The following is a 144,179-nucleotide window of genomic DNA, read 5'->3' on the forward strand; positions in this document are numbered from 1 at the left end:
GGGTGAGAAAGGGCAGAGTCACTGGAAGATGCACAGAGAGCAAAATGGGCCTGCAGCACTGAGAAAAGGTACCAGGCCACATGGCAAAGCTTACATAAGAAATATGGGTAACTTAAGTGTAAGAGTTAGCTAGTAACAAGCCTGAGCTATCAACCAAGCATTTACAATTATTATTAGCCTCTGTGTGGTAATTTGGAAGCAGCTTCTGGAATGGGAAAACTCGGCCTATAGGATATGAGTACATAAGGAGAGCTGGCGTGATAAGAAACTGAAGGAGGAGTTGTTGCAGAGGTGCAGACATGATAACAGAAGTGGCAGAGGAGGACAGTCAGCTTCACAGGCAAGTTCTTAGATCAGTGAGTTGTTCAGATGCAGAAAGGTGGCTCTGCCATGCTGCCAGCTCTTAAAGAAAAGGACATTAAAATGACTAGGAATGACAAAGGCAGGGGGATCTTTCTAGAATATCATGGCTCTGCTCTGATGTAGACTAGACTGCCTACCCTCTCAGGAAACAGAATAGCAAGACAAAATGAACTTCGTAGAGAAGGCATAGATGCCCTGAGCAGAGTAAGCATTGGAAGGAACACGCTCATTTTTTAGGAAAAGTAGCTTGAGCAGGCATGATGCTGCGTGCCTGTGGGTAGAAGCAGGGGAACTGTAGATGGACTTTCTGTTCTGCCATCCACTCCCCAAATAACCACACAGAGACTTCAAGACTATCCTCAGATACATAGCAAAAGTTTGAGGTTAGCCTGGGCTAAGACCTCAAATCCACAGAGAAGGGGCATGGTCTGAATATGTTTGAGTCCCATCTTTGTTGTTTTGGTTTTTGAGCACTGGGGATTGGACCTGTGGTCTTCGACATGCTGAGCATGTAACTCTGAGGTACAGACCAAGAGGCCATTCGTGAGCCTGCACTTCCCTCACAGAACACAGCCCCCTGATGTAGCTGGAGACAATGTCCATGGTGTGGACAGTCCCATGTCTCCGTCAACTCCATCTTTCCTCTCTTTCAGTGATTCTCAGCGTGAGACCTGGTCATGGAAATTGATCAGATGAGACAGCCAAGTTTAATTTGGGAGTTCAGGCACAAAAGGAAGGTCTGTCTTCTGGGACACTCAAACTCAGTTCAGAGGCAGGAGACTAATTACAAGGGAACACCTCAGCTGACTTAGAGAAGACGGAACATATTGGGTAATTAGCATTTCCACCCTTGGGGAAGCATGGAGAAGTCTCATCTGACATTTGTGAACTAAGTTAGCCAAATCTTACATCCACTTTAATCCTGAAAAGATGAATTTAAAGGATGCTCAGAATACATGAAAGACTAAGTGGGTGTCCTATTTGGCTTCTCAGAACTGTGTACTTGTTCTTTCTTCTTCTCAGAATCCCTTTATGTGAAAATCACTATATAAAGCTGGTTGGTCTTGAATTTGCAAAGACCCTTCTGCCTCTGCCTCCCTAATGTTAGAATTATAGACTTGCATTGCCAAGCCCAGTGTTTTTAGTATGCATGCCCTGACCCTATTCCCAGAATAGGGTCTTTTTTCTTTCTTCTTTATTTTTCTTTCTTTCTTTTACATTTTAATTAATTAATTAATTAATTTAGTGTGTGTGTGTGTGTGTGTGTGTGTGTGTGTGTGTGTGTGTGTTCCCAGAATATCTTGATGAGATGGTTTTGGTAGCTCTCAGTTGCCCTCATATTAGAATGGAAACTCTGAAACAGGAAAATACTACAAGACATATTCATAGTCTATGTCTTTCTGAAAAGGATTCCAGTAGCATAGAAAATAATACCAAGACCTGACAAATGGAATTGCAGGAAACTATGGACAGAGTGAAGAGAGCCCACAACATTAATTAATATGAGATGACTCAGCCCATTGTAAGTGATGCCTTTTGTCTTGGTCAGTGTTCTATTGCTGTGAAGAGACACCATGACTATGGCAACTCTTATAAAGGAAAACATCCAATTGAGGCTGGTGTACAGTTTCAGAGGCTTAGTTCATTATCAGCATGGGAGCATGTAGGCAGACATGGTGCTGGAGAAGGAGCTGAGAGTTGTACATCCTGATAAGCAGTCAGCAGGAAGAGAGAAAGAGAGAGAGAGAGAGAGAGAGAGAGAGAGAGAGAGAGAGAGAGAGACTGGTTTGGGCTTCTGAATTCCCAAGACATATTTCCTTCAACAAGGCCATACCTACTCTGCCAAGGCCACACCTCCTAATCCTTCTCAAATAACTCCACTCCCTGCTGACCAATCATTCAAATCTATGAGCCTATGGGGCCACACCTATTCAGACCACTATAGTGTGCTATCCCACCTGTTTCACCTTGCCTTTTAAAGTAATTTTGCTTATAATGTTGCAATCTGTTGATAAATGTACACCAATATACTTGCACAATGTAGCAAATCTTTATGAGACCAACACCTATGTAACAGATACTCAGCCAAAGAATGACGCAGTGAGAACTGAACTGCCTGGTGCAGTTTTAGCTTCCTTTAGCTTTGTCAAAAGGAAAAACTGGGCTCCGTAGGCAAAAGCACTTGCTGAGTAAGCCTGATGATGTGAGACCCATCCTTGGATCCCACTGTGGAAGGAACCTACTCCAGAAAGTTGTTCTTTCACACTCACATACAACATACCCTGACACATACACATCTTACACACATACTACAATTTTCAATTTGTGTGTCTGTATGTCTGTATGTTTGTGTGCGTGTGCGTGTGCGTGTGCGTGTGCGTGTGTGTGTGTGTGTGTGTGTGTGTGTGTGTGTGTGTGTGTGTGTATGCACACATTTGTGGACCCATGCATCATGCCATCCAGCACATATGTTGGCCTCCTTCCTCCATATGGGTCTCAGGGACAACTTAGGTTATTGAGCTTGGTGGCAAGCACCTTTACCTGTTGAGCCATCTTGTTAGCCCAGTTTTATTTATTTCATTTTTTCCACCATAATATTTTTATTGATTCCTTGGGGATTCCACATCATACATCCCTAACACATTCTTTCCCTGTCCACCCCCACCCTTGTAACTCCCCCCAGCAAACAAACAAACAAAAAACAAAAAAACAACAAAAACAAAACAAAACAACAAATACAAATGTCCAATTTGTGTTATCTATGTATCACTAGAGCGTGGTCAAACTCTCAGTAGTCTGCCCATAAGTAGACCTGAGTCCTTCCTTCCCACCCCCTGCTGGAAGCCATCTATTGTGGAGAGTTACACATCAGCATCCTGTCACAGTTCTAAGCATTCTCTTCCATGACTTTCTGGCTAGGCTGTTACTATTTGGGGGGTGGGGGTGGAGGTAGGGATTGTCACAGAAGTCTTCCATGTCCTTCTTTTTCAACTGTGCATCTGTAGTCATAATATCACTGCCAGAGTAGCTTATTTGCTCTTTTATGGTCTGATCATGGATGGTTTCTAGTGTGAGCACAACCATGAACAGGGCTCCTGGTGGTAACAGAACCCAGACAAATCCCTCTGATGCAGCTATGATAGTGGCCATCAACATGGCTTTAGGCCACAGCAAAGACCACAGATATCTGCTTGGCCTTTGGTGGTTACATAGGCCACAGACATCAACACAGACCCAGCTGCAGGAAGACCACAGAAGCAGACATGGCCCTCAGTGGCATCACCGGTTCAGACATCACCATGGCCCCAGGTGGCAGCACAGGCCACCCATAGCAATGTGGCCCCCTGGGGCATCATGGCATACAAACATCAACATGACTTCAGGCTGCAGCACAGACCACAGATATCTGAATGGCCTTTGGTAGTAGCATGGGCCACAGACATCAACACAGACCTGGCTGCAGTAAGATCACAGGCCCATAAACAGCCTTCAGTGGCAGCATAGGGACATCACCATTGGCCTCAGGTGGCAGCACAGGCTACTCAGATCAGTATCCACCCCCCATCCCCCTGCATCAGCACAGCCCATGAACATCAACATGGCATGAGGATGCAGCACAGATAATGGACATCTGTGTGGCCTTTATTGGCAACACAGGCCATAGATATCAACATAGATTCAGGCCATGAACATCTGCATGTCATCAGGTGATAACATGGTCCTCAGACATCAACCCAACCCCAGCCACACCAGGGCCACTGACCCACAACATGGCCCTCAGTGGCATCACTGGACACAGTGGTCCTTTGAGGATATCAGATCTGGAAAGTGGGACATTCCTCATCTCAGGCCTCCATTATTGCCTAGAGCTACAGTGATCTGTGGCCAAGCAGCTTATTCAAATGCTGAGTCTGCATCTGCCTAAAATCCTTCAGCTCTGGGCTGCTGCACATCATCCCGTTGACCCTACGGAGCAATGATTTGATCCACCGTCAACTTCAGCCCTTTCTCATGCCCTTCTCCAGCTCTGCCTCTCTCCACAGTTTCTGCTCCTCCATCACTCCCATCTCTCCATCACCTGTTCCCTCCGCGAAGTGGTGCCTGCTGGGGCCTACCTCTCTGGTCTAAGTGTGGGCAGGGTGGGATGTATTTATCCCACTTTTCTTTTTAATAAAAAATTTAAATATGATTGTTAAACATATGCAGATTAAGTGAAAAAAAATGGGAAAAAACTTGGCTGGCTTAGAACTTATTATGTAGAACAGACTGGCCTTGAACTCACAGGGATCCACCTGCCTCTGCCTGAGTACTGGAACTAAATCTGTTCACCACCACACCTTCAAAGCACTTACACATTTATAAATTCATAATATCAGACAACTTTTTAGGAACTTGAAATCTAAAGGTCATTTATATTAAAACAGGCAATAAAATATTCATTAGGTATCTGGGTGATTTGTAAACAAGTTAAAGATTAAAACATTGAAGATAACTTAATTAGTAGCCTAGAATGGCTTTGAACTCATGAACTTACTACTCAGCTTCTTTTTGGGATTATAGACCTGTACCCAAAGATAGCCCTGAGTAGACTGGAGCCTAAGGCAGTGAGGTCCTTGCAGAGCCATGACCTAGATCCAAGATCAGGACTGTGATAGCTCCAATGGGGAGAGTGGAAAATGCATTCAAGACCCTAACAGGACCTTTCTGTCCTCCTTGTTTTTCCTGCTGTTGTGATAAAATACCCTGACAAAAGCTGATTAAGATTAAAGGAGAAGGGACTTATTTTGGCACACAATTCTGGAAGGATATAGTCTCTCATGATGGGGGAAACACAGCAGCAGCTGGGAAAGCATGGCGTCTGGCCACATTGCATCTGCACTCAGGAAACAGAGACTGGACAGGAAGTGGGGATGGACTATAAAACCTCAAGGCCAGCCCCTCATGACTCATTTCCTCTATAGAGCTCCACCTCCCAAAGGCTCCACAACCCTCTCAAATAGCTCCACTATTCAGTATCAAATGTTCAAACACATGGGCCTGAGGAGGATAGTCCACTTTCAAATCATAGCACTTCCCAAGTCTGGGCTCACTGAGGACAGACACAATGTGATAGTCTAAGCAGCCTGGCTGCCATGCATTTCTGGGAAAACTTTGAAACATACTGGCATATCTATAATATAAAAATAGCTGGAAAATCAACTTCTTAATTTTGTTTTTTAGACAGGGCCTCATGTAGCCTAGGGTAACCTTGAATTCATTATGTAGTTATGTAGTTCCATATCCCTCTGCCTCCACCTCCCCAAGTACCAAGATTATAGGCATGTACCACCATGCCCAGCTCAACTTCTTTGTTTGTTTGTTTGCTTGTTTGTTTTGATGTAGCCAGACAGGCCTTGAACTTTCTCTGTTGCTAAGTCTTGCCTTAAACTCAGTATCTTCCTGGGATTTCAAGCATGTACTACCTACCATATCTGGTTTATGGGCTGTTGGGGATGGAGTTCAGGGCTTCATGAATGTTACACCAGCACTCTACCAGCTGAGGCTGCATCCCCAGCACCAACATTCTACTTCTTCTTTTTTTTTTAAGATTTTATTTATTATGTATACAACATTCTGCTTCCATGTTTATCTGCACACCAGAAGAGGGCACCAGATCTTATAACAAATGGTTGTGAGCCACCATGTGGTTTCTGGGAATTGAACTCAGGACCTCTGGAAGAGCAGTCAGTACTCTTAACCTCTGAGCCATCTCTCCAGTCCAACATTCTACTTCTTGTATATTTTTATTTTGTGTGTGTGTGTGTGTGTGTGTGTGTGTGTGTGTGTTGTGTGTTTGTATGTGTACCACATGTGTGTAGTGCTGACAGCATCAGATATCCTAGAACTGGAGTTATGGGTGGTTATGAGCCACCATGTGGGCCCTGGAGACTGAACCAAGTCCTCTGCAAGAACAAGTGCTCTTAGCCACTAAGCCATCTCTCTGGTCCCCCAACATTCTATTTCTTAAAAATCTTCTCAAAATGTCAGAACAGGTTGTAAACATGAAAGATTCTCAAAAATACCCAGAGAACAAGCATTGTTTTGTAATAGTTTTCTGAGTTCTAATTTCATATGCTGCAAGTCAGCCCAGAGTCTGCAGTAGCTTTTTGTCTATTAGAAATATTTCCTAAACAGAAGTAGATGGAGAAGAGATAGCCTTTTGTATTCAGCTTTATGTTTTCCTGCTGTTCTTAGTTACTGTTGTACTGCTGTGATCAAACACCATGACCAAGGCAATTTATAAAAGAAAGTATTCATTTAATTGGGGCTTTGCTTACAGTTTCAGTGGGATAGGCCATGGCCACCACCACTGTCATGGCAGGGAGTACAGAGGCAGGCAGGCAGGCATGGGACTGGAGCTTTAAATCCATCTCTGTAGGAGGCAGCAGGCAAAGAGAAAAAGGGAGATTGGGCCTGGAGTGGGCTTTTGAAACCTCAAAGGCCACCCTCAGTAGCTCACTTCTTTCAAGGGTGGGAGCCTGTGTAAGAAAGCTGTAAATTTATTTGAACTATGGATGGGGCAGAATACAGCATGTTCTTCCCACAAGGCTGCCTTCTAGAAAGAATTGCATAAACTATGATAAGTGAATGCACTTAAAAACAAAAACCAAAGGAAATGCCCAGCTGTCCACATTATCTCTGTGGGAAAGGCAAAGGCCTGGGAGGAATAGTCTTGGCTCTTTTCATATGACCAAAGATGATAAGACATAACACCAGCTGTACTCCCTCACTGTCTTTACATTTACCTAAGTTTACAGTAGATTTCACTTCATGTTTTGCTCGATTTAATAATAAAAATAAGAAGTGCTTTGTTTTGTACTATTCTTGAGTTCAAAACCTCAAAAAAAAAATGTTTCCTGTTTTGTCCTCACCTAGATCTTTAGAATGTCTCCTTTGAACCTTGATATTATTTAGCCTTGCTGGCCAAGGAGTAGATGGACATCCAACAAAGCCACACCTACTCCCAAATGGCCACACCTCCTAATCCTTCCTAAACAGTCAGACACATGAGCCTATTGGGACCATTGTCATTCAAACCACCACACCTGCAAAAAGCATTATGCTGCAAGCAATAAACAGACCTGACTGACTGTGAACCAACCCTGTGAAGAGTGGAGAGAATTCAGTGTGATTGAACTAAAGACATCTTTGGAAAGGGCACAGGATTGTTCTCTGGTATCTGCGGCATGAACACGTGGCAGGAAGTGAGCAGAAGGAGGGCACTGTGGGTATTTATGCAGGGAAAACTTTATCTAAACCTTGGCAGGTGAATAGCTGCTGATATTTTCCAAGGCATCTCATGGGGTGCCTCTTCTCCCTATTTTTTCATTCAGTTCAGAGCCCCTGTTCAGTGGGGGAGGAGGGACCACAACTTGTTCTGCATTCTGAAGAATGGTCATCATATTTACATTTCAAGGCTTGGTCAACCATGGTGGTCACCATTCAAGGGTAATACACAATTCTATTTGCCCATAAAAAGGAGACTGAGATATGAGAAGACACAAATCTGGGGGGGGGGGCTACCTAGGCCTCCACAGTGCTGCTACTGGAGGGCATCAATGCCTGGGATGCCCCACAAGCCAGTGGAAAATCTTAGTGTCTAAATGTGGGAGTGAGTAGGCTGCTGTTGTTAATGTGTATCCTACCTTGGATTTTTCTTTTAAGGGAAAAGTCTGTTTAGCTTGCAATTCAAGAGGAATATAGTCCCTCATGGTGGAGAGGACAAGGCAGTGGGCAAGGAGGGTGCACCGCAGGAGGCTGCTGGTCACAGTGCATCCGGACCTAGGAAGCAGGGAGGAGGTGTGAATACATCTATGTTGGATTTTAATCTAGTTAAAATTCATTTTATGTTGGATTTTGCTTAAATGATGACAGTCTCAACCATTAAGCTAGTACTACACATCCATTTTTTCTACTTTAAAATCAGACTTTATAGCCAGGCGTTGGAGGCACACACCTTTAATCCCAGCACTCTGGGAGGCAGAGGCAGGTGGATATCTGTGAGTTCAAGACCAGCCTGGTCTAAAAGAGCCTCCAAAGCCACAGAGAAACCCTGTCTCGAAAAAACGAAATAAATAAATAAATAAATAAAATCAGACTTTATGCCATCTAGAAAAAGGAGATATTTGAAGAAAAGTGCTAAGGACTTGCAAAGAAAGACCTGTAATCTCAGGACTTGAAAGGTGGAGGCAGAAGACAAAGAGACCAAGGCTATTCTTGCAGTTAGTTTGAGATAAACCTGGGCTACATGAAACCCTGACTCAAAAAACAAAAAACAAACAAACAAAACAAAACAGAAAACCAGAAAACTAAGATAATGGCTACTAGAAAACTTTAAAAATGTATATACAATCCACATTATCTTTTACTGAATTGTAGAGAACTGTTGTCTAAATTCCTTGCAAAATCTCTGGGTAGGGTCATGTCTGAGTGGTGAGATCATAAACTTTTGTTGCTAAAATTTCTTCCTGGGGGAGACATAAACAATGTCTGTCTACCTCCTCTTATAAAGTCCCAATGACAAACTGAGGCACGATTCTGCCCAAGTTCACTCTAGGGAACCAATGGCTTAATTGGGTTTCCTTACAGAGCACAGATGAGGGATCATCTACATGGGTGTGGGTACTCCTTTCCTAACAGGTAGCACCTGAAAAACCTTACGCAGCAAGGCAGGTGGCTTCCCCATAGCCATGTAGATAGAGTCCCCCCCCCCTCAGTCTTCCCTCACCAATATACTTAGCCCCTCCCTGAGGCCATGTACAATTAAAGCAGACTTGCATACAGTGTGTGCTAGGGAGAAGCTAGATACTCAGGTGAGGGCCCACTCACCCTCCCCATGCCACCTCGAGAGGGTGTAGATAGACACAAGTCAAGCTGGGATGATCTTTTGCAAGAGGGCACAGGTAAATGCTCCAAGATGGCAGCTGTTTGGCTCAGAGAATGGTCACTCAGGACAGCTTCTGTTGTTGCCCCAAGTCTGGAACCCCCCAAATGACCAAGAGACCAGATCCAATGCAAAAGCAAAGTGTCTTTTTTAATTTACAAGTTAACTCAGATCCTCAGTCCATCTGACACAGGGGTCAAAGTAGGAGGGACTCTGAGTAGCAGTGGGGCAGGGCATATATTGGGGGTAAAGCAAGGTGGTGTCTGGAGGTCTGCTAGTTGCACAGTAACAGTCTCAGGACTGGTGCATCTCCAGGCTGGGGAAACCTGTCCTGAGTTGATTGGTCAGCTGCAGCTGCAGCTGCAGCTGCAGAAAGGTTGCTTTGCCTGGAGGCCATCTGAGGGCTGTTGCTACCTATTGCATTCCTCTTTCATCAGTAAAGCATTTCTGCAGGTCAGCAGAAGACAAGGGCTGGCGATTTCACACTCGCCAGGAGTAGCTGTGGTTGGGTAAAGATGTGGAGGTTGAGCACAAACTGGTTAACGAACTGAGAAGGAGCAAGGCAGACTGGAACTGCAAGAACAAAAGACAAGACAGGGAGGCTGTTCAAGACAACAAGTATGGGAGGGGCTGAGAGGCGATTCAGAGTGTAAGAGGATCTAGGTTCATTTCCCAGCACCCATATGGTGGCTCGTAACCATCTGACACTCTCTCCTGGGTACATGTAGGCAAAACAGTCATATACATTAAATAAACAAATGAATTAATTAGAAATGGTGTGAGGTGTTGCCTTAGGGTTTTATCACTGTATGTGGCACTGTAAATGAGAATGGTCCTCATAGGTTCAGCTATTTGAATACTTGAATACAGTTGGTGGAACTGTTTGGGAAGGATTAGAATGTGTGGCCTTGTTGGAGCAGATGTGTCCCTGGGGGCAAACTTGGAGGTTTGAAAGACTCAGGCAGCTCCCTGTGCTTTTCTCTGCCTTGTGGTTATGGATCAAGATGTGAGGGCTCAACTGTTCCTTCCCTCTGCTATCTCGGACTCTAACTCTCTGGAACCATAAGCCCAATTAAACATTTATGTAAGTTCCCTTGGTCATGGTGCTCTGTCACAGCAACAGAAAAGTGACAAACATGAACAGAAAGTCTCAGCTGTAAAAATAGAATCTGGATGAGGTTATAGCTGGCCCTGCTCAAGCGTGTATCCCTGGGTCAACCTGTTTCCTATCCTGTCTGGATAGAGCAGGCAAAACCAGGACAAGGGAAAACTGCAAGATTTATACATAGTCCCTCACAGCTGTCCAGTCCCCAATGGTCACACTCCCTATATAAATTCCAAAGGTTCCTCCCCTCCTCACCTGCACTTCCTCTGCTGAGGTCAGTCTGGTCTCTTTCTGCCTCCTGTCTCTTTAAGCTGCCTCGGAAATTTAACAAATATACTGTGATGAAACACCATGACCAAAACCAACTGGGGGAGGAAAGGGTTCATTTGGCTTATACTTCCACATCATAGTCCATCACTGAGGGAAGTGAGGGCAGGAACTCAAACAGGACTGGAACCTGGACACAGGAGCAGAGGAATCGAGGAGGGCTGCTTACAGGTTCACCTCCATGGCTTTGTTGGCTTGCTTTGTTAGAGCACCCAGTGCCACCCACCTGGGGTAGCAGCACCTACAATGGGCTGGACACTCCCATATTAATCACTAATTAAGAAAATGCACTATGAATATACTCACAGGCCAGTCTTTTAGAGGCATTTTCTTGTTCCTCCTTCAAAATGACTGGACCTCACAGAGGGCTGCTATGGTTTAGATACAAAACACCCTTGGCAAAGGTCCATGGGTTGGGGGGATTGGTCTTCAGGTGTTGGCACCACTTTGGAAAGTTCTGGAACTTTAGGAGGTGGAGGAAGCAGGACACAGGACATATTTTGGGAGGGTCTTTTATTCCTGGCTGCTTTCTGTTTTTGTTTTTGTTTTTTTGTTTTATCTGCATCCCGCCACCACAAAGTGATGAGTTCATCTCTGTCACTGCTGAGTAACCACAGGCTGAGCCTATGAAACCCCTGAGCCAAACTAAATTCTTCTTCAGTTAAGTTGTTCTTTTAGGCACAATAATACTGTTTTATTTTATGTGTATGAATACTTTGTCTGGCTGTATGTTGGTGTACCATATGAATGCCTGGTGCCCACAGAGGCCAGAAGAAGGTACTGGGTGCCCTAAGACTGGAGTGATAGATGGTGGTGAGTCACCAGATGGGTGCTAGAAATTGAACCTGGGTCTTCTGAAGCAGCAGCCAGGGCTGTTAACCACAGAGCCAGTCTAGTCCATCGCCGAGTCTTAGAAATTCTGGGAAATCATGTAATGATATAAAAGCTAATACTTCTTGTTTTTGAGGCAGAGTTCTCATATAGTAGAGAACATTTTCAAACTCTGATCCTCTTGCCTCTACCTTCTGACTGGAAATAGAGGTGTGTGCTATTGTGTCTGCTGTAAAGCTAATTTTAAGATTAAATTAATTAATATTATGATTGTTCGGGGTGTGTGTGCATGGTCTGTTTGTGTAGGTGTATGGAGTTGGCTTTCTCCTTCCACCTTTACCTGTCATCTGGGCACAGAACTCAGGTCATCCAGTCTTGGCCAGATGACCCTTTCCCCACTGAGTCATCTTGCAGGTTTATAAAGCTAATTTTTAAACCAGAACAATTAACCAGAAAAGACTGCTGTGTGAAGCCTGTACCTTAACATAATTTTTGAAAAGAAGGAATGTATCTGGGGCAGAATATTTCCTTTTCTTATTAGGCATGTCTGTCTCCAATTACTGAGTCCCTGGGGACTCAGAACTTTCCATAGTCCTTTGGTCTCTATGACAATGCGCCTGGTGGCTTCAGAGGAAACACAGGTGCCAGGTAGAGCAGGTGCCAGGCAATGCTGGGGGAGAATTGTTGACTGCCGAGTCATGCTGTCACTTCACGAGCATCTGTGCCTGAGTGTTCTCCTTTGCCCAGCTAGACTGCCGGAGTCACACCTCTCTAGGAAGTTCTAGAGGTCTTGCAGCTCTGGAGGAACCAGAGCTCCTGGTGGTGGTGGCTAGGCAGGGAGTTGGGAATTCCCTCTGGGACCCCATTTCCGATGATGCTTAAGCTTCCTGAGTTCTAGAAGGGCACGACTCAGGCAAGAAGCATCCATTCTGGCCAGCCTCAGGCCACATGCAGCCCTTCAGCATTCCCGTCCAAATCACACTGCAGGGTGGCCGGAGGCGGCAGGGCAGGTAAGTCCCCACCTGAATCTCCCATCCGTGTGCATCCTGCCAAACAAGCTGTGTGCACTGCTAGAAGGCATCCTGAGGTTGGAGGTTGGGTTTGGTAGGTGCTTTGAGGAGGCCAGCTTGCAATGCCTCCCAGGTCCCTGCAATCTACACTGTCTTATTCCCCAACCCCTCCCACCACATATCTCCACCCCAACTCCACCTGTGGTTGTTGTTTTGAGACAGGGTCTCAGGTAGACAGAGCTGGCCTCAAGTTCTCTGTACAGTTAGGAATGATCTTCCTGCCTCTACTCTCCAATGCTGGCATTCTAGGTGTGGACCAACATACCTGGATGCACAGGTGACACAGGCCATGTGGGCTCTGGACCCCAGCACCCAGGCAGTGCTCAACACATACCTTTTCTGTGAAGAAATGACACTGGCCTGTGGTCCATTGGTGAAGTCTTGATGGTTCAGACCAAGACTCAGTTGTTAGCTCTCACCTAGGCAGCTGTAAGATTCTGAGTCTCTGCCACTCATCTTATCTTGAAATAGCAATACTTACAGCTATGTGTGCCCTAGCACAGGGAGAGGTATGCTCTCCCTGAAATCTCTAAACTAGATTAGTCTGTATTTTCTGTGTACATTAGCTTTTTATTATTTTGGGTTTTGTTAGTTTGGGGGGTTGTTTGTTTGTTTGGTTTTTGTTTTGAGATGGGGTCTCATAGACCCGGATTGACTACAAATTTACTACATAGCTGAGGCTGACCTTGAACTCCTGGTCTTCGTTTCTCTGCCTCCCAACTGCAGAGATTGCCCGGGTGGCCCACCCAGTCATGCTGCATAAAGAAGGAAGTGAAAAAGATTATTTTAGGACCCCAGCTCCCCAAGGGTATGCAAAACAGTAGAGTTTTGAGCTTCAGGGAAGTGGGGCTCCCACACCTGTCCCAGGGTTGGGGCTACAGGGCAGTCAGAAATGGGCAGAGGAGAGGACAGCAGTGCCCAGGGATTTTGAGTAGTGAGATATTAAAGATGTGCTGGCATGTTCCTGGGAGGGGTACACCCTGAAGCCAAGCTCTCCCACCACAGGAAGCTTGGAAAACCGGCTCACCTCCAGTTTTAACTGCCCTCCTGGCATAGGGCATGAAGGAGAAGCAGAGGGAGCGGATGGACTGGGGATGGGAATTGGTCAGAACACAGGGCAGACCACTCTCCTAGTTGTTGTGAGCAACTACAGGGAGTCTCTGCATAGCAGAGGATTGAGCAGTGATCAGGTGAAAGTTAAGACATTGATCATGACATGGAAGACAGTCTGGTCTGTCCCCCAACACACCCACATCTCACTTTCATTCCTGATATGCAGAGTTGGTTAGAGCTCTGTGCTCCTACCCCGAACTTGCTGGTGGCTTTTATTCAACCTCATTTGCTGTTTTTTTGTTTGTTTGTTTGTTTTTGTTTTTTTAAAGTTGTTGAACAGTTTTGCAATTAAAAACAAACACCCGGAAGGGTGAGAGCAACGACTGAAGCCTCTCTTTCAACAGAAACAAATTTCAAGGTGTTAGTTGAATATGCCCCATGCCACTTTGAGAGCCCATCCCACGTGAAGGGATACACTCTGGCCCTGGACACATGGGGAAGGGCCCAGGACCAGCACAGGAAGATTTGGTGGACTTTGCAGAGCCCCCATTGAGGGCCCTACCCTGCCTGGGGAGTGGTGGGTGGATGGGTGGGGGTGGGCTGGGGGTGGGGGAGGAGGATGGGGGGAGGAGGGAGAGGGAGAAGGGACTTACATGTGAAACAAGCTTGTTCCCTAACTAGAACTAATAAAATTAAAAAAAAAAAAGAATATGCCCCATGCCCAGAGTCACAAATGTATGGGAATCAATCCTCACCAGGTGAATTGTGACATGTGACAGTTCTCACACAGTTCAGATGTCAAAGGACAGGCTGCTAGCTTCTGTCACGGTCACACCTAGAGCAAGGTGGACAGGGCAGGGAGAACAGGGTAGGGAGGACTGAGCAGGGAGGACTTGGCAAGGAGATAGGGCAGGAAGGAGGACAGGGTAGGGGGACTGAGCAGTAGGACAGGGTAGGGAGGACAGGACAGGGAGGACAGGGCAGGAGGACAGGGTAGGGAGGACAGGGAGGGAGGATGGGGTAGGGAGGATATGTTAGGGAGGACAGAGCAATGTGGACAGGGAAGGGAGGACAGACAGGGAGGGGGAACAGGATGGGGCCCGGAGGACTGGACAGGGAGGACTAGGTGGGGAGGACCGGGCAGGAAGTACAGAGTATGGAGGATTGGGTAGGGTGGACAGGGCAGGGAGGACTGCGCAGGGAGGATAGGACAAGGAGGGTAGTGCAACAGAGGATGCTTGTTGCTGTCTCCAGGACATTAATAATCCTGGCAAAAGATAATTAAAATGCTATTGACTCATCTCACTGACTAGATAGCAAATGAGATCATTCTTAATCTTGTTGAGATCCTGGGATGACAAGTGCTTGTAAATACCACTGAGTTCATTACAGACAGGGCTGCTACAGTCTCAGCAACTGAAGACAAGATAATAAATTCAGCTCTGAGGAGGCAGGTAAGAACTCTACGCCTACCTGATTGATGGACTCTCATCAGTAGAGAGCTTACAAAGAATTGCTAATGACATGGAAATTAAGTGAGAAATACAATATTTAAAAAGATCCCAAACTATCTAATGTGATCAAAGACAGGAATAATCTAGGAAGGGTGTAGTAGCCATCTGTAGTCTCATGTTGCAGCACCAATCTGTAATAATCTGTCTTTGTGGGCTTCAGTCATATCCAGCCTGAGAGGAGGAGTGTGGATTGAGGAACAGGTAAAGATACTAAGGAAAAGACAGAGACACAGAAGAGAATCAGGAGGGCAATCTAGTGAATACTGGATACCCCAAATTTATTCTTCAACATTCTTAAATACTCCAACCAAAAAGGGAAGAATGGCAAAAGACTGCTTTATCGTAATGCAAAGAAGAAACAGACCTTCTTCCTTAGTTCTCCAAACATTTAGTAACCACGCCTTAGACTAAATTTCTCGTTATCTGGCCTTGAGGGTTAAGAGTAATCACACATTAGACTAAGTCTCTTGTTATTTAAGTAAGACATCCACAACCATGACCAAACATCCTACAGTAGCCAAGCCTTAAACCTTTAGATCTTATGACTTTAACTTTGGAAGAGTCAGGATAATTTTGAACTCTGTGACCTAAAGTCAAGATGAATTGAGGCCATTTTTATGAACTCCAACATTAGGGAACTGTACTTAAAATGGCAAACTCAAGGAGCTGGAGAGAAGCTGCAGTAGTTAAGAGCATTGGCTGCTCTTTCAAAGGATCAGGTTTGGTTCCCAGCACCCACACAGTGGTTTGCAACCCTCTGTAACTCCAGTTCCAGGGGATCCAGTGTCCTCTTCTGGCTTCCAGGTGCAACAGGCATGATTGTGGTGCATAAAACACATGTAGGCAAAACATTTATACATATAAAAGTAATTTTTAATGACAGTCCTGGGACTGGAGAGATGCTGGTTCAGTGGATAATACTGCCCAATGTTGTTGCAAAGGGCCAAGGTTCAGTTCCTAGCACACATTAGGCAGCTCATAACCACCTGTAACTCCATTTCCAATGGGATCCAATGTGTGGACCTCTTCGGGCACTTCATTCAAGTATAACCGTGTGTGTGTGTGTGTGTGTGTGTGTGTGTGTGTGTGTGTGTGTGTGTGTGTGTGTGTGTGTGTGTGATATGTGTGTGCCCTTGGAGCCCAGGAGAGAGCATCAGATCTCTCAGAGCTGGAATTACAGGCAGTTTGTAAACTTTCTAACACAGGTGCTGGGAACTAACCTCAGGTCCTCTGCAAGATAGCCGTACCCACTCTTAACTACTGAGCAGCCTCTCCAGTCCCTTAACTTGCTTTTTGTGACATTTTGATTGGTAGCTTTCTGTATGTCAGTGTTTTAGATTTATCAGAAATTTATAACAATGTTATCTTCTTACCCCCACATCTTTTATACCAGGTCTCATATAAATGAGGCAAGCCTCCAACTCACTATGTAGCCAATGATGAAACTTGAACTTCTAATAGTCCGGCCTCCAGCACCCAACTGCTGGGATTACAGGTGTGAGCCATGTGCTTGCCTTCTTCTATTTCCTTTAAAATCTTTAACTTCTACTTTAAAAATCCATCTGCATTGCACTTTGGATATTTCATAGACCCCAGATCCTTGGTTACTAATTACCTTTTCAGGTGTATCAGGTTGATTTTAAGTCTGATCACTAAGTTTGTTCTCCTTGCCTCATCTTTCTTTCACTTTTTTGAGGCAGTGTCTTGCTATGGTAGCACTGGCTGAACTATCTTAGACTAGGCTGGTATCAGAATCACAGAAACTGGGCTGGGGATATGGGTCAGTATGTATGAGCTATTTGTGTACAAGCATGAAGACCCCAGTTCTTTTCTTTTTAATTTTTTATACTTTATTTTTTAATTTGAATTAGAAACAAGATTGTTTTACATGTCAATCCCAGTTCCTACTCCCTCCCATCCTCCCCTACCAGCTTCCCCAACCCCCACTAATGCCCTACCTATCACGCATCCTTCTGCTCCTCTGGGAGGGTGAGGCCTTCCATAGGGGGTTATCAGAGAAGACCCCAGTTCTGATCCCAAGCATCCATGTGAAAAGCTGGGTGTGGTCATGTGTCTGTAACCCAGTGTTGTGAGAGCTGGAGGGCTGCTGGGCACACTGATCACCAGCCTGGTTCCAGGCATGTGACAGACCCTGTCTCAAATAAATGAGGCCGAGAGCGACAAGAGGTGGACACCAGATGCCCTCCTTGGGCCTCACAAAACCTTTTTATAGAATCAGGGCAATGCTCCTGCCCCTTGAGAGTTGGCTTACAGACATGAGGCACCACACCTGGCAGCTTTCATGTTACATAACTTTCTCATTTCTAGAAAGTCTTCCTGTATTTTCTAAAGTTTATTTTATGTTATTTCTCTCTCTGTCTATCTGTCTGTCTCTGTCTCTGTCTCTGTCTCTGTCTCTGTCTCTGTCTCTGTCTCTCTCTCTCTCTCTGTGTGTGTGTGTGTGTGTGTGTGTGTGTGTGTGTGTGTGTGTGTGTGTGTGCAAATACTTACCAGAGGCCAGAAAAGGACATCAATCCCCTGGTATAGCAGGCTTTCTTGGACTGCCAGCCCCCAAATCATGACACTGAGACTTATTAATTATGAATGCTCGGCCTTAGCTCAGACTTGCTTCTAGCTAGGTCTTGTTTTCCAACTTAAATCAACCCATTTCTGTTCATCTATGTGCTGCTCTGAGGCTTGGCCCTGAGGCTTGCTTACCTCATCTAAGTACTGTCCATATTGATTTCCTGTTTCCTCCATGTCTGTCTGTCTGGCTCCCCTTTGCTCTCTGACTGCAAGCCCGCTTATCCCTCCTCTGTCTAGCTTTTGGCTGTTCAGCTTGTCATTAGGCCAATCATGTGCCTTAGACAGGCAAGGTGAAACAGCAATACGTCATTACATAGTTATAGAAATGCAGCATAAACAAAAGCAACACATCTTACATAGTTAGATAATTATTCTGCAACACAAGCAAATGCAACACATCTTTACATAGTTAAATATTCTATTCCACAATGCTGTAGCTGGAGGTACAGGCTTTTGTGAGTGGCCGGTGTGGTGCTGGGAGCCAAACTCAGGTTCTCCAGAAAAGCAGTACATGCTACTAGTCTCTAAGCCATCTCTCCACTCACTATTAACTTAGGTGGTCTTATTTTTTATATTTCTTCTTTTTTTGTTTCACATGTAAGTCCCTTCTCCCTCTCCCTCCCCTCACCTCCATCCCTCCTCTCCCACCCCCAACCTACCTCCCACTCCCCAGGCAGGGTAGGGCCCTCAACAGGGGCTCTGCAGTGTCCACCAAATCTTCCTGTGCTGGGCCTGGGCCCTTCCCCATCTGTCTAGGGCCAGAGTATATCCCTTCACGTGGGATGGGCTCTCAAAGTCCCTTCTTACACCAGGGAAAAAATACTAATCCACTATCAGAGGCTCCCTGGAGTGCAGAGGCTCCTTATTGACATCCATGTTCAGGAGTCTGGATCAGTCTTGTACTGGCCTCCCAGACAGCATCTGGGGTCGATGTGTTCTCCCTTGTTCAGGCCAACTGTTCCTGTGGGTTTCTCCAACCTGGTACAGACCCCTTCACTCTTCATTCCTCCCTCTCTTCAACTAAATTCCAGATTTCAGCTCAGTGTATATCTGTGGATGTCTGTCTCTGCTTTCATCAGCACTGGATGAGGGCTCTCGTTGTGGATCGGTCAGCAGGCTTTTTTATATTTCTTAAATATCATGTATGTGTATTTTATATTTTCAGAATACCTGAATTTTTTTTTTTTTGGTGAGGACCTAATTCTCTTTTTCTGGTTGTTTGTTCTGCAACCAAAGGCCCTTGTTTCTTTGTCCTGTGTTCTGTGTTCTGTGTTCTGTGGTGTGTGTGTATGTATGTATGTATGTATGTATGTATGTATGTATGTATGCATGCATGTAGTCCTTAGAACCCTGTGGTATTTTCCAGAACAAGGCTGGAACAGTCTCCTCTTTGGGATCCTTGTTAGCTTTTCTGGGAGTCAGAGGGGACAGTGTTAAACTGACTTCTTAGTCTGAGGTCCTTGGATTTGGAGTAGTGTAGACTCCAAGTACAAACTCCATTCATGTGCTGGCTCAAGTTCATAATCCTGGCACTTGGGAGGTTGAGGTAGAAGGATCATAAATTCAAGGCCAGTCTAGTTACAGAGGAAGACACTGTCTCAAGCAATTGATCAACTACCACACAAGTGAACACAGAGCCAGAATATTAAACAAGTCCCTGAGGATTGCTACAAGGTTATGACATTCCAGGGCAGCTGGATGGCCTTCCTCTTCTTGGCATCCTGGTTTAGAAAGTATTCCTCTTGTGAGTTCTCAAGGAAGGGTGTGTGCATCATGTCTACACCCCTGACACTGAATCTCAGGTCCTTCAGAGTCCAGGCTCCAACTGAATGGTGAATAATATATGAAATTTTGCACCTAGCTTGAACTAGGTGTGGTCTCTGTCCCTGTCACCCCACAAACCTGCGTCCCAGAAGGTGAAACTTTACTGTCTTTTGTTTTCAGTTTTTCTTCCTCCCTCCTCCACCTCCTCCTCCTCCTCCTCCTCCTCCTCCTCCTCCTCCTCCTCCTCCTCCTCCTCCTCCTCCTCCTCTTCTTCAATAAAACACAATCTTTCCAGAGTAGCCTCAAACTTATGGTTTTCCTGACTCAGCTTCCTGGGGGCAGGGTCTACAAGTTTATGGCACCATGCCCAGGCTAGCATTCCCATTTTCAGGTACTTTTAGTCCTTTGTGGTTTTCTCTTTATTTTTAAGCTTTTCAACACTGGCTGTGTGCTCAGCTAGAGTAGGTAGGCAGTTTGCCACTCGGCTGAAGTAGAAGCCCACTCCTTTCACAATCATTAGGTAATCGATGTGGTGACTGCAGACAGTACCCCTTTCCCTGAGGTCCTCTGTGTACTCATAACTGTCTTCTCTAAAGAGTCCATATGGAGATCTTCATGACTACATTATTGCTGTCTCTATGTGGTCAGTTCTTTACAGTGGAGCTCTGTGACTGTCAGCTTCCCACAAATACTTGGCATAAGGTGGGCAGAAATAGTAGAGGTGGCATGTCTGGCCCAGGAGGATCAGAATCCGACTTGTCATGCATCTTGCTACTTTAATTGGGTGTCTGCAGTGAATATATTAGATGAACTGCAGACAGGGCTGGGGAGATAGCCCAGTTGGTACAGTGCTTCCTCTGAAAGCATGCTTGGTCCCTCAGAACACACACACACACACACAAAGCCAGACACTGGTAGAGGTCAAGGCAGGAGGATCTCTGGGTTTGCTGGCTGATTAGCCTAGCTCAATTGAGGAGCCACAGCCCCAGGTCCCATTGAGAGACCATGTTTCAAAACAGAAAGTGGAGAGGCTTGGTGAGATGGTTCATGCATGAGGATTTGCGTTCAAACCCCCTGAGCTCACATAAGAGCTAGCTAGGTTCAGTGGTCAGCATCTGAAATCCCAGTACTATAAGGTGAAGTGGGAGGCTAAGCCAGGAGAATCTCCAGAGGCTCCCAGCTTGGCATATGTAGTGGTAAAAAAAAATGAAAAAAAGAGACATGGCTGCCTCTGATCCCACATGGATATGTGCACCAAAATTTTGCCACAGGCACATGTACATACATGCACACAACCACAAACATACAGAGGGAGGGAGGGAGGAAAGGAAGAAGGGGGGAGGAGAGGAAGGAAGGAGAGAGAGAGGGAGAGGGAAAGAGAGAGGGAGAGGGAGAGAGACAGAGACACAGACAGAGACACACACACAGAGAGAATTAAAATTTTCCAAGCAAAATCCCTCAGTGGGAAAGAGTGCTTAACCTGACAACCTGTATTCAGTTCCTAGAGCCCATGTGGCAGAAGGAAAGAACTGATTGTTCCAAGTTGTCCTCTGACCTCCACACAAGAACCATAGTGTGTGTGTGTATGTACGAAACCCCCATTACACAAAATAAATGCAAAACAACAACAACAGCAACACTCTTATCAAGCAAGTCTTGCTGGGAACTACAGTGGCATCAGCCATAGACACACAGATGGTATTCTCAGCACTGGCTCCTAGGACAGCCTGGGCTCTCCATCATCACAGTCTGACACGCCAGTGGAGAAAAGGCAGAGGAAGCAGAAGGGGATGATTTCAAGTACAGCATATGCTTCTGGAAAGCAAAGCAAAGAAAGCAAAAAGCAACTGGCAATTCCTTCCATGGGACTTCTTGACTCAAAACTTCATAAGCTTTCTCAGCAGACTGGTGGAGCCTGAGCTGCATTTCTTTGACTTATGATTTCCCGAAGCCTCTTATAATGGAAACGAATGGCTGCTGACCTTGGGAAGTGAAGGGACTGTGGCAATGGGAGGACACAGGCCTGATAACAGGGAAGCCAGTATAGCTTGGCCAGCTGTTCAAAGACAGGAATGTGGATCTTGTGATGTTTTCAAAAGGCAGCAATAAGCATTTTAATGAGAACTGTCATGACTTTAAACTGTTAGCAAACAATACCACATTAGGAAAAAAAACCAAAAAAATGGACAGAAAGACAAAGCAGATGCTTACATGGCTGGATGCTGTCTATGGCTGCCTCTGTGTGTGACTGTGATGGCCTCGCCACTCAGCAGATATCCCTGTGAATGGATTCATCTCAGCTCCTGGGAGAGGAGAGGAAGGAAGGGCAGAGTGGAGAGGAACACATGTTTGTTCAAAGATGGAGGGATGGTGTGGGGAGGGAGAGGGACCTTGAACCTGTGGCCAGTAGACCAGACTAAGGGCATGATGTCTTACTCAGGTGATTGGGGCGGGGGTGGGGGGGACGGGACGGAGGGACAACAAGAGCAACCTCCTGTCCCAGCTCATCACTTATCCTAAATGTGGCTTTTGCAGTTCTACTTTCCATGCAGAGTTCATGAGAATATAGAGAAATCACATTCAGAAAGACCATAGAATTCACTGGAAGACAAGCAGGCCCAGAACATGTGTCACAGGTGACAAATGGGACAAATTGCCATACCCAGGTGATTTGGTTCTAGTCATGGATACGATGGCTCTACGGAGGTGCCACCAGGCACAGTAGTTCCTAGTCTTGTTACAGTCTCTCTCTCCGTCCCTTTCATTCTTCTTCCTTTAAAAAAGGCACTTAAAGTTGTTGTTGTTGTTGTTGTGTGTGTGTGTGCCTGCTTATCTGCATGTGCACCTATAATGCTTGTGTCTGTGAAGTCTAAAAGAGGGTGTTAGACTCCCTGATACTACTTACAGGCTGTTGTGAGCCACTTGATGTAAATGCTGGGAGTCCAACATTGTCCCCTGCAAGAGCATATGTGCTCTTAATTGCTGAACCCCCCTTTTAAATACATAAAGCCCACTATGAAGTCAAGGACTACCATGAACTCCTGATCCTTCTGCCTCTACTTCCCGAGTGCTGGGGTCCCAGACATTCACCATCATGTGTTCTGCAGGGAGAGTAATCCAAGATAGCTATACTTTCATTTCTCAATGAGTGAGTTTATTATACATGTTGCAGGGAAAAGTCAAAGAACAAATACTAAGAAACAAATAGATGGAAAAACATCCAATCAGGAGCTCATGATATCCAATCAGGGGTCCGTGGCATCCGGCAGAGAGCACAGAGGAAGCACTGTCCAAAGCATGCTGGGAGCTGAGACTGGGGTATTTCCAGTAGGTAGGGTAGTGTTCTCTCTAACCTCTTCCAGCCTCTGGTTCCCATTACAGGCATTTTATGTGATGGGACAGCAACAATAACCTCCTTTGGAAAGGTTTTACCTTTCTGCAGTTCTCGGGGATGCAGTGCATTTTTTATTTTCCATTTTCCTATTTCACATGTGTGGTACACATGTGTGTTGCTAAATTTTTCTCTGTCCTGGCTGGTCCCACTGCGCTTGGGCCCCAAATAAACACACAGATGCTATAATTATTAAACTGTTGGCCAATGTCCAGGGCTTCTTATTGGCTAGCTCTGTCTTAATTATTAACCCATTTCTATCAATCTATGTATTGCCGTGAGGCTGTGGCTTACCCCGTAACGCCTGGCATCTTGTTACTCCTTCGGCAGCATGGCAACTCTGTGGCTGGCTCCCTCTGCCTACTTTTCCCACAATTCTCCTTTTCTCTTCCTCCCACCTATCTTCCTGCCTCACTGGACAAACAGTGTTTTATTCATCAACCAATAAGAGAAACATATAAGGCCGGGCAATGGTGGCGCACGCCTTTAATCCCAGCACTCGGGAGGCAGAGGCAGGCGGATCTCTGTGAGTTTGAGACCAGCCTGGTCTACAAGAGCTAGTTCCAGGACAGCCTCCAAAGCCACAGAGAAACCCTGTCTGGAAAAACAAAAAACAAAAAAGTGAAACATATACAGAAGGATATCCCCCATCACATGTGTGTACACACATGTGTGTGGAGGCACTAGACAGATGCCCTGAATCATTCTAGAAGGGCTCTTCCATAGTACTCATTGAGGCAGGGACACTCAGTCAGACCCAGAGCTTATTGATATGGTACTCCTATGGAAACTTGCTCTACGATCACCATTTCCCAGGCTGGAATTATAGATGACTGTCATGATTACCCAGAATTCACCTGGGATCTGGGAATGGGAACTGAGTTTTCTAATTCTTTAACCACTACCATTTCCCCTAGCCCCAAGCTGTGCACTGTATTTTTGCACTCTTAGCTATTTGCCATTCTTTCTCTCTGACAGAGACTTAGGGACCTGCCTGACTCAGGACAAGAAATCTTAGAGTGTACTTGACAAAAAAAATACTGTAGTCTTGGAGAGGGGCCATCCTTGCTCTCAGAGTCCACTTTTAACAAGCTTAAACAGCACATGATGCTTTGCCAGTATAATGTAAATTACTCCACAACCAGTTTTTTATATCTTAAAAATATTTGACAACATATCATATTGGCTTATTTTGATAGCACCAGTCTCAGCTCTGAGTGTGGAATCTGGGGTGTTGAAGGAAGCTGCTTATGATTCTGAGTGAGCCAGATTCAGGTTTGCCAAATGGCAAATGACTGCACTCTCTCATGCTCACACAGCATCCTTTTTGGCCCCCCTCCTCACCAAAGGACAGCACTTCCAGCCTCAGGCAAAAGCAATGGAGACCTACCAAGGGTGCACCCAAAGCTTCCATCAAGCGCTGGAGAGGACCGTGCCATGCTGCTGGGTGTTGCCATGATGGCCTCCTCCGTGTTGATGCTCTTCCTGTTGGGGATCACTGTGTTGAAGCCCTTCATGCTCAGGTGAGATACAGGCCAAAACCCAGAGCTCCCAGATGGCCTAGCCCAGCACTGGAGTCCATGCTCCTTGCACGTCCTGAGCTTGCTTGTCCGTGCTGAAGAGTGGGAGGTGGAGAAGGAGGTGTGAAGTATTCCTTAGCTACCCCACACTCACAGCACATGTTTCTGCACACAGTCTCATTGCCAGGTGAGATGGGCATGGCTGGGAGCACAAAAGCACCCCACTAGTAGATACCAGCCCAGCTTTTTCTCTGCTGTCCCCACCAGGAGAAAACTCTCCTGTTTCCTGCTCAATCAGGTAACTTACTGGAATCTTACTTCTCCTTGCTCCTTAACTGCAGTGGCTACTAGGATGCTCTGAGCCTAGGTCATTTTTGTAACCATAAGGGATTGTGTGGCCTTTGAATTAGACATTTATAGTTCTTCCTCAGGATTCCTTCTCAGCTTTCTCTTGTTAGTCATTTTTTCTTACCTTTAAAATAGGCACATGACTATGTTAGAGTTGAATAAATGGGTGTACACACACACACACACACACACACACACACACCTGTACATATGGGTAGATTTAGAGAGAGAGAGGAAGATGTGGGGAGGGGAGGAAAAGGAAGAGGGGGAGAGCGTGTACCAGCTAGCCACGTTAAGGAACAACTTTAGGGAGTCAGTTCTCTCCCTCAACCTTGTGGGTTGAAGGGATTGAACTCATGTTTCAGGCATGGTGGAGGATGCCTTTCCCCTCTGAGCCATTTTGACAGCCTCAGAAGTGTTTTTAGACATTTGTTTTGAATTGTGTGTGTGTGTGAGAGTGTGTGCTCTTGGAGGCCAGAGGTGTCAGATTCCTGTAGCTGGAGTTACAGGGGATTTGAGCTGACTGAAGAGTGCTGGGAATCAAACATGGGTCTTCTACAAAAGAACTATGTGATCTTTTGTTGTTTTGTTACTTGTTTGTTTTGTTTTTGTTTTTTGTTTTTCAAGACAGGGTTTCTCTGTGTAGCTTTGGAGCCTATCCTGGCACTCACTCTGGAGACCAGGCTGGCCTCGAACTCACAGAGATCCGCCTGCCTCTGCCTCCCGAGTGATGGGATTAAAGGCGTGCACCACCAACGCCTGGCATGAACTATGTGATCTTAACTGCTGAACCATCTGTGCAGCCCCCAGATTGCTTGTTTAAACATGCGATGTATCAGGGAGACGGTTGCAGGATATCTGCATCTCATATTTGTCCTACTTTCCAAGTATTTCTGGAAATTGCTTAGTGGGAGCAGTGAGGATATTGCCTGAGCAGCCAGTGCTCATTTCTGCCTTACCTTATCATACTTCATCATCTAAGGGAGCGGTCCCTAAGACAGCAGTTAAGATTTCTAGGGTGACTCACACCTTTCTCTCCACCCCTCATCTTTGAAAGGGACAGAGAATTGCAGATGAAGCTAGACAAGTCCCAGCACAAGTGGGAGACACTTGAGATGTTTCACCCTTGTCAGAGGAACTATTGCAATTGATGGCTGATGCAGGAGGGAGTCAGTTTCTTCAGGGACTCCCATCCCTGAGAGGTTACCCATGCTCCACTAGCCGGTCCTACACTCTGTGGGTTAAAACAACAAACACCTGAAGCTGGGAGGAAAAAGTGGTAGGGGGTAATGGGAAAGGCAAAGGGTGTTGGCGTTGATCAAGCACATTATGTGCATGGTTGAAATTCTCAAACAATAAAAGGAGGGGCACATGGCAAAGGGACATGGAGCTACTGAAGTAACACCATTGTTTTTAAGTACTAAATACACTTTGTTGTACCTCAGGGGTTCAGGCTTGGCCCTTGTGCATGGGGCAGTGTCACTTTCTCATGTAGCTCTCTGAGGTCCCGGAGACAGCCAGATCACAATAGCATGGGGGAATTAGAGAACTTACATTCCAATAGATACGCAGACAGCATTTAAGTGGCACTTCCTCAAGATGCTGAGTTTCAACAGATAGGCAGAAAAGCAGGCCAGAACTTAAAGCTCAGAAAGAACTTTTGTTTCCAAATTTAAAATGTGCTTATTAGTGTGCGAGCCACACTCATGTCTGGTCGTGTGTGGGTGTGCTCACGAGTGTGTGCACCCGACTCCTGTCTGAGGGCTGCTGTTAAGAGTTAGTTCCACCATGTGGGGTCTGCACTGAGGTGGTCAAGCTTCATGTGGCAAATGCCTTTACTGTCTCACCGGCACAAGTTCTTTTTCATTCTGTTTTCACTTGCCTAACAGTTTTCTTAGACTACTTGTAGTGACTGTGTTGTTCTTCAGGTTTACAGACACTTGGACATTTCCAGAACATCTGTATAGTTTTCTATTGTGGCTATAATGGCATACTGTGCACTTGGTGACTTAACAGTTGGCAATTCATACCTCTTGAGTTCAGAAATCTGACCTAGTTCTCCTATTGGTGTCAGCTGGACTGAATTGTCTTCTAAGTGCCATAGAAGTGCCTGGTCCCTCCTTCCAGAGGCTGCCCATACTCCTAGGCTTGTGTGATCTCAGGTCCTGTACCTCCTAGCCTATCAACTGTTACTCACCCCAGCATTTTGCTGTGGCCTCTGCTCCCAGAGACACCCATCTCCATGCTGGCACACACACCCATACCTTACATTTGTTCTAGAGGAAAATGATTGCTTATGGCTAATAGTGAGAGTGTGGTAGAAAGCACTGACTATATAGTGCATTTTTTTTTAAACTGCTTTAAAAAGTGGGAATAAAGGGACTTACCCACTTTGCCTTGTGCAGGAGGGTCCCAGGTAGTTTGCTAGTCACTTTTCTCATGTTGTGACCAAACACCTGATGAGAAGCAACTCAACCAAGTGTCTATTTTGGTTCCCATTTTGAGTGTACAAGCCAACATGGTGGATGGCATAGACAATAGGAGGGGTGAGTTGGTTTGTCTTTGTATTCATCCCAGGATCCAGGCCCATGGGATGGTACCACTCAGCTAGGGTGGGTCTTCCCTTTCAACTAATCCAGTCTAAAAACTTCCTTACAGACAGGCATGGAGCCTTGTCTCCTAGGTGTCTATATGTTCTAGTTTTCTTTCTGTTGCTATGATAAACATCATGACAAAAAACAACTTAGGGGAGGAAAGTTTATTTGGATTACGCTTCCAGGTCAGAGTCTATTACTGGGGAAGTCAGAACAGGAACTGAAGACAGGAACATGGGGGCAGGAGCCATGAAGGGGATGACGACACTTGCTGGCTTTCTGTCTGGCTTACTTACTTGTTCATGCTCAACAAGTTTTCCTATACAGTTCAAACTGACCTGCTTAGGGATGGTGCTACCCACAGTGGGCTGGGTCCTCCAATATTAATCATCAGTCAAGACTTCTTATACCTGATGCTGCCATGCTCTGCTGCTATGACAGACTCTTCCCTGTGAATCCGTAAGACAAAATAAACTCTTACCTTCCTTGAGTTGCCTTTGGTCATGGAGTTTTATCATAGCAACAAAGGAGTAACTAGCACAGTACCCAAGATATTATCTGTACATGACAGTGCAAGCTCTTAGATGTGTTTTCCAAGAAAATATAACTAAGTCCAATGTAATGGAGCTTGTAGCATGTGCCATCATGCCACACTCCCTGGAGCATAAAGAACAGGATGTAGCTTGGCACCCTAAGGAATTCACTGGTATAAAACCAGTCTTGTTTTCCAGTGGCAATCTCAACACACTTGCTTCTAACTCTGGAGGCAGGATGGAGGTGCAGAACCAGTCTCACTGCCAAAGCCTTTTCAAAGTCGTACTTTCACCAGGAAGCTGGTATATACATCTAAAAACAATGGCAGGGGATGTTGGATTATCAAATTGTGATTCTTGGTGGCTCAGTATTTAGGGTAATGGTACTTAGTTCATTTTTCCTAATACTTGCATTTTGGGGCTGGGGGAGACAAGGCAGGGTTCTCTGAGTAACAGTCCTGGAACTCAGAGACAAGGCTGGCCTTGAACTCATAGGGATCTGCCTGCCTCTGCCTCCCAGATGGTGGCTAATACTTGCATCTTAACTACTGTTCGTATGGAGATTCTCAGGCTTCAGCTCAGACCTCCTGAGCTAGAATCTCTGGTAGAGGATTCCTGGAGCCCACACTGGGCAGTCATGATGCTAACAAGTGAACTCAATCAGGCGAATCTAGTCTGACAGTGTTGTTTTAGGGCTGGTGGACGAGACACACCCCAAGGGTCACAGGCATTTGCCACCTGGCTCTTTTCTCATCTGTGTCCCCCACTCTCCCTGATTAAGACGTTATGTCTGTGCTGATGTATGTGGTGGGTCATCACCTCAGCTGTGTCTTAGAAGGCAGAACTTGACTTTACAATAGTTGCTTTCAAATCCTCACATCCCTACTTAGGAAGAACACTTTTCTTTTCAATTTCACAGCTCTAACAGAGAGGAGTCCAACTGCACCACTGTCCACACACACATTGCAGATGATTGGCTGGACTTTGCCTTCACCTGTGAGGGCAGCTGCCAGGACCACAGCAGGTATCCCTGTCTGCAGGTGTTTGTAAACCTCACCCACTCAGGCCAGAAAGTGCTTCTTCACTACGATGATGAAGCAGTCAGAGCCAACCCCAAGGTAACATGAATTTGACAAAAGTTCTCTGCTGCCCTTCCATACCATAGTGCTGTCCTGAGTGGGGCACAAGCCATCTGTGGAAACTCAGTTTCCTTCTAGTGAACATTTCTTTTTTGGAGGGAGGGAGGGAGGGAGGGAGGGTGTGTGTGTGTGTGTGTGTGTGTGTGTGTGTGTGTGTGATGTAGCTCAGGATGTTACCAAATTTGCTATGTAGCCAAGGATGACTTTGAACTTTGGAATCATCTAGTTCTTCCTCACAAGTACTGGGATTACCACACCTTGTTATAATGGCTAAGGTTTGAACCAGGAATTTTTGTGTATGCTAGGCCAGGACTCTACCAACTAAGCAAAGCCCCAGCTCCTTCTGAATATGTACATAGTATTCCATCAGGATGAATGAAGCTGGTAGCAGTCTTGGGGGACAAATGGGACATGCAGTAAGGAGAGGCATATTCCAGTTTCTTGGCTCAGTGTCAAGTCCTAAGTGGGCAGTGTTTCCTGGTTGTACTCCTGGCTAGAATGAATGAATTCAGCCTTCTTTCAGCCAAGCTGGTAATTCTTTTCTTGGGGGGGGGGAATCAGACAGGATTTCTCTGGGTAGCCCTGGCTGTGCTGGAACTCAACTCTGTAGACCAGGCTGGCCTTGAACTCACAGATATCCACCTGCCTCTACGTACTGAGTTCTGGGATTAAAGGCATGTGCCACCATTGCATGGAGACATTTAAAGAACTTATGATTGAAATAAGTTACATTACTGTCTCATGTGATTTACAGTTGACAGTTACACTTAACTATAAAGGTTTCATTAGATGATATGCTATAATTTAGTGTTTTGGTGATTAAATACTTAATCTAATGATTTCTGGTTTTCTATTTTTGATGTAGTCATTTCTAAAGTCACACATTAAAAGTGTGTGTGTGTGTGTGTGTGTGTGTGTGTATGTGTGTGTGTGTGTGTGTGTGTGTCAGAGGATAACTCACAGGCATCAGTTCTCTCCTCCCACCATGTGATCCTGAACTGAGGTATTCAACTTGGCAGCAAGCAGCTTTGCTGCTAAGCCATCTCCCTTGCTCCACGCCTCACACTTCTGTAGTCCTCCCACCATGGTAACCCAATAGCTAAGAGACATGGTTATTTCACTCTGTGCCCTGCAGCCAACCATTCCCTTCCCTGCATACTTTGCAAGACGACATGTTCTATACCATGACTCCCACCTTAACATTAGCTTGAAACCCTCAGTGTTGGCCATTGCTGACCCTGCTTCCTCCCTCTGCCCCAATCTCCCAGTGCTTTTACACACCTAAGTGTTATGGAGACAAGGATGATCTGCTCAACAGTGCCCGGGACATCAAGAAATTCTTCGATCACAGAAATGGAACTTTCACTTGCTTCTACAGTCCTGACGGCCAGCTGGGAGTTGTCCTGAGGAAGTCTGGCTACAAGGTTGTCTTTCATTGCTTATTTTGGCCTTTATTAACTTTGCTGGGTGGGGCCCTGATTGTTGGGTTGGTGAGGCTGACACAGCATCTGTCTCTTCGGTGTGAACAGTACAGCACAGTGGTGAGAGTCCAGGCAGGAGGTAAAACACAGTGGTCTGCGGGCAGCCACAGGTCTTCAATGTGCAGTGTGGCAAAGAGCCAGGGAAGGGACAGAGAACTGAAGAGGCAGCCCCTGCTTTCCCGTTCCGAGGTACTCCAGCTGAAGATTTGAGCACTGCCAGGCATAGTGGAGCAAACTTGTGATCCTAGCACTTGGGAGGCTGAGCCAGGGGGATCAGGTTCAAAGCCAGCTTGGGTTATACACAACAAATCTTGTCTAAGAAAAACATAGCTGAGGTTGTAGCTTACAGACAGAGTACTCGCCTAGCATGCACAAGCCCTGGATTTGATCCCCAGCATTAAAAAGTCTCATCTGCTTACAAAGTTGTTGTGTATGAGCTAAGGTGGGCACCACAGCTTTCCACATGGGGTCCAGTGTTTAAATGTCAACTATTTTCTACTTATTCTAAAACATGTACAGTTTAAACAGTTTTTCTTCTTCCAGTCTCCTTCACACAAGCCAAGGAAGCACTCTTCTCCTCACAGGCAACTCCAGTTCTCAGTGGAATGTGTTGGCATGTAACAAGCCATTACTGAGTCTATCTGCCAAGCTCTCAGCTGTCAGCATGTGCAGTTCACATGAAAACGTTTCTCACAGAAAAAGCTACTGAGAGCTGGGAGATGGCTCAGTTGGTAAAATGAGAACCTGAGTTTGATTTCTCAGACACCGGCAAAACAAAAACAAGCAACCAAACAAAACAACAAAGACAAAGCAGGCCTATTGGCCTGTACCTAGAACCAAACCAGTGAGGTGGATACAGGTAGCAGCCAAAATAGCAAATCTGTGAGTTCCAGGTCAATGAGAGACCCTGACTCAAAAATCAAGGTGGACATTGAACGACTGAGGACTACCACCTGAAGTTGCTCTGGTCTCCACACACTGACACATATATGCAGGCAAGTAAACAACACACTTATGCATACTCATAGTTAGCAGTTCATTTACTACACGTAGATAAAAACTGTCAAAACTGTAAGAAAACACAGGTCTGCCACATTTATTGCAGTTCATTCTTCCTTTACCCTTCATTCCAAGAAAGCTACTGCCTAGAAAACCCAGTTTACACTTGTTTGTATTTGACCTTGTCATGCACCGGTTCTTTTACTTAGTCTCTGCCCACTGTGGACATAGGAGAAATAACTTCAAGTGTGAAGTAAGCTATACCTGAGTCCAACATTCACCTCAAATAATGCATGTTGTAGAATGGTCCCACTTGGATAGTCAGTGTTCTGTAACAGAATCATCTAGGGGGCTGGAGATGGCTCAGTGGTTAAGAATGCTTGCTTCAGCTGGGCAGTGGTGGCGCACACCTTTAATCCCAGCACTCCGAGGCAGATGCAGGTGAAACTCTTTGAGTTCGAGGTCAGCGTGGTCCAGGACAGTCATAGCTACACAGAGAATCCCTGTCCATGAAAACAAAACAAGTAAGAACAGTTGCTTCCCAGCACCCAAATTGCAGCTCACAAACATCTGTAACTTCAGTCCCAAGATACTCAACCCGCTTCTGGCCTTTGCAGCCACTACATGAGTGTGTTGCTTATACATCCATACAGGCAAAATACTCACACACGTAAAAGGTAGAAAAGTCAACTTTGGTGGCTCCGTAAATGTCACAAGACTTCCAGCAAGGTCTTCCAGCTTAAGATGAACATGTGAGCTAAGAGCTTGCTGTTTTTCTGAAGTACCTCAACAAATCTTTACAATTCCACACACAAAAATGAAAACCCTTCAATTTAGACAACAGAATGAGACTTTTGAAACAACTTTTGACATGTTGGTGGAATCAGAGTCACACCTGATTCTAAGCCAATTTGAAGCCTGTTAGTAGTTAAATTCAAGTCCCAAATTAGCAACGTGGCTCAGTCTGGAGAGTGACGGTGATAGGCAATGGAGTCTTGGCTTCTCCCCTTCTCTCTGCTTTGGGCTGAGGGAAACATGCTTCAGGCAGGCTTGCTTCAGGTGTAGGCAACTGGGAAATGTCTCTTTTGATGGTCTTCAGACACAAAGATGGGGGAGGGGGTCGAGACAGCAAACTTAGTTTCTGGTGACTTGCAAAAGTAAGGGAGATGCCAGTAGCTGTGAAATCTTTATGCTGAGCTGCAGTGGCCTACACGGTCACATTTGGTGTGTGTGTGTGGGGGGTGTGTGTGTGGGGGGTCTGGTAAGCTCTGACAGGTGTCTCTCTGCTATCCCACCCTCTCATCCCTTGGCTAACTGATCTGCTGTGTAATGGTTGTCAATGTCATTTTGTATACCAAACCCCATAATAAAAAAAACACCATGCATGCCCAAGAAAAATTGTAAATGGAGATTCTGTTATTTTTCAAATTAAAGATAAATCTCAAATCCATTTCCTAGTAAACTTGACTCCCAACTTGACAATATACAGCTTTTGTGCTTTCCCCTACTATGCTCAATCCTGAAGCCTCCTGTGTTTCATCAGTCACAGAGGTTTCCTAAGCAGATAACTAATGGTTCATCCCAGGAAATACAGGCATTAAGCTGGAGAACAGAGTCAGTTACAAGTTCAAGCCACCTGGCACTAGTAAAATTTAAGTGGTGACAGGTTTATTGTGAAAGCAAGAAGCATCAATGCTCCTGTCTTGGTACCAGTCAAAGGCAGGTCATCTGCACTGTTTATAACGGAAGGCAAAGCAGGCTGCTTCTAAACTGACTTCATGTACAGACTCTAGTTTCCAACAGATGTGAGAAAATAGCCAATTTCCTATCCATATACTCATACTACTCCTATGTACCTACATACCGGTTTAAAATACAAGCACCTAAATCTGTTTTTTAGTACTCACGCCTCTAATTTTTCTATTTACTACTGGGAATTGAACCTACAGCCTTATGAACTATGGTAGGCATGTTCTACCACAGAGATACTGTGAATGCTAGCATACTAGCCAAGGTATATATTAATAGTTTTTTATGCTTTAGAGAAAGCATTCCTTTGTCTAGTACTTACTGGCAGGGAAGACAAAGAAAAAAAAAAGCAAAAAAAAAAAAACAAAAAAAAACAAAAACCCAAAACAAACAAATAAGCAAACAAACCTGGTTTTCTTTTTTTTTTTCCAGACAGGGTTTCTCTGGCTGTCCTGGAACCTGCTTTGTAGACTAGGCTGGCCTCAAACTCACAGACATCCACCTGCCTCTGCCTCCTGAGTGCTGGGAGTGCCACCATGCCTGGCTTGATCCAGTTTTTCAATCGAGTGTTCTTATTAATTATATAGCAAACTCGAATCTAACTGGACTCTATTCACAGCAACACTAGTTTGCCTGTGAAGAGAAACAGCAAAAGGGATTCTCAGGCTCTTGGCTTACACCCCATGCTGAGGACCATGTAGACACAAGGCAAGTTTTCTTTTCATTTAATGAACAGAGTGATGATACAGACTGTGTAGTTAGGGACAAGAAGACACTGACAGTAGTGATTAACACAGTAGGTGCAGTCATAGGCTACACTCCTTGCAGGGAACAGTATGACAAAAGAGGTCTTCAATTTAGTGAAGCTGTAGCTGTCTACATTCTAAGCCAGTGGTTCCAACCTTGCTAGTGCTGAGAACATTTACTATATACAGTTTCTCATGTTGTGGTGACCCCCAACCATAAAATTATTTTGATAGTACTTCATAAATGTAATTTTGCTGTTATGAATCATAATGTAAATATCTGTTTTCTGATGGTCTTAGGTGTCCCCTGTGAAAGGGCATTTGATCCCAAAGGGGTTGAGACCCACAGGTTGAGAACAGCTGCTCTAAGTCAACAGCATATAGAACCTTGCTGTACTTAAGCACATCTAGGGCAAGAATTAAAAGAATACTAAGGATGTTTCTTTTTCTTTCTTTTTGAGACAGGGCTCTCTGTGTAGTCCTGGCTATCCTGGAACTCACAGAGATCTGCCTGCTTCTGCCTTCTAAGTGCTGGGATTAAAGGTATGTGCTACACTGCCCAGCAAGAATGTTTCTAACTAGTCCTTACACAGAACCTCAACTCACTGAATAAACAAAGTGGAGAGAAACAATCCAGCTGAGAGGGGCAAGCTCCTTGCACCATTGTGCAGTTGTTTTTTCAGTAGTGCTTTATTCTCAAGATACTAAAATATTATGTTTGAAAACAATGTATTCTTTTGGATTTCATTTAGCCAAGCTAAATCTAAAGACAGAATGATAATAAAACCATCAACTGCATTTGAAACGTGGACTCTTGGAGCCTGGGGAGGGGGGCATATGGCACTGGTATTCTCAGCACTATGGAGCTAAGACTAGAGGATCTTGAGTTTGAGGCCAGCCTGGGCTATACAGTGAGACCATAAAATGACAAACATAAAATGACAAAACCCTAAAAAAACCACCATCACCACAACATATTGTTTGGGTTCCATAATCAAAACCATTTCTAGATATTAGATAAAAGCCACATTTTCCCAGTCATTCTTAGGGCCACACTTTAATCTGACAAATGATTTTTTTTCTTATGGACCAACAGAAATAACTACATTTGAAAATTCATACTAGAAGTTTTGAAGACCAAGGATCCTAGGATGGCTCTGAACTTACTAATGAGGCTAAAGATGATGCTGCACTTCTAATTCTCCTGTCTCTATACCCCTAGTGCTGGGATTATAGGCATGTGTTGTTGTACCTTCTGTGTGGTGCTGAGGCTCAAACCCAGGGTTTCAACACATACTTGCCAGTCCTTCTAACTGAGCCACATTCCAATACTTTAGTAGGAAACACTGCCAGTTTTCTGTCTCCTTGATAACCTAGAAGATCAACAAAGACAGTACTGAAAAAAATTACATCATTCTGTTGCAAATGACTGTGGTACAGTAGATGAGGCTACAAAAGTCCACCTGGCTTATAAAACTTTTTTGTTGTTGTTGTTGTTTTGTACTTACTAACATGAAGACTGGAGTCTACTGTTAGTAGCAACTATCAGACCCACCCATACACTATATGGAGATTCACTTTCATCCTGTCCACCAACAAACATTCTTTCTGACACTGAGAGGTGAGAGAATCCCCTTCTATTCCTGTTCCCTTTGCTCTAACAAGCACACAGCTTAGACCCTGTCATACCCAAAAGCCAAGAAAAGGGAAAGGCACTGCATAATAAACAGAGGTGTACACCTTCACCAAGTGAAGATTCCACAAAAACTCATTCAAGATTGCCATTGCAATCTGGGTGACTCCTAACGCAAGCAAATCTCTTCTGAACTTTAGGAAACACCCTTTCCATGTGTTTATACCTTTCATTAAAGATCCTTGACCCATCCGTTCTAGCAAAACAATAAAAGAAAGTAAACGAGGTAAGGATGACAGACAAGAATCGGCCGGCACCACAGGCTGCTCTGACTATATAACTTTTCCAAGTGGCGGGAGTCTTGACATTTTAGCACCCTGCCGTCTCCATGAACTGTAAGGCATGCTGAGTCTGACTTGAAAACATAAAAATGCAGGGCTCGTCTGTTGTGAGACCTGAGGCACAGAATGGCAACTTAGCTATTTCCCTTAAGAATTTTTGGGGACGGAGTTAACAGGTTTAACAGGAGTACAATTCTTCTAAGCTAGAGCCCAACATCTTTCCAGAGAGTAAAATAATTTTTGGTAAGAAGGAAGAAAAAGATTGGTTTGCAGTTTTAATCACTAAAATGCTTTTGCTTGTCTGTTTAAAACAGCTCAGCTGTATTGCTCTGCTATCAAGAGTTACACTAATTAAAGATGCTGTCAAGACTGAGTTTAAGTGATTCCTTTCTAGTATGTGTGATACATCCTTGTAACTTGCAGCCTTCTCCTGCTCAGGCCCTCCTCCACCCCCACCCCCCATACATCTGAAGCAGAAGCAATATGATCTATAGTGCCACAAATTTGAATTTGCTATTTTAGTGATGTCATAGACATGAAAATAACTCTTAAGGTGGATTATTGAGTGTGTGGGTCCAGCCCAAGTTGCAGTTTGCAGAGACACAGAGAACAGTGGACACTGTAATAGTCAGAAAAGATTAACATACTAGGTATAACATATTTGCTGGAAATTAAATTTCTTCAAAGAGCTGGCAGGCATGGACTATTTGACCAAACTACAAATCAAACAAATATACAAAACTTATGTTAAGGAACAAACTGAGGTCTATGTGCTATGAGGTTCCCACTGTACCCTTAGGACAGGCTGCTCATCCTTTCTGAGATGCCATCAGAGTCCTGATAGGCAGAGATGCAATTGGGCTGTGCTTTGCTTATGACAATTACTAATGAGTTTAAGATAAAGTTCAAGGGACATATACATCTAAACGAGTAATCATTTCCTGATTAATAAGAACTACACTTTACACAAAATACTTTATCAGCAGCTGTTTTCATCAAAAAAACAAAACAAAAACAAAAAACAAAAAAAACCAATAGTCAGTTTCACAGTTGAAAAAGTTACACATTAAAATATTTTACAATTCATTATATATTCACCAGGTTCCCATTTCCTGATGGGCAGTAATATAAAGCAGAATAGAAGGGACAACCTCAAATCTCATGACTCTGACACCAAGTTTTACAGAGGACATGAAGAACCACAAAGTCTCAGGTTCTACCATGAAATAGCAACCAAATTCCATCCTTCTTTTAAAAAACTCTAATTAAAAACATCTTTAAAAACAAACAGGAAGCAAACAAACAAACAAATCAAACTCCACAGTAAGATGAACAGATTTCAAATTAACAGCAGTCTAAAAATCTTCAAACTACAGGTTTTTTTTTATAGCTGAGGAGATGGTAAAACGTGAAAGCATGATTTAGGAGTTACTTCTTGCTACAGTGTATTTAGTTTCTTTCTTTAGATTTGCTTTCTTTCCTTCCAGAAATAATTACTGATGAAACATCCTCAAGTGACTTAGTGAAATTATGGAGCCAAAGTCATTTAGACAATATTCAATGACGACAAGGATGGTCATTTACAGAGGTGACCGGTCCACAGGTCCTTCTGATATTGAAGTACCTGGGAGTGGCACATTATTGCTCTCTGGAAACAGATTTTGATCACCCCAGCTTCAATTCAAGTTTTTGTCTTTTTTAATTCAACCCATTCTCCTCTTCCTTTTCTTCTTTCTTTCTTTCTTTCTTTCTTTCTTTCTTTCTTTCTTTCTTTCTTTCTTTCTCTCCTTCCTTCTTCCTCTTTTCTCTCCTTATACCACTTATAGAATAGAAATTTTTTCTCAAATACAATTAATGTGGTTGTAAATGGCAAAATAAGCTATGTGGTTGTGTTTTAATTGTGTGGAGACCCTGGAAGGTGGTACTAGATAACTATTTGAACTAATGCAAAAGGAAAAAAAAAAAAAGCAAAAAATGCTATCATTTTTGTGCAAGGAGGCTCGTGGCTTTTTTTTTTTTTTTTTTTGGCACTCGGGAAAACACAGTTCTTTGTAATTCTTTAGTTTCCACCATTAAAGTTGTAGATTTGTACCATGTCACTGAGTTTGATTGTAATAATCCCTGATACAGAAAAGAATGGGATGTTAGTACCTAGCAACTGCATATCTAAGTAACACAAAGTGTTAAATGCCAAGTTTAAATAAGTTAGGAAGTTTTCTATATCTGCAAAAGAATCTATCTGGTTTTCTGCTTAAAACAGTTTAAATTCTGATTAACATTCCAAGACAGTTTACAGAACTAAGTTCCCCTAATCTTCAGGTTTTTCTTGTTGGCAATAATATATACATGCTTTAGTGAAGTACCTAAATCTTCAATAATTATGCCCTTTAAGGGTTCTAAAATAGCCAGATAATAAGAGTATTTTTATTAGAGTCCCCTGTTTACTATTCAAAACTTCTACTATAGGTGTCTGACCTCACAGATGAGCGCTTTTAAAGGGATGCTGTTTTTCTAGAGTGTACAGTGTGCGCTCTTAATAAAGAGGCTCTCCATTAACACACCTAAGCTAGGAACTGTCAGTAAATTATTGCACATTTTTTTCTTTTTTTCTTTTTATTTATTTTTTTTCCGATTTTTTTTCCTTTTTCTTTTTTTTTTCTTTTTTCTTTTTTTTGGTGTGGCATCTGAATATCTGCTAAAGCTATTTTCAAGGACATGAATGATTCAAACACTGAGTAGAAATCTAGAGTGACCACTAACATTAGCCCTACATCTTGGATGGATGCTTTTCAGGATGCTCAATAACGCATTCTGTGCTTGAATGGGATGTAATGAAGTTGGAGACCTGACCACTTTGAAATGGGACATGATAGTAAAATGGGTTAATGTCCTACTTTTATCATTGAGATATGGATACATAGCTTACAAAGGTAAAAAATTCATGGTTTCTAGTCTCTCATAATATAAAAAGTCATTCATGACCAGACCTCAGTAGAAGGGTTTAAGAGTCAGGATGATAGTCTACTTGGTATTCATTTAGTAACTGGTTTCATATGATTGTGCCATTCTCAACTATAGATGCATGGATGATGAGGGCATCGTGTAGAAACGACAGCAGTGGAAGGAAAGTATGTGCAGTTCAACCTGTTCCTTAGGGAGTCATACAGAGGATCTGGATAAATGGAATAGTGCCTGAGCCTCACCTATAGACAAGAGAAAAGCTAACCATGCTGTTACCAATGATAAAAAATTTGGGGTGCAAAACAATGCATGACTATGGGACAGATTATGTAAATAAAGAATATATATTAATGATAGTTTCTATAATATAAATAGCCTTTAATAAAAAAAAATAATCTTTTTAATAACATTAATACTCACTTCTATTTTCTGGAAAACATGCATGAAAAAAAGTATTCAGTTCAATTGCAAAAGGAGAAACAATCAGCTTAAAGTGAATACTGTACAGGTCAGAAACAGGAGCCCCTGCTGTCCCTCCTCTATGATCACTGCTGTACTTGATGTGAGCCCAGAATTTCCCTAGGAAATAAGTCAAATCCTTGTAAATACTGTCCAGAAAAAAACCAACAAAAAACAAAACCCAACAAAAACACAGCTGTCTGTAGATTATCACTTGTGACTGCTTTCAAAACCACAGGTGAGAGACCCTAAATCCATCAAAGGGTTGTTTGTTCAAAGCAAAAGGCAAGTCCCTTCACCCCAAGTGTTGCTCCTCATAAAGCAGGGAGTCAAAATACCCACTTCAAATCATAAGTCTGAACAGCAATGGGAAAATAAGGATTTCCATTCTTCTCCAATTTCATGTACTTAACAGAAGCTGCAGCTTACTCAGAGCTAAAGCAGTCACAGCCTTGGTTGTGTCCACATTTTAAACAGAACCCTGGCAAGACAAACAGAACAGCATTCTCTTTTCATCTCCATCATTTGTATGTATTTTGGGGATTTTTGTTTTTGTTTTTGTTTTTTTTTTTTTAAAAAAGATACAAACAATCTTCAAAGTTTACCTTTTTTTGGACTTAAGGCATAACATGAACTTGCTCATTATTCTAAAGCTGAATTCTGAAATGAACTAGTTTAGTGCTATCAAACCCTGTTTGCGTGTACAGTGTTTCAATTATAGAGCATGTTGTTTCTGTTCTTGCTCAAGTCCTAATGCTGTTCCTGACTGTGCCATCCCCGCACCAACGTCTGCCTGCTGCCACTCACTGCCATGCAGTGGAGAAACTGTGCACCAGCTTGCAGTTCCCAGCTCCCATCTCAGTTCAATGCATGCTGCTTGATGGTGTGGAAGATCCAATCCATTTTTGTCGTCCAGCCGCCATGATGTGCATCATTCATTTGTTTTGTGAAATATTCCAAAGCCTCTTGCTCAGTTTTGTCTAAGGCCAGAGTCTTTCGAATATATGCAATGTCATCAAAAGACTGCAGTTCCGGCATTCCAGAGCCAAGCATCATTGAAAACAGGTTGATGAAGAGATTGGCATGCTGCCGAATTGCTAGGTAAGCCTTGTAACACATCTCCTGAAATCTGCAAGTGGAAGAACACCTGGTCAGTGCAAGAACTAGTACTCTGGACTTTATAGAATTGGCTCAGCTGTTTTGGGCAAAGGTCTAAAACCTACGATTCCTCTCCCTGCTCCCATATCTCACACCATTCTAGAATGTGTACACTGTGAATGAATGCTTTATTGCCTGCCAAGGACCTGAAATGGTGCTTGAAATACTGGGGTCTAGTATTTATTAAACGGCTGGACTGGTCTATACTAAAGTAAGGCCTGAAGGGTTTAGGCATCTAAGGCCAGGGGACTGACTTATACACAAAACAGAATTATATAAAAGTTCTTTGAAATCTAAGATAGACTAACAATGTACCACAAGGTGGCAGGAAAAAGAGTAATTATGCATAAGAGTTACAGTTTGCTGGTTTTCCTCAGGTTAGGACCAAAACCCCTGTCCTAACCACACTACATGTTATTTGGCAAGATAAAGTGAATTACTTTAACAACAGCCAATAATTTCAGTGTGTTATAAGTTTTAAAGGTTACTATCTTTGTAGGCCTCACTTAGTTCAATGAATGATATCAGTTTTCATTTTCAGCCCCGCCCCCCCATAAGAGGCTATAACATGCACTTCTCCCTCTGGCCAGCACCCAGTGGTCTGAAGTGCAGGTAGCAGCATCTGGGCTGATAGCAAGCACCTACCCACCCCAGGCAGTCATTGAGCTCACCTCTCAAACTCTCTGGTCTTTGTATATTCTTGGGCTCCTTTACTAATCACTATTAAGAAATCTTGTGTCAAAACAAATGGCACACGTTCCCGTTTATAACCAAATTTCTTCTTCTTGTGATCCAAAAAGTGCCCAAAATCTATATGAAACAGCTTTCAAGAATAAGAGATCACATTTTAGTTTAACGTGCAGACATAAAAGATCTTGACTTAAGATATTTAAAGAACCTGAAAGCAAATTAAAGGCTACTACCTGTCCATCATCTTTCACCATGATGTTGCTATTGTGCCGGTCTCCAATCCCCAAGATGAAGGTTGCCACACAGTAGCCAGCACATGACCTTGTGAATAGGTCAATGGCTGCATCATATCTACAGAGAAGAAATAAACTCCTCGTGGGTGATGTGTGTGAGAGTGCACACGCTCAAGTGTGCATGTATCAAGGTCAGAGGTTAACACTTGGTGCCTTCTATTACTCACAACCTTATTCATTTGGGACTTTTACTTAAGTGAATTTTTGCATGAATGTATACACACCCAAAGAGGTCAAAAGAGTGCGTAGGATCCCATGGAATTAAAGATAAAGTAAGAATTTGATGTATGCAGTTGAACCTGTCAGGGTGCTGGGAAGCAAACCTGAGTCCCTCAGAAGAGCAGCAAGTGCTCAATTAAGCACTGAACCATCTCTTAGCATCTCACTACCTTATTTTTTGAGACAATGCCTCTCAGTGAACCTGGGGGCCTCACCAAGTGATTAGAGTTTCTGGCAAGCCAGCCGCTATGAGCTGTCCCAGCTCCCTGCCTAAAGCACTGGGCTGTAGACCATGCCCGGAGGCTTTATAAGGATGTTAGAGACTGAATTTAGGTCTTTACACTTATGCAAAAGTAGGTCATCATCTGAGTCATCTCTCCAGCCCCCAATTTTTCTTTTATTCTGAGATAAGATCTTACACTGCACTCCAGGCTGGCCTTGAACTCACAGCACACAACAATCCTTCTAGGTTAGCCTCTTGGGTGCTGGGATAAGCCACAATCCGCAGGAGAAAATTAAATTTTTTTTGAGGGTCTCACTAAACAGCCCCGAATAGCCTGGAACTCACTATGTAGACTAGGTTGGCCTTGCATTCAAGAGAGATCTATCTGCTTTTGTCTCTGCCACTCTGTGTAGCTTAGGCTGGTCTGGAACTTAAAGATCCACCTACTTCTGCCGCCTAAGTGCTGGGATTAAGGTGTGTGCCATCACTGATAGTGTTGAAAATTAATTTCTAGAACATCACTTTTAACAAATTAGAAGTAAAAATTTGAATGTATATTATTTTTGAACAAGATTTATTTTTACTTAATTATATATCTATATCTGTATCTGGATGGGCACGCACACCTGAGTCAACATGCCATGGAGCCAGAAAACGCCACCAGATTCCCTGGAGGTGGTTGCTAAGGCACCCCATGTAGGTACTGGGGGCTGAACTTGGGTCCTCCAAAAAAAGAACACACACTCTTAACTGTAGCACCATGCCGCCAGAACCAAATGTTCCTTTTATTTATTATTAGAAGTAAGAGAAAGTGAGATACAAGGGGAACCATGAGGGCCTACCAAATCATAAGCAGTTCTCTTGGTCACTCACAACAACCTCCAATATTTCAAAAGTGAAGTGAATTTTTCTGACTATGATGGTTTTCTCCACCAGCATGTGGCAGAAACCCAAGAGCAAACTCACATTTCTCCCTTATTCTTGTCCTTGAGCCACTGGTGCAGTGTGTGACTGTTGAACTGCAGTGCCCCCTTTAGGCCTCCTTTGCACTGGATCTGCATGATAGTGTGAGAGTTTCTCACCACTTCGATGAGCCCCACACAGTCCCCAATGGACAGACAGCCATAAGGTAGCATTCTGGAAATTGACAAAGGCACAATTTTAAAACAGCAAATACTTTTGATTGAAATTAAAGTATAATAACATCATTTTTCCACTTCTCTCCATTTAATCCTTCTTACACACATTTCCTTGCTCTATCTCAAAATCCTGGCCTCTTTATTTTTTTTGTTGATACACACATACATGCACACATACACACAGGCAAGTGTGTGCATGCACAATCTTCCTAAGTACAAGCTGCTCAGACTCTCTATATAAAATGTCACTTGAATGTATGTTTTCAGGACAGACCATTTGGTACTGAATAATCAAATTAGGGTCTCTTCCCCAGGGAAGACTATGCTTCTCAATTTCAGCTTCCCTTAGCTGCCTGCAGTCTTGTTTAGGGCTGAGGCCTCAGGTGATTTCCCTTCTCCATGTTAGCATGTCTACTGGTGTCATCTTTGTTCAGGTCTGGTAAAACTGCAAATATTTTAATAGGCCAAAAAATATCTATATTCAATTAGTAAATTTAACATGAATGATATTTATTGTCTTATCACTATTTTCTTTTTTATATCAACAAACCTATTCCTGAAAATGTTTGGCTAAAACCAAACCATTATGCATTAATGTACCATTTGCACAATTGAACAAAACAACCTGTCTGAAAAAAGCAGTGAGGGAGACTGGAGAGACAGATGGACCAGCAATTAAGAACACTGGCTGCTCTTCCAGAAAACTTAGGTTTGGTTCTCAGCACCCACATGGTGGCTCATAGTCATCCATAACTGGAGATCCTCTAGGCCTCTGTAGGTACCAGGCACACATGTGGTGCATTTACAAACACACAGGCAGAACATTAATACTCGTAAAACAAATTAATGTTAAAAAAATAAAGCAGTGAGAAGACTGACTTTCACATTTTTTTCAAAACGGTTTTTATGTTTGGGTTTGATGGCCAACTGTATTTTAAAAAAAGATTTATTAATTCATTAATTTTGTTGTTGTTGTTTTTGGTTTTCAAGACAGGGTTCTCTATGTAGTATCTCTAGATGTCAAAAAACTCATTTTGTTGACCAGGCTGGCCTCTAACTCACTAGGATCCTCCTGCCTCTGCCTCCCAAGTGCTGGGATTAGAGGTATCCGCCATCACCGCCCAGGTCATTGATTATTTTCATGTGTAAGTATGTGCAGTTGTTGAGTTTACATGCATCACATGCATGCAGAAGCCTGGAGAGATTAGAAAAGGGCATTGGATCCCCTGCAACTGGAGTTACAGGCAGTTATGAGCTGCTATGTGGGTGCTGGGAACAAAATTTGGGTTCTTCTTAAGATCAGCAACTGCTAGTAAACATCTCTCGAGCCCCAGAACCAGCTGTGTTTTTATATACATTTCTATAAGTAATATACACGAGCAATTTTTCTTAAGTTCAGGTTTGATTTGTTTTTCTTTTTGAAACAAGGTCTTGCCTTATTTAGGCAGGCCTCAAAAACTCAAGATCCTCCTGCCTCACCTTCCTGAGAGTATGGGTTACAGTTATGTGTCATCATTCTTAGTTTTATATGTGATGCTTTAATTAAGCACATGAAGAAACATCTATATACAGGTAGCCAGGAAAAGGAAGTACAAAGTACTTCTATAATTAGTAAGATATTCAAGTTGCAATGTGGACTATAAAATTGTACCAATAAACCTCATGCTGTTAAATCTAAAGTGACTTGTGTCTGAAAGTGTGTTTTAACATTAAGAACATTATGGGTTCCTGCACTGATCATTTAGAAGATACTCCAGCTTATAAGTTTTATAGATTTTCTAAATGCTGATGCTTTTTTTGTTATGACATAATGAAAAATAAAACATGTATTTTTTGGTTTGTTTTTTTTGAGCTAGGATCCTGATATTCTCCCTATAATGATAAAGTTAACCTTGAACTCCTGCCATTCTTCCTGTCTTTACCTCTCAAATATGGAGTTGTTAATGCTACCATTAATCTCATTCAGAGAGTCAAAGCTGATAATACTGATAAACAGGTTTTTCACAATTCTAATTTTTCCTCTAAAACTCAAATGTTATCACTGGCAACAAATACTGCCATAGTTTTCCTCATAGACACACAAGGGTGTTTATTTTCAAAGAAAACACCTGCCAAATAGCCTAACTCAATTTTTCCTTGTCCATTAGATATTTTGGTTTGGTATTTTTGGAAGAGGAATTTGCTATGTAGCCCATGATGGCCCTGGTCTTGTTAGGTAGTCAAGGTTGATATGAACTGGATTTCTTAGCCTTAGTATTCTGACTGCAGGGCTTGAAGCATGTATCTATACTTGGACTATAAGTTTGTTTTTAAAGTAAAAATGGTATTCCATGAAAAAGCAGATAGTTTTAAAACTTACACCCACAAATCTGTGACCTAGCCACATATGGGGATGTGGAATAAGTGATTTTAGGTACTTCTATCTTGTTATATTGAGTATTAAAAAGAGATAAACAATGCCTGCAGTCACGCTGGAGTCGTGGTGCTGACAGGTGCACAGCTCTGGAGCGCTCTTCGTCTGTGGTCAAAGCTGAAAGGAGTTGGAGATCTGAAGAGAGTTTTAACATCAGACATGGAGATGCAGATCTGGAGTTTGCCCAGTTGGTTTTCAGTCTTGCTTTGGTCCAGTATTCAATCGCTATGCTCCCTTCCTCCCTTTTAGAATAACACATACTCTGTGCTATTGAATGATGGAAGTATGTAATTTGCTTTTTGATTTTACAGGGGTTACAGTTAAAAGAGTGCCTTTGCTTAGAAGAGCCTTTGGACTTTTTAAACAGTGTTGAGATAGTAAAAGACTATGGGACTAAATGTATTTTGCATAAGTCTATGGGGGACAGTGAGTGGAATGTGATTTTTTGAAGGAGAGTAACACCCAGAGGCTCATATATTTGCAAGTTTAATCCCTAGTTGGTGAATTGTTTGGCAAGGATTAGGAGATATGGCCTTCTTGGAGGAAGTGTGTTGATAGGTGTGAGCTTTGAGGTTTCAAAAGCCCATGCCAGGCCCAGTGTCCCTTTCTCTGTCTGCTGGGAGGTAGATCAGGAGTTAAGCTCTCAGCTATTGCTCCAGCACTAAGCCTGTCTGCTTTGTGCTATGATAATGGAATAACCCTCTAAAACTGTAACAACCCCCCAACCCCATTAAACACTTCCTTTCACAAAGGCTATCTTGGTTACGATGTCTCTTCACAGTGACAGAACAGTAACTAAGACAATGTCAATCAGACCAAAGCACTTTAGAGCAGGCAGCTTCTGCTTGTGTGATTTTTATGAATTTGCAAGAGTCAAGTCAGAGAAAGAAGCACTATTAGAAGCAATGACTATGAGAGCATAAAACATTTCTGCAAAGTCAGGGGAAGAGAATACAAGGGGTCAGAGAACAGTTGATGGAACAGGAAACTGATAGAAACAGCAGTTTTCTGACAAAACTGATGAAAAGGTGGCTTTAGAATTACTAAATTTCTATGATAAAACTTGCTTCTGAACTTAAATATTCTTAAATTTTTATTTGTGTTTGTATGTGTGCACATATGTGTGGGTGCCTGTGAAGGTCAGAAGAAGGTGCTGGATTCCCTAGAGTTGAGGTCATAGGGAGTTGTGAGCCATCCAGTGTGGGTGCTAGCAACAAACTCCACTCTTCTGCAAGAACAGCAAGTGCTTATTAACCACTGGCCATCTGTGCAGCCTCATTTTTGAACTTTAATAAGTCTGCTGTATTCCTAATGGAGTACTCCAGGGCATGGACAGTCTTATGGCATCATGAGACAGCTCTTTTCACTTAGATGAGTCTCAGCAGCTTCTGGGGCAAGCAATAGTACAAATGAAAAGGCAATCAAGACCACCTCTTAATCACTACTGCACCTTTTTTTTGTATGTTTTGCAAACAGCTTTAATATAGGCTTCTAAACTTCTACCACTAAGACTTTATTGGGCAGTGGAGACACACACCTTAAATTCCAGCACTTGGGAGGTAGAGGCAAGCAGATCTCAGTGAGTTCGAGGCCAGCCTGGTCTACAAAGCAAAGTTCTAAGACAGCCAGAGCTGTTACAGAGAAACCCTGTCTGGGGGAGGGGAGGAATCTTCCTATTAAGATAATCTATCCCATGCTCTGATTACCTACCGAAGGTCAAGGCCTTGGTTTTGCCAGATGTTCTCCATAATCCGGATGATCTGAAGTGTTAACATATCTTGCCGTAAATCTGAAATGCAAATACATATCAACACTGTTGTCAGATGTGTTGAACTATGTGTAAATGTGGCCCATAATGCAATGCAGGGGTCAACACTGGTGAGCCTCCCCTTTTCCTGTAGCCCAATTCTCTACAGAAATCAGGACCTAAACAGTCTCTCAGAAGACTAAATACATTCTGTCTCATGGTTCTTTCACTTTTGAATTGTCTGTTGAATATTCTTTTCCCAGCCAGGCTTTAAGCTACAAATGGGCAGGCTCTGCCATAGTCCCAGGGTCCAGCACACAGAACACTTAAGGCATGAATGGATGCAAACCACCCATGCACACAGGAAGCAAGCTAAGGCAGACACTGACTTCAGGGCTCCTGAATCTGAAGAAGATCAAATTACACCTCAGTTAGGAAGGTGACACCAGGCTGACAGTAAGCTGGAGGTTGTGATCAGGTCCTGACAGACTAGTACCTAGTTTTCAGGACTTTTCTGAGATAACTTTTTTTTTCTTTTTTGAAACAGAGTCTCATGTAGCTCAGGCTGGCCTTGAATTGGATGGTTAGCTGTAGAAGACCTTGAACATCTGGTCTTCCTGCCTTCAACTCCCAAGTGCTGCAATTACAGTTGTGTGTAACCACATCCAGCTAGAACAACTTTGATTGTTGTTCTGTACAATTTACCTGCCTGTAATGCCAGCCTTCCTCCAGCCCAGCCTCAGTATAGCACATGAGGATAGATCAGATTCAGCCACTTGGCCTTTCTTTGGGGTCTCAGATTCTGGATGATTTCTTAAGCATATGTATATATTTTACCCCCCCCACCCCCCAGTCTGGCTTCTGGCTTCTGTCAGTTTAATTTGTAGCCCATCCCAGGAATGAATGAGGGCAGAGGCATGCCAGTTTTGCTTCCTGACTCATGCATACTGACTTTGGAGTTGGGGAGGATTACTAGAGTTAGAATGACATACTGACTTTGGAGTTGGGGAGGATTACTAGAGTTAGAATTACAGGAGTCCATCTCCAGTTATTTCCCCTGGTTGCTAAGATGCATGACAAGTGAGTTCCTTGTGGCAGAAGTCTACTTTCAAGGCAGAAGAGGTTAGCTGAGAAGTGACTGCATATACCTACTTTCTCCAGATCCTGAGTTCAAACTCATTAAAGTACAGTATCCCATTTCCCAAACTCCTTGACATGCACACTGTAAAATGTGAGACATTTTAATATTCTAGATTTTCTACAGTAATCCTTAAATGGCTTTCAAAGGTTTCCATGGTTCATAAATATCCTGTGTATAAAGACAGCAACATGCACACAGCATGAGCTCACTAGGGCTCTCCTCACCATCGCCATTTTTAAAGATGATCTCATTGTTCTGAAACAGTAGCTCTGACATGATGTCTGGGTTCTCCCAATTCAACCACAGTGGTCTTTTTGCAGAGGACATAATTCGACACTCTTCAAGTCTGTAAGACAGTTGAACACTTTACCAGGCACCTTAGCTTTTATACTTTTGGTCTCTGGGTTTACATACACAATAGAGAGCTTTTTGAAGTGTTACAAGAACTAAGACTTTTACAAAAGAAAATAATCTTTAAAATGTTCACATAAATTTTCCACCAACCTAAGAAGACATCATTAGTTTTATACAGACCATCCCCATTTTTGTTTATGGTCAATGGTTTCTAACCATACAAAGAGTTAAACTATTATCAAAGTAGCAGACACTGATTTTAAATAAATGTAGGTCTAGTTTAAGACTATTTTACTACTGCTGTTTTACAAGAACTGGAGGACTATCAGATTTTTGTTAAGACTTATTTGGAAAAATACTTATTTAAGCATGGCAATAAAGGCCATAAAAACTTTACCTGAGGTTCCCTAGCTGATGAGCAGGGTTTAGAGGAGACAGAAAACCCTGCAGAGCATCCATGAAATCTGGCTGTCTCATCTGCTCAACCAAAAACTTCATCTGTACCTGATAAAAAAAAGCACAATCTGAGTGAGAAGTGCATTTCATAAGGGGAAAGCATCTGCAGCTTCCTTCACACACTGAGAATGCAGTGCTGTGAAGTCCACCTCCATTTCCCAGGCCATGAAAACTGGTGACTGGCAAGTCCATGACTCAGGCAGTACTATCAGGGAGGGGTCAGGGTGGCTCTGGGAGATGAGCTCTACCAGCTGACACAGCTCTAAGCAAAGTTATTCAAGTACTGCCTGAAGATAGGCTGTGGCTTTTTGTAAATCAAGTTGTATTACAAACACTGTCCTGCCATTTGTTCACTGACTGGTCTCACAACTGAGTTCAATAGGAGAGGCCAGATTATATTATCTGAAAAGTCAAGGATTTACTTGACTTTCAATGAGGAAGTCTGGTGATTCTTTGAGAAGGAAAACAAAGAGACCAGGCTACTTCAGATCTGAGCTTGATAGTCTTACTTTTAAGGCTTTTCAGAAAACTTTGAGCATTCACTCTGTTAGGAAAAACCACTGAGGATTAAAGAATCTGGAAAATCACTTGATACATAGAATCACACACTATATGCCGTCTATAGTATGAAGATCCATCCACCAACTCAGAGCTATCAAGCAGTTTCTGTTTTTAAGGAAACTTTCATTTATTGAAAACATTAATAAAATGTGATAGAACAAAAGAGGTTAGGAGCCAGGAATTCATAATTTTCCCATTGGAATCTGAGTAATGAAGTCTTCCACACTTCTCTATACTGAGTAGCTAGAAAATCTCATTACCACTGACTAGGCAGATCTTTTGAGTAAAGACATAAAAGACAGAGATTTCTGTTTAGCACAGGGCCCACCATACTCTAGTATAAACACAGAACTATCCACAGGAACCATTTGTATGCCAGGAGTGTGACCAGTTCCTCATCATAATCGTTTGAGATGCTAAGTTGTTGAGTGATGAACTCCAATTTCTAATGAAACTGTGGTACAAAGTCCATTTGTGATATGAAGACCCCAACACTTAACAAACTATCTGTTGTGAAGCTTTTCAAACTACTGCAATTATAATACTTTTTTTTCAAAGCAGTTCCCTGTTGCCCATAATCACCATATCAGAAATGGGAACATCCTTTTTAAATTTTCTTTGTTTTTACATTTACTTATTTACTTATTTACATGTACTACACACTACACCAAGCCTGTTTTATGTGGTGCTGGGGACTGAAGTTGTTCATGCAATTCATATACCACCAACAACTACACCCTGGCCTTTTCCATATATTTCTACCAATCTATATACCACACAATTTTAGAAGAGTCAATTCAATCACATATCTTAAGGAATCTAAATTAATACAGTAATTTTCTCTTATATTGTTAATTGCTGCAACTTTAAAAAAAAAGCTGTTTTTCTGTTCTTTGCCTTTTGGGACTCACTGGTGAATGGATTCTCCTATTTCATTGGAGGGAAGGCAACGCTTGCTTTTCAACTGGCAGTGAAGAGGGATGGGAAAAGTTCCTGAGGACCTCAGCACGGCAGGTGTTTACTGAGTCCAGTTAAACTCACTTCTTTCTACCTATGTCAGGGTCATTACTAAAATCACAAATGAGATGAGAAAAGATTATTTTAATTACAGCTACATGAAAACAGTACATAGTGGGCACCTCTTTACATTCAAGGGACGATGACAGGAACTTTGCCCAGGTCATATGATGAAGTTCCTTCTCACAACCACTAAGTTCAAAGTACTATTTTCCAATTGAAGAAGATGAGTCTTAGGAGCCTACATAATCTATTTAATCACAAAGCAGGCAGACAGTGGAATTTGAGTCCAAATTGCAAAGACCATGATGATCTATATGTATACTGGGCTTTTAAGTAATTCCGCCTCATTTCAACAGTCCAAGTCCATGGGAGACACATTCACACACCTTTTGTGTTTCATCCTTCTTCTCCTGTTTGAGGATGTCAGTTAGGTTGATGAGCTTCTCCATGGCCTCTACCTGTCTGTTCAGGTGTTTCAGATACATCCCACAGGCACGGCAGTAGGACTCCAACAGGAGGCCAAACCTTTGACTGACGGTCTTATTGTGCATCTCAGATCTAAAAGAATAAGCACAGTTTATGTGTATATATAGTCTTTTTAATTTTTGATCATTTTATGTATATGGGTGTTTGCTTGCATGTACATCTGTGCACCATGTGCATTCAGGACCCGTGGAGGCCAGAAGAGTGCTGGATTACTTGGAATTGTAGTCATAGATTGTTGTGAGCTGTCATGTGGGTGCTGGGAATTCAACTCTGGTCCTCTGGAAGAGTACCATGCTGTCATTACTGAGCCATTGCTTCAGCCCTACAAATAGTCTTTTTTTTTTTTTTTTTAAATGCCTGAACAAGGCAAAACTATAATATTGACCAAGAGGTGGTGCCAGGAAAACTGATAAATGCAGAAAGGAAGTGCGCTTGGTTTTGATTCAAATTCAGGCACTGATCTATATATAGTCTTAAATGAGCATATATACTTTCTTAGAAGATAGGAAAACCCATTTTCTAGCCCAATAAATGTTTTAATAATACAATGATTAAAAAGTTACCCATTTAGAAGAAAATAATCAAATGTTTCAGGTAGTTCTTGGCTGAATAAATTTAACAAACAACTAGGTATTTTACTGATTTAGGATTATTTTAGCTACTTTTCATTAGTTAATTTCAATGTCCGATATAAAAGAAGAAAATAGGAAAGCAGAATTAATAATGTAAACTGAGGCAGGTAAAAAGCTCACTGAGGTCTGAGTATCCCTCAAGCATGTTCACATTTTCCTAACTGTCTCTATGCTTATTTTAAACATAGCTTCTCTAGATACCAACCTTAATTAAAACACAAAACAAAATCAAAAAACAAAGCCACACTAAACATAAACCTGTTTATAAATTTCCCCAAATCAGGTGGTTTATGACAACTCTGAGTACTGTATGACACTGCATAGTTTTCCTCTTTCACCCCTCCCCTCTACCCTGCCCTCTTTCTTTGGGTCAGAGAATTGTGATCCCTCTGCCTCAGCTTCCCAAAGTCCTGGGATCACTTGCAAAAGCCACTTATTTTTTTAAGCTTATTTTCTCACATGAAACCTTGGACTCCGTCATTATTGTTCTGAATTCCAAGGTAAGATTTTTATTTTGGGACAACTTCATCTATGTAAACAATGACACCTATGACAACATTAATTTGTAACTGGCAAATTTTACTTGGCTCAAAGTGGAAGCAAACCCTTTGAAAATATTTGCACTAACAGTTCAGAATTCTGTACTGACTTACACTTACTTCATTTAATTCCAAAGAAAAGAATTGTGCAACAGGCTGGCTTCCCAAACAAAAAAGCAGCAAGAGACATTCATGCTGCTTTGAGTTATACATATCTAAAAATTTGGTAGGGGAATAAAATCGGACTTACTTTAAATGCCAAAAGAAAAAATGGCCAATCCTTTGATTTGTCAACGCTTTCTTGAGTAAAAATCTCACAAGCAGGTTATCCAAATATTGTTCATATTTTAAGACCTGAGGAATTAGAAAAAAACAAAACAAAAATTCAGATAATCAGGCCCATTTTAGTATGGCTGGACTTAGAAAACCTGGTATCAATAAAGTAGATACCACCATTAGTAAACTATTGCGGCTGCTTTGATACGATGGAGGGATGTGGGGTGAAGCATTTTCAGTTTCTAGGGTCTTACCTGGACAAGCTGAATGAGGTACTGAGAAAGTTTGTCATCTGTTAAGTATTTTTCCAAGCACCGAACGGCAAAACTCCGAACCATAGGATCTGGATAATTACAGTCCAGAAGCTCCATGGCCTGCTCAGGCTTGATTGGAGGCCAATCTTTGACTAAGCAGTACATCTGTGGACAGAGAAAGACAGTAAGTAGATCATATGTAAAAACACTATTTTAACACAGGACCCTAAAAGTAGTTTAAAGCCAGGCACAGTGGCAAATGCCTTTAGTTGGGAGGCAGAGGCAGGTAGATCTCTGAGTTCAAGGCCAGCCTGGCCTACAGAGAAGAGTTCTAGGACAGCCAGGGCTACACAGAGAAACCCTGCAGCAAAAAAACCATACCGCCCACACTTAAAAATAATTACTTTTATATATGAAATGATTATGACTGGTGTTTTTCTTAATTAAGTCATCATAATAATTTATAGTGTATTTAATCTTCCATGTTGACGCAGATTTTCTGAGAACTAATGATTTAGGCAACACACAGGTTCTGTCCAAGAGCCCCTAAATGATCTCACCTGGGCTACTTCATCTCTGGAATTCCACTTGACAGACAAAAGCAATTTGGGTAGGATTTCAGGAATAGTTACACAGTAGTGTCTGTTGGGGAAGATAATAAAGAACATGGTATGTGAAGGTCTAACATCTAATTCCCCCATCATGCATCTGTAGGAAGTTCTAGGCTTATTACTATCTGAAAAGCCAACTTGTGTAGAAGACTATGGTTGCGCATATATTTACATATTTATGCAGATACAGTAAAATAGTAAAGACTAAGGATTCAAATGGAAGATAAATGGTGGCTGACAGTTAAGAACAATCACACATATGTTACTCGTTCACCTCTGTGACCGCCATGAGCTTAATGGACAAGGTGTGTGCTTCACACACTCTCTAAAGATATGAACTACAACTCCTTCAGTTACATCCACCAGTGTGGGCAGCTGGTGAGATGGCCAATGGGTAAAGGTGCTTTCCACCAAGCTGATATGTCCACGTAGTGGAAGGGGGATCGGATTCCTGTAGACTGTCCTCTGCTCTTCACATGCACACTGTGACAATGCAATCTCCACCCCATAATAATAAATAAAATGTAATAAAAGAAACAAATATACTAGTGTGCCAAGTAGTAGCATGACTTACAAGTGAGGCTAAGGCATTATTTTCTTCCTTTAGGAAAAGGGGTAGGGAACTTGCCAAATATATCATCTAAATTAATGAGTAAATAGTCTAAATCGTGTGTGTATGTGTGTTCCTGCTTGTATTATACTTTAAAAAATTCTAAGAAAGCATGTTGTCAGTCTGAGGTTAAAACTGAGTGGTAGAGTATGTAGCTTAGTTTGTAGAAGGCCGTAGGTTAAATCTCTACCACCAAAAAAAAAAAAAAAAAAAAAAAAAAAAAAGGAATTTAAAAAGCTTGAGGATGGGGATATACCTAGGTTGGTAAAGTGTTTGCCCAGCATACTCAAGGCCCTGGGTTTCATCCTAATTTCCAGCACCTTGTAAACCAGGTGTGGTGACACCTACCTGCAATCCTAGTACTTAGGAGATGGAGGCAGAAGGATCAGAAGTTCAAAGTCATTCTCACCTATAGTTCAAAGACAGCTTGGGCTGAAACCCTGCCCCAAACAAAACAAATAAACAGCAACAAAAAAAGAAAGGAAACAAAAACAACTTTTATATGTATCTCTAGAAAGAAATATCTGTATCCATACTTTTGAAAAAATCATTAATAAGAAAAATAACATTTAAATTACATTTTATTTCCTTAAAAAAATATGGTAAGGACATGCCAGGAGCAGTGGGTCACACATGTAATCGCAGCACTGGGGGGGGGGGGGCTAAGTGGGTGGATTGTCAAGAACAGAGGCAGCTGGGCTATGCAGTGAGCACAAGCCTAGCCTGGGCTACAGTGAGAGACCCTTACCTCCACAACTACCACCAAATGATGTGCTGGTTATTCCTTTGCCTTACTGAGAGCCTCACCTCCCACCCCCAACTTGCCTGTGGCTCCATAGGAAATCTTTCTCTTGTTCAGTGATTTCAGACAGTGGGTCCCGGGTGCAAAGTGCTCGGAGCTGTTCTTTGTCATTTTCTCTTAGTTCATTGTCTCTGGCGAGTCTGTTACTCTGTATAAAGTATGACATTACATGGCTTTCTTTGAGATCCATGAGTGATATATTTTAAAAATCAAATACTTTTAATAAAGCTCACATGGCTTATTAACACAAAACAATTTATTTTTCTCACAGAACTAATTTAAAATAGTATTTGTGACCAAATGCAGTCATGTGGTTATTAAGAGCACCAGCCAGCCAGGTGAGACTGTGAAGAAGGGGAAGAAAGGCAGCTAGCTCTTCCTCTCACTGATGAGGCCCTTCCTACTACCCTACTAACTACAGCCTGATAATGCTTCTGGCAGAAGAGAACAAAAAGCATAATAATAAAATAAAAATGCAAACTCTTTCATGTTCCTTGCTAAATCATCCTTGTAACTGTTGGCAAGCTTTTAAATTTAAAAAGCAAATTAAGAAAGATAAAAAGATGAACTAATTCTCTAAAGTACTGAGCATTTCAACATTAAGGAACTAAGCAGAAAGTAATGAACTTACAATCACATGTAATAGATTTATTCTCTTCAAATACAGATTACTTGCCTATGAATCTTTGAATAACAAACACCCCAAATAATCCCAAAGTATCACCATGTTAAAAAAAGAAAAATACAAAACAAGAGGGTCTGCAAGATGGCACTGACTGGATAATGATGCTCACTGATAAGCCTGGAGCCTGTGTTTGATTCCTGGGACTACTCACAGGGTGGAAGGAGAGAACCGACTCTATCAAGCTGTCTCTGACCTCCACATATAAACTGAAGCATGCACAGCCACCTCCCACAATTAAAAAATAAGAGATACAACAGATCATCTCAACAGATATGATGAATGTTTACCAATATATCATATAAAACAGATACCATCCTCTAGCCTTTAGAAACAGTATAAGCAAAAGAAGTCTTCTGTGTTAGCTGGTCTGTGTATGTTGATGTATCTGAAACTATACAACAGAATGAGGAAGTACTATGTGGACATAATCCTTCAATAAGTATTTGTAAGTGTGTACTGTGCCCTGATTTGTTGTTCTTGTTAGGCTTAGAAAGTAGATCCTACTCCTAGGGTACCCAACCTATTAGAAAGGATTTTTAAAGATGAATGTGGTCTGATGGAGACACAGGAAGAAAACCAGTGAGAAAAGCACCCAGTGGATAAGAGGAGGACTACAGCAGAGGAGGGGTCAGCAGTGAAATTGGCAGCTCAGGGTGAATGTTTTTAGTGATCCCACCTAGGGGATGAATGCCATGATTTAGTCTATGTTTTGTAATAGTTTTTGGAGCTGTTTCAAAGCAGAAGGGAAATCAGTTAGGAGGCTACTACATGTGTCCAGATGAGAAACCTCATTACTATCATCAGCATCTAATGAACTCCATTGATTATAGTTTTAAAAATGTTTATATGTCAATATAATTTACAGAAAATCAGGAAAAACCATATTATAATATATTTAACAAGAATCTAGGTATAATAAACTTAAAGTTTTCTCATATGTGCTTCATTTTGAAATATTTTTGCCAAATTGTAAACAGCACTCTCAAAATACATTTGGCACTGAGGGCTCATACTTTTGTTGCAGACATCAAGATGGCCATTTTTCTTGCTCAACAATTATAAAACATTTTCATTTATAGATCAAGGAGTGAATTCTTTCCCTTTCACATCTGCCTTCTGTATTTCTTTATGAAGAACTGTATCGAGTAAATGTTGATGCCCAACATTGTGATGGTTAGTTTGGATGGCCACCCATGACTGGACTGAGCAAAGCCTAGGTTAGTAAAGCACACTGTGGCTGTGAGGAACTCCAGAGGGATGAGGAAGAGGGAAGAAGGCCTACCCTGAGAGGAACATCAGCCAACAGACAGGAGATCTGGATAGAATAAAGGGGACGATGGAAGCCTGTGCTCAGGCCTCTTTTCCCTTCCCAGCAGCCACCACCTGGAGCTGCTCTGCTCCATGTGCCCCACTCCCCTACCCCAGGAATCCCTAAACATAAGCCAAAAATAGGCCTTCTCCCTTCCTTTTCTCATAGATTTTTAAAAAAATATTTTATGCACATGAATGTTTTTGCCTGCATGTATATCTGTGTACCATGTGCATAACTGGTCCCTGCAGAGGTCAGCCGAAGGCACTAGATCCCCTGGAACTAGATGGTTGTGAGCCATGATAGAGTGCTAGGAATATAATGTGAGTCCTTTGCAAGAATTAGTGCTCTCAACTGCCAACCCACCTCATTAGCCTAGCTTCCTTGTTTTTCTCAGTGTATGCTACAGTAATAAAAAGTGTTACACACATACATCATAGAACACAGAAGAAATACCATGAAAGTTTTTGACACAAAATACAGAAATTGAATCATTTCTTAGTTACCAGTCAGTTGAATTACTGGCTAGATAGAAGTAGACTTATTGTCTGTCACTGGAAATACTTTCACTCATTTTATCCTTTCTGAGGAGGTATCATTTGACATTTCCTTTACAAGACAAATCTCACCAACATCAGAGTCTGAAGCTGTGGTTCTAGGGGAGTGATTTTCCATCTCCCATGGACCTTTGGTAATATCTGGTTATATATTTGGTTATATATCTGGTTATATATTTTTTGATCATCAGTTTGGTGTCTAGTGGTTGGTTCAGAGGCCTTAGATACAGCTTAGCATGCTGCCACATGCAGCATAATCTACAGAAAGGATGCACTTGGCCGTCAGAGTAGGGCTGAGGTTGAGAAACAGTGCTGCCCACATTCCTGTGATTTTTCCAGTAATGATGAAATAGCTTTCTGTGTAACTTCTATCCCAAGGAGGGAAAGTGAAAATTTCTGTCCAATTAATGTCTAAAAACACCACAAGGAAAAACATTTTTACAAAGCTGGTATTTGCAGACTCATTTAAATCTCTATACTCTTCTTGGAAGATGTCAAAAGATACTGGGCAATTCAGAGAGGAAAGGAGGACTATGGACTATGACTGCACTTCACTGCTATACTCTCCACTCCTCTATATCTTTGTATTTTTCTAGTCTTCCTTGAGCATGACTGGAAGGAATGAAATTGAAAAATGCCTGACTACCTAGGAAAAATAAAGTTCCATAATTATCTTACACTTAGAAACATTCCTACATATCTATCTAAATGGCAAACCAAAGAGTTCTACATATATTCTATAAATAAAACACACTACAAGTCATAAAACCTCAACCCTCACCAAGTGTAATCATTACTCCAAAAAAGAGATGTTTCTTGTTTATTTGGTTTTGTTTTTACATTGTGTCCACAGGATGACAATTAGTTTAAACTGTCTAGCAAGATGTCCTTGGAAAGAAACTCTTATGCACTGCTCTCATTCCTGGACAGGCACGTTTCACAACCTCAGCCCAATATTAGTCAGCTGGTCTCATATAACCTACAAGCAATCCAAATGAAAGGCAATCATTTGTACAGGAGAGGACACCTAGAACAGGAACACCTCTTAGCACCCACACTTTTGTCATTAAGAAACAAGGAAGAGTAAGTGGTCTTTGATCTGAATTATTCTGGTGTTCCAGCTATGGTCAGGATTAGACAATGAGGTTAACATTTATTTCTGGATACCTGGACTCGAGACATTTTGTGACGAAGAGTTGCTTTTACTGCCTCCAACTTCTACTCATGTTTATATTTTAGTTTCAACTCCCAGTCACTAACTCAAAGAGGTCTTTCTAGCACCTAATATATGCTAGCTCTACCCACATCAGTTACTCTCATTATACTATTGCTCCCCAACCCGTCCTCCATGGTCCTTACCATACCAAGCTGTATGTAAAGCGACCTTGGACACTGCTTTAGTCCACAACTTAAGTACAGCATCTATACCAGTGTTTGACACACAGTGACATCTAATAGGGCGTCAAATAAAGCAAGAACAAACAAGTACAGGACAGGAGGATACTGTGGTACTGCTACAGAGTGTTGTGGAATATTCCTTTACAATGTGTAAAGATATGTTACTGTGATTGGTTTAATAAAAAATTAAATGGCCAATAACTAGGAAGGATTTTCAGGGCAGAGAGAATGCTGGGAAGAAGAAGGTGGAGTTACCAGTCTGATACAGAGGAAGCACGACACATAAGAGATGAGGTAACAAGCTATGAACCATGCAGCAGCATATAAATTAATAGAAACAGGTTAATTTAAGTTATAAGAGCCAGTTAAAAAAATGAGCCCAAGCTCTCAGCCAAGCTTTAACAATTAATAAAAGTCTCTGTGTTGTTTTTGTGAGCTGGTAGCCCAAAGAACAACAGAGCTCAGTAGTATTCACACCAGAATGACTGAGCTTCATAGCTCTTGTGTACACAGAGCACATGCTCATCTCTAGAGACTATGGCTGAGACAAACAGAGGGTGTACAGCTCACCAGTCCTGTATGAGAGTAACTGAATCCAGCTTCTCGGGACACAGACCAATTAGCATGCTCTTCGATCACAGACATGTCTGGAAACTTCACCACACTGCTGAACCAATCAAACTCCAACTCTAAGCATGGAGTTTCCTACAAGAAGGAACAAAGGTTACTGCATACATGTTATGCTTAGCTGTCATAAACAAAACTAATTTCTGATAATAAAAAGCTTACTTTATTTGGATTTGACCCAGTAACACCAATAGGGTTCAGCAGATCTTCTAACCCATGTGGTACAGGCCAGAGATTCAAAGCCATTTTCCCAGATACTAGGGTGTCTGTGTAATCAAACAAGTTTATATTTCCCCAGGCCAATGGACAGTGCTCCTTAATGAAACAAAGAAAACATTCACAATTCTGTGAATAAATCATACATTTCCAAAAACACTTCTTCCTTGGGAGGAGAATTCAACAGTTCTAGCCATATTTAAAGGAATACAGTCTACCATAGACTACATTGGCATTTCATAATATCAGAGTTTTCTGTGCCTTTCCCACCAGAAATCTCAGTGGTTTTCTCTATTTTAAGGGGGATATGTGAATTAGTGCAGGAGTGAGGTGTGTAGTAATTCTCGTAGGCACCCAGCTTAACAAATTACACTGATATGATCAGTATGTACTCATTCATCAGCAATGCCTTACTCAAGTTCTCCCAATATATTATTAAATGATACACTAACTAATATCTCAGGAGGCTTTAATCAATACTTTAAATGAAGAAAAAGTAGCATGGTGGCACACGTCTGCCATCTGCATCTGCTGAGAAGGACAATTCTGTGTTAAAGGGAACCGTGGGTTACATACATGCCAGGACTAATCTAAACTGAGAAAACAAAGACCTGCCCATTTTGTAAGGAAGCTTGAATCAGAGGTATCAGGGGATTCTGGAGGTAACCACATCTAGAGAAATTATTATCGGAGATACTTTACCTCCTTAGCACCCTTTCGGCCTTTAACAGAGCAAATGGAAAGGCAAAGGCGAGCAGCGCGAGGAAGATCAGGAATGTATATGTCATAATTCAGCCATTCATTCCACCTATAGAAAATCGACGAAACAAAGGTATATTCACATGGAGTGCACATGGTTCCAAAATGCATCAACACTAAAGACAAGGAAAATGACAATCAAATGAAGCCACAATACAGAACTGTATTAAAATGGCCAAAAGAGTTGGGTGTGGTGGCTCATGCCTTTATCCCAGCACGCAGGAGGCAAAGGCAGGCTGTGAGTTCGAAGCCAGCCTGACCTACATAATGAGGCCTTATCTCAAAAAGCTGGGGTGTGTTGGGGGTGGTGTCTATGTCAGTATTACTGGCCATACAGAGTATGGAAAAAAAATTCAAACCTCAGGTTGGAATTCTAAAAGACTAAGGACAGGTGGTAAGGAATGCACTAACAGGAAACCTATGCATTAGCACTAAATACATCATTTGTAACAACCAAATTGGAAAGCCCTAGAAAATGAACAAATGAATACCCAGCTTCGCTATGAACAAAACACAGCAATGTGTTATCCATAGAGTGCTAACTGAACTATTCATAATATCCTCCAACAGCAAACAATCCAGACCCAATAGAGAAATAAACTTGCACAAGCCAGGAAACAGACTGGGAATAGGCATAAGGGACCATTTTTTCTATTTTTACTTTAGTGTCTGGATACGTGCATGTGTGCATGTGCAACAACTTTTCAGGAGTCAGTTCTTGCCTTCTACTTTGAAGGCAAGGTATCCAGGCTCTTGGCCCACAATCTCTCATCTCTCCATGAAAGTGCTGGGATTACAGATATGAACCACCACATGCAGCTTCTTTTTTGTTGATCTGGGCATGGTCTCAGGTATTTCAGGTTGGCTTGGGACTTGCTGTGTTCAATTAAAACATTTGATCCTGTTTCTATCTCCTGAGTGCTGGGATTACAGGCTTGTACTACACCAAATTTTATGCACTGCTAGGGATTAAACCCAGGGTTTTTCATGCACACTAGGTAAACATCCTACCATCTAAGCTGTATCCCTAGTCCCTGCATTCAGCTTTTTATGAATTCCAGGACTTACAATCAGTCTGGTTATCAGGGTTTCACAGTCAGTGCTTTTACTCACTGAACCATCATCTTCCCAGCCCAAGAGAAGCTTTCTGTGATCCAATAGCTGAGTTATATACTTAGGATTTTCATACTTTGTGTATGGTGCATATGTGTGAGCACATGCACACTCACTATGCCCATGTGCTCATGTGTCATGTGCATGTGGCAGCCAGATGCTGAGCTTGTCTGTCTTCTTCACTCATTTTTTAACAATATTTTTTGAGACAGGGTTTCTCACTGACCCTGGAGCTCCCCATTTTAGCTTTATGGCTGGGCCAATGAGCCCCTAAGATCTACCTGTTTCTGTCTGTCCCAGTGCTGGGATTACAGGCATGGGCTATCTCACTCAGGCTTTTGTGCAAATCTGAATTCAGGACACCAAATTTAAACAGCAAGCACTTTAGCCACTGAACCATCTCCCTGGCCCACATGATCTGTATACTGATATGCACATATGTGTTATGCAAACAAAATCAAATTTGATGTATTAAAAATCTAACCAAACAGAAAAGGGAAATTAGCTAACTCCCATTAGCTAATGATTACAGTTACATTTATTTTTATATGTAATCAGTTTCATTCAGAACGACTCCCTAATCTAAATAAGTCAGCATATAAATAAAATGAAGAATATATACAGGGCTGGGAAATGGTTCTGTCAGTATAAAATACTTCCCAGCAAGCACAGGGAATTGAATTCAACTCCTAAAACTGGTATGATAAAAGCCAGGTGTGGTGGTGTGCACTTATGATCTCAGCACTAGGGAGGCAAAGACAGGTGGATCCCTGGGTCCTGCTGGTCAGTCCTCCTAACTTACTTTAGCAGTTATAGGCCAACGGATGTCTCAAGGGAAAGGTGGAGGGTCTCTGGAGAATGAAACACAGGGTCACAATCTTTGGCCTCCATTTGCCAGAGTGTGTGTCCACTCCCCTCCCCCACACAAAGTATTTTAAATTTTATCTATGTATTTATTTTGGGGGACACACTTGACTTAATTAGATATTTTCCCAAACTGCATATAAATAAATAGGAAGGGACCTCCACACTCTCTCAGAGAATTCTGTTCCTTAGGTCTAGTGGAACTAGCACCCTTCTTTACCTAACATCCACTGCAACACATACCAAAGTTATTTGTTTTTTAAAGAATTATTTATTTATACATGTGTATCTGCTTATAGTAGCATATTAGTATGTGCATTATGAAAGCATGTGAGGACCAAGTGAGTATTGTTCTCCATCAATCTCTGTCCACTCCTTTGAAGCAGGGTCTCTTCCTGAACCTAGAGCTCTTGTTTACTCAGTGAGGCTGGAAGTTCAGAAGCCTCAGTGATCCTGTGTCTACACCTCTCCTGGAACTGGCATTATAGACACGTGTGGGATGCCCAGCTTGCTACACAAGTGCTGAGATCTTAATAGACCTTAATTCCTGTCCTCATGATTGTACAGCAAGACTTCCTAACCAGGGCTGGAGGGATGGCTCAGTAGTAGATCACTTGCCGCTCTTGCAGAGGACCCAGGTTTAATTCCTAGCTTACAACTAAAACTGCAGTTCCTGGGATCAGTTGCACTCTCTGGCCTCCATGGACACTAGCCGTGTGCTCGTGAATACACACGTTTTTAAGAGCTTAATCGCTGAGATGTCTCTCTAGCCTCCTTCAAGTTATTTTTAAGAAATAGTTTTATAAATGTAGTCCAATGTGTTGATTGTGCATGTGCATGCACGAGCCTGTTTGTCTGGGGGTATATGCATGTGAGTGCAAGTTCGTGTAAAGGCCAGAAGGGGGTGCTGGATCCTCTGAAGCTGGAGTCACAGGTGGTTATGAGCTGCCCAATGTGAATGCTGAAAATGTAATGTGTGTACTCAATAACAGCAGTACTGCTGAGCCACCTCTCCAGTCCCTAACCAGAAATTTAGTGAGGCAAAGATGAACATGAGAACTGTGTAACTTTGTTTGTATAACAAACTTTGTTTTTTCGGTCCAGGTTGTTGCTGGCTTTGAGCTACTTTGTAGCTAGAGATAAAGTTAAACTCCTGATCATCCTTCTTCTGGCTCTGGAAAGCCTGCAGGAAAAACCTGCAGGCACTATCACAGCTGGCTTTGACAGTTACTTTAACTTTCTAAAATATCAACATTGTAGCCAACTACTATGAAGTCTTCCTTCTTATTTTCCCTAAAGTCTTACTCTTGGTTCTCAAACAACCAGGACAGATTTTCTGCAGCCTCACCTGGAGGCTCCTGGAATTCTTTGGATTGGTAAATTTGCAGATTTTCTTCAATTTGTAAAATGATTGTCTACAATGTCCTCAAAAAATACTTGTTTTGGGTTTTGTTTTTGTTTTTGTTTTAAATCTCCTACAATCAGGCTACCCATTACTTTGGCAAACAAGAAGTATGAGTGGGAAATTTATTAAAACTGTTTTTTTTTTTTAAATGACTCTTAATTGTCATGTATACTATCTGACCTCAAAAATGCACTGACCGACCTACTGTGGCTCAAGTAAGGTGGTAACTGCCTCCCCTCACTCTGATAGACAAGTGATCATCTCCTTGAATTTGTCCCAGGCTCTAGGAGAGTCATCAACACTGGAGATTAATAACAAGACAGGCAAGACAGGCATCCCTGCCTCCCCCCCCCCAGTTGTCAGAACTCAGTCTCCCTCTTCCTTGTGAACTTCCTCCTGATGAAGTCCATCTTCAATTGTCAGTGTCAGCCGAGTTCTCCTAGAACTTTACTGCTGTGAAATCAGGGGGGCTGACTCTGATCCTCAAATATCTTTCACAAGAAAGACAAAGAAACAGGAGGTCTACAAGCTCTAGACCACCTTCTATTTCCTCAGCATTTCTAAGCAAGAATGAGTCCAAGTGGCCCAACAACCTGCTTCCCCACAGTAAACTGTCTTGTATCAAAGACCCTGTAACTATGTCTTCTTGGGTGCCATAAGGAGACTACCTGAGAGTTCAGGTCTTGTCAGGTCAACAAGAACAAGACTTTGACCATGTTCCCTTCACTCCTTGCAACAATGGCAGGAGTGAAGCAGAAAAACCTTTAGGATAAAATTTGAAAGGGTCAGTCACAGAAAGAACTTATGTTCTTTATGCAAATAATGGACATGCAGATTACTTCCATAAAACTACTGACCTGAAACATGTCTAAACACCCTCTTACCTAGGATTGGAACAAGGTACTCTTTGAGTGTTCACATTGTCACATAAGGGTTCTCCTCCGTGGTAGATACCTGTTCGAACATAGATCTGAAAGAAAGGAAAACGAACACTATGCATATAGTGTATACACACAACACACACACAGGCATATGGACAGTCAACAGAATCAAGCACTACAAATAATTTAACTGATATAAATGAGAGAATCATGAGATGTTTTGTTCAGATGGTTTCTTTGTACAAATTTATAATTAACTGTTGCCTTTACCCACTACTGATAGGCCTCTGACCACCAGGAAGTTAGCACAGCCACAAGTCTGTGGCACTATGTATAACACAGAGGCCTTCACTGTTCCAAGATCGGCCAGTGTCAGGCAAGACTTCTCTAACTAGAGAACAGTTCCCAAAGACATTCGCAGCTCTGTTAGGAGATGTAAAGACTTTCACATAATGGGATTAAATAAAGACTATAAAAAGGCCCACTTTAGGTCAGATCACTACATTTTACTAAAGACTGTAAAACTTTTTACTAAAAAGCTACAATTATGGGTATTACAATTATGGATAGAAACACAGCTATGTGAAAACTGAGGCAGGTATAACTCAAACAGAATTCATCATGACTCATTTGTATTTTCTGAGATTTATATTGTACTCAAATTAGGCTAATGAAAAATGACTTACATAGAATAAACACCAGCATTTGATCTTACCTTATCAATGTCTCGAATATTTACATTTACATAAGTTGCACAAAGAATTTTGATTCTAAGCGCACTATTTATAACCCAGAGGGATTTCGTAGTTGTCTCTCCATTCATATAGGGCGTGGCTGTGGAGATGCGCCTGGAGTATGACGGCATTGTGAAGCTATCCATTGGCAGCTGAGAGTAAAGGCTTTCTTTGGCCATCAACATCAAGTTGGGCATCCTCCCCAGCATTATACAGCTTCTTATGTACTGGAAGAGATCACAGAGTGAGGGAAGAAGCCATTTCCCCTAAGGTTCTTCATCCCAAATATAACATGTAAGAAGGTTATGAGCATTTATACATTCATTTAAAAAGGTGATTTTTAAAATTAAGCATAGACCACACTTCTTGTTATTTATTAAAGTGGAGTTAGTTTCATCAACGACTTCTGAATATACTTATAAAGTAAACAGTCAGGGCCAACTTTTACCCTTAAATGCAAAACACTAAGACCAGGGATCAGAAATGATTGCTGTAAGGGAAGAGCAGCTTCCTCTGGTAAGCCTGACAGTCTACATCAGACGTCACAATGAAGCCTTTTCTCAGAGCCAAAGCCTGCACACTCCCCTCCACCAATTCCTGACATTTATTTTATTGAAACAGTAAAGTCCCATAAATAAGCTGGCATGCTCACCTACACTGGAAATCCTAACATATGAAGAGTGGACAGAGAAAGATGAGGGTTTCAGGTTTTTTTAGCTACATGGCCAGTTTGAAGCCAGCTTGGGCTATATGAGACCCTGTCTCGAACAAACAAAATTCCAAACTCAGAGTTATAGAGATATTAAAAAAAATGTTAAAAGGCACTGGTCTGAGTTTTTGAAATAGCAGGATGTATGTGCAGAGTTCAAGGTCAGGTGGCCTCCTCAATCACTTTCCACCTGTTTTTTGTTTGTTTGTTTGAGAGGGTGTCTCCTGAACATGGAGCTCACTAATGACCAGGACTGCTGGCCAGAGAACTCCAGGGATCCTCCCGTCTCTGCCTCCCTAGTGTTGAGACACTGGGCACAGGTTGCCACGCCTGGTGCTTCTGTAGGTGCTAGGGATATCCTCAGACTTGTACACTGTACCAACTGCTCCATCTCCCCATATCCAAGATAAAGATTTTTAAATTATATATACTTATTTATGCACATGTGTAACGGAACATGCATGAAGTTCAAAGGAAGTTAAAGTTGGTTCTCTTCTATATTGCTGGCCCCTAGGATACAGATTTTTGATCCATGCTACTTTATATACATCTTAACTCCTACTTTCCCACATATCAGCAACTGAAGGCCAGTGTCTGTATTATAAAAACAGTGACTGGTCTACACATGCTACCATTGCTTCTCAGAGGGATATACTCGGTTGACAGAGAAACAGGAAGGTCAGTAATGATTGTAATAGACCAAGATTCTACTTCTACTTCTTACTTTGTGGTTAATATAACTGCTCCATCTTAAGACTCTCAAATAATTACATGATTTAAACATAAACTTAAACAGAAGGGGGCTGGTTGAAAGCAAGTGTATTGGAGGGAGTAGGAAAACACATTCATACCAATGAGGGCAAATATGATCAAAACACATAATATACATATATGTCATAAATGACCACTGGAGGATATAGTTCAGTGGTAGAAGACCTGGCTGGCATTCATGAGGTCCTAGGTTCCATCTTTGGTAGTGGCAAAACAAAACAAAACAAAATGACAAAACTCACAAAGAAAAATGTCATTTCAGTGAAACTCGCTATTAGTATTAAGCAAAATTAAAATATAGAATAAATAAGCTTACAGATTCTGTTTGCTAATATTAACTATTAATGGTTAAAAGTATGTGCTAAGAACATATGCAGACCTGGTGTGGGCACACATGACTCACCTTGTACTGACTCAGAGGGTATTTTTCTAGGAAGTATTCATCACAGCCACACACTTTCAGAATATACTTGCCCTGGTATTCTAAAACACAGAGTTTCAGCTGCTCAGACGAGAGCAGCATGCTCCGAGTCTTCTTCCTGATGGCTTCAGCAATGACTTGCTCTGGCACACAGTCGTGGTTGATCTTCAGGGTATACTTCTGCTTGTCATTGTTTGGAGAGACAATTACCCAAATCACCACTATGATTTGTCCTGTAACAAGAAACACTGTTGGATGCATCATTGTGTCGATTTCATTTCTCTGAAAACAAGCTTCAAGAAGTTTTCACTTTCTGTTCTTATAACTACAACCAGATACAATGTCTAGGTAACTTGACTAACTAGAGGTGAAGATCTGACAGAAACAGGTAATGTTCACACCTGGCAGACTTTCACACAACATCCTAGGCTCCTTCTTGACTGGGCTAGTGGATTACCAGAACCCAAGGTTGAGCTCATCTCCACTTCAAACTGCAAGATGTACATCAGAGAGTGACTCAAGAGGCTTGAGTAGTTCATAAAACTACTCAAAGGAAAGAGTACACTAGAATGGAGCAAAGATAGAAGAAGAGTCAGAGACTACATGGGCAAAGAGGAAAGGAATTTTCAATCTTTCTCTTATTAAGACCAACTGAGCCCTGGACATTGAGAATCTGCCAGATGTGAACATTGTCTGTTTCCACCAGATCTTCACTTCTCCTCAGTCAGGTTAATAGACATCGTATTTTACCTCTAGTCAGCTGGGTTAACTAGACATCCTATCTTCACCTCTAGTCAGTCAGGTTAACTAGACATCGTTATCTTCACCTCTAGTCAGTTAACTACACATCATATCTTCACCTCTAGTCAGTCGGGTTAACTAAACATCATATCTTCATAGTCAGTCAGGTTAACTAGACATTGTATCTTTACCACTAGTCAGTCAGGTTAATTACTCATCGTATTTTCATCTCACATCGTATCTTCACCTCTAATCAGTCAGGCTAACTACACATCATATCTTCACCTCTAGTTAGTCAGGACAACTAGACACCATTTCTGGTTATGGTTAGAGGAACAGAGCACAAACTTCCTGAAACTTGTCTTTAGGAAACTAAAAGACACAGTGATGCATAACAGTGTCTTCCTGTCACAGGACAGATGATTTAAAAAGTCTGTGTCTGTGCTTGTTTTATGAATTCTTTTTTCTTTTTTTGATGGTGCTGAGGAATCAAACCCATGGCCTTGTTCTTGTGAGGCAAATGCTCTATACAACAGCTCCTTCTGTTTTTATTTGTTTAAAAAAAAAAAAAGATAATCAGCTCTAATTCGGTTCACATTCTATGCACCAGTGAATTCTAAACTCAGTTCTTCAGTTTCAGTGAGAAGTGTTCAGCAAGGGATGAGTCAGTGAGTGTGCGCTTCCTGTCCACAAGGTGTCACTTACCACTGACTCTCATGGAGCAGCAGTCCTTGCCTGAAAGCCTGCAAATCCAGCCAGCAAAAACCCTGTAATCCAGCCAGCAAAAAGCAACTGTGCAGAAGAAATCAGTGCATTGACAAAGGACTTCACTGTGTGCCTGTCTCCTTACCTTTATCTAACTTGTTGTAGATGTGCTTTGGCAATTCTGGGGAAGACTCTACGTTGGGAGGGTAGACATACATTGCTCTGCTATGAGGGGAGTTGAGATCCCGCAGATCCACAGCTTCTTTGCAAACATTCAGAATGTTCCTTCGGAAGTCCTGGACTTCTGGATCTTTAACCATATCAAATTCACACACTGGCATGCCGATAACAAAACCTAAAACATAAGATATTTATAAAGAATGCAAGGCAGATGTGGTTCTTACAAACACAGAACTGCACACATTTGGAAAAGCATAAGAGTCAACAAGTTTCTATGAGTTAAAAAAGTATCTGATGAATTTATTTTTAAGAGTTGATGAAGGCTCAAGAATTTTAAATATATGTAGTTTGCATACATATATTAATATTATGGTAGAATCATTCACTATCAACTATTTTACAGAATAATAAAACTTGGCTATAACAAATCTAAGTCTTCCTCCAAACTGTATTTCTTAAGGAAAACCATACAGAATATCAAAGTGTTATAATATTCTATAGCTCAGTGATTAAAAAAAAAAACTATGTTAGATTTAAAAAAATATATCCTTAAAGATTACAAAGGTATTAATTCAGACAAAGTATGTTAACAATGAAACAAAGAGTAGATGTCAGTTATTTGCAGTTTAGCAATAACAATGTCAGTTAGCTGAAAATTATATCATACCAATTTCTCGATTGAGGATCTTTTCTTCACGGTTGCCTACTGGTTCAATTACTTTTAAAAAGGGTTGAAAAAGCCGAAGGTCACAAAGCCGTCTTGTTTCATCAAAAAATTCTTCCCTTTCTGCTTCTTGGGTAACACTTACGAAAATGTAAGAAGATTCATCTTGCAGAAGCTGATGCAGAGGGTATTTTCTGGCTTCTTTAAACAGTTCGTGTTTTATGGTGATTAGTGTAGCCTCACGGAGGCATTCTAAAGTCACTATCATTCCATTTGGGAGTAAACATTCCACTAGGATTCGTGGGGGCATCAAGTGGATGCCCCACAGTTCACCCGACGATGGTCGTGGAGGCATTGCTCTGATCCTTTGCAAACTTTACATAGAAAATTGCTTTATGGAATCAGAGATATGGCTGTCCCCAAACAGCGCCCTGAACAAGAGAAGAAAACCACCTGTTAGAGAGAAGCAACTCCTGAGCATACACCGATGATTGCACTGTGAAATGTAACTGCTTTCCTTCCTGTTGTCTGAATGATCAGAGCAATATAACTTGTATGTTTTAATCTAGTCTGTTGTTCTCAACTATGCTATAAAGAATTTATTACAGCAGACACTAGGACAACTTGCATTTAATTAGATTTAATGAAAATTTAAAAATATAGACTAGATTTTCTAAGCCGGGTCTCATAAAAACAGAGTCAACAGAAAGAATGAAAAACAAGCTGTAACTCAGCCAAAAAGTCCCATCTCACCAGGCGTGGAGGTGCAGTAGCTGAAATTTCAGTTACTCTGGCTAAGGCAGGAGGACAGCATTTCAAGGCTTACCTGGAAAGTTTAGCAAGTCTGTCTCAAGAATAAATCAACACCAAAAGATTAGGAATATGGTGGAGTAGTAGAGGCCTTGCCTGGCATAGAGACTGGGTCCTGGCACAGAGACTGGGTCCTGTCACATTTATCATTCTCTACCATTTTATGATGCAACAGATTTGTGATAGAATTTTAGGTAACAGGTCATCACTCATTTTAAATATAAGTATGTCCCAGAAAAATCCAATACTCTTCCTTCTTTACCCTTTCCCCAGTGTATTTAGTAATGTGAAATTAAATGGCTCGGCCATTAAGGGTTCAGTCTCCAGCCCACAGAGGCTCATAATCATCTATAATCCCAGTTCCAAGGGATCCAACTCCCTCCTCTGGCCTCCATGGGCACCAGCTATACACATGGTGCACAGACATACATTATGGTGCAGGTGAAATAAAAATGAAAAAGCAAAGTGGACCTGTATAAATGAGTGAGGAAAGCCCCAGACATCCTGCTGATGTGGTCACATGGTAGCAGCCCAAGGTGGCTATAATTGGCACTGCTTTTTCACCAAGGGTGTTGGTCCTGTCCCAGGTCCATGTTGGGTACCGGGTAGGTATCTTAGTTATTGTTCTATTTCTGTGAAGAGACACCATGACCACAGCAACTCTTATAAAGGAAAACATTTAATTGGGGTTGATTTTCAATTCGGAGCTTTAGTCCATTATCCTTATAGCGGGAAGCATGGGTGAATACAGGCAGACCTGGTGCTGGACAAGGAGCTCAGAGCTCTACATGCAGATTGGCAGGCAGCATAGAGAGTGAGTGAGTGACACTGGGCCTGGCTTAACATCTGAAACCTTGAAGACCAACCCCAGTGACACACTTCTTCCAATAAGTCCATACCTACTCCAACAAGGCTACACTCCTAACAGCGCCACTCTCCTTGAGCCTATAGGGAGTCATTTTCACAGTAGGTAAGGAAGAATAAGACAAAGATGAACTCTGGAGTATGAAGATCATGTGGTTTGTGTGATGGTAATTATATTCAGAATTCCAGAGAAGAAAGACTATGGTGGACAGTTTCTATAAACACAGTGCGCCGAGCTAACTCAGTAGAGGTAGGGAACACAGTCTAGAGAACCCAGCACAGAAACAGGAGGGAAAGGACATAACACAATCTAGAAACCTGTCATCCTGACTCCTCAGGTTCAGATGCACCAACATCTAACTCATCCTAAGCTCCTTTACTTAGTTTCCCTACCAGCCTTCATTCCCACCCACAGTACCCTGGGTGCAGACTTCTACAAAGACCTAAATGGCTTCCTTCCAATTCTGCTTGTATCTTCTAATTATTGTATCTCTCATGCTTTTATTTAAATGTGTGCAGGTGCACATGCACCTGTATGTGGGGAGCAGAGGTTGGCATTGCTGTTGTCCTTAACTGTTCTCTGCTTTATTTTATAAGAAGGTTTCATATTGACCTAGAGTTCACCAAGTAGGCTAGGCTGGCTGGCCAGCAAACCCCAGGGATTCGACTGTCATCTCTTCCTCTCTAGAATATTCCAGCAAGTGTGTTGTTTATTGCGGTTGTGGTGCTCAAACCTCATTTTGTGGGGCAAGCACACTTGCCCACTTAAGTATTTACCCAGTCCTGTATTTCCTGTTCTTAAAAAAAAAAATCAGGCTGGAGAGATGGCTCAGCGAGCAGTTAAGAGCACTGACTATTCTTCCAGAGATCCTGAGTTCAATTCCCAGCAACCACATGGTGGCTCACAACCATCTGTAATGAGATCTGCTGGCCTGCAGACATATACACAGACAGAACACTGTAAACATAATAAATAAATAAATCTTTAAAAAAATTGCAGCCTAGTAAAGACAAGCTAAATCAAATACATGTGCACAATTACTGAAGTGACTTAAATGGAGGTTCTAAGTATGTATTTAACTCCTTCCCCAAAAGAAAATGCCAAATGAGTGAGTACTGACTTTGTGCAAGCATAAAAAAGTTCAAATACAAACAAAACAAAACCACAAGCCACACTAAAACAGCAGCTTTTGTTTATAGTTCTTTGCTGAATGGTGCTACGAAGTCTACATCACAGAACCACCAGAACACCTATTTTATACAATTACCTAGAATTTCATGTTCTCTAGGACTAAAAGAGAAAGCTAAGATGACAGACAGGTTATTAATTTTATGGCTTACAATGGTACAATGGTATGGTTACAGGTCACAAACTTTTCACAATTTAACTCTCTGTTCATGGACAAGAAAAGTGATCACAGCCATAAACTCCTTCAGGATTCTGGAAAGTAGGGACTGACTACCATTACAGAAATAAACACACAGCAGCCAGGACATATACCTTTTTATTTGTTTGATTGTTTTCTGCCTTCTTGTGGCAAACTCATTCTGAACAAGACTGCTTACCCACAGGTTACATATGGAAGTGCAGAGAAGGCAAAGGGATCTTGCAACAAACATTTTCCTGCTACCCTGGCAATAATCCTTTGGAGTGTAGGTCTGCCACTCTACTTATAAGTAAACCAAAAATCAGAGATATGATGATCATTATGAAACAGACTTTCATTTAAGGAGGCTGCTGGAGATGAAATCCACGACCCCACACAAGCAAGCATTCTATCCTTTGCTTTTTGACACGAAGTTCTCATTACATACCCCAGGCTGGCCATTAAACTTGCTAAGCAGACTGAATTGGCCCCAAATGTACAGTCTTCTTGCCTCAGCTTCTTATGGGTATGGGCTACTACAGATTGTGATATGACACTGAAGAGTCTATTGGTTCAGAATGTTGGGACTATATATTCATTTTTATACTATGAAGAGGTGTTTTGTTTTTAAAGGTAAGATCTTATTAGCCTAGGCTGACCTTGAACTAACTACTCCTCCTACCTCTATGTCTCACATGCCTATATTAGGTTCATGTTATTATTCCCATCTGAAAAACAAAGACAAAAAAAAAAAGCACAAGAAAATTGGCTTTCTTTAGCCTAGTTTTCTACTTACGTAAATAAACTGATCAATTAAAGGTAGTCTTATTTTCTTAGAAGCACGTATATGTGATTGGCTCCCTCTTTGCTGACAAGTCACATTCCTCATTACCAAGTTGAATCACTGTGCCACCCCAAAGCTCCTGATGCTCTTGAGGACTGGAGGAAGACTGTTTCCAGCACATGATGGTCACTTATTGACTAAAGCCAACAGCCTGGTCACTGCATGGTCATCTACACTACCACTCATGATACCATTTTACAATAGCAAAACTATTCCTCAAGTGTAGACTGGGAGTCTATGTAAGAGGTGAACAAAGCAGAGACTGTCTGACTTTGGAGATGTATGTTTAAAACATGTTGTTTTAAAATCAATTGCTATCTACATCAGAAACCCATGAACAGTAAGCAAGTTATCTGGAAACATCTATCTGTAAGCTTAGGTGCATTTATGTTGACTGAATCGGCAGCCTAAGCATCCAACAGCCACGACTGCTGAAGCAAGCACCTTGTATTTCCTGGACCTCCTTTCATATATACAGGAGCTGCTGAAGGTTTTGAATAACCAGTATGCATTTCTGATCCTTATATATTGACACAGACTAGCTTATGCCTTTATTCTTAAAACAGTGGGGAAACAGTGTTTAGTTTTACATATCGATTACATCTCTGTATCTGGTTACTACTGGAAACTAGAAATATACTTTCCAAATCTTTAAATTACCAAATGAACCTTTATTCTGATTTAGAACAGAACTAAAGACTCCCTTATAAGCTTGCTATAGAAACGGTACAATTCAAACATGGCTTCATAATCAATGGGTTGATTACCCTATTTGAAGCTGACTGCAAATGCTTTGAGTTAATTATCCCTTTTCTTATTGTTACCATGGTCTTTTATAGGCATTTACACTGTAGCTTTACATACTCTCATTAAAATAATTTATAACCATGCCTAACTTCTTACTGATTCTGAATTTTTCCAGGATTTTGGGGATAAGGACACAGAAAACAGAAAAAAATAGTAAGAAAGTCAAAAACTAAATTGTAGAAATTATCCCAGAGAAAATATCAAGTGCCTGAAGAAAAGCCACAGCAGTAGGGATGGCCAGGAAGAGGCTGAAGACACCTAAAGGAATAGAGTGCTCTAAGAGGCCAGCTGCATGGGGATGAGAAGTATAATTATAAACACGTCTCACAGACTGGGGATTCTTGGGAAGCAAGTGTCCTTCAGCACCATGTTCTGAGCCCCCAGTGCAGGCCTCTAAGATTTCCTTTCTGTAAGAGCCACTGAGCCGGAGCTGGAGCAAGTCCAGAGAGACAGCTGTGACACACACTAGCTCTGGAAGGATGCTCTATCCACTTCCTTCAGAGTGCTGTCCTTCACTGCCCTTTACAAGCTGGCCATGAGAAAACAGTCAACGAGACGGAGAGCTGCAGAGATCAAGTTCTCATGACAGCATGTAGGAAACTATAAACTCCTTAGAAGGGTTGCAATTTGTTTTCATATTAAATTTACATTCACAGAACTACACAAGACATTATGAAAATATATTTCTCAGAGTACTACCGCAAGAAGACAAATGTTTCCTGACACGAGGTCAATGGGTAGCTTAGGGAGTGTCTGTGTGTTGATAAAAATTTTTAAGTAAGACAATTAAGATCTAGGTGAGTAGCGTGAATAAGGTGTAGATTTTTACAGGGTCTCGTGTTGCTCAGGGTCTCAGGCTGATTTTGAACTCACTCTGTAGCAAAAAGTGACCTGGAACTGCCGATCCTCCTACCCATCCCAAGGGCTGTGATTACAGGGCAGCAGCACACCAACTAAAATATAGACTTGAAGACTGTGACCTGAACAGGCAGGTTAAAAGATTCTAATGTGAGAGCAAAAGAAATCACACCTCAGAGACGCTAATGAAATTAAGTAATACTGGTTTTAAGTTGTTAAGTAAATCATGAACTTAAAAACAACATAAACCATACCTTGAAATGTGGGGAAAAAATTTAAATTTTACAGGCCAAACATGTGGCTCAGCGATAAGAGCATTTGCCCAGCATACTTAAGGTTCTGGGTTTGATTCCCACTAAGAGAAAAATGCAAGGACAGAAACAACAGCAAAATCAAATTTTAAGTTACACTGATAAACATTTTGTACAGTTTAAGCTCAAAAGGAGACTAGACATTAATCTAGTTGGGGACATAGCTATTGGGGGTAGTACTTACCTAGCAGACTAAGGGCCTAGATTCAATCTTAGTATCAAAAATGGAAACAGGGAAGGAAGAACAGTCCAGGAGAGAATCTGAGAAGTGCAATTATGAGGAAAATGTGGGGCAGACAAGAGGACTTGATACCACTGCATAATTTAATAGTATACAATGCTTTCATGGTGATGTCACTGAGTTTTCTAGTGAGTATGTTTCTCATCTTCCCAGGACAGTGTTGTGGTTTGAGCATAAAGTGGTTCCCACAGACTCATGCATCTGTACACTTGGCCCTCATCGTGCTGAAGGAAGTGGGTCAGTGACGCAGGCCTGGAGGCTTTAGAGCCTGTCCCACTTCCTGTTTGTTTTCTGTTTCCTGAGTGGTGATGCTGTGTGACCAGTGAGCCTCTGGTTCCTGTCTATCACCAGACCTTCCTTCCCTATAGGCTATGTCTTTCCCACCACGATGGAACCACTAGCCAAAAATAAATAAAAAACTAAACCTTTCTCCCTTAAGCAGCTATTGCCAGGGAATTAGATAAAGCAACAGGGGAAAAAAAAATCAAGATACATAGTTGAGAGAGAACATTCTAATTTCACAGAGAACAATGAACAGCCAGCCAGAAATGTAAGTCAGGCAATCCCAGAGACCACCCAGTTTCAGTCCAGGATGATGGACTTGGTAAACTATGATTTTAAAACACAGAACACAAGCAATATTCCAATGGAAAATGGCATTACTATTTTGTTCTTGGTTATTCTCCAATTCTTTGAGTCCTTTTGACTAACAGCTCGGTCTATGAATAACAGCACATACTAGTGAACAGACGGGAAGGACTAGAGGTGCAAGGCAAAAGCTACCTAGACCAAGGCTCTGAAGTCCTTAGAACAAAGCAACCTACAAGTGCTTTGGAAACCTCTAACTTTTCAAATGGCATTGTTATTTAGCAGAGAACACTACATAATACCTAGTCCAAAGCAGAGGCAACCAGTATTGCTGTTTCAGTAAGGCCAGTGTTCCTCAAGCCTCAGTACCACTGATGCTAGAGACAGCCCTGCCATCTTGAAGACTTCCTGAGTCAGGGCAGATTCATTTTTTCTCTGCTTCATACCATTTTTCCTGTCTTTCTTCATTAAAAATGACACCCTATTTCTTTATACCATGAGATGAGGATAGTCATTATTGGGGCTCATATTCAAATACTGCTCCCTTTGGGTAGTATGCTCTAGCATCTGTATACATGTAAAAAGCATGTCTGCATCTCTGATTAATCTTCTGAACCTAACAACAACAACAAAGACCAGTGCATACCAACCTTATATGTTACCATAAAATAAATGTGGGTCAGCTATGGTTTCTCAATTGAGCCTATCTATGCTCTTGATTGCTGTGAATGTGTGTTTGCATTCATAGATGTTCAGCCTAACGTGGTACAATAAATACAGAGCTAGCAACTGTCATCAAAGGCTCTAGCAGACACAGTATAGACACCCATTTGTATCCAACCATGCTCTATTACAAGGTCTTTTTGTTTTGGAGCATACTTTTATTAACATTCCTAACAGTAATAACAGATTCATCTGTACTATCTGCCAGGCAACCAAAATGAGTTGGGGAGAAAAATCAAGGATTGTCAGAAAGCTCCATCATGGCTCACTCTTTCCAACAGTTACCTATTCCTGAGGTTGAATAACAGCAGTGCTGTGATGGTTTCAGTGCCTGTAATCCCACACCCTCAGAGACAAAAAAAAAAAAAAAAAAAAAAAAAAAGAGAGAGAGAGAGAGAGAGAGAGAGAGAGAGAGAGAGAGAGAGAAGTAAACATTCACACATCATTGCCCTAAGTGTGTCTCAAAACTAAATGACAGCTCTTCTCTTAGCCAATACTGTCAGACCAAGGAAAAGGTGTAAATGAATGCTACCAATTTGGTTTGCAATAAGAAAACAACCTACTGGTAAGTGATTCAAATAAAGATTTATTGTGTTGGAGAGAGTGTTAAGAACACATACAGCTCTTGCAGAGGAGCTGAGTTCCCAGCACTCCCTACAGGCACCTCACAACTCTCTGAAAGCCAATACCCTCTTCTGGCATTTATGATCACTGCACTCAACTACACAAATGGACACACCAATAGACCTGTCATTAAAAAAATAAAAATATTTTTTATTAATTCATTTATTCTGTGCATGTGTGTTTTGTGTGTATATCTGGATGCAAGTGTCTCATAGCCGTTGTGTGTGGATGTCTGAGGACAACCTTGTATTATGCTGGTCAGGTACTGAACTCGGACTGCTACACTTGGCAGCAAGTGCCTTTCCTGTTGATCAACTACAAACAAAAAACAACCCCCCCCCCCACCTGACTTACTTAAAGATATGGAGTGCTCAAATGTGTCAATTGGACACACAGAGGACAGGGTAGTTTTCTGCCAAACCACCACCACCTAATGTACTCACACACAAAATAAACCAAACCCAAAAGAGGAAGCCCTCTTTTCATTTCATTCATCCCAGGTGGGCAGTCCCTGGTTGTTGGCATTTGGTGAAAAGGCAACAGTATAATTCTACATCCTGAAGTAGATTAGACATGGGGACTCTGGTTCTACAAGCACAGAATAGCCTGTTTTTTCACATCAGTATTTAGCTCCTGGACATTCTGTTAGTTCTTATCTACCCTTGCTGCTGCTGTCTTTTGTCCCAATCACAATCTCAGCCTTTGTGCTTAACCCATTTCCTCAGAGGCTGCTGTAGCTGTAATCTTTTTAAGTTCTCTCCCCTCTTATGCCCTTATCTGTAGCCAGCCCCTAAGTAGGCGTGGCTACACTTATCTATTAACATATTACTAATGTTCTTATAAAATAATATGGCAAATATATAATACACTAAAATTTTATTTCACTGAAGCCGATCAGTTAATGTTTTAACTGTCCATATAGTCTTAACTTGTCCATATCATGTCATATTGACCCAAACCAATGTTTCCCAGTCCCAATTCACAACATACTCTACTTACATGAACATTCCTCTTTCAGATTTATATTCTGATAAACATGAAAGTTTATATTCATTTAGCTATTCTTCACAGTAACAACACTGGCCAGAAGACATGAAATGTAATAGAAACTTGAGTTTTAAAAGCTGCCTTTTGGCTGGGCATTGGTGACACATTCCTTTAATCCCAGCACTTGGGAGGCAGAGGCAGGCAGATCTCTGTGAGTTCAAGGCCAGCCTGGTCTACAGAGCTAGTTCCCACCAACCAGGGCTACACAAAGAAACCCTGTCTCAAAATCAAAAACAAACAAATAAAAGCTGCCTTTTTTCAGGAGCTAGAGAGATGGCTCAGTAGTTAAGACCACTTGGCTACTTTTGTACCAAGGGTTCAGTTCCCAGTGTCCACATAACCCACAGCCATCCCTAACTCCGGTTCTGACTTCTTCTATTTTCCCAGGCACCAAGCAGACATGTGGTACACACAGACATGCAGGCAAAACACTCATAAAATAAATTAAGGCTTTCAAAAAAATTTAAAAACCAATTTTCAGCCATGGAAACCTACTATCTTACCAACTTCCTAAATTTTATACATACATACATATTTATATTCACACATATATATTCATATAAAAGTGTTTACTTGGAGTTATCTTATGTAGGGGACTATGCTCCCTCCCAGAACCCATAGGTTTCCAAATCCCCGCTTTGAGCTTTTGGTCAGAGGTGTCCTGGAGACTCTTAAAATAATACAGACTAGTTCCAGTATACTTGTGGCTCACCAGATCATGACGGTAAGCCCTTATTGCTGAAGACACTACACACTTTGATACAGGTCAAGGAAAAGTCAAATTAATACTGGCAAGGAAGTTTCCTCTTTGATGGCTAGTTCTTCAAATGCTGGAAGGCTCCTAAAAGAGAAAGGTCATTAATAATCTTGCTTAGCTGTGAATCTTGTGAACGACAATAATGATTAGTGTAGCAAAATATGCCCATGGTGCAACAGTGGCACAAATATTACAGGCATAACCAACTGCTTCCTGATTGGACTTAAGGCTCATTCCAGAAGAGGAAACGCATGTCTGGTCCTATAAATAAATTCAGCTAAGAAAACATAGCTGGGGAGGTCGTAATACCAGGAGTGAAGCTATTACCATTATTTTGTTAATGATATTTTGTTACCTACTATCCAACTGCCCTCTAAACTGGTATCCCTCATACCCATAGATTAGTACAATTCAGAACTCTTCAGTGACATTTATTTGTGTAGTAGGCAGTGGTTAATGCAGAAATTCACAAATGGTCAACATGTAGATAATGTGTGTATACAGTGCTCAATCACAAATGAGACATCTATATCAGAGAAGCAGAAAGACTGTCAGAGCCAGAGGTCAAAGAGGACCAATGTGAAACAGTGTCATCTGAACGTGATAGGCCAATTAAACTCATGAATTAACTACAGCTGTGGTGGCCTGCACAAGATCAGGTCAGTAAACATTTTAGAACAGGAGAGAGGGACTCATAAGCTTCTCCCCTAGATGAGAAATTATTGACACTTGATAGCTTCGGGGGAAGAAAAGAGTCAGCTGTCATTAAAGGCATAACCCCCCAGTACGTAGACCATGTTCTAATGGATGTGAGTGTATGGGCAGGATGGGCAGCATAAAAGGACTTAGTAGGTTATCTAAAACAACAAGACTTGGCCAGGCATGGTGACACACACCTTTAATCCCAGCACTTGGGAGGCAGTGGCAGATCACCATGAATTCAAGGCCAGTTTGGTCTACAAAGTAAGTTCCAGGACAGCCCAGGGCTATACAGAGAAACCCTGTCTCAAAACCACCCTCTCCCCTCCAAACAAAAGGCGATTTGAAACTGAAAGGGTTTGGGGTGTTGGGTATGAAGCCTGGGATGAATATGATCAAAATACATTGTATGGGGGGGGGGGAGCTTGAGAGATGGCTCAGTGGTTAAGAGCACTGGTTGTTCTTCCAAAGGACCCAGATTCAATTCCCAACACACACATGGCAGCTCACAACCCTCTGTAACTCCAGTCCCAGAGGATCTAACACCTTCACACAAATATACATGCAGAACAACAACAACAAAAAAGTATACATATGAAGATTTCCAAGAATTGCTATCAATATTAAGTATTTCTTAAAATTGTTCTCTTTTGGTTAAGTTAAGGTGTGTTGGTAGATGCCTACAATCCCAAAAGCCTAAGGCAGGAGGATCATGAGTATGAGATGAACATAACAAAACTACAAAATTTCTCTGATAATGTATTTTGATTTAATTGCCTGGCATCTGCTTTATTTCCTGGCAGTGACAGAAGAGTATCACATTAGTAATGACTAAAAAGGCAACTACAAACAATTATTGACCCACCTTTTTTTTTTTTTTGATGCAAACCACAAGAGGTTTTATTGCAGTTATTTAATGAGCTAACCTCATGTTAGCTCGGGCCTTTCATCTTTCATCCATCCACCATGGCGGATGGCTGGGAAAGACACTGAGAAGCCACAGGATAGAGATCTTATAGGGCAGCCTAGGGGTAGGCACAGGCGCAGGATTTATTGACCCACATTCTAACCTCAGGCATTTCATTAGAACAAATGTAAAGTGATGAAGGGAGACTGGCAAGCAAAGCAATGACAACTCCCAAAAGTGCAATCAGAGGAAGGGGGACTTACTTTTAGTACAAGCACCACACAGCCAAGGTGTTAGGAGCTCTATGAATGACAGCGGCCATCAATGTGGAGACTTACAAGATTAGAATTTAAAAACAACTACCATCATACAATGTTCATGATGAGCAAGGCATTCAGAACACATTTATTTAATTAATTACAGAACTTGAGTCTTTATTTTCCCTTTCAAATATTCCCTGTTTTTGTTTGTCTGTTTGATTGATTTTTTTGTTAATGTGCAAAGAATCAATTATTTTGAAGTGACAGTTCCTTTATCTTAAAAAAGCAATGAAAATGATAAACGGTTAGAGCCATCATCAAGTATCACCAATAAGGTAATGGTTAGTAGGATACTTTCATCTTCATTGGCTGATGCTTCATGTTCTCAGCAGACCATTGAAGCAGATTGTTAACCAAACTATAAGTTAAAGTGCTTGCTCATAAAATCAGGCTATTTATCATACCACCATGCTATTGTCCCAATTCCTTCTCTTACTGTGACTTATTAACAAACTTTTGCTGAAATAAAAATAAGACACAGAAGATTTAAGACCTTTAAGAGGTAATGTTATACCTTCTCTATGAAGCAGCTAAAGAATAACTCAAAAAGAGAATGATGCAAAGATTAAAGTGAAGAAATTAAAGTAGCCAGCTTAGATAGACAGGCTGAATGGACAGTGGCAGAGCCTTACAAGCACATACCCAATTCAGTAAGCACAGGTGAGCGGGCAATGAACTATCTTGATGGGGTTAAAATCTGGGGAGTATAAATCATGGGGCCTGCATAAAGAACACGTTCAAACCCTCATTCTTTAACTACAGGATTAAAGCTAAACTGAAACTGTTTAACTTCACTTAATAAATACATGTGATCTGACAGATTATATGGTGTCATTACCATGTGATAATCACACCACTTTTAAAGCACATAAGGCCGGGAAACACACACACACACACACACACACACTTTAAAGTATTTCCAATGTTAATTTCCAAATACATCTCAATGATAGACCACTTGCCTAGCAGGCTTATGGCCCTGGGTTCACTCCCAATTATCCACAAACAAAACAAAACTCTGAATGTCTCTTAGAATCATCAGCTAACTCAAACAGTCTTGGTTTCTTTATTACAACTAGATCTATTCTACCCATCACTAGTCTATCCACAATAATGCTATCACAAAAGTCAAAACGACAGAGCTGTATTTACGACTGTGCTTTAGTTTTCACAAAAGCACAATTCTGAGAACATGAGTCATTGCCCTCAGAGTTAAAAAAAAAAAAAAAGAAAAAAGAAAAAAAAACTTTCTTTGGTTAGACTATGACTCTTACTACTGAAACCAACAATTTAGCCTAGAAATTCCTCCAAGTGAGAGGAACAAAATGTTTCTATTCTCTTGTCATACACTCACAACTCTCAGAGCTGCTGTCTGTATTGGTGTCTGGTGGCAGGAAGATGACCTTAGCCTAGCTATTTTCGGTGCAGTTCTTTTGTCCTGTCAGGATGTCATTTTCCAGGACAAAATCCTGGCTCTTCTCCCTATCTGAGCACATATTACAGAGTCCCCATCATACACATGCAAAACACTGTAAGGCTGAACACTCATTTTCAGTGTTAATTAGATGTCCCCTATTTAGGAAGGTAGCTGCTGCTTAAGCTTCTGGTGCACCACACTCAACACGTAGGCAGTCCACGTTCAGTCCCCAGCACCAAGACAAACAACAGTTTAAAAAAATTGCCTCATACTCTACATTCCATTTTAAAGACACCTTCATAAATGAAAAAGGCTTTCAAGGTACTTGGCATAACGAAAAGTAAAGCTACTCAAGTACCACTTCGTGATGTCCTGTCTCAGGTTGATTTCTCACAGGCACTCCAGGGCCAAGCAGCTCCTCAGTCTCCAAGACAGAGCTTTTGGCATTTCCATCCCTGCTTGGTTTGGTTTTGTGGCACTAGAGATTGCACCCTAGGCTTCACACATGCTTAGGTGAGTGCTCTGCTGCTGAGCTACATTCCTAGCCCTTAGCATTCATGTTTTTAATGTTCTCTATCTCTACTAGGCCAGAAAGAGTTCTTACTGGAGAAGTGACTTGTCCCAAAGTCAACAAGCATTCCTTAAATACTTCTAAAAGATACTGCTAGATGCTGGATGTGGTGGCACACACCTTTAATCCAGCATTTGGGAGGCAGAGACAGGCGGATCTCTTTGAGTTCAGTCAGTCTAGTCTACAGAGGGAGTTCCAGACCAGCAAAGGCTACATGTCTCTGTAAGAAGAACCAAGCAGAGCCCATAACATCTCAAAAACCAAAAATACTGTCAGGCAAAGTCGGGGGTGGGGGGGGTGGGGTGTAATATTTTTGTGTAGAGTTCCACTTTTATTATCTCACAATCCACAAAGCAAATTATGGTAATTATAGAATGAAATGTATTGACAATTAACTTTGTCAACTTGATAGGATTTAGGATCACTTTGGAAACCTAAGTTCGATTAGGTCAATTGACGGAAAAAACAATGCTAAAAGTGCATTCCATGGGCTAGGTCCCCAGCCTGAATAAAAAGGAGAGTGAGCTGAGCACTAACAGTAACTTCTCTGCTGCAGAGATAATGGGACCACCTGCCACCATGGTCTTCCCCCCATGATGGACATACACCCTCAAACTGTGAGTGCAAATAAGCCCTTCCTTGAGCTGCCCCTGTCAAGTATTTATGCGTGTGCACACCATGTTTTCAAAGAAAGAAAAGGATTCCTGACAGGCAGAGAATGAGTAGAGCTCTTCATCTTAGGCAGGTGGGAGAAACTAAGGCAAAAACCCCTGAACACACAGTATTCAGTCTCTCCCCTCCCCAGTTCATTCCCAGTGGTGTCACTACAACCAGCTGGCTAAAAGTGGTATCTAATTACAGTTCTCAAGTACACACAGAGCAGGACACAGACTCTGAGCATCTAGCCCTTTCCACACTGCCCTTCCACTTTTCATCACAGCCTGAGCTCTAGTCTTACTAGAGGGAACAACCTTTCCCTTTTGCACTTTTCTCTGTCTGTGTAAATAGGAACCATCTCTATTCCCATTTGCTGACATGGCAATTGTACTTGCCTTCCATGTGAGTCCAATGTCTTGTCCAGATAAGCTGCAGAAATGCTTTGCTACATGCAGAAACAAAGACCAAGGAGAAACAGTTGTGGAGAAGAAGGAACACTCCTCCATTGCTGGTGGGAGTGTGAACTTGTAAGACCACTTTGGAAATCAGTATGGCGGTTGCTCAGAAAAATGGGAATCAATCTACCTCAAGATCCAGCCATTCCTCTCTTGGGTATATACCCAAATACTGCTTGTCCATACAACAAGGACATATGTTCAACCATGTTCATAGCAGCATTGTTTGTAATAGCCAGAACCTGGAAACAACCTAGATGCCCCTCAACTGAAGAATGGAAAGAGAAAATGTGGTACATTTATACAATGGAGTACTACTCAGCAGAAAAAAGCAATGGAATCTTGAAATTCGCAGGCAAATGGATGGAACTAGAAGAAACCATCCTGAGTGAGAGTCCTCATCCAGTGGCTGATGAGAGCAGAGACAGACATCCACAGAAATACACTGAGCTGAAATCTGGAACTCAGTTGAAGAGAGGGAGGAATGAAGAACGAAGGGGTCTGTACCTGGTTGGAGAAACCCACAGAAACAGTTGGCCTGAAAAAGGGAAAGCATATCGACCCCAGATGCTCTTTGGGAGGACAGTACAGGACTAATCCAGCCCCCTGATCATGGATGCCAATGGGGAGGCCCCTGCACTCCTGGGATTTTTAGACATAGAGCAAAGGTTTACCAGCCTATAATCCTCTACCCCAAGGAAACTAGAAATCATGAATGACTCCAGAGGGAGGTGGACTGGCGTTTTGCCCTGGTGGGTGGGAGGGACTTCGAGAGCCCATCCCACTTGAAGGGATTCGCTCTGTCTCTGAACACATGGGGAGGGGCCTAGGCCCAGCACAGGAAGATTTGGTAGACTTGGTGGAACCCTGGTTGGGGGCCCTACCCTGCCTGGGGAGTGGTGGGTGGATGGGGTGGGGGGTAGGTTGGAGGTGGGGGAGAAGGAATGGGGGTGGGGGGAGGGAGAGGGAGAGGGAAAGTATATGTGAAAATATTAATAATTTAATAAAAAAAGAAAAAAAAAAAAAAAAAAAAAGACACTTCAAGTGACTTAAGATTTTTTTTTCTTTTAAATATTATGCATGTGTGAGAGAGTTGCATCTAACTGCAGGCACCTGAAAAGGGCACTGCTGCATCAGATTCCCTATGGAGCTGGAGTTACAGGCGGGCTGTGAACCACTTGACATTTGTACTGGGAAGCCAGCTTGGGTCCTCTAGAAGAGCAGTGCATGCTCTTAACCTCTGAGCTATTTCTCCAGCCTGGGCCGACTGCTTTAATAAAGCAGTTTACTAGCCAAGTTCGCATTCCCTCTTATCCAAGTTTTCCTCAGCAGGTAAAAACAATTTTTAATTTTTTTAATGTGTGTGGGTGCTTTGCCTGTAAATATGTCTGTGTACCACCTGTGTGCCTGGTATACAAGGACCTGAAGAAGGCATCAGATTTCCTAGAACTCAAGTTACAGGTGGTTGTGAGCCACCATGTGATTGATGGGAATCAAATCCTAGCCCCCTGGAAGACCAGCCAGTGCTCTTAACTACTGAGCCATCTCTTCTGTCCCCTGAGGATTTTTAAAACCACTGTAGTTAGTGTCCAAGAGCCATATATAGCCCAGTCCCTTAATTCCTTACCTTCCTGCCTCTACCTCCCAAGAGCTGGGACTACATGTGTGTGCCACTATGTCTGGTGAAAAGATCTCTTCATGTATGCTCTGCTGTGAGCCAAGTTTATTTCTAGGTACAAAACCTGTTGATTTTGTGATGGATTCCTATGCAAACCAGAGAAGATAATAGCTTCAAACAGTATCCTAGTCCATTTTTATCTGATTTCAGAGAAAATTAAGGTTGAGGAAGTCCAATTGTTAGAAAGACAGCTCTCAGACTGTTGTTGGAGACTGAAACTCTTTGGAAGACATAACAACAAAATTCAGATTTTACTTTATTTATTTACTTTCTGGAGACAGGGTCTCACTATGTAGACCAGAATGGCCTTGAAATTACTATGTAACCTGGATGGTCTTGAGCTTTTGGTGGCCTTCTGACCTCAGCCTCCTGTACAGTAACCCCAGTAAACGCTTTGGCTTACCACCTAGCAGGATGAGGATGGAACTGTCTCTTTGGTCTGTAGCTGCCCTTTCTATCTGAGGTTAATAGAAAGCCTCTGCAGGATAATTTATGCATCAGGAGTTAGACAGGAATTCTGCTCATGGGACTGGTTACAGAAATGAGGATGTCTGTGTTAAGAGTATGTCTCCCATTTTGTTTTTGTTTTCACAAAGGGTCTCTCTATGTAGTCCTGGCTGTCCTAGACCAGACTCACAGAAATCTGCCGGCTTCTGCTTCCTGGGTGCTGGAATTAAAGGTGTGAACCACCATGCCCAGTTCTTATCTCCCATTTTGTTAAGAATGTTTATACACACGTACTTTAGGCAACTCTTTTCTTGTTGCTTTATCATGTATGTCACACTGATGAACAGAAGTTCCTAAGAGTCATTAAATATACATTATCAAATATTAATTAAGAGATGTCAGGCCAGAGTGAGGCTCCTTTGGTAAATCATACAAATCATTTGGGAGAAGAATGATTCTGTTGGCTGCACACAGGGGACTTATTATATTAAGTATAACTTGCTAGTGTCCGTATTTGGAGACTAAGTATGACATAAAAAAAAATTGAGGGTGCCAAGCTGACAAAGGCTAAACTGTGATGGTATCATAAAATGATGTCCTTGACAGACATCTGATCCCCTAATATTGTGTGACAAAACTTCTGGGACACACAACATATATGTCTACTTACCACACCAGATAGGGATCTCACGACAGACCAAAGGAAAGATACCAGCAAAGCCAACTTGGTCAACCAATTAATTTTATTGGGGTTGCTTACCAGAATAAATGAGGGTTTACTTACAGGAGCAGAAATGACTCAAAGACCGATGCATCACCAAAGCCCACCTCTCAGCATGGGTGATAGCTCACAAAGCTGGGAACCTGGAGCACACTGCACAGCCTGCAGGCAGCTCCTTTCCAGGTGCCTCAGTTGGTCTAAACCTCTTCCTGGTAGCTCGATGGTAGATCTATTTCAGGGAGCTGGTCTGGTTTCAGAGTTTTCTTTGCAGCTTGGCTTGTCTGAGTGGGACTATAAGGAATTATTGCTTAATCTGGCAGGGCAGGACCTAGTGAATCTGGTCAGTTCTAGGGACTTCTTTGAAATGTTTACCTTCCTGTTTAAGGAGCTTCCCTTCAGGATGGACTGTTTCAGTCTTGAAACGGTTACACAACTCGTGGCCGTTAAGTGGTATTTGATGGACAATGATTCTGAGGGAAGCCTAGAAGATCAGACATGGAAAGACAGAAAAGACTACTGGTGAGGTTTCTCATGGTATGCTCGTTAGTTTTATGTCAACTTGACACAAGTTAGCGTCATAGAGAAAGTGTCCACACCAGACTGGCCTGGAGGCAAGCCTGCAGTGCATTTTCTTGATTAATCATTGCTTTGGGAGGGCCTAACTCACTGAGAGTGGTGTCAACCCTGAACTGGTCCTCTTGGATGCTATGAGAAAGCAGACTGAGCAAGCAATGAGGAACAAACCAGTAAGCAGTACCCCTAGTGGCTTCTGCTTAAGTTCCTGCCTACAGATCGATCCTGCTGTTTGACTTTCTGTCTTGACTTCCTTAAACGATGGCTGCAATTTGGAAGTGTAGACTGAAATAAACTCTTTCCTCCTCCAAGCTGCTTTAGGTCATCATATTTTACTACAGAAATTCTAAGACAGATGGGAACAAGGACTCCACAGGAAAAAAATTTTTTACTACAGACCACTGATGTAACATGCTAGCTAATAACCTGTACTCTTCTGTCTACACCCCAAGACTTTGATGCTGAATTTGAACGTAATGGTCCTGAAGCTAGAAAGCTAGCTGAATAGTTAAGAACACTGGCTGTTCTAGCAGACCAGAGTCCCAGCAACAGTGTGACAGCTTATGCAACTCTCTAACTCCAGTTCCAGATCAGATGTTCTCTTTTGGTTTCTTTAGGCACCAGGAATACAAGTGGTGCATGGACTTGAACACAGGCAAAACACCTTATCCATAAAATAAAAAATTAGATACATAAAAGAGCAGTCTACGACACTGGGATGGACATGGGAAGGAACATCTGTAAATAATGACTGATCTCTTACCTGGTTATATTAGCACTGTACAACAATGAAAACACTACAGTTGGGTGTTCTTTAATTACACTGCTGACATAATTTATGTCCTCTGGTTTGGATCACCTATTATTTAATAAGATCAGGAAAACTTTCTATTCGTATTTTACTAAGGTTCTCTGTTCACATGCACAAGTATGCTACTATAAAGCCATTAGACTTACCAGTTCTTCTTTAGGATAACTGATGCTTTAAATGAGCTTGGGGTATAGTTTTGAGTGTCTATTGTTTATGTCAATCTCTTAACACCAAATGTTTGAAAGGACACACACACACACACACACACACACACACACACACACACACACACACACACACACACACTTCCATGTAGATCCAGGAGGCAAAGTCTCTAATTGAAGCAACAGAATTATTTATTGATAACTGGTCTGGGTAGAACTGACAAGGCACTGAATCGACATAGCTGAATTTTACTGCTTAAGAATGAAGAACTAGCCGGGTGTTGGTGGCGCATGCCTTTAATCTCAGCACTCAGGAGGCAGAGGCAGGCGGATCTCTGAGTTCGAGACCAGTCTGGTCTACAAGAGCTAGTCCCAGGACAGCCCCCAAAGCCACAGAGAAACCCTGTCTCGGGAAAAAAAAAAAATCAAAAAAAAAAAAAAATGAAGAACTATATACCTCTAATACCAGTGTTCATAAGTCTAAGACATGAAGATCACCAACAATCAGAAGCTAGCCAGGGCTACCATGTAACAGACAAATGAATACATAAGATGCTAGCTACAAAGTAACATAGAAAGAAGACTCTGGGGCCCTACATAGTGGTTTGTGTTTGTAATTACAACAGCTTGGTTGGCCAGCCTGGACTACAGTGTGAGACTGTTTCAAATCATGAAGAAAAAAAAAAAAAAAAAAAAGGGCATTTTTTAAATTTAACATTACATTATTCTGAATAAACTGCATAAAAATAAAACCACATAAAGCCTGCAAGAAAACATGAGATAATGCTTTTCAATATGCATGAAAAACATCTTCCTAAATAAAACTAAAATAAGTGACAAATGCACATGAAGACAGATTAAAAGGAAACAAAATACAGACAAGTAAAAGCTGCTCACAGCCGACAAGAGCAGGAACTGTGAATAAGAGGGAGACCCACTGAGCATGTGCATTTAGTGTTCATAGAAACGTAATAAAATTGGCTAATCAAAAATTTCGTCTTTTTTTTACAAATGCAAATTAAATGATACAACATTTCATCTATCAGATTTGCCAAATTTAAAAGCCTTTGAGGACACCCCAGCCTCAAGGAAACACATAAAAGCCTTGTCCAAACACTTGTTATTTCCCGGATCTCCGAAAGGTGCAAGGCATTAAAGAGAAAGGCACTAACTGCACAACCAAAGGAAACTAGACTATACAACAAATGACACAGCTTCTAGAGGGGGCATAACAAGCAAAGAACTACCTGATTGGAAGCAACAGAGCAGAAGACTGTTGTGATTAAAACCTGTTGGAAAATAGCTGGACCAGGAATTTTATGCCTAGCAAACTATTATGAGGAAAGGAAAATCAAATGGGGTATTTCTGGACACTCAGGTTCTCAAAGCTTCACTTCCCCCTGAACCAATCCCCAGGCTTAGTCAGAAAATGACTACAATTAATTAAAGGTGGAGGCTAAGAGGTAGAGAGATTATATACACTGGGACTAGTGGAAACTAACACAGTGGTCAATAGCCTAAGTAAGTAACGGAGAAAAGGCAGCTACATTTCACATCAATTATAAAAGGTAGTAAGCTCAAACTAGAAGACAGAGGAGACAGAATCTGTATGACTGAGGTAGAAAACGTTCAGAAAGAACAGAGTTCTGATTAGAGTCAGGTCATATTAAGGACATGTTAAAGAATGTGTGTGATTTTCATAATAGGAAAAAGGCAAGTAAGTGGAGATTTTAGAAGGAAAAGCCTCAATTATATAAAATCATGCTTCAAATGAAGCAAACGGCAGTTTTGAGCTCTATGTGGTGTATATGAAAAGATAAACCCTGAGGCCCGACTGTGAAGAATGCTACTGTGATGTTAAATGTGGTACAGAGGAGAAATCCATCAACAGTATTCCACTTGGTTGTAAAGGGAAACATTTTACACACAAAGATATAAATACTATTAGTTGCAGCTAATAAAATCTACTTATAATCACAATGAAGAGTTCAGAATGGGTACAGAACAAAACATCACCATTTCTTGTCAGTGTGAACAGTAACTGTCAGAGGACTGGAAGAACTGGGTATAATTAATGTAATCTAACACAAGAAGCAATTAGGAGTATTACTTAGTTGGTATTCTGGGAAATGGAGATTTCAGCATGTTAAACATAGAAAGCGGGGCTGAGGAAATGGCTGTGTTAAAGTGCTTGCCCTGTAAGCAAGAAGAAAGACCAGATTTTGGATCCCCAGTACCCATGTATTGCCAGGTCATTGTGCTGGCCTGGGAAAGCAGAGATGAAATCTCGAGAACAAGCTGGCTGGCCAGAGTGTGAAGGTCTGTATTTGACTGAGACTGCACCTCAATGAATAGAACAGTAGCAGACTGAGGATAGTTCCTTACATCAGTCACACATGCAACACAAATGCAAAAACATGCACATGCACGAACACACACACAAAGCAAAGAAAACACACACAAGAGAGGAGGGTGTTGAAAAGCATGAAAAATGTTGATTAAGCCGGTTAACAAAATTAAGAAACAGGGCTGTCAAGATGACTCAGCAGGTAAACCACCTGTCACACAAACTTAATGATCCAAGTTCAATCCAGGATTCCAGGTAAAGGTGAAAGCAGTGACTTCACAAAATTGTCCTCTAACCAATCACTCTACACATGGTGGTACATGCACGCGCGCGCGCGCGCGCGCACACACACACACACACACACACACACACACACCATACACATATCGATAAAATTTCAAAGATTTAGAAACAGTTGGATGTTGTGGCACACACCTTAATCTCAGGAGACAGAGGCACATCTATGAACACTATGAGTTCAAGGCTAGCCTGGTCTATGTAGCAAGTTTAGGCCACCCAAGACCCTGTCTCAAAAAACAAAAACAGAAACATAATAATAATAATAATAATAATAATAATAATAATAATAATAATAATAATCAGTAGCAAGTTTCAAGACTGTGATTCAAATGCTCATACTGACTTTCATATCCCTCAGGTCCGGTGGCTACTAAGAGTAGCGCTTCTGTCTCCCAAACACTTTTATTATTTTATTTTTCTGTGCATGTTGGTGTAATGTATGTGTGTTCATGTGGGTGTGTGTATACTTGCAGGTATGTATAAGCCCGTACATGTGGAGGCCAAAGGTTAATGTGTGTCATTCTCAAGTCTCTTTTCAATTTATTTTTTGAGACCGGTCTCTGGCTTAATCCGGAGCTCACCAATTGGCTACTCTGACAGACCAGATGAGTCCCACGGGTTCTCCCGTCTCTGCCTTTCTAGTTCTAGGATTACTGGTTTACATTGTACAGCTTTTTACTTGGGTTCTGGGGCCACAGCTTATGTTGTCATGCTTGCATTGCAAGTTCTTTATGGACTGGATCAGCTCCCCAGGCCATGACTTTTTAAAGTATGCATTTCAGCTTAATATTGGAGAGGGGTTAACAGACACCCACTTTTTACAGATCTTTCTAGGGGCTGAGGAACTCTTGGAAATTTTTTAAGATAGAATAATTTTTCAGTGTTTGGCTTATCTCAAAATATGGGACCCTACCTTCCATTTTCTTGGTTTTGGTTCAAGAAATATTGGCAGAAAAAGCTGACAGCTGGGTATAAGGATATTAAAAGATGATTCCAATTATCCAAACTGTTTCTTTTAAAAGAACAGATGCTACTAAACGTTACATTGCTAGCATTTGGTTTAAAGCACAGCTACATGTCCTCTACCCCTCTTAGGATCTCACTCTGCAGCTGGCCACTGATTTCCATCAACACTTTAGGAACTAAGTCTTCAGCCAGGCTACACATCTGAGCTTCAGAAACTAGGCTTTGGGTGTCCACTTAAAAACTTACACGTAGAAAAGCCTTTGCCTTAAGTGTTACAGAATAAAAAGGTTTCCTACATAAATATTTTAGCTCAGATTAATCAAGTATTTTTGAACATCCCACTACTGAGCACACAGCCTGCTCTGCCAAAGAAACAAATACACATCACAGGCAGAGGAGAGGAGGCCAAGTGTGACAGTAGCAGACAAACAGTTCAGTATCCATTCAACAATCAGTTCCTACCCTAGAGAAATAACCATTATTTTATAAAGTGTGATGGTAAAGAAAACATTTTTACTAAAATAGCTCCTATTCAAACAAAATAGAAAATACACTGTTAACCACAAGAAAAATGCCTCAAAAAGAAAGATTTTTTTTGTTTGTACTGTAATAGTGTTTTCCTGTAAAGACTGAAATCAGAAAAGCCACATGTTTTGTGTTTGAGTCTCTGTACTTATAAATCTGGGGAATAAAAAGTAGATAATTTCTACAGACTTCATTTTCCTCCCTAAAATATGGGACTGTGACTTGCTTACTAAACAGTTCAGCATCTGAAAAAACATTCTCTATGCAATGACTTTGCAGCAGTCCTAGGCCAAATAGCCAAGATTTTAAATGAAATACAATGTTAACCTCCAGAGACTTAAGTCTAGTGAAGATATGGAAATAAAGAAGTATAATTGAGCATGGATGGCTCCAAATTTAGAGCCCATATAACCTCCAAGGGAGCACTTGCCAGCCTGTGAGTACATCCAGGAATATCTTACACAGAGAACATATAAACAAGTGCCAGGTCAACAAGCTATTAGGAAAGCGAAGTAAAGACAGAAGGGAATCAACACCTCAGGAACCCAAGTCCGGAAAGGCCGGAGTTCAGAATGGCTAGACAGAAAGCTGTTCTGTGAGACCGACCAAGTTAGAAAATGAGCACACAGAAGTGGGTGGAGACCAGTCTGTGAGGAAAGACTGCAGTAAAAGACACTGAACTTTATCCCAAGGCTGGCTTCCTTCACATCCTGGCCTGGAGTCCTGTGTAAGGGACACTCACTAAAACTCATGTTCCCACCACTATAGAACTGTTAGGTCAGGACTGGAAAATTTACATTTTAACAAAATTCCCTACATGTAAGGTCTTGCTAAAGCAAGTAACAAGACTTTAATGGACAAAAGTAAAAACTTACAAGTAAACAAAACACAAAGTTCCTGTCGTTATTATCATGAAGTCCACCCAAGGAGGAGAAGTGCAAGTCCCCTGGGGTCACTGAACTTTAAGCAGGCATATCTGATAGTAGAGGGTGCCCAGTGCATCTATGGAAGCAGTGTCTCTCCTTGGCTTTCTTCTACAAAACCTATTTCTGACAGCCCGTTCATGAAATTCTGCCAGTTACCACTCTGACAACTCTGGCAGCAGTATGGAAATGTAAACAGGACAAGAAACAGAGATTGGGGGGGGGGGGTAATCCAGTGACACAGTATAGGACTAAAGGGGACATGAGAAGAGACGTGATAGACCAAGAGGAGTTTCTAAGAAATAATACCCAAACTCTGGCAATCAGTTCAATCAATTGGCTATTGCTTCTTAGAAACAGATCAGAGTAATGCACAGCATTACTGCATCACTACACTGAACAGAAAAAGATCACACAGAGGAGACGTGGAGACATTATAAGAACAATGGTGTGTTAGTGTTAATCAGCTCCTTTCTGGAGTATTCCCCACGTCCTAATGTGCACATGGAAATGACTTGTGTTTCTTTCAGTGTACATAAGTCCATTCACTTCAAGTGCTGATTGAATGCAAAGACATGAAGTCCTATGTCCAACAAAAACACAGCATAGATGAGGGAAGGCGTACAAAATGCTTAAGATACCATGAGTTGGGTCTTCATATTCTCTTAACATTTTTCTTTTGCTATAGTTGTACTCACATAGTACATAAAGCTTTGTATTTTGCTTTATTCACTTAAAATTAAGTTACTGGAAATTCTTAATGTATTTTTTTATGTGTGTGTGCAGTACTGGGACTCAAACCCAGACTTTGCATAGCCTCCCAGATTAAAATTTGTCTGACTACCTCCTTCCATGGAATATGAAACATGGTTTGTTAAATACTTAAGCTGTTACAAATGACAATATACAAATGCTGCAAATAGAGTTACTGGGTCACAACTATGCTAATTAAAAAGACAAACTGCTGACTTTAAAAGCCTAAAAATCACCTACTTGTTTTCTAACAGCAGCCAGTAGAATCAGAGGTGAAAGCCCCACTCCAGCAAAAGCACTGTTAGAAAACACACTGCTGACTTCCAGTACAAACACTAGACCACTGCACCTTAAGCTTGCTTCACCCATGTCTCCCGTGTGTGATGCCTCAATCATGAGCCCATATTCTGTTGTTCATCCATCTCCAGGAAGCAAAATTTGTGCTTTTGAAAATGTTTATATTTTAAAATGTTTGTCTCTTGAATTTTTGCAGAGTTCTTGGCTATAGCTTTAATTTTTTTCATTTGGATGGGAGGAGAAGAGAAAATGTTAATGTTTTGAGAGGCAAATATATGAATTTCTGCTTGGTAAGCACTTATTTCTTAGTATATTCTCCTACATATATACTATTCTCCAAAATATGTATCTTTTTCTCTGGATTTCTGGTGAGGCCTTTATGGAATAACCACTTCTGGGTTCTCTATTCCATTTGAGCAACTTGATAATCAACACTCATGCCAGTGCCCCACTCTTTCATTTTAATTTTATAGTGCATTTTGATATCTCAGAGAGCTGAAAATTTAGCTGGTTTTGATTTTTACTTAAGTCATGTTTCCTCAAGGAGGACCCCAAGAGAAGACTGCATAGTCTTTCGAAGAACTGGGACAAGAACCCCTGAGCAAATTGGGAGCATGAGGGGAGGGGTGGGAAGGGGAGAAGGGGAGGGGGGAGGAGAACAAGAGGACTGAGACAGAGGAGGAATAGAGGAGGGCAAGAAAGGAGATGCCTTGATAGAAGGAGCCAGTACAGGTTTGGAGGGAGGTCTGGCACAGGGAAATGTTAGGGGATCCATAGGAATGACCTCAACTAAGAATCTAGGTAGTAGTAGAGAGGCTGCCTTTGATGCCCTTCCCCTATAATGAGACTGATGACTCCCTTGGTTACCATTCCTAGAGCCTTCATCCAGTAGCTGATTGAAGCAGAAACAGGTACCCACAGCTAAGCACAGAACTATACTCCTGGAATCTAGTTGCAGGGAAGGAAGAGGGAGGAGGGATGAACAAAGGAGCCAAGTTGGTGCCGGAGAAAACCACAGAAACAGTTGACCTGGCCTAGTGAGAGCACGGAGACCCTTTGTAAAGCCAGGGAACCAGCACTGGACCGAACCAAGCTCTCTGAATGTGGGTGCCAGCTAGGAGTCCAAGACAGTCTATGGGACCTTCAACAGAGGAGCCAGTGTTTATCCCTAGAGCACAAATGGACTTTGGGAGTCTATAGAAGGATACTATTGCAGCCCAGATACAGCAAGGAGGGCTGCCCTCCCCCAAATGATATGACAGACTGATGGTTCCCCCTATGGAGGGCCTCACTATCCCCGGGGAGGAGGTGGGGGTGGGTTGGGGGGTCTTGGTGAGGAACATGGGAGGATGGGAGGGTGAGGGAATGGAGGGATGAATATGTAAATGAGTGCCTCTAAAATAAAAAATTGAAAAATTTTAAAGTCATGTTTCCTTATCTACTTTCCTTCCGATCTCTCAGACAAAATTAACAGCTATCCTAATTTCTCAAAAAATGAATTTTTAAATGAAAATTATGCTATGCTTATAAATCAACAGGAAGAATGGGTTCTTTAACAGCTAAATTTCCCATCCAGGAACATCCTGTGCCCATCTTGTATAGAACTGAATACAGTGATTGCTTAACCACAACTCACATGTGTGTCATTAAAATAATCTTTTTTCTTACGTTTGTAAACGCTTTTTCATTATATTTTCTAAACAATTATTATGACCATAAAGGAGAATTAGTGATTTTTAAATTGTTTTATATGCAGTTATTCTATAACCTAATAATTTCTCAGTTGACTCTTGGTGTTCCTAGAAATACAATTATACCCAAAATGGGAATTTTCAGTTTGTTTCTCAGTATTCATCCCTCTTCTAAGTCTTGTCTTACTGTACTGAAGCAAACAAAAGACTACAATTTAGGAGCCAAATAAAATGGCATTTATAAGAGCAAAGACAAACCAACAGTCTATTGTAAGTGCACTTTATGATTACCAAGTAAGAATTATCCTAAGAATGTTTTAAAAAATGGCCTTAAATTTGGGCTACCACTATTATCTGTGCTTGTGTATTCTGACAGGTAAACACAATCACACACAGCTCACACTTTCAAAGCTACATGTATTTCATACAGTACACACATAATTCTATTATTTTAATACACTTTTTAGTTGTCATTATAACTGTAGACATCTATATAGAATGTGCAGTGATCACTTACCATGTGCTGAAAAGGGCTGGGTACATACAATAGCTTATGAGTGATAAGGCTTTTCAAGAACAGTGATCACCAAGGACACGAAGCCCTAGTGTGGGCTCTATAGACATTCATCTTTTCTCGGGCTAAAGTATAAAAGCACTTCTGAAAAATCTTTACTCCTTGACTTCAAGAATTACAGTTATCTTACAACATCTTGACTTGTGATCACTGAACTGTCACTTCCCTTCTCCCGTCTCTATTCTTTCAGAAGACCATGGATTTGCTAAATGAAATGGTTCTCACCATATGGGGCAGAGCATATTTTATAAAAACACCAAGTGGGAACCTGCCAACCTGTCTTCAGAACTAGAAAGACTAGAATGGAGACAAAGTAAGCAATCTGACAAGACTATACTTCACTCTCCCTTCCTTATATGACACTCATGCTCTTCATGCAAGCACCCAGTTAACATCCATCAGAGTTGGGTAAGGAGGTATACCTTTGCCTCCATGTAGCTGGCCAGGGCTCTGCTACCTGGCCAAGAAGACTTTTAATAGGACCAGGGTATGTTTGTTTTTAATACAGTAAAATGGGCTGTGTTTCATTTCTAGAACATAACCAGAATACTATGCTACTTGTTAACTATGTGACACCAGACAAACCTAAGAACATCTTACTGGATGATGTGCATAGCAGTTTCCTCCAAGAATGAAACATTCCACCCTGCAGGGAAGTTCCTTAAACAAAAAGAAAAATGATTAAAAATATCTTCAGGAAGTTCCTGAAATTGACCAGATTCACCAGGCCCCTCCCTCTCAGGATAAACAGTAAAAGCTGAACCTCTCTCTTAGACAAGTTGCGCTTTGAAGACTGAGATCAGATAAGCTGCCTGGAAGAGGTTAAAACCTGAGCCACTTGGAAAGGACACTCCAATTTATTGAGCTGCCTGCAGGTTATGCAGTGTGTGCCCCAGGTTCCTACCACAGCTGTCACCTGTGCTGGTTGGGCTTTGGTGAAGCAGCTGTCTTTGAGTCATTTCTGCTCCTGTAAGTAAAACCCTCACCCACATTCCTATAAGTAACCCCAATAAAATTGATTGGTTCACCATGTTTGACTTTGGTGGTATTCATATTTCTGTCATTGGAACTCTATCTGGGTAAGGAGATATGTGTGTTGTATTCCCCAGAAAAAAGTTTTGTCACAACAAATGGCTACTGATTGAGAGAGGCATTTCCAGAGGAGCTAATTTCCAGGAGCCAGCTTGGGTAGTCTTTGCGGGGGGGGGGGGGGCGGGGGGGGACGACACAACATTTTCCTCTCCACCACCATATTTGGTAAATATTTTTATTTATGGCTGTCTTTTGTTTCTTGACTATAAAAGTCCACACTGCCACCTCCATGGCAAGACACATCATTCTAGATAACCTAAATCTGTGTTCCCAAGACATAGTTGCTTATATTTGTCTCAAAATAAACTCTTACTCAAAACAGTGTTTTTTACCCTTGAACAATCTCTTTATCAGCCACAAAAAGTATAGTGCTAATGGCTTTTGTCTACCCATGTGCTTGTAGCCAGGTTTTGTACTTATATAGGCTGTACTTGTTGATCTTGTGTGTACACAAAGAAGACACATGCACAGATTGCTACATGATAGCCACATCATCAAGATACCTGGGGACAAACAAAACTATTCAGCCAACCTAAGCAACAGTTTCTCTTCCACAATCATACAACTGATCAAGACAATACTAGAGGCAAGTTACATGAGTAATAAAGTCACACTCAACACCATGAGATTTTCATAATTAGTCACTGACACCAACCACAGGGGCATCTGATTCACACTGTAATCTTATGTTCACTTTGAAGCAGAGCTCAACAATGGATGTGACTACAATATTTAAATTATCATTTCATCACCATTTCACATTTAACTGAGATAATTTCATGACAACTAAATGTGATGAGATTCCAATGTGCTGATTAGGTGTGGAATTCCAGTTTCCTAATTTCTAAAATGTAAAAATTGTCACACATGTATTGAAGTGCTACTGTGAAGACTAAGTAATGGGTAGAGATTCTATAATACTTTCATTCATGACATTCAAGTTTATATTTGAAGTAATTCAAAAATAGGGAGGGTCTAAGGAGATGGTTTAGGTAAAGTACTTGCCGTGCAAGCATAAGAACCTGAGTTTAAACCCACATTTAAAAAGCCACCAGAGTGGTGACACACAGTAGTGCATGCAGCACTGGGAAGATGGAGCGAAGGATCCCTTGGGTTTAGTGTCCTGTTAGTCTAGCCAATCTGTGAGCTCTAGGCTCAGTGATAGAGTTTATCTAAAAAAAATAAGGTGGAACCACATGAGCTGCCTCAAATCTACAATCATATCGCTTGTGAGGCACAGGCAGATCTCTAAGAGTTCCAAGCTTGCCAGGGCTACATAGTTAGAGCATCACAAAAAGAAAAGAGGTAGAGAATGACTGACAAAAAACACATGACACTGACCCCTGGCCTCCATGCACATATATGTGCATACCCTACACATGAACACTCACACACTCATTCATTCTCTAGGACACATTTAGAAAACCCAGGAAATTAATTTTTACTCACAGCATTTCAGCTATAATTCCTTATGAAGCCATTAAAAACCCATAGCAAAAATCAATCTTATTATGTATACATATATGCAGGGATGGCCTTGAACTCCTTATCTTCCTGCCTTTGCCTCCCAGATGCTAGAACTACAAAAGTGCATCACTGTACCAGCCCAAGTTAGTAACATCAATTCCTAGATTAGTCATAATACCACAGAAGGAAACAAGCTTTGAGCCAGTCCTGGGGCAGTCCCCAAGTACACTGCACATGCATAGCAATCTTTGAATTCTACAGCTTTAAATACAGTAAAAATATCCGAAAGTATCAATAAAATAAGTCGTTAAATCAAGTGACAATAAAAATATTCAGTAATTACAACAAATTTCTGATGTAAAATAGTACAACTTATTTTTTTAAGCATGTAGATTTGGGTTGGCAAATGGCTCAGTGGATAAAGGCACCACCACCAAGTCAGACAACATGAGTGTGATCCCTGGTACACACATGGTAAAGAAATGGTTCCTGCAAGCTGTCCTCTGACCTCCATTTGTATGATATGGCATGAGCTCCACCCCCTCCCCCAAATAACTAGGTATGCAATAAATAATTCTAAGGCACATAGATTTTCCTAGTTTATAAGAGATACACCACCCTGGAAAGGGACTGACTGTGCATCTCATCAAGAGCAGAATGGCCCATACTGCTCAAAGTAAGGTAAGAAAACAGAAACATCTGTTTTCTGGAACTTGAATCTGAGCACCCACAACAGGACTAAACCCACAGAGATGATGTGATAGAAATTGGTGCCACAGCTGTTTCAGAGATGAAAGGGAAATAGAGATTAAACACATGGAAATAAACCACATGGTTGCCTTCCTGATTTTCACATAATGGAGTCATAAAGTTTACAAGATGTCTAGGCTGAGTATGTGAAGTAATTGAACAAAACCCTACATATGCAAGATCCAGTACTCAATAAAGACTCGAATCCAGTGAGAACTGCATACAGGCCTGGTCACATGTGCCCACAGGATGTGTCTATGACCTTTAGTACATGAAGATGGGAAAGCAACACCCAGATGCACCAAACAAGAGCTGTTTCAACACAGAGTGCTACTCAAAGCATTAGCTGGGTTGCTGAGAGCCTCGGGGTAGACAGAGACACTCTAGCTTCAGGAAGTCGAGACCAAGATGTGAGAACTCTAAACCCGTTTTCCTTAATACTTGTTGTCCACTCATTCTCCACTCCTATCTAATGTTAAAGTTTTAACATTTCAACGGGACAGAAATAAAGCAGTAAAGAACGGACAAGTACTCTACGCTAGTTAGATGTAGTACTCACTAGCTACCCAGAGTTAGGACCCCCATATAACATTCTCAGAATAGAATTCAATTCACTGCACATTGTCACAGCTCCAGAATAATGAATGACTACAATGTGGTCCTTACTCTCAAGGTGCCCAGGGGCTGTTGTCGAATGCCCAGTGTGTACTAGACACTCCTAAATGCTTTCCTGTTTTATTATGATGCTGACAGTCATGACCACCTTCTTTTCCAAATGAGAAAATGTGTATCACTCAGAGAATATGTAACCTAGACAGACAAAATTATTTCTCCTGTGTCACTACTATGGCTTTAGAGTATGTGCTTTTAGCCAGGCAGCCCAGCATGCTGGCTACTCTCTCACTTTCTGAGGCTGTCCTGACCTCCAAGTTGCCAGACTACTCACCCTAATCATTGCTGGGGAAACTTACCTGCATGAGTGCACTAACCTGTACATTTGTCCTCGATAAAGACTACCACAGGGTACATCTAACAGTGCTTTAGAAGCAGTATATGAGCTTTATTCACAATGCTGGTGATAAGATGTCTCAGCAGATAAAGGCATCTGCCTGCAAACCTGCAACCTGATTCTAATCTCTAGGACCCATAGAAAGGTAGAGGGAGAGAACAAACTCCATCAAATTGTCCTCTGATCCCACACATAACCTAGCATGTATATCCACACATATATACACAAAGTTAAATTTTCAAATTTTTAATTAAACAATGTGGCAGACCTGGGAGTAACCTGGTCACTCCAGGGAAAAACATCTGCTTTGCTTCTTCCTATCATTCCCACTATCCAGCAAACCAGAAACTGCTTTGAAAAAGTCACGTACAACTTGTACAGTTAGCACATAGTTAGAAAAATCAATACAAGATACCCTTTCACAAATGCTTTAAGACACTGCAAATAACAAGAGCTGTTAAACTTTCAGGAAAAATATACACAACCCTTCCTCCCCCTGCTGTGACAAAAACAGTTTCATTTCGGGTAAAACTACTTAAGTAATGAGTGACTTCAATATATTCCTTATAATTTTTCCCATTAATGTACCTTGCACTTGATGCTGTCTGTATTTTATAAACCTGGACTCCCAGGACAGTAGCTAATTTGGCAAAAAGAAAACGAAGCAAACCTCCATCATTTTGGAGCTGCCAACAGCTTTCCTAAGGAAAAAAGAACACTTCATTCAATCTCAGGCTAAAGGTAGTGCATGAATTGTGAAATGCGATAGTATTTCAGGTCTAGACCTGCAGCAAGTACAGCATGAAAAGTACCAGGGAAAGCAAGAGCTCTCAAAGAAAAATAAGCCACAGAAATCAGCTTAGCACGCTGAAAAACAAGTACACACTCAAAACAAGCCTGAATGCCCACTACCTGAGAGGTTCGCTGACAATACCACCAAGTGGAAAGTGACCTTGTTATTTAAAGAAACAGGACCTCAGCAGAAGCAACATGCCTGATGAAGGGCAGTGGCTGTTGCCATCTTTCCGTGTACTTGTCAGCACAACTGAGGACAGACCTAGAGAAGCTTTCTGTGGCTCTGGATTTGTTTCCAAAATTCAAAACTGCCTGGTGCAATTGGGTTACCAGGAGAAGCTAGGGAACATATTTTCCTAGAAGTCTTTAACAGTGAGATGATGTTCAGTGGCTATTAAGAGTGCTGTGACTAGTGTGCTGGCTTCCTGTGTTGGCCACTGGCATACACTGGTGACCTACTCTCAATGCCTGTCACCCACTGACAGTTCCCTGTGCCAGAGAGTGAGATGGCCACACTTGCCATAAGGTTGGCTCCCAAAGTTACTGATGGAGGAGGGAGCCTCCCGCCCTGCAGTGGAAGTCACAGAATTTCACACAAAAGTTTTCAAGTATGTGCAAACTTACAAACAAACATACTTTTTCTTTTTTAAGTTTCTGAAAATAGAGGGACTGAGGAATATACTCCTGCTAGGGGGTAGTTTACTTACTCTGAAATCAGAAACAGCTTGTAAATTGTAAAGAACTTCAGACATTTTCCAGGTAAAGAATAAGCACTCTGAAAGGCCAAGATCTAAGGCCATGCAGCTATATTCAAAGGCGAATGCAGAACTCCAGCACTTGGAAATATGACACATCTTCTCTTCCCCAAGCACAGGCCTCCTTAAACTATTAATCTTTTGTTAAAAATTCCACAAGACATGAATAGAAACATGCAACAACTTATAAAAGTGTCTCAACTTACAAACAACTTACAAAAGTGTCTCTCTCTTTCTAAAATTGTATATGCATGTCTGCATGTGGGAATGTGCACACAAGTATAGTGACCACAGAGGCCCTAGGCACTGGATCTGGAACTGCAGTTAGAGGCATTTCCAGCCTGGTGCCCTGGATGCTAGTAACCAAAGTAGGGTCCTCCAAAAGGCAGCAGTAAGCACTCTTAATCACAGCCATCTCTCCAGCCCAAAAGTGGTTTCTAAGACTGACAGTTTCTTCTTAAATTACCTTTTTAAGTGTATAGCTACTAATTGATAGAAATATAGAGAAAAGTATCTTGATTTTCAAATGAGTCTAAATTTTAAAATTACTGCTTTTGTTTTTTGAGACAAAGTCTCACCATGTAGCTTTGGCTGGCCTGGAACTCACTATATAGAACATGCTGACCTTGAACTTGGAGATCCACCTGCTTCTGTGTCAGGAACCTAGAATGAATGCATGTACACACTGTTTTTTCCCTCCCTCTTCATCATGCTGACATTACCACCTAATATTTCCCAGCTACTTGATGAAACAGTTCTGTCAGTCTTACTAGCACCCTCAGACAGAGTCAGCATCACAACACGATGAGTTTATCATGGTCGACTTTCACAGAACACACTGACTTTCTAGCTTCTATTAAACAGACAGTAAGAACCCGAAGTACCTTCTATGTGCAGTACCTTAGGAGTTCTCAAGACTTTTTAAAAAAGGACATTTTTAAGCCTAGTGTGGTAGCTTATACCTATAATCCCAGCACTATAGAAGCTGAGACAAGAGGATTAAAGCAAGCTGAAGGATATCCTCATCTACATATGGCTACATATGGCTACTGTGAGCCACATAGCAAGCTTCAATCAGTGAAATAAACAGCTGGGTATAAATAAGACAAAACACTCTATTTCAGATGGCAATGTGGACCTTGATAGAAAGACTTCTTTATTATAAACCCAATTATATGCTAAAAGTTACTGAAAGTTAACTGCTTATAAATGAGTATAATTTAGACAAACTGTCATGCTAACTACCAAGACCAAACACTTAATTTCCAAACCAAATAGAAAACACATTATTCTTGGTGGCGCATGCCTTTAATCCCAGCACTCAGGAGACAGAGGCAGGTGGATCGCTGTGAGTTCGAGGCCAGCCTGGTCTACAGAGTGAGTACCAGGATAGGGTCCAAAGCTACACAGAAACCCTGTCCCCCACCCCCCAAAATAACAACAAAAACCCATATAATTCTTGTATTAGATATAAATTTAAAATAATGATCATATGTACATTATTTCCTAAATGGTTTTATGGCAGAGCTGAGGAATCACTTAAATTTTCTCCTTAGGACATTAATTATTCAGCAAGCAACACACTGCTATACTGAAGCATAAAGAGGCCAAAGGTGCTACTGTCCATCCCCACAGACACAGAGTAGCAGTGAGGGTATCAGGCATCGAGACCAGAGCTATTAAAAAAAATTTTTTTAATTACATGTGAGTATGTGCACACAAGGTCTGGTGCCCACAGAGGCACCTAAGCTAGAGTTACAGGGGGTTGCTGAGAATTGAACTCTGAAGGAGCAGTACAGGTTCTCAACCACTGAGGCATCTCTCCAGCCCAAGAGCAGAGCTCCAACACCAGCAGAAACTGCTTCGTTTGGACACACGGAATGTGAGGGAAGACAGCTTTGCTGTACACCAGCTCTGTCATCACTGACTTAAAGTCTGGTCACTGCAGCATTCTAAATCCAACTCCCTAAATGGACAGATGCAGAGGAGGAATGAATACCCCACAGTTCCTTAACTAGGGTCAACTCACTCAGACATTAAAGGCCGATGGAGAGTAACATAGTCTATGTAACCTGGAGCCTTCACAGATGACAGTAATCCCAGGCTTCATGTTGGGTCCTCAGACTTCACTGTCACGCTGTCTTGTATTTACCTGTTATATCTACCCAAATACTTCAGTTTCTCCTAACCATTGCTCTTATTTCTTAATTTCAGAGGGCTCTCCCCACTGCTTCCTGTCTGCACAGTGGGAACATGCTTAGTGCCTCACTTCTGGAATTAGCCCTGAGATCATTTTCCTGTATTTCCTTTATAACTTAGAAATTGCTCAATAACAGCCCTTGAACTTTAAGGATTTGTAAAGAGATTCCACCAGGCATTGAGACTTCTTTTTAAAGTCACTATTAATTTTAATTTGCTCCCTTTCTTTGAATATCAAATCTGACTTTGCTTAACTTGGGAGCCCTGTAAACTTATCACTTCACACATGCTTTAGTAGCTTGACATATGTTATCTAGATAGAGTGGTTTTCCATTCAAATTGACCAAAACCTGGGTGAGTAGGATTCTAAGAAAATGAAACAAAAAACCACATTGGTTTGGGACCCTATTCATATCTTCAGTACCAGCAGCTGAAAAGTGGGAAACAGAACTTCTGATACACACAGCTTCCTCTGATTAGAGGAGACTCTTCTTCTCCAATGAGAATGAACACTTTGAACTAGATTAGTCAACAACTCTCCTGGATCTGAACTAAATTCAACCCTATGTGAGTAGCAACACCCCTATTACACAGATTAGGATACCCGTCCAAGGTAGCAAGTGCTGACTGGAGCAAGGTTCTAAACATAACAGATTTGAATGCCACCTTTGCTGCTCTGAATTTTAAGGCTAGATCACTGAGTACCACACAGGACATCCAATAGAGTCTGTCTGAGATAGAGGAGGACCAAGACTGAAGAGTTCAACATTTCCCCAGAAACACACATTTAGGGCTAAAGGAATATCTGAATGCATTCGAGTCTCCTGTGGATCTAGTAATGGTCCACACTGCTGGTGTGCACGTGTGTGTTTGGAATGGAGTGCCACTTGATGTAATTGTAACACCTCAAATGCCTCCAAGTGAAACAGTGAAACTCCATGTGAGCAGTAGTTTCAAGGATGTATACATTTGGGGGGGGGGGTGAAATGTATTTGGCAGGAATAAAAGCTTATGAATTAACACACATTGTAAAGAAACTTCACCAATAGTGCTTGTACAGTCAATTGCCTATAATGTATAGCTATAACTGGTTAAAAGGCACAACTGTATATGTGACAGACAAGTCCCCATCCTCTTGGAATTCACATCCTGGTAGAGGACACAGACAAACAGATGGCAATGCAGTGAGGAAATTTGGTTACAGTGGGGGACAAGATGCCATGGGAACAGGAAACAGGGACACCTAACCCAGACTGCACTTTTCAAAGGAGGCAATGTGAAAGATGAGAGGAATCAGCGAGTCAGGGAAGCACAACCAAGAGTACTAGTGTTGCAGGAAGTGGGAGCAGCATTTACAGAGAGCAAGGAAAGGTCAGGGAGCCTGCAGTCCAAGAGAAAAGGGAGAAACAAGGACCAAGTCAGACAGGCCCTTGACACACAGAGCTTCACAATCCTATCCATTAGAATTTCACGAACTTTAAAACAAAATAAACAAAACACGTCTGGCTCCATATCAGACAAAGCACATCAGAATCTATCATGATTTAAAAAATGCTTCCTAGATGACCCTGTGTAGTCAGGACTGAAAAACACTGCTAAAGAAAAGACCAGGCAAGGTGGTGGATCCTGATGATCCTAGCAGAGGTGAAGGCAAGAGTACCTCAGTTCCAGGCCATAAACTGCACAGCAAGACCCCAGCTCAGTAACAGCAGCAGTAACCACAAGCCTTCCCAAAACCAAAACCAAGCAAACAAAAACTTGGATGTATACATATTCACACATTTACTACTGAGATTTTGAAAAATAAAAGATGATCTTAATTAAACCTCTTTGGGCCCTGTTTCCCAGATCTACTGAGTGAGCAATGACCTGGAGAAGATTAGAGGCAGAAGTGAAAGAAGTCAGAAAACGCTTATTTTCTCAATGAATCTGTGTCTCTTGCCACCTGTCTGGCCTCAGATTAGAATATCATTTCCTAGGGACACTGATGTTGCTCTACCTAAATAGGACAGGTAAATGACTTAAAAGAAACCAGATCCTCAAAAAACCCTACCTGACTATCCCTTACAAAATGGGCCATGAATGATATTCTGAGATTTCTGAAGATGGATAATTTCAAAGATCATAAGTACTTTTGTGGAGGGGAAATCTTTCGTGATGCTTCATAAACACTTCATTTAAGGATTCCTCCACTTTGGAATTCGAGAAATAGAACAGTAAAATAGAGAGAACTGATCCTTTTAATGCCACTCGAGCTGCTAAAGAGATCAAACAGGATTAAGTTCACTCTCTTCAAATAAACAGACCAACAGAGCAAATGCTCTGTACATGACTGCAACTGTTTAAAATCTCTATTCGGTAAACGACAGTAAGCTGCCTTTAAAAAGTTATCATCGCTTTCTTTATGAGTATTCTCTTTCTAAATTTAGATGGTTTTTGAAGGGAGTACTGACTGGGGATAGAGGACCTTATGGCAGGAAGGAAGCTAGGCCTCTAGGACCCGCAGGTGCTGTTACCAGTCTTCCACGGAAAGCTCCCTCCTGAGAATACACTCACAAATTCACTGTTTTACTTAGTTATCTGGACTTAATGACACTTCTTTAATACTACATCTAACATACATGAAATTTGAAAAACCTTAAAGTCAGTGTTTTGCTTTGCGTGTTCACTTTTAATTGCTTCCACTTGGACAGGCACGCTTTCAAGCTTTATGCAGTCACCCATTAAATGGCAACATTTGTTACTTTATTTCCCTCCTGACGATATTACTAGTCTGATGTGGTACCATTTGTTTCAATCACTCGTTCTGTGATTTTTTTTTAAATGGGAAAGGGCTATTTTGAAAAACGTACAATTAAAAAAAAAAAGGTATGGACGCTTACATATTTGCTATTGTCTCCCTTAAAAAGTCCCAAAACACGACGTAAAAAACTAGAAATCAACAAAACCCAAATTCAAAAAACAAAACCATACATCAACACCAACCGTACCCTTCAGATAATTTTGACTGATGACACTGCAGAACAGTTAATCTGATAATTAAAAATTTCCAGAACACGTGATGTTTAGACCGTGATCTACGCTGTCAACCAGAACCCAACGCCTTAGTTTAAAACAAAAATGCCTTACAACTTAAATATAGACATGTTAACAAATTCTTGAACTGCCATTGCGGTGGGAGCTCACTAATCAAAAACACCGTGTTTTGATTTATCCAAATTAATTCAGCAACACGGTATTTTTTATTTTTTGGATCAGGACTTTTCTTAAAACGCACCATCAAACGTACAGATTCTACATCACACGATGTCAACAAATACCAAGAGATGTTAACCTCCGATATGGTCCAAAGTGGTTCAAAAGTTGCAGTGGTAACGACCAGACCTGTGCTACCTGGGCTCCTCCCAAGCCGGTTTCCCCAGGGTCCTGGGAGCCCACGCCCCGCGAGTGCACAAAGGCGCAGTGGAGGCACGAGCTTCGGGCTGCAGTCAACTCGGTTCCCCACAGACGCAGACTGCACAAGCCCTCCGCTTGTCCTCCATCTACCCACGTACAGCGGACACTGACACCGTCCGGGAGCGGCGGCCGAGGCCGCCCGGTCCCTGGAGCGAAGGGGAGGCACAGAGAAGACGCGCGCCCGTGAGCCGACACCCGGATCCGGGAGGGAAGGCCCGGCAAGAGTGCGGGCGGCGGGGACAGCCGACACCCGAGCCCGGGGCGTGCGGCCCTCGCGTGCCCTTCCCGGCCGCCCCGAGACCGCGCGAAGGAGGAGGACCGGGCGGCGGCCGGCTACGACGAGAGGGGTCGGGAGCCCGCCCGCCCGCAGCCCGCCCTCCCCGCCATCTACTCACGCTCCGGCTCCTCCAGGCTGCGCGGCTCCCGCCGCATCGGGTCCCGGCCCCGCGGGCGGCGGCGGCGGCGGCGCCGAGGGAGAGGACAGCGGGCGGCGCGCGCCCGCCTCCCGGGCCCTCTCCCCCGCCGCTGCGGAGCGGCCCGGCCGGGCCCGAGCGCTGCCTCGCCGGCCGCCCCAGCCCCAGCCTCGGCCGCCGCGGCACCGGAACTGCCGCTCGCTCGACTGCTCGCTCCGCTCGGCGCCGGCCCCGCCGCACGCCCCCACCCCCGGCTCCGCTGGCCGGCGCCCGGGCTCTTTTTCCTTTTGTTTCCAGAATAAACTTTATTGGTCTCTCTTTCCGCTCACATCGTGTAAACAAACAACGAACTCTTCCCCACCCCCTCGGCTCCCCCCTCCTGGGGCAGAGGAGGGTGAGAGCTGAGGAGGGGCCGAACTTGCAACGCCCCGGAAACAGATCTGCGAGGGAGCGGAAGTGAGGAGGAGGAGAAGAGGCCGGGCAATGGGCAAATTCGGTAACAGTGACTCACTGCGCCTGCGCCCAGCTCTTCCGCCCCGAGTGGCAGTGCGACTCAGCGCTGCGGTAACTAGGCTGTGGTGTCATCCAGGGACAGCGGACGTGTCACGCCTGTTAGTTTCTTCCAGCGACGTTCTGTCTTGGGAGAAGCTGACGGAAGTTGGAAGCGAGGGACGCCCAAAGAGAAAACGAAATGAGGGCGAGATGAAGGGCGGCTATGCCAAATTGGATGCCGATTTTAGAAGTCTTTTGCAAACACTGGTTTAAATTGTAACCCGGCCGGATAGCCCTCTGCAGTCCTTTGACTCAGCTCCCAGAGACCTTTGGCTGTGTCCCATCCCTTTCCCTCGTATTCTAGCTATAGAAGTTGTGCTATTGTTTTTCGGTTTTGAGGCTTAAAAAAAAAAAAAAAAGTTATGCTGGCTTCAAGTTAGATTCAGGGTGGTGGTTTGGCACTGCGTAACGTATCCATCTCTTTTGTTCGAGAAGAACGAGAGAGATCTGCTTTTAAGATTACTACTGTTACACAGTATTCTGCATTTCTCTCCCCCTACTGGTCTTTTATCATATTGAAAAGCCTAAGGTCCAGGCTCTGAAGTCAGGGGCAAGTCCTGCAGCTTAGTACTGGAAATAACACTCTAGAGGTGTTAATATTCCAACTTAGCATCCAAGCAAAAATGCCGCTCGTCCCCAACCCAGCCTTAGTGATTCATTCCTCTGTGTAGTCACACATAGTTTCACTCGTCTGGGTTTCTGTATTTCCTGTTTTCTTTCTTTTCCACCCTTAAGTGCTCGTTTTCATCCCACATTCCAGGGAATCTGTGTTTCTAAATATTTAACTAGTCGTTTCCAGCAGTTTCAGAACACCCTCACCCCGGAGCAAGCAGTTAAATATAACTTTTGAGTTGCGTAGTCAATCCTGGGACCTTAAAGCAGCATTACTAAAACTGCTATCTGTGTGATATTAATAGATAGTACTTGGTGGGGAAATTTTATGCAGGGAGTATTTTGCCTTCTAAAATTTATTTTAAAAAGAAAATGCTAATTACATTATATGATATCATATGTCAGAAAATACCTTGAAGCAAGTACTATTTGTTGTTTAATTCATACTTGGTACTTTTAGCTTATCTGATTACCAGTGATGTTACAACGCTTACCTTATTCTCAAAGATGTTTGTGAGTTTTGTTGGTGGTGGTTTTTGGGTTTTAGGGTTTTTTTTTGTTTTGTTTTGTTTTGTTTTGTTTTGTTGTGAAGCTGGGGGCCAAACTAAGGGCCTTGTGTTTGCTAGGCAAGTCCTCTAACCACAGAGTTACAGCCTCAGAGCCTGTGGGCAAGTTTATTAAATGTTTATAGTATATGAGTGATAAAGTCATCATTCAAACACTGACAGAAGAATGCCCCAAAGGAAAAGAAAAATTAGAGATTGACTGTAAAGCAAACAAAAATGAAATGCTTCAGAATTAAGTGATTTCACCATAAACATTCCTTTATTAAAATTAACCAATTTAATATTTGTTTATTTTTGTATCAAGACTTGGTCTCACTGCAATCCTCCTGCTTCATTGTTCTGAGTATGAGAGTACAGGTATGAACTACATATCTGATTAATAGCAAAGCACTGAGGTTGAAATGTCCAAAATGAAGCTATTGTTCCATTCTAAAACGTGGAAATTATGATCGTAGTTATTTGCTTTCTAGACTTTATTTGAGGCCATGTCTTATTAGTAGCCCCTGCTGGCCTTGAACACTCTGCATTTCTGTGGATGACTTTGAACTTACGATTCTTTTGCTTCCAGATTCCAAACTGAGGGTTACAGGCACGTATGATCATACTTTGTTGTCTTTGTATTTATTACCATTGGCGACATGATGATTCACATTGATTTTGAACTTCACTGGATTCAAAAACTCCTATGGAACTGTTGAGACTCACCTCTGGGTATGTCTGGTGGCATTTCCCAAGACAAGTGGATCAGAAGGCTTTGACCAAATCCCTGGATTAATCCTTTGATAGATTCAGAGTCTGATAGCAGTTTTGGGAGGTAGTGAAAGGGAAGCAAAGAGCTTAGTAGGAGGAAGTAGTTCATGGGAATCAGGGGAAGGTTCTATCTCGTCTTGGGCTCTTCCTGTATTTTTGCCTCTCTGTTTTGTGCTGCCAAGAAGTGAAAAACAGTCTCTGCTATACCCCTACCTCCAAAACGATGTTCTACCCAGGCCCAGGGGAAAGCTACAATAAGCTAATTCATTTGAAACCATAAGTTGAAATTTGGTGATGTGTGGGCGTGGTGGACCTTTTAGAAGGTGTAGCCAAGTAAGAGGAAGTTAAGTCACTGAGGGAATGTTCTTGAAGGTGGTTCTGTGCCACGGCCCTCCAAACTGGATCCTGGAAACCTTACTGGGAGCAACAGGAGATTAAGAAAGAAAGACAACAGTAACATAAATCTGGGATCACTGTACTTTGGTGGAGACACTCCAGTATTGTGGGATATTTGTGTACTGCATGAAGATGTGTTGCTGTGATTGGTGCAATAATGAGCTGAAAGGCCAGTAACTAGACCAAAGACTATAGGCAAGACTTCCAGACAGAGAGAGAACTCTGGGAAGGAGAAAGGCAGATTTGCCAGTGAGATGCAAGGAAAGCAGGACGGTGCAGTACGGAGATGAGGTGATGAGTCACATGGCAAAACATAGATTTAAAAATATGGGCTAATTCAAATTATAAGAGCTAGTTGGTAGCAAGCCTAAGCTAAGGCTTAACTTTTGTAATTAATAATAAGTCTGTTATCATTATTTGTGGACTGGGGAGCACTCTCAGTGTGTGTGTGTGTGTGTGATCAGTCATCAGGATGAAGAAGCTGCAGTTGGTACGCTCATCAGTACAGTTTTAAAGGTCAACCTTTGGTCAGCATCTATACTCAGACCAGGGAAAGACCTTGCCATTCTGCTGAGCTGACTGAAGGAAGGCCTTGCCATTCCCGTGAGTCTCAGGCATTGGCATCCTTGACATACCATGCTCATGTCATGAATGCCTATTGACACAGGCTCCCACAATGTACTCGCTCCTCACAACACTGGGACTTCGGTTGCTTTCATCTCTACTTCCAGGATGCTGTGAAATAAGCAGCCTCTTCTGCCATTTGCTTCCTATATAAGAAAGTGTGTTTCCATAGGCTCAAAACAACACCATCAAGCAGCCATGGACCGAAACTTCAGAAACATTTTAAGTTGTTTACCTTGGCTTATTTTTTAAACATTTATATATTAACACAGGAGGGTATGCATGTGCCATTGTTGAGTATGGAGATCAGAGAACAAGTTGGAGAGAATCTTTCCTTGTACTTGTGATTCTCAGGGTTTGAATTCAAATTGTGAAGCCTGGGGATAGGTGTCTTTACCTGCTAAGCCACCTTGCTGGTCCCTGATGTGTGACACTATTCCTGGGGGAATGTGAACAAATGTCTACTCATCTCAAATAGGAAACTGACGGTAGACCAAAAAGCAGATACCCAAAAGTCCAACTTGGTGAAACTATGAGTTTTATTGGGGTTTCTTACAAGAATGAGGATGAGGCATTATTTACAGGATCAGAAAACACTCAAAGACAGCTGCATCACCAAAGCCTACCCCAGCATGGGTGACAGCTCACAAATCTGGGAACCTGGGGAACACTGTTCAGCCTGCAGGAAGCAACTCAACAAGTTGGAAAATATCCATTCCAGGCAGCTCACCTGGTTTTTGTTTCTTCTGGGCAGCCAGATTGGTCTCTGCTTATTTCAAGAGGTGTCTCAGAGTCATCCTTGCAGACTGGCTTATCTGAGAGTGAGGCTCAGCAGGCTTTACTGGTTATATACTCTGGGTAAAGGAGGGGCCTAGAGAATATGGTCAGTTTCAGGGACTTCCTGAGCTATTTTTGGTTGTTTACTTTCTGTCTGAATGGAGCTTCCTTGATGAATGGAGTGTTTGGCCTCCCCTGGAACATCCCATTGTTTCATTTTTTTGTAAACATCCTGTCCTATTATAGCCTGTTTCATTTTTCCCTTTTCACCTTCCCTGTGTCTTAAATTTTCCTCTAAAATGGAAGGTTTTAATCTGAAGGAAACTGCTACACAATAGCTCCTAGCTTGGTATTGCTTTTTAAACACTGATGGAAATCTGATCTCATGAGAATTTATTCAAAATTACATTACAATTATGAGAAAATTTGGAGAGAACTGACTTCTTTGAAATATTTCCTCATTTTATGAATTTTCCATTTATTCACATATTCTTTGATATATTTGAACATATTACTATGAGGCTCTTCCAATAGGAAATATTTTCTGAAATCTTATTGATAGATATTTCATTATTTGATTGCCACAGAAATCAGATTCCTAGTCTATATCCATGCGTTGTATTTTATCTAAACACAAAATGAAAGTTGTAAGCAATGTTGAATGTCTTGTCTTATTTTGAACAAGGGTCTCATCCTGTAGTACAGGCAGGCTTTGAACTAGAGAGTCTACCTGTGGAGCACTGGGCTAAAGAATTGTTTTCACAAAGGACACAGTCAACAAGACAAAATGGCTCCCTACAGAATGGGGAAAGATCTTTACCAACCCCACATCTGGCAAAAGACTGATCTCCAAAATATACAAAGAACTTAACAAACTAGAAATCAAACTACCAAATAATCCACTTTAAAAATGGGGTACAGATCTAAATAGAGAAGTCTCAACAGGACAGTCTCAAATTGCAGAAAGACATTTAAGAAAATGTTCAACATCCTTAGTCATCAGGGAAATGCAAATCAAAACCATTATGAGATTCCATCTTACAGTGAATGGCTAAAATAAAAAACACCAATGACAGCTTATGCTGGAGAGGATGTGGAGAAAGGGGAACACTCCTCCATTTTTGCTGGTGGGAATGCAAACTTGTACAGTCGCTGTGGAAATCAGTATGGTGATTTCTCAGAAAATTAGTGAACAACCTACCTCAAGACCCTGAAATACCACTGTTGGGCATATACCCAAAAGAGGCACATTCACACCACAAGGACATATGCTCAACTATGTTCATAGCAACATTGTTATAGCCAGGTCTTGGGAAACAGCCTAGATGCCCTCAACTGAAGAATGGATAAAGAAAAGTGGTATAGTTATACATTGGAGTATTACTCAGTGGTAAGAAACAATGACATCCTAAAATTCGCAGGCAAATGAACATAACTAGAAAAAACCACCCTAAGTGAGGTAACCCATAACCAGAAAGATAAATATAATATGTACTCACTCATAAGTGGACATCAGACATAAAGCAAGATACCCAGCCTACAATCCACAACCCCAGAGAAGCTTGAACCCTCTTCTAGAAACAGATGGAAGCAGATGCAGAAATCCACAACTAACCAATGGGCCAAGCTCCTGAAGTACAGTCGAAGTGAGGGAGGAGCAAAAATATGAACAAAGGAGTCAAGACCATGATGGTGAAACCCACAGAATCAGCTGACCTGAGCTAGTGAGAGATCACTGACTCAGGTCTGACAAATGAGGAATCTGCATAAGACCAAACTAGACTCCCTTAATATAGGTGACAATGGTGTGACCTGGACAATATATGAGGCCACTGGCAGTGGGTCCAAGATCTAACACTAATGCACAAAGTGACTTAGTGAAGCCCATTCTATATGGAGAGATACCTTGCCCAGCCTAGACACAGTGTGGGGGTGGAGAGGTGCCTTTGTCCTGCCTCAACTAGATGATGAGACAGACTTAGTAGACTTCCTAGGGGAGGTCTTACCCTCTCCATGGAGCAGATGGGTGGAGGAGGGAGTGGAGGGAGTAGGAGGAAAGGAGGGAGGGGGAACTGTCATTGGAATGTAAAAAATTAATTTAAAAATGTAAAAAAAAAAAGAATTGGTTTCAAAGCCCAATTCAAATCTATTGATTGACGTATTTACCTTGTGTTATCACTTTAATGAACCCTTGCAAGTACTGGAAAATGTTAGTTGCCTCTATGCAACCCTCCCTCTATTTATTTTTATTTTTATTTTGAGGCAGGGTCTCTCTACATAGCTCTGGCTTTTGTGGAACTATGTAGACCAGGCTGGTCTTAAACTCACAGAGATCCACTTGCCTCTGCCTCTGCTAAGAATAAAAGCATGTACTACCACCACCCAGACTGAGACTCTTATTTTTAAAAAATATTTTTTTTAAGTTATCATACAAAGCAAAGGGCTTCATTGTGGACTTTTCCTTTCTTTCTTGACAGGGCTGCACATAGCTCCAGCTAGCCTTAAACTCACTATCTGAGGATGGTCTTAAACTCTTGATCCTCTTGCCTTCCTTTCCTGAGTGCTGTGATTATAGTTGTGTGCTTCCACACTTGCAAAGCTAGATGAATTTTGATAATACGATAATTTATTGTCTTGCACAAGCTAATCTGTGGCATTATTTTTCTTTTATCTGAATAAACATTGTATATTTGAAGTACCTTTTTAAAAAGGATTAATTTAATTTTATATGTGTGAATGTATACATTCATGTATACATTCCTGCTGCATACATATATCTATGTAGGTACATGTCTGGTACCCAAGGATGTCATAGAAGACTGTCGGATCCCTTGAAACTGGAGTTAAAGATGGTTTTGAGATGCCATATAGGTGCCAGGAACCAAATGAGCTCCTTTTTATGGGCAGCAAGTACTCTTAGCCACCGAACCATCACTTCACGTCCTAAAAGTTCCTATTAATAATGATGATCTACTCATACACTTTCATATGAGAAATATTTTATGCTCAAATAAATTTATAAAGTATTGTATTAGTTACTTTACTACTTATTGAGACAACATACCTGACAGTGTTGTGTAATAGTTTCCTCTGAAATTGAAACATTCAATCCTTCAGATAATCTCCATTAAGACAAAAAGCAAACAACCCAAAATATCTCGAAGTCCCTGAAACCGACCATCTTTTCTAAGGGTAGTTTCTCTGTGTCTCATCAGTCACTCCCAAATAACCACAAAAGAGTTAATTATAAATACTCAGTCAATAGCTTAGGCTTGTTACTAACTAGCTTTTACATAGTTCTACCATGTGGTCCATGGTTTATTGCCTCATTTTCTGCACATCCTGCTTCCTCTGCATCTGGCTCGAGACTCCTCAGACTCTGCTATTCTTCTTCCCAGCGTCCTCCTAGTCTGGCTCTCCCACCCAATCTCTTCCTGATCAGATATAGACCAGTCAGCTCTTTATTAAACAATGAGAGTAATACATATTTACAGTGTACAAAGATTGTTCCACAGCATTTCTATCTTTTTGTCCAATTAAAAAGGAAGGTTTTATCTTTAACATAGTAAAATTACACACAACAAAAACAGTTGTCAAGTAAGAATTACAGTTATAATAGCCTGTCCATTTGTATTTGGCAAAATTTATTATTTTATCTTTGTGAGTCTAAAGTTTTATACCTAATTTACCTTTTATCATAACTAAGAAAAGTTTTAATCTATAACTGTATATACCTTTTCTCTTCTCTCTCCCAAACCTATGTATATTTTTAAACACACTGTAACCCATTTAGAGTTTTTCCATTTAGATCTGTCTTTCTGAGCATCTGTGTGCTCTTTGATCACATAAGATGAATCTTAGACAGTTATGATAGCCGCTGACATAGCTCAGCTTAGTGAATACTTTGGTGCATGAAATTGGTGGCTGGCTTCTCCCCATTTGGTTTCCTGAGAGCTTAGCCTCATGGTGGAGGTATTGGCAGCAGCCATGTTTACTGCCCCAGCTCAGGGAAGTTGTTGGGTCCACACTGTCAACAAGTAGCATGGTGCCCACTGTTCATAAACCCCACTTAAATGTTTGGTAGTAGGGCCTCTTAAAAGAGTTGTGCTGTGTTAGCCTACTAGCACTGAGCCAAGAAAGCCATCTCTTAAAGGAATGTGCCTTTGTCATTAGTATTAAACATACCCAAGAAAAGTCAGTTATCAGGAAGCTGCATTTGACTCTGTTTTTTGTGTGCTTAAAAATGTTTCTTTTATCTCTATGCAGACACTTCGAGCAATCTTTCCTAGCCATCCGCCATGGTGGATGGATGGAAGGCCCAAGCTAACATGGGGTTAGCTCGTTAAACAACTATAATAAAGCCTCGTGCAGGTTGCATTTAAAAAAATGTTTCTTTTTAGCTTTGTTAGGTCTTATGTGGAAATCCCAGTCCCATTTTGGAATGGCATGTATAGGCAGAGTTTTTCATCAGGACTGCCAGCTTTCAAATATCCACACAGAAACTTATTATTAATTATAAATGCTCAGTCAATAGTTCAGGCTTGTTAGTAGCTAACTCTTGAATTTTAAATTAACCCATATTTCTTATCTATGCTCTCCCACATGGTGGTGCCTTTTTTCAGCATGGCATGTTTATCTCCTGCTTCCTCTTTGTCTGGTTCAAGACTCTTCAGACTCTGCCCTTGTTCTTCCCAGAATCCTCCTAGTCTGACTCTCCACCCAATCTCTTCCTTCCCAGCTATAGGACAGTCAGCTCTTTATTAACCAATAAGAGTAATACATATTTATAGTGCACAAAGATTGTTCCACAGCACCCCTCCTTTACCAAGAGTATACAAACAGTAAAGACTGTTGAGCCTCACTCTCAGATAAGCCAATCTGCAAGGATGACTCTGAGTAACTCCTTGAATAAGCAGAGACCAGACTGGCTGTCCAGAAGAAACAAAAACCAGGTGAGCTGCCTGAAAAGGACAGTCTCCAACTTGTTGAGCTTCTTCCTGCAGGCTGAGCAGTGTTCCCCAGGTCCCCAGCTTTTGTGAGCTGTCACTTATGCTGGGGTAGGCTTTGGTGATGCAGCTGTCTTTGAGTGTTTTCTCATCCTTTAACTCCTCACCTACATTCCTGTAAGGAATCCCAATAAAAAACATAGTTTCACCAAGTTGGACTTCATGGGTATCTGTGCTTCTTGGTCTGCCATGGGATCTCTATCTGGGGTGATTAGATGTGTGTGCCGTGTCTCTCCCAGAAAAGTTTTGTCACACAACATAATTGGCACCTGAGCAGACACATAACAAAACCAAAGATGACTTGGGGAGAAATGAGTATGGTCCTGGTTATTGGGAGTAAGACATATAATTGTGACTGAGATGCCTGATGGGGACTATCAGCAGAGGGAATAACTAGAGTTGTCCTTTCTGGATGGGGTGTATTAGTATGCCTTTGTGCTATGACAACAGTTGCATAGTTCTTGCTATGAGTAGTGAAACATACAACTAAGGCTGAACTATGAGGATAAGGAGTGCCTATGGGAAGAATGATCAGATAGTGGTTTTCATCTGTGTAGTATGAGGTGGTGTACCTACTTGATGAGTGGAGTTCACCTTGCAAATACGAAGATGACCTAAAACCCATAAAGGTTTAGAGGAAATTTTGAAATCTTTAAGATTAGTACACAAGGGTTGAGATTGTGACAAATGGTGACAGAAGTTGCTTGAACACTGTTGTGTGTAGTTAAAATACACCTCAGGCCAAGATGGCAGCTAAACAAAACCTTGTTTAGGAAAGAAGAAATTACAACAAAAAAGGGAGATGCAGGTAGCATCCTCCATGTTATCCTCTGATGTGACAATTAGATAAACAAAAGGATGAAAGAGTTATCCTAAAAATGATAAAAGATACTCCTCAAGTCCAATCTTTTGTAATAAAAAAGGGGGTGGGGGAAGAGGAGGGACAAGCACTCATGAGATAACTAGAAATAAGTTGTGTCTGAACCCCAGTTCACCCAGCCAGGTAGAACTCTGCTTACAGAGGAGTCTGCCCGGTGGTTGTGGCCCACACTTGGGAGGCAGAGGCAAGCAGATCTCTGAGTTCGAGGCCAGCCTGGTCTACAGAGTAAGTTTCAGGACATCCAGGCCTACGCAGAGAAACACTCTCAAAAATAAAACAAAACAACACACACACACACACACACACACACAGAGAGAGAGAGAGAGAGAGAGAGAGAGAGAGAGAGAGAGAGAATATTCTGACCCAGGGAGCCAGAAAGAGCAACAGGGGATAGCAGGACCACATTCACATTTGGTCATGAATAGGTCTGAGCAGATAATGTCAGACCTACTGAGTTCATCAAAGGTGAAAAAGGGGGACTCCATAAGAAATCTCCTGGCTATGTAAACATAATGACTCAGAGAGAATGACTGAGGATTATAGGGAACTAATTAAATTAGAGCTTCTTATCCATGCATTGTTCCCAACCTTGACCTGTGAAGGAAAAAATTGATACCAGTGGATGGAACATTTCCATGCTGTAGTAGACCTTACTTATGTTTGACTTCACTATCTTCTCAGTTATAAACCTGGAATTACTTGGCACTTGCTGAGAACAGGTGACAACAGACTTTTAGAGTGCTTCACCAAGGTTATTTTTGTAACCCCACTATTTGCTCTGGGATGGTGGGTCAGGGTGATGCCTTGTCCCACACATCCTCTGGGAATTGCTTTGTTATATAGATGATGTAATGCTAACCTCTGAGGGTTTTTCAGATTTGGAAAGTCATGGGAGAGACAACCAGGTACAAGGGTTCTTCTACTTATCTTATAACCCCGCCGGGGCTGGGTTAATTAAAAAAAAAAAAAAAAGGGTTGTTAAAACAGTCTACAAAATTTAAAAGCAAGAGGCACCATTATGGGTAAAAAAAAAAAAGGACACTTCAAGAGGTAAAAGGTTATTAAATAAAAATTCCAATGTTAGGGGTGAGCTATCTCTTCTCAGTTATTGGTAGGGAAGCCCCTGAGTCCCCACAAACCATAACGATTATTGCTACTGCTTTTAATTATATGCCAAAACTACGTGGTAAGTCCCTATTGCTGAAGATTCTACACATACTACAGGACACGGGAGAAGTTAAGCTGGGACTGAACTGGAAACTTCCAATCTGTTGGCTGACTTTCATAATGTCAGAGGTGGCCATACAGGCTGCTGGTGGAGAACTGTCACCAACATTCCTGCTTGGCTATATACTCAATGCTAAAATGCTGACATGAAAGGAAAGAAGCTCTACTTGTGTAATAATGGTTCAGCTATCATGGGTTAGACCAACAGCCTTTTGATTGGATTTAAGGCATGCTTCACAAAAGGGAGTTCACATCTGGTACTGTAAGCCAGAACAGAAACCTGTGTTTCTGTTCATAAGTTCCAGATGGGAAATGACTTCTAAGTGGATGGCAATGTGCCTGTTAAATTGTCTTCTAAACATGTCTTTATGCCGGTAGCTCACCATTTTTGTCAGTCTCAACTCATAGCCACTGATGATGCGCTGGAGAACAAGTGACTCCTGGTGGCACAATGATACTGTGGGACAATGGCCTAATTAGATGGAAAACTCCTCCAAGGCTCAGAGAGCATTACAAAAGAGGGGTCAAAATGTAAGGAGAGTGTCTTAGCTAGGGGTTCTATTGCTGTGAAGAAAAACCATGGCCATGGCAACTCTTTTTTTTCTTTTTTAAAGATTTTATTTATTTATTATGTATGCAACAATCTGCCTGCGAGCAAGAAGAGGGCACCAGAATCATTATGGATGGTTGGGAACCACCATATGGTTGCCAGGAATTGAACTCATGGCCTCTAGAAGAGCAGCCAGTGCTCTTTAACCTCTGAGCCATCTCTCCAACTCTTATATAGGAAAGCATTTAATTGGTTGGCTTACATTTCAGAGATTTAGTCTATTATCATCATGTCATAAAGCAAGACAGCATGTAGGCAGTCCTTACATCTTGATTCAAAGGCAACAGGAAATGAACTGTCTCATTGGGCATGATTTATGCATATATGAGACCTCAAAGCCCATCTCCACAATGACACACTTCTTCCAACAAGATCGCACCTACTCCAACAAGGCCACATCTCCTAATAGTGGCACTCCCTTTGGGGGCCATTTTCTTTCAAACTACCACAGAGGGGTATGGAATGTTATGTAACTTTTCCTCCATGATCTAAATATTCTATCCTGTAGGGAATTCTCTTTAAATAAAAAGTTAAACAACTCAAAATACTTTCAGGAAGTCCCTGAAACTTACTAGATTCAATGGACCCCTCCCTGTTAGAAACCTGCCTGACTCCATTTTGAAGGCAGGAGCCATTATGCTGTGTTTTTAAAAACAAATTTCTATTTACTGTGAGAGTTAATTTCCTCTGTTTCTTGGAACCTGACCTTCCCCAACCCATGACCTTGATTTGTTTTTGAGAATACCCTTATCCTCCCTGACCCTTCCCTAATCACATGGTGGGTGACCACACATTTTTTTTTTTAAAGATTTTTGTGTTCCCTCGTTGCCCCATTGTCTCCCTCTGTAAAACTACTCAAGATTTTACTCCTTAAAAGGGACTCAAGACATGGATTCAGGACTGCTCTCTTTAACCTGGCCTAGGAGGCAGTCAGTGGCCAGCTCTTTGGTGCACCCCAATAAAACTGTCAAACTGGCTTCAAATTTGGCTCAAATTGTGGTAGCAGTGTTACTCTCACCTCTGGGATTAACACCTGCCGATTCAGACAAGCCAAGCTACAAAGAAGACTCAGAACAGACCTAGGAGAGGGTTAGACCAACTGAGTCACTTGGAAAGGACTTGCCAACCTGCTGAGCTTCTTGCAGGCTGTGCAGTATGCTTTAGTTTTCCCAACTTGTGTGAGTTGTCACCCATGCTGGAGTGGACTTTGGTGATGCAGCTGTCTTTGAGAAATGTCTTTGTCATTTCTGCTCCTGTAAGTAACCCCTCACCCATATTCCTGCAAGGAACCCCAATAAAACACATTGGTTCAATAAGTTGGACTTTAGTGATATCTATCTTTGGTCTGTTGTGGGATTTCTAGCTTGGGTGAGTAGACACGTGTTGTGTCTCCTCAGGAAAAGTTGTGTCATACAACAGACAAGAAGCAACTTAGGGGTAGAAAAGCTAATTTGGACTCACAATTTGAGAGTATAGTCTAAAATAGCAGTAAGAGTCTGAAGCAACTAGTCACATTGCATGTACAGTCAGAAGCCAGAAAGATGAGAGTATTGATACACAGCTCACTTCCTCCTTTTTATTCAGTTCAGGACCCCAGCCCATGAGACAGCACCACTCACATTCAAGGTGAGTCTTTCTTCTCCAGATAAACATCTCTGGAAATGCCCTCACAGACACACCCAGAGTGTGTTTTTTAAAGTGATTTGAAATGTAGTCAAGTTGACAATGAACACTAATCCATCTAGTCTCCTTCCTTCTCTCTACCTGTGCCCCTGCATCCCCCCCCCACTTTTCATTTTATATAGCCAAGAGCGGTCACAAAACTATATGGTCAAAGCAGGCCTTGAAGGTATGATCATCCTGCCTCCACCTCCCTTCTGCTGTAATTACAGATGTACAATACTACACCAAGGGGGGAAATACTACTTTAAAATATACAACATCTTCCACAGTGCCAGATGCTTAGTTTTTTAGTTACTTTCCTATTGCTGTAATAAAACACCATAACCAAAGCAGCATATAAAAGAAAGTACTTGGGCTTACACTTTCAGAGAGTTAGAGTCCATGGTGGCAGGGCAAAGGCAGAGCAGCTGGAACAGAAGCTGAGAGCTTGCATCTTGATTCACAAACAGGAGGCAGAGAGAGGCACATTAGGAATGATAGAGTCTTTTGAAACCTCAAAGCCTATACCAAGTGATACACTTCCCCCAGTAAGGCCACACCTTCTATTTCTTCCCAAACAGTTCCAACTGGAAATGAAGTATTCAAACTTATGAGCCTATTGGGGCTATTCTCATTCAAACTACCACACCTAGAAATAGCTTAAAATAGAGTAAATAAATGGCTTAATTCTATAAACCCTTGTAGATGGGAATGTTTTCCAAAATCTCTCCAAATTAAGTATTTCATAACTGTAGGGCACACGAGCCAAAGATGGCGCCAAGGGGAAGTCAGATGGACGAGTCCTGAGTTGTTTACAATAAAAGATGTTTGGTTGCCTAGATGGAACCAGATGAGGTCACTGCAAGAACAGTTCATGTTCACTAGGTAAAGCATAGGGCGCCTAGGCATGTGATAGGCAACCTTTAAAACCATTGGCTGGCTGTTTTCCTGACCTGCAATGTTTTTGCTTTAAAAGATGCTTGCTGTGAGACAATAAATAAGTTCTTGCTTGACTAGACTCCCTGCTGCATCTGATTGTCTTGGGGACCCTGGGATGCTGGGAACAGGTGTGCAGCGTACTTACCCTTCCTTGAACCCAGCTCAGCCTTCCATAGTTGGGCTAAGACCTGAAATAACATCCCTGGAAATATATGTTAGTGTTTAGCAAAGTCACTATCAAGCATCTCCCTCAGTGGTGCTGGAGAAATGGCTCAGTGGTTAAGAGGTCTCACTGCATTTGCAGAGGACTTGAGTACAATTCCAAGGAACCACTTTGGGCAGCTCACAACCTCCTATAACTCCAGCTCTAGAGATTTGACACCCTATTCTGGCCTCTGAGAGCACTTGCACTAGTGTGCATTACAACCCCTCTCTCCCCTACAAACACATAATTAAAAAAAATCTTAAAAACACTTTCAGGCTATTTGCTGTTCCTTTAACCACTTCCTTTCTGTTCTTTCCTTAGCACTTGGAGAAAAGGCCACCATTCTTGTGTAGAAGAAGAATGTTACATGGAACTCAAAGTTTAGTTCAAGTTTACATGCAAAGGCTTTCCTTCTCTGTACCAACACTCTCCAAGAATAGGAAATGTGTCCAAGGGTAAGCCCAACCTATCAAAGGCTCTACCTTGTGAGAATGAACATGGACTTAAAAGGAGACAGCTTGAGCTGAAAAGGCTAATGAAGAGGCTTGTTGTGCCTCAAAAACAGTTGCATGTAGTGTGGTTGATGTTAGAGGGATTCAGAGTCAAGAGATTACTGTAAGTCTCAGGAGAGACCTGAACTTCAGACTTAAACAGTGTTGGGAGGAGCACGGATGGCTCAGTGAGGACTGACAACTTGCGTTTGATCCCTGGGACCCACACAGAGGGAAGGGGAGAGCCAACTCTAGTTGTCATCTGACCTCACAAGTGTACAATGCACGCATGCACACACAAATATAATTTTTTTAAGTGTTGGAATTCATAGATTATGAAGACAGCCAGGTTTGTGGTACACACCTTTAACTGAAGCACTTGGGAGGCAGAGGCAGGCAGATCTTTGTCAGTTCTGGGCAAACCTGGTCTACATAGTGGGTTTCAGGACAGCCAGAGCTACATAGAAAGACCTTGTGTCAAAGCAAAACAAAACAAAAGTCTATGGAGACTTCAAGTTGAATGGAATGAATTTTGTATTATAAAGTAGCCACAAGCTTATGAAGACAAGGGGTGGCAGGTTATGGTTTAAACATCTGGATGCCAAGTTGACAAGGGGTTGGAGTTGTGATGGATAATCTTGACTTTCAAATTAAAATAAAAATCACCATGGGAAAAAAATCCTTGGGCATGTCTAAATTATGTTAATTGAGATGGGAAAACCCACCCTAAATCTGGGGAGCATTATTTAGTCAGCTGAGATCAAGGACCAAATGAAAAAGAGAGAGTGAGCTGAACATCAGTACTTATCTTTCCCTGCTTGCTGCTGCAAATGTAATATGACCAGTGCCTCACACTCCTGCCAGCCAAGACCATGATGGAATGTACCCATGACACTGTGAGCAAAACAAGCCCTTCTTTACGTGGTTTTGACTGATTCTTTGTCACAGCAAGGAACAACATGACCAAACCTAGTATATTGATTATTTGCTTTCTTGTAGTCACCTTTTGTAATTCTACTAAAATCACCTCATATCTTAATTTGTTAGGACCTATTACAAATTTTTCTACAATCAGTCACTAATTACAGGGTAAACCTGTTAGATAATTTATCACTTCCTCTGTTTTTTTTTTCTCATAGCTTTTCATTTTTCTCTAATTGTGAATGTTTTTAGTTTAAAACAACACAGTCACACATTTGTTGTCCTCAGACTTGACTTCATGGATTGCCTGTGCCAAATCCACCAGACTTCCTGTCTCTCTTATTGTAATGAACCTATCCCTAGAACATCCTAAGAAAGGAGCACAAGACATAGTATTATTATTTATTTAGCTCAAACTAAAGCATGCCAGCTATGCCAACTTTACCTACATTTTCACTGATGATCTTATTATTTACCAAGGAATATAAAGTAGAATGTGAGGTTCTTTGACACCAACCCTCACCTTCACTTCCTGTCGTCTGGCAATTAGCCTTTGATGCCATTTAACATTAGTTTCTCTTGAGTTCACCCATGGAACATCCTGTTATTCTGTCACCCTGGTTCATGGCATTATTACTGTCCTGTAGAACCAATATCCATGACAATGTACACTGCTTCTTAACTAGACTTCTAACTTTTATAACCTCTATCATTGCACTGATAATGTCCTGCTTGCCTTGGCTCACTTTTGGTTGAATTTTATTCACTCCTGGTAGGCAGAGCAAGGGTACATTTTATTTATTCTTTGTAATAATGTAAAGTTGATACTTGTGATAATTGTCTTCATTGTTAACTTGCCTAGATTTACAATCACCTAGGAAATAGCCTCTGGGCATGTTTCTGAGGGTGTTTCCAGAAAAGTTTAACTGAGGAGAGAAGACTCAACTGGACTGTGTATAGCACCATCCCATGGACTGGATTTCCAGAATGAATAAAAAGGGATAAAGATAAAGGAGGGCCTGGAAAGATGGCTCAGTTATTATGAGCATGTACCGCTCTTGCAGAGGACCCAAGTTCAGTTCCTAGCACACATATCAGGTGTCTCCCAACTACCTGTAACTCCAGGTCCAAGGAATATGACATGCTTTGCTGGTCTCTGAGGTCACCAGCAATATGCTGCCCCTACACCCTGTGGAGGAAATCCTTTTAAAGGGGGAAATACAGCAAGGGAAGCACCAGCAGTCACCTCTTTGCTTCCTGACTATGAACAAAGTGTGACCAGTCACCCTATGCTTCTGCCGACATTCATTCTCTATCATTATAGACTGTATCTCTTTAAACTGTGAGCCAAGTTAAACCTTCCTTAAGTTGCTTTTGCCAGCTATTTTGTCACAGCAGCGAAAAATCACTGAACATGTGTTAAAACTCATTAAATGTACCACACTGGGCATGAAGCCTAAGCTAGGTGCATATGTATCATCTATCTATCTATCTATCTATCTATCTATCTATCTATCTATCTATCATCTATCTGTCCTATCTATCACCTATCTATCTATCCATCCATCCATCTATCTGTTCTATCTATCTATCTATCTATCTATCTATCTATCTATCTATCTATCTATCTATCTGTTTTTTGAAACAGGGTTTTTCAGTGCAACCCCGACTGACCTGGAACTTGTTTTGTACATGAGGCTGGCCTCAAACTCTGAAATTCACCTACCTCTGCTTCTGAGTGCTGGGACTAAAAGGGTGAGCCACCACACCTGACTTCCAGGTGTATTTGTATCTTATTTATTTGTGTGTGTGGAGGGGGCATGCTTCCCCCCCCCACAAGCATGCTTGCATGCTAGACAACCACTATGCCACTTCTAGACCATTGAAGGTCTAATTTGTTGTCATTGTTTAGACCTTATATACGATTAATAGTGTGTTAGTGAAATCAGGCTAATAGAGCCACCATCCTAGTGACTTAAACAACAAATTCTCCCCATAGTTCTGGTGTCTGGAGTCTGGGATTGGGGAAGCAGTTCAGATGACAGGTAGGTCTCCTCACCTCATGCCTTGTGAACTGCCTCTGTGTGTGTGTTTGTGTGGATGTGTATAAAGTCTCTTCAAGGAACACTGATCCCCACTATCGGATCCATCCTCAAGGCCTTGTCTAAACCTTATTAATTACCCCCAAACTTTTCCATCATCACTCTAGGTTTGTGATTTAACTTATACATTTAATGGGATGCACTCCAGTCTGTAACACATAGTTCATCTAGAAAAAAATTAAAATATACATTTAATACACACACACATCTCTCTCTCTCTCTCTCTCTCTCTCTCTCTATATATATATATATATATATATATATATTCATATTCTCACTGGACATGGCTGTATATGTGTGTAGTCTCTGTTACTTGGGAGACTTAGGCAGGAGAATCATTTGAGTCAATTAACTTGAGACCAGTCTGGACAATATCACTTGATTCCTATCTCAAGATAAATAAATAAAGAAAAATAGTCTTCTCATTTTTTAAAAAACTTGTCTCTTTTTTTTTGTTGTGATATTCTGAGTTCTTTGGCATTCTTGCTCTCTCTCTGTCTCTCTGTCTCTCTCTCTCCCTTCCTTCCCTGTGTATGTGTGTGTGTGTGTGTGTGTGTGTGTGTGTGTGTGTGTGTGTTTGCGCGCGCGTGCGCGCGTGCGTGCGTGCGTGCGTGCGTGTGTGGCTTTTCTGTCCTTGAAGCTTTTAGGCTTTCCCTTTATTTCTGGTGTACATGTACCTTGGCTTGGGTCATTCTTCATATATTGTCCTTAGAAATAGGGACCAATTGATTAAGTTTTATTTGTGTCTTTTTATTCAAGGAAAGTTTTTCTTTAATTAATTTCCCTTTTATTTTTTCCTCTTTTCTTTAAATACAACTGCTTCAACCTTTTAGCTTCTAAACAGAACTCTACTTTACTCATTTATTGTAACACGGTTCTAATAGGTCTTAATAATAAAAGCCCAGAGTCAGATATTAGGGAGTGAAAGCTGAATGATCAGAGAAGCAGAGCAGCCAGCTACTAGAGCTCTTACCTCTATGAAATCCTCAGACTGAAAAGACACCAAGTTCCTGTCTCCTCCCGCCTATATTCCTTTCTCTTCCCAGCCATCTCACTTCCTGTGTGGACAGACCTCCGGACCCTCTATGGTTAGTTAGTGGCTACCTCTGTCCTCTGATCTTCAGGCATGCTTTATTTGTACAAACAAGATACCACCACATTTCCCCTTTTTTGTCTAAAAATAAAAAGCTATAGCTAATCTAAGAAAAACTATATAAAATAAGTACAATAACTATATACAGGCAATAAATGTATCAACAGTTGTCTAGTCTGTTAACAATTGGCAGAGTTAGAGAAAATATTCCATATCTATCCTGTCTTGGTGAGTCCAGAAGGTTGTACCTAATTCACTTTCTGTTCTAACTTGCACTACCAAACTGTCTTTATCTTATACTACCAAACTGTCTCTCAACCTTATACACTTTATAGTTCTCTAGTGAATTTCTTTTCTGAATCTGGTAACATGGAAAATTGTGACTAAAAAGTCTTCAATTCCCTCAGCGACCCCAGAAGGAAGTAATATGAGCTGAGTAAGCACAGAGTGCAAGCAAGCGACTTTCAAAAAATGTGGGAAATGACAGAAACAGCTGGCTGCCTGGACAGTCAGCCAAGGTCCTCTGCAATGTTAGGGCATCCATCTTCAGCCTATAAGCCTAGCATATCTGACAGACTTTTCTGTGAAGCAGGATTATCTGAATTGCTGTCCTGCTTTGTCTTGGCAAGGTTTGCAGTCACTCTTTTTGGTGTCCAGTTTATCTGATTTGAACAGCATACTGTCAGCAGTCAAGGCAAGAGCACTTTCTTCCCCAGTGTCTAATTTTTGCCACAAAGAAAGTAAACTCCATGTGGAGTTTCTTTGTTGCCCATCATCTTCTCTGTAGTAGATTGGTGCTGCCAAGAGCAGACATGAGTCATTGTCATAGAAAAGAAAAGAACCTATGTTACTAAAACATCTTAAATGCCATATTATGCAGATCTCTGAAGTGTTTGAAGATGACCTATCTATCTAAAATATATCTCTGTCTGACCTTGAAAATATAACTAATCTGACTATAAGTTTGATTGTAATAAGTGACTAATTGCTAACCTGCATTTCTTTATTATCTTAAATTGTTGGTAATAATAACTTCCAAGGGCTAAAAATTTGCAATACATTGTTAAATGAGTTGCCTGGGTACGGATACCTTAAACAAGATCAGAACTGTTTGTACAGTGTGTTCTAGCAAAAAATAACCTCAAATTTATATTAATATACAAAATATCCAAGCCAATGTAAAACATTTAAAACTAGTAGTTGCTGTTGTGGTTTAAAAGTAGATTTAATAATCCACCTTTTTATTTTATTTCTATAATCTCCTTATTCTTTTCAGAGGATTTAATAATCTACCTTTATATTCTATCATATCATTTCTGACTTTTGAGATAATGTTCTACAATTTCACCTTTGTGTTTTGTTTTTGAGACAGGGTTTCTCTGTGTCACCTTGGCTGTCCTGGAACTCACTATGTAGACCAGGCCGGCCTCAAACTCACAAAGATCCTCCTGCCTCTGCCTCCTGAGTGCTGGAGTTAAAGGTGTGCACCATTACCACCTGGATAATTTTACCTTTTATGTAATCCATCTATTGAATTGTGTGTTATAGTCATGCTATGAATATAATTTGCTAGAAGCAGTCTTTGCTTGCACCTTGCTTCTGTGAAAAATTCTACTAAAACTCACTGGTTGGCACGCACGCACACACACACACACACACACACACACACACACACACACACACACACCTTAATCCTTTTCCTTGAATGTGGTCTGGATGCAGTGACTTGCCTGTAATCAATAGAAAACAAAAAACAAAAAACCTAACTTTGGTTGTGACTTTGAATCAAGTTATATTATTAAGGTCACTGGCTTCCCCATTGATTTTATCTCTAATATTTGTTCTGGGGGAAGTCAGTTGCTGTATTATGAGAACACAATAGTTTGATGGAGATACCCACGTAGTGAGAAACTAGTCCACACCTGTAACTCAGCATTTGAGGGCTGAGGGTAGAGGTTTGAGGATTTTAGGTTGATTTGGGCTACATAGGGAAACCTCATCTGAAAAATCAAAACAATCCCAATGAAAAACCCTAATGTTGTCCACCAACATCCAAGGAAGAAGCATCTTTAAGAGTCTCTGTCACATCTCCATATGACTGCAGTCTCAGCTGATAGAGAACTCCTGCCTCCCAAGAGAACATGAGCCAGAAGCATTAAGCTAACGAAACTTTAGATTCCTAATTCACAGAGAGTACTGACAGATTCAATAATGTAGCTGGCTACGTTTGGGAAGATTCTGCTATGCAGTCATAGATATTCTGCCTTCTCATTGAGTGTTCATATTGAAAAATGTCAGTCTATTCTGAGTGATATATAATAACATAAAAGTCGCACATACTTATGGGGCCAGTGAGATGGCTTAGCTCCTGCCACCAAGTCTGATGACAACCCAAGTTCAATCCCTCAAACTGAGGCAGGGTTTCTTTGTGTAGCCCTGGCTGTCCTGGAACTCACTCTGTAGACCATGATGGCCTCATGGTCTGCCTCTTTCTCCCGAGTGCGGGGATTAAAGGTATGCTCTATTACCACCAGGTTCTTTAAAAAAAAATCATTTCTTTTTGTTGTTTATTTTTGAGATTGTATTTTAATTGCAGGGTTTTCCCTTCCCTTTCCTCCCTTCAAACCACTCCATATACTCTTCCCCACTCACCTTCAAATTCATGGATTCCCTATTCATCAATTGTTACTGTATGCATATATATGTATATATTCACAAATACAACCTGCTGAGTCCATAAAATGTTACTTGTGTGTTTATTTTCAAGGCTGACTGCTTGGCACTGAACAACTAGTATGTGTTCTTCCCTGTGGAGAGTCATCTCCCTCCTGCTCCCAGCCTTACTCAGTTGTCTGTAGTTCCTTGTGTAGGGTTATGGCCTCATGGGCATTGCCCTGTCCAGTTAGGCATGTTTGTTGCTATTATCCTTGTTCAGTTCATGTTGGTGAAACTTTGTGGGTATAGTTTCTGAGGTTACCAGGAGACACAATCTTACAGTAAACTCCCTGGTCCTCTGCCCCTTACACCACCCTCCCCAACTCCACCCTATATCATTCCGTGAGCCTTGAGTGAGAGAGTGTTGCATAGATGTATCCATTAGGACTGGGCTCCACAACTCTTCATATTGGTTGGTTGTGGTTTTCTATAATGGTCTCTGTCTGTTCCACAGAGCAGTTCTCTTGATGAGGGATGAAAACTACACTTATCTATAGGTTTGAGGACAAATATTTATATTTTGTTGTTAGTTATTGTGCTGGTTTAGTAAATTAGTTGTAGCAGATTCTCCTCTGATAAACATGACTTCACTAGCACTGATTAGTTAGTTAGCTAGGTTTCCAGAACCAGGCATAGTGTCCCTCTTGTTGAGTGGGTTTTAAGTCCAATTAGATAGCCACAGTTACTGCCAAGGTGTGCATGGAACTTCCCGTACCCATAGGTATTGCATCACACTGATTGTTGATATGATTCATGGGTGTCAAAGCTGGGTAGGACTTCTGGTTGTCTCCCTCCTCGGGAAACTTGCATGGTACCTTCTGGTACCATGAGAGCTAGTCCTTAGGGAGGAGGGCTTCAGGCCAGTTCCAGCTCAGGGGTCTGAGTCCTGTTTCTGGAGTACATTGTGTCTTCAGCAATAAGACTTACTTACCTTCCATATCTGAGGGGCAGTGGCTAACCCAGGGCAACAGCAATAGGTTTTATGTTTTGGGAACCACTTATCCTGGCCAACAACTCAAAAGAGGGCTTCTCATTTATGGTATTGGGGTTTTTGTTAGGTAGTGTTTGGCTTTTGGGTGGAACACCATTAGCTCAGATGATAAAAGTTTATTAAACAATATATGTATATTTATATATTGAATTATGTGAATTATAGGGTTTTTTAAAAAATAGGATTCCTTATGGCTCTTCCAACCACCCATATTTTACCTCCATCCTCACTCCTCTCCTCTGTTTATCTCCCCTGCCTCAGGGCCTTCCCTTTCCCAAATCATATCATTTATATTCTATATTCTATTCTATATTCTATATTCCCTTTTATCCCCCTCCCACCTTCTTCTGCATTAATCTCCCTCCTCATCCCTAAGGATCCCCCCTTTCCAATTTTCCTGATCATACTATTTGTGCCCTACTATTCCCCTCCCTATTGCCCCCTACCTCCCGTATCCTGGCAATGCCCTGTTTTATTTTCCTGGTTTCTGTAGTTACTATAGGTTATGCATTTATATCTGAAGATTTTGAGTCAGGAGACTCCATTAAAAGAACATGTGACATTTATCTTTCTGGGCCTGGGCTACCTGACCCAATATGATCTTTTTTACTTCCATTCATTTACCTGCAAAGTTTATGATTTCATTTTTCTTTATCATTGAATAGCATTCCATAGTGTATATGTGTCACGTTTCATTATCCATTCACCTATTGTAGAACATTTAGGTGGTTTCCATTTCCTAGCTATCTTAGTTAGGGTTTCTATTGCTGTGATGAAAAAACCTTGACAAAGGAAAATTGGGGAAGAAAGGATTTATTTGACTCTTCCACATCACGGTTCATCTTGAAGGATGTCAGGACAGGAACTCAAACAGGGCAGGAACCCCGAGGTAGGAGTGTGGTGATATATTATTTATGATTTATTAAAGCTTGCCTGAGGATTCAGGACTGAGCTACCTGAGACCCTGTTTCAAAAAGAAGGGATGGGGAGAGGGATGAAACAGTTTGGAACCACTGGTTCTAAACAAATGTTTTTCTGGTGATTGAGAGGGCATGAGAGTAGAAAATGAAAAAGAAAGTTCCCTTCTCATGCATTCCTCTTCCAACTTCTTGTCCACTTTTCTGAAGGTGGATGAATGTAGAGCTGTCCAATGAACCAACCTACCAGGTTTCCCACTCCTAAAGAAAACGTCCTCTCCCAAAGCAGCCATCAATTGCCTATAGTTTCCTAACTAAGAGTGGGCCTTCTGAGCTCATCTTTATCCATCATGCTGGAATATTGACTAGACTGAGCTTGTACCTGTCTGGTGTAGGCAATAACAACTGTTTAGAGTCCCTGGATGCAACTGTGTATCAAGTCTAGGAGAACCTGCTTTGCAGTAGTCCTCCTGGAACTCTGGCTCCTAGAATCTTTCCACTTCCTCTTCCATGATACTCCTAAGCCTTGGGAAGAGGGGTCTGATGTAGAGTTCCCATTTAAGAATGATCACAGTCACCTACTCTCTGCACTTCGGCCATTTGAAGTTCTCTGAGTTAACCTTTGTGCACCCCAACAAGTTTCGCTGATTGATGAGGGGTGAGAGCTGTATTAATCCATGGATATAAGGAAATGAACTTGGAAGAGGGAAGTGTGAGAAGGCAATCAGAAGGAGCTGGAGGGTGGTTTCCTGTGGATTTGATAAATTAAAACACATTCATGTATGATGGGAAAATATTTTAAAACTTTGAAGGCCGTTGGATACTATATCAATTTAGCAAAATAATAAGCTCTCTTCTAGGGCCTATGACCCCTCTAGCCACATGTTCTTAGCCATATTTACAGTACGAAGCATGAGTTCCCTCCTGTCAAGCAGGTATTAAATCCAATAAGGCAGCTGTTGAGTACCCCCGCCCTCCATAGGACATCCATGCCATCATTGCACTGGTGGGCATATCTTGCCAGGTGAGTTGTTATTGTAGTTTGCAGAATTTACAGTAGTGAACGATTCTTGGTACTTTTTTTTCTGTCCCAGCAGGATGAGCGTTTTGCAATTCTATGAAAGGTAATAATCATGGAGTATGGTTCTAGTTCAATACTGGCTTGATTTCTCCAAGTCTTGAGACCAAAGTATTTGGTGTCTTCACCAATAGGTACCCATAGGTTGTGGTGGGCAAAAAAGTGCAATGGCAATAGCCTGTCTTCTTTGGGGAACAGTCTCAGAGTTTTTATTGCAGTGAAGAGACACTATGGCCACAGCAACTCCTATAAAGGAAAAAAGTTAATTGGGGTGGCTTACATTTTCAGGGTTTAGTCCATTATCATCATGGTTCAACATGGTGGCATGTATGCAGGCAAACATGGTGCTGTAGAAGTAGCCGAGAGTACTACATCTTGATCAGAAGGCAACAGGAAGTAGTCTGAGACACAGGCAGTATCTTGAGCATGTATGAGACCTCAAAGCTTGCTTCCACAGTGATACACTTCCTACAACAAGGCCACACTTAACTCCAACAAAGTCACACCTAATAGTGCCACTTCCTTTTGAACCATCACAGTGACATTTTGGGCCCCACTGCTGAAGAACTCAAAAGGAAGTGTCCTCTACCTGATGTTGGGCTTTTTGGTTGATAATACTCCTCCCAGAAACCATATACTATCTCCCATGTGAGATAATTCTGATTAATCTATTTTTAATAAAATAGTAGATTTCCATGTGGCTTTTTCACATGTCCTTTCACCCTGCAGTCATGTTTCACTCTCTTATTCCCTTCCCCACTTAACTGCTCTGCCTGTTACTCCCCTTTTCCTCTCCACACCACCTGTATTCAACTATTCACCTCCATTAAGCTCTCCCACCCCTTGCTCACCAGTGGTCCCTTCTGTTTTCTTGGCTTCTACAGGTACTCCAAGTCAGTGTATGTTCTCTTCCATATTTCCATCTCTTCATTGAATTCACTTTTCATATCCCTAATTGTCTTCATCCCTAATTGCTTTACTCAGTAATTTGTGTTTCCTTGAACTTAATCAATTTATTCCTTCCCTCTTTAGGTTCATTCAGGTGTTTATTTCTTCTTTAAACTGTTTGAACTCTTTCAACATATTCATAACTGTCTTTTTTTAAAAAAAACTGCTTTGAGTGTCATCTGGGTTATTCCTATTGGTGAGCAGCAATGCAGGGATAACAATATTTGTGGGTGACATATTGTCTTGCTTTCATATGGCTTGTATATTTTTCTTTGTAACATTGGCATCTGGATTGGACTGTTGGTTGTGTATTTGTTATGAGTTTCTAGACCACCTATATTGTGTGGGCAGTTTGGGTTCTATTTTCACTGTTATACTGTCTTGTCTTGTTTCAGATTAGGTAGGAAAGTATCTGAACCCTGTTGTTGGTTTTTGTTTTTAAACTTTTCTCTTTTGAGGGCCTGCTACCCAACTCCCAAATAAATCACACACAGAGAGACTTATTATTACTTATGAATGCCTGGACTTAGCTTGGCTTGTTTCTTGCCAGCTTTTCTTAAATTATCCCAACTACATTTTGCTTCTGGGATTTTTCCTTTTCTTACTTCTGCATATCTTACTTTCACTCTTACTCCATGGCTGGCTGGGTAGCTGGGTGACTGGTCCCTGATGTCCTCCTCTCCTTGTTATTTATATCTTGCTTCTTCTCTCTCCAATATTCTCTCTACCTGCCAACCCTGCCTATCTTTTCTCTGCCTAGCTATTGGTTGTTCGGCTCTTTAATAGATCATCAAGCATTTTAGACAGGCAAAGAATCACAGCTTCATAGTTAAACAAAATGCAACACATCTTTGCATCATTAAAACAAATGTTTCACAGCATAAAACAAAAAAGTAACACACCTTGAAGTAATATTCTACGGGGCTGGTGAGATGGCTCAGCGGTTAAGAGCAGTGGCTGCTCTTCCAGAGGTCTTGCGTTCAATTCCCAGCAACCACACAGTGGCTCACAACCATCTGTTATGAGAGCTGGTGCCCTCTTCTGGTGTGCAGATATATATGGAAGCAGAATGTTGTATACATAATACATAAATAAATAAAATCTTTTTTTTTTTTTTGGTTTTTTGAGACAGGGTTTCTCTGTGGCTTTAGAGGCTGCCCTGGAACTAGCTCTTGTAGATCAGGCTGGTCTCGGAACTCACATAGATCCGCCTGCCTCTGCCTCCCGAGTGCTGGAATTAAAGGCGTGCGCCACTACTGCCTGGCTTTAAAATCTTAAAAAATAATATTCTACAACATTTCCCCTTTTTGTCTAGATAAAAACAAAAGGTACTTTAACATAGTAAAACTATACACAAAAACCAGTTATCAAGTAAGAATTAATTTATAATATTCAGTCCCTTTGCATTTAGCAAATTCAGAGAAAATACATTACTTCTCTTATCTTAGTGAGCCCCAAGTTTTACACCTAATTTTCTTTCTATCATAACTAAGGGAAACTGCAACTATAACTGTCTAGTCTTTAACCCCAAAGACCCCAGAAGGATGTAATAGTACCTGAGTAAACAGGAAGCACATTGTAAGCAATTTCCAAAACTCTAAAAATGGCAGAGACATCTGGCTGCCTGGACAGTCACCCAAGGGTCCTCTGCAACTTTGGGGCATCCACTTTCAGTCTACAGTCCTATAATATCTGGCAGACTTTTCAGTGATGCAGAAAATTTGAAGGACTGTCTCACCTTATATTGGCAAGGTTTGACAGTTGCTTTCCTCTGTGTCCTGCAGAACGTCTGGCAGACTCTTCCATGTAGCAAGAATCTTGAAGGACTGTCCCACCTTGTTTTGGAAAAGTTCAGCAGACACTTTGCTGTGAGTCATGCATATCCAGTTTATACGGCATACTGTCAAACAGTCAAGGCAAAAGCAGTTTCTTGCCCAAATGGCTAATCTTACCACAATGAAAACAAAGTCCTGTTGAGTTTCTGTGATGCCCATCATCCTTTTTGAAGTAAGTTGGTGCTAGCAGGAAAAGATGTGTCTCCTCATTATGTGTTTAAAGGCATAGGTTTTCCTATGTCTTTAAATCAGGCTCTAGGGAAATGTCTGGAGATCTACAAAGATGACACCAACTAATAATCTAAGCAACAAAGGAAAGGCTACCTTAAGTCTCCTCCCCTGATAATGAGATTGATGACTAATTTATATGCCATCCTATAGCATTCATCCAGCAGCTGGTGGAAGTAGAAGCAGACACCCACAGCTAAACACTGAACAGAACTGGAATCTGATGGGGAATGTACTACTGTGTATGTTTATCTTATTGATTATTGAATAAAATACTGTTTGGCCAATGAGACAGCAAGTTAGATGGAACTAGGAGTCAAAGAGGATTCTGGGAAATGTAGTAGAGAAGTGCTGATCCAGGCAGGAAGTGACATAGCAAGGAGACTCACATTTAAGCGAAAGAGAAACAGGAAGGGACCTCTTTTCCCCTCAGCTCCTGCTCCAGCGGCACGATGTGATCCACCAGCTAGGAGGGATGCCAATAAGGCATCTGATAAGATAAGTCTTATAAAATATATAGATGTATGATAATTGAGACTGAGCTAACAGATGAGAATCCTAGTCATTGGCCACGCAGCATTGTAACTAATACAAGTCTCTCTGTGTATTCATTTGGGCCTAACTCGGGCAGGCGGCTGTCGTAAAGCTCACACGTGGCAGTGGGGCTCAGGCGGCTTTTGGCAGAAAGATTTATCATAACAGGAATCTAGTTGCAGAGAAAGAGGAGTGATGAGCAAAGGGGTCCAGACCAGGCTGGTGAAATCCACAGAAACAGCTGACCTGAACAAGGGAGAGCTCTTGGCCCCCAGACTAATAGCTGGGAAACCAGCATGGGACTGATCCAGATCCCCTGAATGTGGGTGTCAGTGAGGAGACCTTGGAAAACTATGGGGCCTCTTGTGGTGGATCAGTAATTATCCCTAGCATAGGAATGGATTTTGGGAGCCCAATCCACATAGAGGGATACTCCCTGAGCTTAGACACATGATGGGGGAGGGGGTGCATTGGGCTTAGGCCCTATCCCAAAGGATATGACAGACTTTGAAGACCCCCTATGGAAGGCCTTACCCTCCCTGGAGAGCAGAAAGGGTTTGGGATAGGCAGGGTGTTAGTTGGGGGGAGGGGTAAGGGAGGGGGGAAGGGAGAGGAAACTGGGATTGACATGTAAAACTATCTTGTTTCTAATTCAAATAAAAAAATGGAGGAAAAAAAGATGTGCCTCCTTGTCATGAAAAGCCCTAAGTTAATAACATTTTAAATGCCACATTCTATAGGCCTTTAAAGTCCTTGAAAATCATCTGTCCAAAATATTTAACCTTGAAAACACACCTAATGAAACTACAAGTTTAATTATTTTAGATCAACTACTAACCTCATTTCTTATTTATACATTTCATTTTTAAATGAACTGCATAAGCACAATACCCCAAACAAGAGTAGAAACAAATATATAGTGTAACAAAAATAACTTTAAATTTGATAAAAAAAATGATAACAAACATTCATAGCCTACCAAATAACCAAAAGCTTCCCACAACCCTCTGGGAATGTGGATAAGTTTTCAATAGACTGCTTCCTGTTGTTTATGGATGAAGTATCTTTAGGGGGTCTCTGAGAAAATCTGAGATAATGACCAAGTCCTGGGAAGATCACTGGTAACCTTTATTGATAGATATCATTTGTCAAGTTTCAGGAGGTCTCCCCTGATCAAACCTGATCCATATCAACCTGGAACAAATCTACAATCTCTTGTTTCTTATGGAAACAAAACTCCAAAGCATTTTTGATTTCCATTTGAAAAATACATTTTTTGACTTTTTAAAATTTAAGATAGTCTTAAACTGTCTAGGTTGGTTCAATTTTGCAGTCCTGTTCACAATCCCTGTCCTTTTCTCATTAGCAGTCAAAAAATTCAAAATCAACACAATAGCATACAGGATCCAGACTCCCTGTGTATTTTCCATCTTTTTGTGGCTTTTTTTTTTCATGGTCTCTTTAACGACTTTATTATTTCTAATCTGTTTCTTTCGGTTACTGACTATACCCATTCTCTTCTCTTTCTTAAGCCTACACACATTGTAAAACACACTGGAACCTGTTTAGAGGTTTTTATTTTTTTCTGTCTGGACTTCTTTTACTGTGTATCTTTTAGACTTTTTTTTGACAGCACAAGCAAACTTTAGACTGCTAAGTTACACCTGGATGCACTATGTGGCTGCCTTGGCTGACTCTACCTACTTCTCAAGTTGGGAAAGCTAAGCCTAAAGCTCACAGCCTGGTTGGAGGTTCATGACAGAAACTGCATTCAAACCCCCAGCTTTGGAATGCCAGTGTCTTGCACTGTACAGGTGTTTTTATTTAGTTTTTTGTTGTTGTTGGTGGTGTTTCTATTTAAAATACTAGCTGCTCAAGGGTTCACTGTCCCCCAAAAAACTGTCAGGCAGAAAATCATAAAGGAGCCGTATTTTTTTCCAGCATGCTCAGGCCCTACATGGAAATACAGCCCCAAGTTGATACGCCAAAATGTTACTGAATTTTTCCTCTTACTCTTTATGCTTTTGGTCTGTTGGGGGCCCAACCACCCAGCTCCCAAATAAATCACACACACAGAGGCTTATTATTACCTATGAATGCCGGCCTTAGTTTGGCTTGTTTCTAGCCAGCTTTTCTTAATTTAGATTATTCCAACTACCTCTTGCCTCTGGGCTTTTTCTTTTTCTTACTTCTGTATATCTTAACTTTCACTCTTACTCCATGGGTGGCTGGGTGGCTGGGTGGCTGGGTGCTGGGTGGCTGGGTGGCTGGGTGGCTGGGTGGCTGGGTGGCTGGGTGGGGTGGTGGGGTGGCTGGGTGGCTGGGTGGCTGGGTGATGTCCTCCTCTCTTTGTTCTATCTTGCTCCTTCTCCCTCCCAGATTTCTCCTTTTATTTATTCTCTCTGCCTGCTAGCCCCACCTATCCTTGCTCCTGACTAGCTATTGACTCTTCAGCTCTTTATTAGGGTGTTTTAAACAGGCAAAGAATCACAGCTTCACAGAGTTTAGCAAATGCAACATAAAATAATGCAGCACATCTTTGCATCATTAAAACAAATGTTTCATAGCATAAACAAAAGTAACACACCTTAAAATAACATTCTACAATAGAACTGAGTTGTTCAGACCCTCAATGTGGATTTGTGAGTGGGGAGGCTGGGATGATTCCATTTCAGTGGTACCAGTGTACTGCTAGGGTCAAGGCAGCTTTATGAATGCTTGGATGAGGTCTTGGAACAAGCAGAAGGGTGGAGCTAAGTGTCAAAACACTGAGACCATGTGAGTAGTTTCTTGGGCAAAGTACTGGGGCACGTGGCACAGGGCCAATGGGACTTACCACCAGTGACTTTGGATGTGGCTGGCTGCTGGGGCTGGATCCAGGAAAAATTCTGCAGGGGCCTAGGGGACTTATCAGTAAAGTCTAAAAATGCAACTAACAATCAAGGCAGGACTGGTTGGGCAGAGCCTAAACTTTTTTTTAATGGAATTAACTGGTGTCTTGCCACCATCCCCAAATGAAGTTAAATTGCTTCACCTCAAAAGGCAAGATTCTTCCTTTATTTGGGATAGCCTAACAAGTTTTTCATTAAATTTAATATGGTACTTATGAGGTAATAAGGTTGATGCTTGGGTGACATTCTGACAATATGAAATACTTTGCAAAAGAGTTCCATCTTTCACAGCATGCAGAGCTTCCCACTAACCTCCTGCTGGGTCCGTGGGTTCTCTCTTCACTGTAAGTGTTGGACATTTAAATGTGCTCTGGTGCTTTCCATTCCATTTATCTCACGGGAACATCTCATCGCTCTGGGAAGATGAGTCACTATGAACACAGCCTTCTCCAGTCCTAGTCATTATGTCTCTTTGGGGATGATGAAGATGCCTTTGAGTAGATGGACCTCCAAGAAGAATGGCCACCAGCTACCCTGACTAACTGTCCAAACATTACTACCCTTCCTGCTCTAGGACTGTTTTGTAATCATAGGCTGCTTTCCCTTCATTCCAGAGATTAGATAAAACTAAGCAAGAAGAATTATGTCCTGGGGAGCTGGTGAATGCTTTAGTAGATTAAATGCTTCCATACAAGTATGAGGACCTAAGGTCAAGCCCCACAATCCACGCTAAAATCATATAGGTGTGGAAGATGGAGCCGTGTAGATTCCTGAGGGTCACTGACCAGCCATCTTAACAATGTATTAGGTGAGTTCCAGGCCAGTGACAACCCTGTCTCAAAAAACTCAAGTGTTTGGCACCTGAAGAACATCACTTGAGGTTGTCCTGTAGCCTCCATATGCACTCAGACATATGTGTACCTTACACATATGTGCACCCTCATAGACATGAACACGGGGACACGCATGTGTGTGAATGTGCATATATGTGCTCTCTCTCTCTCTCTCTCTCTCTCTCTCTCTCTCTCTCTCTCTCTCTCTCTCACACACACACACACACACACACACACTATGCTGCCAGGCTTGGGAGGTAGAGGCAAAAGAATCAAGATTTCAAGGATAGTCTCGACTACTTAGCAACTTTGAGGCTAGCCTGCGCTATATGAGACCCTAGCTGAGAGGGCGCGCACGCGCGCGAGAGAGAGAGAGCGGGGGAGAGAGAGAGAGAAAGAGAGAGAAGAGAAAAAGCAATGAAGGGAGGGAGAATAAGGGTGGAAGAAATGAGGGAAGGAAAGAAGTCTTAGATGTAAAAGGAAAAGCAAAACCCAGCACATTTAAGCCTGGCACTTGAGAAAGGTGAGGCTCAGCACAGCCTCTGTGTGACTTGCTGCCACATCCACTCATAGCAGAGTCCACACTGTCTTCCCAAATGCTTCTGATATGGAAGAGTTAGGGATTTTTTTAAAAAACTTTCTTTCTGTTTATTCTTTGTGCCTTTCACATCATGCATCTCAATGCCATTCATTTCCCAGTCCCTTTGTATCTGCCCTCTGCCCTTGCACCCTTTCCACCAAAATAAAATGAAATAAAATTAAAGAGAAGTAAAAAGAAAAATCTCATCATGGAATCTGTGGAGTGACACAGTGAGTTACTCAGTAAACCCTTTTGTCCGCATATCTGTACTTCACGTGTTCATTGCAAAGAGTCATTGGTTTGATTTCTGCTACACTATCAATGCTGGGCCTTCACTGGGACTCCTTGTGGATATCCTGTTCTTGCTCTGAGTCATGGAGATCCTATAGCATTGGGTCTGCAGAACCAGCCCTTTCAGACTAGACAGATGATAGCTGGGGAACCTGTATGGGACTGAACTAGGCCCTCTGAATATGGTGACAGTTATGTGGCTTTATCTGATAGGGGGAGGCGCTGGCAGTGGGACCACAAAGTTATCCCAGGGCCATGAATTGGCTTTTTGGAGCCCATTCCCTAAGGTGGGATTTCTTGCTCAGCCTTGATACAGAGGGGAGGGGCTTGGTCCTGCCTCACCTTGGTAGGCCAGACTTTGTTGACTCCCCAAAGAAGACCTTACCTGCTCTGAGAAGTGGATGGGGGATGGTAGTGGGAGGGGAGGTGGGGGGGCAGGAGAAGGGGAGGGAAAGGAAACTGGGGTTAGTATGTAAAATGATAAAAATTAAATAAAAAAAAAGTCTAGTAACAGGGCTGGAGAGGTGGCTCAGAGGTTAACAACCTCACAGCTTTCTAAAAACCTGGTTTCAAGTCCAGCATCACCACCATCTGTCACAGTTCCAGGAGATCTGATGCCTTCCTCTGACCTCTGGAAGCAGTGTATACATGTGGTACACAGAAATAAAACACCTTTATGTCTACAATTTTTTAAAATTAAAAAGTCTGGTGTTGATGTCAGGATTTCCTTCAAAACCATATGTAACTCCAGTCCCTCTTCTGGCCTCCTTGAGCACCAGGTACACACATGGTACACAGATATACACCTACTCACACATATAAAATCCAACTATAAAAAGCAGTGTAGGTTGTTCTCCCAGGTCAGTGTAAACTATTATGTAGGCCTTTCTAGCCTTATTTACATATAGAAATGTGGGGCAGCAAATGACATTTGAAGAGTGGCTTGCACCTTGGCCACTGGTGTCTTTGTCAGCTTCAGCCTCATTGAAGTTAAACATGGCTTTAAACTGTGCTGATTTATGGCTGCAAATGCTGAGCCACTGTGCAGAACACCCTAAATCATGAGGGAATGTCACCATGCATTTTCAAAGAAGAGAGAATGAGGTTGGGGAGGAAAGAAAGGAGGGAAGTAAGGGAGGAAGGACATAAAGATAACTAAGTAAACACATTAAAGCAACTTCTAAAATCAGCTTCATGGCCAAGCTGGCAGTGAGACTTTTTAAATTGTACTTCTGAAGAACATATTTCACACACTGAAAACATGCACTCAGATTTAAAGTTGAAGCCTGCTAAGGTAGCTCACACCAGTAATCCTAGCACTTGGGAGGTGGAAGCAGAGGATTAGAACTTCAAGGCCAGCCTGAGTTACATAGAAAAACTGAGGATAACCCAGATCAGATTCTAAGATCCTGTCTCCAAAAATAACACACACACACACCTCTATCATCTATTCACCTATCATCTATATCATCTATCTACCTACCTATCTGTCCATCTATATCATCTATCTGTCTGTCTATCTGTCTATTTGTCTATCTGTCTATCTCTCTCTATCTATC

At 41.8% G+C, this 144,179-nt stretch overlaps 2 protein-coding genes across 5 annotated transcripts; one reads left to right on the forward strand and one right to left on the reverse strand.

The window, feature by feature from the left end:
• The first annotated feature begins 12,497 nt into the window (after nucleotides 1–12,497).
• Kcnmb3 (potassium calcium-activated channel subfamily M regulatory beta subunit 3) lies at nucleotides 12,498–30,752 on the forward strand. The gene is made up of 4 exons (XM_027392025.2): nucleotides 12,498–12,559; nucleotides 24,277–24,450; nucleotides 28,842–29,040; nucleotides 30,330–30,752. Exons 1-4 carry the CDS (start codon nucleotides 12,498–12,500, stop codon nucleotides 30,750–30,752), a joined length of 858 nt encoding a protein of 285 aa, XP_027247826.1.
• Nucleotides 30,753–36,971: 6,219 nt separating this feature from the next.
• On the reverse strand, nucleotides 36,972–109,783 carry Pik3ca (phosphatidylinositol-4,5-bisphosphate 3-kinase catalytic subunit alpha). 4 transcript variants are annotated; one of them, XM_027392021.2, is made up of 21 exons: nucleotides 109,349–109,783; nucleotides 69,797–70,224; nucleotides 69,095–69,304; nucleotides 67,486–67,736; nucleotides 65,584–65,829; nucleotides 64,872–64,957; nucleotides 60,549–60,654; nucleotides 59,793–59,945; nucleotides 59,574–59,708; nucleotides 55,078–55,202; nucleotides 53,592–53,673; nucleotides 53,032–53,196; nucleotides 52,752–52,855; nucleotides 51,231–51,402; nucleotides 49,205–49,311; nucleotides 48,678–48,799; nucleotides 47,276–47,354; nucleotides 42,980–43,150; nucleotides 41,512–41,629; nucleotides 41,260–41,411; nucleotides 40,289–40,559 (listed from the first exon to the last, which is right to left on the reverse strand). In XM_027392021.2, the coding sequence occupies exons 2-21, from the start codon at nucleotides 70,146–70,148 to the stop codon at nucleotides 40,289–40,291; spliced, it is 3,207 nt and encodes a 1,068-aa protein (XP_027247822.1). In that variant the 5' UTR covers nucleotides 70,149–70,224; nucleotides 109,349–109,783. The 4 variants fall into 4 exon arrangements, with proteins under 4 accessions (XP_027247823.1, XP_027247822.1, XP_027247824.1 ...); XM_027392023.1 differs by lacking the exon at nucleotides 109,349–109,783 and adding an exon at nucleotides 79,590–79,718; XM_027392022.1 differs by lacking the exon at nucleotides 109,349–109,783 and having other exon boundaries at nucleotides 36,972–40,559; nucleotides 69,797–70,148.
• Nucleotides 109,784–144,179: the final 34,396 nt, after the last annotated feature.

Source organism: Cricetulus griseus, assembly GCF_003668045.3.
Source record: "Cricetulus griseus strain 17A/GY chromosome 1 unlocalized genomic scaffold, alternate assembly CriGri-PICRH-1.0 chr1_0, whole genome shotgun sequence".
Lineage (NCBI taxonomy): Eukaryota > Metazoa > Chordata > Mammalia > Rodentia > Cricetidae > Cricetulus > Cricetulus griseus.

What these genes read in the sequence shown, in the direction of transcription:
- Pik3ca (XM_027392022.1), bottom strand. Translation starts at nt 70,148, where the DNA reads ATGCCTCCACGACCATCGTCGGGTGAACTGTGGGGCATCCACTTGATG. An exon ending in ATATTCGAGACATTGATAAG is followed by an intron (nt 64,958 to 65,583) that starts GTAAGATCAAAT and finishes CCTTTCTTTCAG; the next exon opens with ATCTATGTTCGAACAGGTAT. An exon ending in CTGGGTCAAATCCAAATAAA is followed by an intron (nt 59,709 to 59,792) that starts GTAAGCTTTTTA and finishes TCCTTCTTGTAG; the next exon opens with GAAACTCCATGCTTAGAGTT.
- Kcnmb3 (XM_027392025.2), top strand. Translation starts at nt 12,498, where the DNA reads ATGCAGCCCTTCAGCATTCCCGTCCAAATCACACTGCAGGGTGGCCGG. An exon ending in TTGAAGCCCTTCATGCTCAG is followed by an intron (nt 24,451 to 28,841) that starts GTGAGATACAGG and finishes TCAATTTCACAG; the next exon opens with CTCTAACAGAGAGGAGTCCA. An exon ending in CAGTCAGAGCCAACCCCAAG is followed by an intron (nt 29,041 to 30,329) that starts GTAACATGAATT and finishes CCAATCTCCCAG; the next exon opens with TGCTTTTACACACCTAAGTG.